Source organism: Rana temporaria, chromosome 1 (genome assembly GCF_905171775.1).
Source record: "Rana temporaria chromosome 1, aRanTem1.1, whole genome shotgun sequence".
NCBI lineage: Eukaryota > Metazoa > Chordata > Amphibia > Anura > Ranidae > Rana > Rana temporaria.
The window spans coordinates 516,493,686-516,637,864 of NC_053489.1; the positions used below are offsets into that span (position 1 = coordinate 516,493,686).

The window sequence follows — 144,179 nt, forward strand, 5'->3', positions numbered from 1 at the left end:
TATATGTGCCAGGGGGAAAATGTGTATATGTGTGAAGTGTCAGGGGAAAATGTGTATATGTGTGAGGTGTCAGGGGGAAATGTGTATATGTGTGAGGTGTCAGGGGGAAAAGCTGTATATGTGTGAGGTGTCAGGGGGAAAGATGTAAATGTGTGAGGTGTCAGGGGGAAAAGCTGTATGTGTAAGGGGAGAGGTGTATGTGCGAGCACTGTGAGGCAGGGAGAAGTCCCCTCAGGCCAGCCATGGTTCTCACACTCTTCTCTTGCTTCTCGGATTAGAGGCGTGAGAGGAGAAAAGGGAGGATCTGCAGGACGTCGCTTCCATGGATGGGCGGAGGAGAAGAGGAGCAGGAGGAGGGGAGAAGAAGAGGGAGAAAAGAAGGAGGAGGGGGGAGAAGTACTGTATTGAGTGGAAGAGGAAAAAAATGTGTGTGTGATCGGTGGGATGAGAAGGAAGAAGCCCGGACACGGGGCGGCTCCATCTCACATACACTAAGTACAAGCAGCGCTCCTCAGGGCCCCGCAATCACAGAGCGCCAGTCTCCTACCGGCCGGGCTCCGGACAAAGTTGTGAAGAGGGAAGACAAGGCGGAAGAGGTTCATAGACCGAGTGCTAAGGGCGGGGAGCCGGGCTCATTCCCCGCTCCCCCGGAATAAAGTTTTGGTGAAGTTTTGTCCCCGGACTGATCGGGAGGAGGAGGGCGGCTCACCCTGGAGGCTGTGTCCATCAGCCTGTTTTCGGAGATCAGGAGGGGACACGGTGCCGGGCTGGGCAGGAGAACCATGATGAGCTCCGGCGGAGGAATGGGCTCGGGGGGCGGCGGAGAGGTGGTCTGCTCCGGCTGGCTCAGGAAATCACCGCCAGAGAAAAAGTTGAAGCGTTTCGTAAGTATGAAGAATGGTGGAGGGGGGAGGAGCGGGCCTCGGCGTGCCTGGGAGCACCGGCTGACGACGACATAACTATCATAACAACTACCAGGGGAGTAGGAGGGGACACCCAACTTCATAGGGGGTTCTGGATTATTGGGGGGACATGCATTCACAGGTTATGTGTCATGGAGGGGACACCCAACTTCACAGGGGGTTCTGGATTATTGGGGGGACATGCATTCACAGGTTATGTGTCATGGAGGGGACACCGAACTTTACAGGGGGTTCTGGATTATTGGGGGGACATGCATTCACAGGTTATGTGTCATGGAGGGGACACCGAACTTTACAGGGGGTTCTGGATTATTGGGGGGACATGCATTCACAGGTTGTGTCATGGAGGGGACACCCAACTTCACAGGGGGTTCTGGATTATTGGGGAGACATGCATTCACAGGTTGTGTCATGGAGGGGACACCCAACTTCACAGGGGGTTCTGGATTATTGGGGAGACATGCATTCACAGGTTATGTGTCATGGAGGGGACACCCAACTTTACAGGGGATTCTGGATTATTGGGGAGACATGCATTCACAGGTTATGGAGAGGGGTCGCCAAACTCTAGAAGATATCTATCATGAAGAGCTACCTAACTTCAGGGGTTATGTGTCACAGAGAGGACCAGGACCACCTACCATCAGGGGTTACATGTCATATATTACATACCTAGCATGAGGGGGTTACATATCAGAGCAAGGGTTACCAAGCGGCAGGGGGGTGCAAGATTACGTATGAGGGAGAGGGGCCACCTAGCATCAGGGGGAGTTATGCATGAGAGAGAGGGGCCACCTAGTGCTGGGGGAGTTATGCATGAGAGAGGGGCCACCTAGCGTCGGGGGGGGTTATGCATGAGAGAGAGGGGCCACCTAGCATTGAGAGGGGGGGCATTGGGGTACGTATCAGAGAGAGGGGTCACCTAGCGTCGGGGAGGTTATGTATCGGACCAAGGGGCCACCTAGTGTGTCGGGGGGGGGGGGGTTGCAAATCAGCGAGGAGCCACCTAGCGTCGGGGGGGTTATGCATGAGAGAGATGGGCCACCTAGCATTGGGAGGGGGGGGCGTTGGGGTACGTATCAGAGAGAGGGGCCACCTAGCGTCGGGGGGGGGGGGGGGGTATCAGAGAGAGGGTCACCTAGCGTGGGGGGGGGTACGTATCAGAGAGAGGGGCCACCTAGCGTCGGGGGGGGGTACGTATCAGAGAGAGGGGCCACCTAGCGTCGGGGGGACGTATCAGAGAGAGGGGCCACCTAGCGTCTGGGGGGTGGTTATTACGTATCAGAGACCACCTAGCTCGGGGGTTACGTATTATGAGGGGGAACCTAATGTCAGGGGTTATGTATCGTGGAGAGAGGCCACCTGACATCAGGGGTTACATTTCATGAAGAGAGGCCAGCTGACATCAGAGGTGGTGCATCATGGAGAGGGGGCATCTAACCTCAGGGGGTTACACGTAATTAAGGGGCACCTAACATCAGGGGTACATATCATGGAGAAGGGCCACCTAACATCAAGGGTTACACATCATGGAGAGAGGCCACCTAAAGTCAGGGGTCATGTATCATGAGGGGGCACCAAATGTCAGGGCTTACGTATTGTGACTGGCCACTTAACATCAGGGTTATGTATTATGAAGAGGGGCCACCTAACAGGGGGTTATGCATCATGAGGGGCCTGCTTTGAGTTTCTAGCAGTTTGTCTCTTGCTGTGCCCAGTACACCAGAACTGTATGATACATTGGATTTGGTGACAGATTTGTGGTGGAAAGTGGCCTTTAAACAGACATGCTCAGAATGTTTTTATAAATGGTTAGAAATGGCTCACTGATCTGAAATACAGCTTTCCTGGCATGGAAGACATAACCTGCCCTACACAGTCATCCTCGACATGTTCACCTTGGGTGTAATGTAGTCTGAGGAAGGTAGACTCTAGTTAAGAATTGTCCCATACTTTCTCTGGCTGTGTGGGATTTGCCTACCATGGCAGGAATGCTTTAGGCTTGTGCCATTGACATTAGTGTATCTTCAGTTTGAGACCCTTTTGATATCATTCAGAATTAACAGACAGGTGTATTTGACCTGCAGTTGATCTTCTGACCCGTGTTTGATCTACTTCAAGTTGGATTAGCACTCCTTCATTCTTAGGCTGGCCATAGACAGAGTGAAATTCTTTACTGCAACCATGGGTTGCAAGAAAGATATTTGCTTGATTCCCCCATCAACACAAACAGTGATAGGGAAATCCCTCTTGCCGAGCTCTCCTTGTCGGGAGAACACAGTGATTGCTGTCAGCTATAACGGCCACTTGCAATAATTGCATGTAAAATCCAGCAGGCTGGTTGTACCCAAGTTGATCAACTTGGGTACATTCAGCTCGCCCACATATGGTTTGAAACCCAGCTGGTTCCTGCTGAACGGCCACGATTCTAACCATCTATGGCCGGCTTTACACTTGCGTAGACCTATATAGGAGCGCAAACAAAAAATGTTGTCCACACAAGCTGTTGGGCACTCCGTGACATTGTGCCTTAGGCACGCTGTGCCAGGGAATCGCTTAATACTTTACATATGACTCTTCCCATAATGCAGTGCTCAGCTTCTGAGCAACCAATTGCCTGTACCCAAACACTCTCATATGGTGCTGGGAAAGTGCTTGCTGAGCCCTCAAGATGGCCATACACTGCTCACACTTGAGTTGTGATTGGTCTGTTGGCACCACCTAGCTCGAGTACAGTAGCCGCAGAGGAGATTCTTTCATCCATGCTCTTTTACTGTTTAGTAAAAACAAACAGACCTGCACGTGTGGCGCAACACAACACTGAGCTGTAAATGCTCTGAGCATTTTTAGATATTTATTTATTTTTTTCCCCGTACAGGCAAAGCTTAAATTTGCTTTAAATGGGTTACTGTAATGGTAAAATTCTTTCAACATGTAGGAATAGCTGCAGTTTTTCCCTTTACTGTTTGGGAGATTCACATTTTGTTTTATTTTATTTTCTTTAGCATTTCTAGGTATGTCAAGTGCTGATCCCTTGTGTAATTGTTCTACTACTTTATGCAGACATAATTATTAGAGATTGGGGTGCATGCACATCTGTTTGGGGGGGGGGGGGTTAGGTGGATTAGGTTAGGTCAAGGCAAAAATAAGTGCACCCTGTCTTATATTACCCTTTTTTTTTTTTTTTTTTCTAAAAAGTGTAGCTGCTGACTTTTTTTTTTTTTTTTTTTTTTTAATAAATCAGAAGCTCACCTGTCCCACGGTCCAGCGATGATGCGGGCGAACAAAGCATCGCTTCTCTCCCCCCTCCCCGCGGGGCTGGCATTCTGACTGTGGATGCCTGGCTGTGGCTTCACAGCCAAGCACACACTGCATGTGCAAGCTGCGCTGCATGCTGTGATTGGCCGGGCAATCTTCTGGGACCTGTGACGTGTCCCAGAAGATCGCACAAAGGAGGGGGGGGGCATGATCTTCCTTCCGGAGCCCCGGGAGGAAGTAGGAGCTGGATGCCTCTAAAAAGAGGGTATCCGCTCCCCCCCAAAAAATGACATGCCAAATGTGGGAGGTCGGGGGGTCATCTCGCTTAAAGCAGAAGTTCCATTTTTGGGTGGAACTCCGCTTTAAGTGTACTTTTGTCTAGAAACTGCACTTATTTAACATGAAGGAAGTTGTAGAAGTTAAACACCTTTTTTTTAATTTTTTTATTATTATTTATTTTTGTATCGTCCGAGTGTTACTATTGCAAGACGATATCTTGAAGTTGTAGTCTAGTGATCTGGGTTTGTTGCATTTAGTGAATTCCCCAAAGTGTGTGTGTAGTGCAGCAGATTTCGGCCTGCATTCCTCCTGGGACACATGCCACCTCTGTAGGGGGTTGGGTTCTATCTGTGCCAGTTGTTGCCGCAGGGAGGGAGTGGGGCAAGTTATGTTTGTAGTGTGTGCTGGTTGTTATTCCCAGCTACGAGTTCAGTTTCAAAACAGTCTGCTCTTGTGAGCGGTAGTCTGTGTGGGAATTTGGCTGGCAAGATTGTTGTCAGGAGGCTTCACGTAATAGTGGCTGTTTGCTGAGAGGGCAGATTCCTGAACTCGGTGGAAACGCTGAATGTTGAGGAGTACTAACGGCTTGCTAATAGGGTGTCTGAACCTTTTTATTCCTTATAGTCTAAGCTGTTCTGTACTGGCAAAGCATAGTAGGCTAAATGCTCCTATGCATTAGTGTAACACTGTTTGTAATGTATTGCTGCTTCCCTGTAAATCATTATGCCTAATGATTCATTTTAGACTTGGTCTGTGAGTATTTATGTCTTGGCTTCAGTAATACTCAAGAGACTTTGACTGGTTTTTGTTTTGTTTTTAGTTTTGAATGAAATGGGCAAAAATTAGACTCTGTCAACTTCTTATTGCTGTCTGTGTCCCTGTAGGGCAGTTTTTAACCTCTACCCATCTGTCAGATGGAATCTCTGCAGCCACTAAATCGCTTCCATACACACCTGACACTTAAAATCCCCCCCCCCAAAAAAAAATATTTAAGTGATCGGAAATGCACGCAACGCGGTTACCTCTGTAGGAGAACATTGATTGCACTACATGTTATTACTGCGCATATCGGCGTGAGAGCAGTAATTCTAGACCCACTATTCCTGGTTAACTCTAAACTGATGACATGTAAGGGCATCTGTGGAAAATATTAGGGTACTGAAGTTTGTTGCCGTTGCAATTTTAGGGCTTGACATGTTGGGTATTTATTTACTTGGCATAACCTCATCTTTTATTATTTACAAAAAGGTGAGTAATATATTGGGGGTTATTTAAGAAAGGCACTTGAAAGTGCAGTCGCTGTAGATCCGAGGGGGACATGCAAAGAAAATAAACAGCATTTTAGCTTGCACATGATTCCATGATGAAATCAGCAGAGCTTCCCCTCATTTCAGATCTACCCCTCAGATTTACAGCGACTGCACTTCCAATTGCAATTTCAAGTGCAAAGTGGATTTGCCTTTAGTAAACAACTTCCACAATGTTTTTATATGCCCTAAAATCCACTTTAGTGTATTTTTGCAAACATTTTTTTTCATAAACTGTTTCTTTAATATTGTGTGACATAAACATTTTGAACTACCACTATTTTATTCTCTAGGATGTGCATTTTCCGAAAATATCTAATGGGAATGTAAACTTCAGGCCTGAAAATTATACCCCCCCCCCCCCCCCTATTTGGATAGAGTAAGCAAGGGTTACTGCTGACTAACCCCCATGCCTAAATTACCAGCCATCGCGGGCCCGCGGCAATCGCGCGACGGTGGAGGTGGGGGCGCACGAGGACACAGGATTCCAAATCCAGTTACTATGTGATGCATAATGCCCTTGTACACCCGTTCGGAATTTCCAATGGGATAAAATCCAATGGAATTTTCCGTCGGAATTTCATTCAAGCTGTCTTGCATACACACTGTCAGACCAAATTCCGACCGTCCAAAACGCGGTGCTGTAAAACACTACGACAAGCCAAGAAAAATTAAGTTCAATGCTTCCGAGCATGCGTCGACTTGATTCTGAGCATGCATGTTTTTTTTTTTTTCCGTCTGAGTTTCACACAGACGATTGGAATTTCCATCAGAAAAAAATAAAACGTTCTATTTCTAAACTCTGACGGAAAAAAGTCAGATTGGGGCCCACACATGGTCGGAATATCCGATGAAAAAATTCCGTCTGACATTTTTCATGGGAAATTCCGATTTGTGTGTAAACACAATTATTCTTTACATTCTACTCCTTGTTTACTCTTATGGTTTGGGGGGGTGCATAAAAGCAGCCTTTTTTTTGCCATACTTCTCACCCAGATTCTTGAACACAGTTTTGTGAAGAACTAACACTCTTGACCTGTTGAAGGAAATGCAAGAGCAACAGGCAATAAGAATGTGAAATGTTTTTATTTTGCAGTATTGAGGTGTACTCTGAACGTGGTTGTCACTGTGCACATATGTGATTTACAAACGATGCATAGACACCACATCGATATGTTTTTTTATTGGACTGAATAAATTCACATTAAAAAGTATTTGTGGTCAAAATTCTGACTGTTTTTGGTTTTCAGCTACACAAATGCAAAATGTAGTCATGTAAATTACATTTTTTAGTCATGCTTTGGTTAAAGTGGAAGGATTATGCATTTCCATGGTTTTATTTTATTCATGCCATTAGAACCAGTTAGAAGCAAAATGCTGTAGAATAGATTGGAACCACAAAGTGTTCTACAAAAGCCTGACCTCATGAGAATCTGTGAATCTCCTAGAACCCTATGATAATGGACTGCAAAACCACATGCCTTTTGTCATTAGCTTGGTTACTCCGGTGTGTTGTCATTCACTTAACATTGTGGTGTAGTTGGCACTGAACTGTTGACACACATTGACTTCTGGGTTTATTTACCAATTGTAGTCTTCTAGAAGTTTTGTTTACTTCTTCTTTTTTTCTTTTTTTTTTGCCATTTTGTTGTCAGTGTCACTAATGCCACATACACACGATCGGTTCATCCGATGAAAACGGACCGATGGATATTTTTATCAGATATCCGATGAAGCTGCCTTTCATCAGTCTTGCCTACACACCATCAGTTAAAAATCCGATCGTGTCCAACGCGGTGACGTAAAACGCAACGACGTGCAGCGAAAAATTTAAAGCGGAGGTTCACTCTAAAAAAAACACTTTCTACCATGCCATCCAGCATACTAGGGTCAGCTACAGTATGCCTTTATTTTATTTTTTTGCGCTGTACTCGCAGCTTCCCGAAAATAGCCGGAGTAGGACTCGGCTCTTCACGGCGCTATACTGCGCCTGCGCACAGACTAGGGGCTGACTGCGCAGGCGCCGTGAAGAGCCAAGTCCTATTTTGGCTATTTTCGGGAAGCGTGACGCGCCATAGCCGGCCGTCGATCATGTTGCGCTCTTCATAGGAACGCCTACTCCCCGCGGGAGTCTGAAACGTAACTAATGGATTAAACTGTGAGTACAGCGGAAAAAAATAAAATAAAGGCATACTGTAGATGACGCTAGTATGCTGGATGGCATGGTAGACAAAAAAAATATTTTTTTAGGGTGAACCCCCCCCCCCCCCCGCTTTAAGTTCAATGCTTCAGAGCATGCGTCGACTTGATTCTGAGCATGCGTGGATTTTTGACCGATGGATTTCCCCACAGACGATCCGTTTTTTTTTTTTCTATCCATTTTTTAACCATCAGAAAATTTTAAAACGGGTTCTATTTTTTTTCACCAATGGTGAAACGGTCCATCGGACGAACCGATCGTGCGTACAGGGCATTAAGGTAATGCTCCATTCATCTCTGTGCTGTGGCAAGCGGTGCAAATTGTTTTCTATGTGCCTTGGCACTCACTGGCATTCTTCTAGTGCAGAAAACGCTAGTCGCTGCGCTAGTATGAGCAGACCCTAACCCTCACTAGTGCTGTCCTAAAAGGATAAACAAAATTGTAAATAATTATAGAGGAATCCAGTGTTGTCCTGCTTTAGTCCACTGCTGAACAGAGTTGCATACCGTTCTTTTTTTCATCGGAAGCCTGCTGTCTCTTTTGTTCTTGCAGCCAACAAACTGATACTGTGATTTGTGGCATGCACATCTCTTGTAGATTGCCCCAAATTCTTTTGGGATAGGTGATGTGAATGTTCCAAGACCTATTTCATTCTTGCATATGTGAGGAGGGCAGAAACTTGGGCTTTCAAAAAAAAACATACATTTTGTGAAAGAAAATCTGTGAATGTGTTAGAGGAGGTGAATGGAGCGATATAAAGATGAGTATTAGAGGATGTTCCTTTTAAAGTGACAGTCATTTTAAATAAACGACACTGCCAAGGCAGGCCAAAGACAGTGGAAATCTTTCCTGTAATGCTGAAGGAAAGAAATTTGCACAATTCCCCCATTAACATAGTTGGTGCTGACAGGGGAAACCCTCCTGTCGAGACTTGTCTGCCCGGGGGGGATGGAGAGCCATTTAATTCACTCTGCTAGCAGTAAAAGGACTATGAACAATGACGTATACTGTAAGAATCTAGTTATTTTGCCCCAATTCTTTTTTATGATGTCTTCCTTCTTTGTATTTTGCCACTTTAGTTTTATTGTGTAGGGAAAATCTCATCAAGTAAGTCACAATGTATAAATATAGCTTGTACAACTGGGTGGAGTTATCCGTGTTATTTTGGGCACGGGCTTGTGTCTTAACCAACAGGTTTAACCGTGGAGATACATGAATAGATTTCCACAAACTAGGAGTCAACCCCAAACCTCATCATATATATCCATTATGTTTTATATAGCAAACGTATACCAAGTCAGTGGTGTTCATTTCCTCATGACGTTTGCCGAGTTTTCTTGCATCATTCTTTCTTTCTCCAAACCTGGCGAGTCAAGTCGATGCCAAAGAGCTCAACTTTTGGTCTCATCATTCTGACCACAGCACTTTTAACAATCCTTCTGTGAATCATTTAGATGTTCATTGGCAAACTTCAGACAGGCCTGTACAGGAGGGGGACCTTGCGGGCGCTGCAGGATTTCAATCCTTTGCGGCGTTTTGTTACCAATGGTTTGTTTAGTGACTGTGGTCCCAACTACCTTTGATCATTCACAAGCTCCTCCCATGTAGTTCTGGGCTGAACCCTCACTTTTCTCATGATCATCCTTACCCCATGAGGCGAAATGTTGCATGGAGCTGCAGAGGGCGATTCATGGTTATTTTGTATTTTTTTTATTTTTGGTTGCTGTTCTGTCTATCATTTTAAAATACACCTTATAGACCCTTCATTTCCTTTTAAGTGGACAAACTTACAAAATCTGCAGGTGATCAAATACATTTCCCCACTGTATATACTCCGTTTTTGCGGTCTATTTTTTTTTTTCCAGAATGACACTGCCTTGTATAAATCTTGCACATGGGCACTCGGTAAGGTTTTGTGGCACTTACATTGCTGATACTATGGCAATGTGTAAAAAATAGCGCTATTAAAACGCTCCAAAAACGCCCCTCTCCATTGAAATGAATTGAAAACGCTGTAAAATAGCGGTGTTTTACCGCTATTTTAACGCTCCGCTATAGGCGTTTCCAATGTGAAAGGGCTCTTAGAGTGCTTGGGGCTGTATACAAGGGATTGGTGGCTTACCTATTGCTTTAAAGTGGTTGTAACCCGTTTACAACCACTTTTACTTACAGGTAAGCCTGGATTAAGGCTTACCTGTAGGTGCTTAAAATATCTCCTAAACCTCCACGGAAATATTTACAAATAATGTGGGTGCGGTGTCTACGGCGCATGCGCCGTAGACAACGGTGCAGGCGCATTTTGACAATGGCGATTGTGCCGTTCCTAAAGTATTCCGTGCCGTGACTGGCGGCTCCCATGCGCATGTGCGGGAGTGACGTTATCGCGGCTCCAGCCAATCACAGTGCCGGAGCCGCGATACCCAGAAGTAACCCCGGGGAGAGATGTTGGCCGCCCGAGCGATGTACGAGGACGGCTGTGGGGGGTCCGATCTGAGGTGAGTATTGCATAATGAGCTAGTATGCTATGCATACTAGCTCATTATGCTTTTTTTTTTTTTTTTTTTAAAGGTGGGTTTACTTCCTCTTTAATGGGGAATCAATTGGCTTGCATATTGCCATAATGGCAACATAAGTGCCACCAGTTTCACGCATGTGCACCCAGCACTCCAGTGGGAATCCTTTTGTTTACGTGTTTCTGCCATGGCAATGTGGAAATTGTTTACCCACTATATTGCTGGGTGCACGTGTATGGGATTGGTGGTAAACCCATCGGTAAATCCTGGTTTACATGGCTGCATTGGAATGGCAAAATAAGCCCCGCAGGATTGGTGATGCTTTTTGTTTCTATGGATAAGCATTGGTGACATTATCATGGCCGGACCCCATCAAGAGGAGACAAGGAACTCGGCAATTCAGATGAGTGTGAGATGAGTAAGTCTGCATGGAAATGTAAGTATGCATTTTACAACTGTTAACTGTGTCCCTATTTTAAAATCTTTACTGATTTGGGTGAAATACCTACTTTATTATTTTTAACAGACTTGTGAGCTGGTGAGTAGACTGTAACTGCAGCATACAAAGGTTGTGGGAATATTGCTTTCATCTGTTAGAGATGTGCACCTGTAAGTCTATGATTGTTTACTCTCGGAAGCTTTGAAATCTGGAAACCATATGGCGCTCTGTGTTTTCAGATGTTCTAACTAGTGGCTAATGTTGGGAACTTCGTGAGAAGTCTGTGTCAAGCACTCTGAAATGTGACTTATCTGACAAATGTTTCAACTTGCCACAGCTTTGCCCTTAGTCCTGTTTACATGCTATGTAATTAAGACTTGATTTTCTGGTTTGTTCGCTTTGTGATTGGCTGTCTGAAAGGTGAGCTATCTTGTTTCCCTTTTCAGTGGAAATGCAGCATAATGACTTTTTCTTTTTGAGATATAGAGATATATATATATATATATATATATATATATATATATATATATATATATATATATATATATATATATATATATATATCTCTATATATCTATATCTCTCTAATATATATATCTAATATATATATATATATATATATATATCTATCTATCTCTAATATAATATTTATTTATTTCCATTTTTGGGTAATTGCTCTTTACTTGCACATCATAAACCATTAATTCCCGCACTTTTAAGACTTTGATGCATAGTTGGCTTTAAGCAAAAATCTACAATTGGAAACGTTAAAGTAGCATAGTTAATGCTGATGAAGATATTTCTCCAAAAATATGTGATGAGAAGATGTCAGAACAACTCTCTGACATGGTTTAGCTTATGATGGAAGAGCTTTTAATGCTTTCTTGTGCTGTCCATAGATAATGAGCTGCATGGAAGCACTTTCCTTGACTATTTGTAGACTTTAGGTTCCCACTGCAAGAAAAACATTTTTGTCTCAGGAAACAGACAAAGGAAGTGAATTCCTCAAATATAGTAATTCAGACTCCAGTTAAATTTAGTTGTAGGGGGTGGGGAGTCTACCAAACCATTCAAGTGTTTGTATTTGTGTTTTGGGTAGAATCTTTTTACCTGCATATATGTTTTATATACCAGTTTTTCTAGAAGGAAAGAATAGAACCGAAACATGTACCAGTAATTTATTTCTCTGGGATTACAACCGAGTTCGTGCTGTGGACCTACCTGTCCTGGAGTCTCACTTCTGAAGTATTTTCTGTAATAAAAAATGAATTCCATCTACAGCCAAGACTGTAAGGGGTTAGAAAACCTGCCAGCTTTTTATTGCTGTCTATCCTTTTTTTTTTTTTTTTTTTGCAGAGGTTCATCTTCTTTGACCCAATAACCATTGTGACCACAGCAAAAGATGACAAATCCACAGTTGGCACTGGAAAATAATACCCCAATTACAAGAACTTCTCTTGTTCCAGTTAGAACTAATGATCTTTCCGCTCGCTTTCAGTGACAGAAAAAAAAACCTGACAAACATATATTCCATGTTCTATCTATAGAATAGAGCCTGACACTGTAAAACTGAAAGATAATATACTTGACCAAGATTGACAATTTATTTACTGGAACTGTATAGGTTTATAAATGTACTTTTTTTGTTTCTGATGATTTTGTTAGAATGGAAACCTTTGTAAAGGGGGGGGGGGTATGTGTGTATGTGTGTGTAATATATATATATATATATATATATATATATATATATATCTCACACACATGGGGACTGTCATATTTGCTTATTACAAATACTGAATTTTATTTTTAGATCTACGGTAGTACTTTACTGCTTCTCCTCACAAATCAAAGTCTAAAGATGACTATAGGGGGCTTACATTTTTTCTTTTTTTTTTTTATTCAGCAGGAATCGGCCACAATTCAAACCATGGATGGTCCTGTCGGCACCACCCATCATGACAAGTTTTTATTTAGGAATCATCTGAGCTGGGTGGAAATTGTCAGGACAATCCAATTCCGCCACAGTTTGAGAACACCATTGTAGCCCGCGGCTGCCTGAAAACAATAGCCATTAGTTGAGATTCTTCCATCTGCACTGTTGGCATGGATGGGGAAATCAATTTGATTTTATTTTGTTCAAGATGGCCGCCTTTTAATTAGCTGACTTCACTGAAAACCATGTACAGTACTCTGTAGCTTATTTTAAAAATGAGGCAGGATGATCTTATAGTGTGTGTGTGTGTGTGTGTGTGTGTGGTTTTTTTTTTCTTCTTCTTTTTTTTTACTACATGTGAATACTGCCAGCAACTATAACCGCAAGTGGTAGCTGTTGTATTCTGCCAGCCGGGAAGGCTATCTGCGCTGCGGGGAAGCATTCTCCCACTACCAATGGTGGAAGAAAAGCAAATCCAAGTAATCTATGGGCTGCTTAACTCTGGGTGATGTACATTGCAAGGATTTTACATAACGTGTTGCAGATTCTTGCCTTTTTCTGCTCTGAAGAAAAAGCTGTTTGTTTGGCCAAGCCCTGTGCAAACTGTTCTGAATGGCAGAGTCTGGTTTATTATAATCGTTTGGTGTTTTAATGAGAGAAGTTGCAGTGTCTGCAAAATTTTAGAGGTAATGAGCCCTCCGAGTATGACATTTCTGTTGCAGAGGTTGCTTAAAGCGGGGATTCACCCGAAAAAATTTTTTTAACATTAGATTGAGGCTAATTCTGGGAAGCACAATCGGGTGTTTTTTTTTAAAATCAATGCAGTACTTACCGTTTTAGAGAGAGATGTTCTCCGCCGCTTCCGGGTATGGTCTTCGGGACTGGGCGTTCCTATTTGATTGACAGCCTTCCAACCGTCGCATACAGCGCGTCACGAGTTGCCGAAAGAAGCCGAGCATCGGTGCGGCTCTATGCGGCGCCTGCGCACCGGCTACTTTCAGCAACTCGTGACGCGCTGTAGGTCGGAAGGCTGTCAATCAATTAGGAACGCCCAGTCCCGCAGACCATACCCGGAAGCAGCGGGAGAACATCTATCTCTAAAACGGTAAGTACTGCATTGATTAAAAAAAAAAAAACACCCGATTGTGCTTCCCAGAATTAGCCTCAGTCTAATGTTAAAAAATTTTTTTTCGGGTGAACCCCCACTTTAATTGCAGGCTTTTTTTTTTTTTTTTTTTTTTTTGCATTTTTTTCTTTTTCTCTTTTTCTCTCTAGTCTTCACATAGTGGCCATGTGCACCAATGGCAGATTAAGCCATCTAACTTTATTTCCTGAAGCTCTGGGTCTTTCTCTTAGAACATGTGGGGAAAGCACTGGGGATATAACCAGGGCTGTGGAGTCGGTAGATAAATGTTTTGACTCCTAAATGTTCGGACTAAATTTAGTAGGAGTCGGAGTTGGAGTCGTTGCATTGTTTGCTGACTCGGACTCAGACTTCATGCACCCAAAATTTCCTCCAACTCCACAGCCCTGGATATAACCTTCCAGGATGCAGCTGTGAGGCCAGTCTATCACCAGTACCTCACTCAAGCAGGAAGTGAGAAAACAGTAAGCCTAGGTTTGCATTATTGCAATGCAGGAACCTGCGCAATTCCAGTACGGGTTCCCGCATCACATGTCCTTGACAGGCAGTTCACACTGCCCCATGCGAACCACTGTGGGTGTCAATACAAAGTTAACTACACCACAGATCGGTTTTCAGATTGCAGTGCAAACTGCCAAATGGTGCAAGAACACCCATGCGATCCGATTCCAGTGCGGACCCAAAAAAAGGGCCCTGCATCATTTTGTCACAAATACAATGTGAATGCAGCCATACAATCTGTATGACTGCATTCGCATCTCGTGTGATCTGCATAGTAGTGTTCTGCCAATCACATGTGATGTCTAATTGTCAGTAAAAGCAAAAAAGTTAGCTAATATTACCGAGAAATCTACTATACTATCACTTGGCTATGGGTGAAAGTGAGTCGGTGATGTAACAAATACTCATCAGGATGGTCCCATCCTGGAATATAGCTCTCGATCCCAACCTGTCGGCGTCTTCATCTTTCATGATATCTCTTCTTCCCCACCCAGCCTACAACCCTTTAGTTCAAATGGCGGGCTCCTGTAAGTGTATTATTTTTTTCCACAAATTGTTTTACCATCAAATATTTCTTTGTAGATCTGGCCAAACTTGTTTTTTTAAAGGAATGTTCTGTTTTCCAGCTGAGAAATAGTTGATGAAAAAAGTGTCTGTGTCAGCAACCGCTAACTGCCAAGTTCAAGTAGGATATTAACTTTGTTGGTGAACTGACCATAAACCTAGCAGATGTCCATATATAACATGAGTTTTTGTGAATATTGCAATGATTTCCTTCTTGCTCTATGATGATTCTGATACATATTCATATGGCTACATTCATTTAATTTTCCTTTACATAATTTATTTTGTATAAATTGTACTTTTGTATCAAATAAGACACTGAAAGGCTGATGCCTTGGCACCGTTTCTCTATAAAAATACATTGTATTCAAGTGTATTCCACTTTTTCAGCCAGATTGGGAGAACGCCTACTTTTTTTATTTGTTACGTCTCCATTCACATAGCAAAATTTAAAGGCTAAATCCACTTTCTTAGGGGTAAAAAAATGGCAAATGAAAAGAATATAATATAGTGTATTACAACACAAGATCTAGTGTAATTGAATGTTATTAAAAATGACCTTTCCTTTTCAATCTGCAGCACTGTAATTTTCTGTAAAATGAATGGCAATATGGCTACCTAGAGGCATTCTGTACCCAGACTTGTCATTTCTTGCTTGTGTGATTGGCTGACCGATTTTCCCAGAAGTCTACGCTAAAATATGGAAGCAGCTGGGCAGAAAATTTGTCGGCGCCAAGCAATCAGATGCAGCCATTGTTTGGGTTGTCTGACAGCCAGAGCGTACGTTGTGAGAATATGTTGGCCAACGGGGAGATTCCCCCATGCACACATAGATGAAAAAATCCATATTCATCTCTTTCAGCCAGCAGGGTTGAGCAAGAGAAATCCTACAGTGTATGGTGAGCTTAAAGGGTCACTAAAGGAATTTTTTTAGCTAAATGGCTTCCTTTACCTTACTGCAGTACTTGTTTCATGTTCTCATTGCTCATTTTTGCTTTGAAGTAGCTGTAATTCTGCTGTGATCTCCACACTTCCTGGTTGTCTGGCTCCTTATGAAAAAACTCATGGGAGCTTCTCACGGTGGTCTAAGCTGTGTGTCTAAAACTCCTCAGAACCAATCAGATTCATTTTAAAAACAAAACACTGCCCTGGATTTGTTTGTTTTTGTTCTGTGTCTCTTTACTTCACATAAACATTAAACCAGGTTAAAACCGAAAGTGAAACTAAAGGCACATTATATGATTCCTTTTAAAAATTATTAAAAATAGATTAAATTCAATCAGTTAACTTTTATGTCTCTATACCCTGTAAACAGTCATTTCAGCAAAAACATTTTTTTCCTTTAGTGACCCTTTAAGTTTTAGTGATTATTATTGCTCTATTTTCTTTATCGTACATCACGGGACACAGAGCGGCATTCATTACTATATGGGTTATATGGAGTACCTTCAGGTGTAGACACTGGCAATCTCAAACAGGAAATGCCCCTCCCTATATAACCCCCTCCCATAGGAGGAGTACCTCAGTTTTTACGCCAGTGTCTTAGGTGTTAGTCATGGTTTAGCTTGCCTCCGCATCCTTGGGATTAGGTGAGCTACCGGTTCTGTCCAAAAAAGCCTCAGCGCTAAAGTGGTCAGTAACCGGACCCCAAACCCTTGGGGTATAGCCCATAATGCTTTCTTTTTAGAGAGCTGGACCCTGGGCCCAGAACTTAGAAACCTTTGCGTACCTAAAGTTTTCTGTTGCCAGGGTGCTATATGGGCCCAGGACAGTGGATCCTTCATAGGAACCCAGGGCCTGAAGGTCTAGACATCCCCACGGAGATGGGGGAAGATTGGGCCTCTTGCTTGGCAAAGTCCTGCGGCATGGAGCAGGTAAGTGAGGGGAAAACTTGCGGAACTTGGTTCTTAGCAGGTTTTTTTCTGGGGGGTCACAGGGGACATGCCTAAAGTTATGCACTGCATCTGGCAAACTAGTCACATATCATAAAGATAGGATGGCTCTCTATGTATTATTCCCCATAAGATGTGACCTCCCTTGTAGTGTTGGAAAAGCATTGAGTGGGGCCTGTGTTATATAAAAATATATGTGTGTGTCAGAGAGCTTTGCTTACCTGCAGGCCTCCAGGCGATGCTCCATTCAGTCTTCCTCCTCAGAGCCTGCAAGCAGGCAAAACACTGGCCTCCTCATGGTTCCAGGCTGCAGGCTGCAGTTTGCTGGAACAGAGAGGTCCCTTCCTCCCAAAATCCCCCCCCCTCCCCCTGTCGGGAGGGGCATTTCCTGTTTGAGGTTGCTGGGGGGGAAGGGCGGGTCAGTGGCTTAAAGGAAGGGGCGGCCCTTCCTTGTTTGTTCCATCAATACTTTGGAACTGAGGAGAAAGACCAGAGCGGTAGCACGGGGCGCCGAGGACACACAGTGGCCAGAAAGGATATTGCAGTCTTCAGAGGACTGTTTTGTCAAGCCTAGAAATAGGCTGTTTCTTTTCCATCTCATAGTTTTTCTTTGCAATACTACTCAGGGGGACAGAATGTTTTTTCTTTCCTGGATTTGAAACAAAAACGAAAAAAAAAAAAAAGTCATCTAGGGGAGAGGAAGCATTTTTTTATCCCCCAAACAGGTGTTTGGACAATTAACTTTTATAGTTCCAAATACCAATAGGTAGCAGGTGTACCTCGGTATTGTACCATGGTATGCCGCTGTTTTCCCTACAGGGAGCCTTGGGGCCATCGGGACTCTGGGGCTGGAGCTGACGCGGGTCAGTCCAACCCTAAGATGGTCACGGAGGAGGTATTACTCACCTCTTTAAAAGAGATGCAGAAAAGCATGGGAAAAATGATATCCGCAGCTATGCGGGGCAGTAAGCGGAATAGATCTCCGTCGCCCGAGCGCGGACCCTCAGAAGAGGAGGTCCTTTCCTCAGGGGAATTGGACGACCTCTTGGACACGGACCAAGTAGGTTCAGGGATCGAAGACCCGGATACAGAGGAGTCTGGGGCAGTCTCCCTGAGGGAGAGCTGGTGGATTCAAGGATTGTCGGACTTGGTCCATAGGACATTCAACTTGCCAGTACCAGATCTCCAGGTATCGACGGTTTCAGCTTTGGGCTCACTGAGGGCGCCTCAAAGCAATGCTGTGTTTCCGATCCATCCTCTATTAGAGGGAATTTTGTTCCAAGATTGGAACAAGCCAGATAAGATCTTCTTACCACCTAAAAGGTTCTCTGTCCTATATCCTATGGAAGAAAATTTTTCCAAAAGATGGGCTACTCCTGCAGTGGACGCAGCCATCTCATGTGTTAACAGATCGTTAACATGCCCTGTAGAAAACATACAGGTGTTCAAGGATCCAGTTGATAAGCGCTTGGAAGCACTACTTAAGAACTCCTTCACTACTGCAGGGGCAGTAGTACAGCCAGCTGTGGCTGCGATTGGGGTCGCTCAAGCATTATCGGATCAATTTAAGCAGATGCTTAAACTTATTCCGGCCCAGCAGGCAGAAAAATTTTCGGATGTCCCTAAGGCCATATGTTTTACGGTAGACGCAATCAAGGATTCTATCCAGCAAGCGTCACGTTTATCGTTATCCCTTATCCATATGAGAAGACTCTTATGGTTAAAAAGCTGGGAGGCTGAGCCCCCATGCAAGAAGCTCCTGGTAGGGTTCCCCTTCCATGGAGGACGACTCTTCGGAGAAGACCTAGATAAATACATTCAGACCATTTCAAACGGCAAGAGTACTCTCTTGCCAACTAAGAAGAAGGTTCAGGGACCTGCGTTTAAACGACAGTATTCCCCTGGGCAGGGGCCCTCTAATGCCAAGCAGTATCGACGGCCTCCTGCAAAAGCAAACTTCGGCTTCAACAGCAGATCACAAGGACAGGCTGTTAGAGGCAAAAGGCAGTGGTTTCGCAAACCAGCAAAACCAGCCCCCAAGCCAACCTTATGAAGGGGCGCCCCCACCCACGAAGGTGGGGGGAAGGCTGCGACTCTTTTCAGAGATTTGGGAAGCCAGCATTCCCGACGAGTGGGTACGGTCTTCCGTGGCCACAGGCTACAAATTAGATTTCCTAAGGTTTCCTCCTCCTCATTTCCAGAAGTCGAGGATTCCAAACGATCCGGAAAAGGGAGCCGCATTAAGGTCGGCATTAGATCATCTACTTTCCCAGGAAGTAATAGTAGAGGTACCAGTCCTGGAACAGGGGCTGGGTTTCTACTCCAACCTATTCATCATCCCAAAATCCAATGGAGATGTCAGGCCAATTTTGGACCTAAAGATGGTAAATGCATATCTAAAGATCCGCTCATTTCGGATGGAATCCGTGCGGTCAGCAGCTGCCACACTCCAGAAGGACGACTTCATGGCGTCCATAGACATAAAGGATGCCTACCTTCATGTTCCAATTTATCAGCCACATCAAAGATATCTACGCTTCATGGTGGCTTCGCGTCACTTCCAATTCATGGCGCTTCCCTTCGGGTTGGCTACGGCCCCCCGGGTGTTCACGAAGGTCCTAGCTCCAATCCTAGCCAAACTAAGGATCCAAGGGGTCACGATCCTAGCATACCTGGACGACCTCCTAGTCATAGATCACTCGTCTCCCGGCTTGGAGCGAGCAGTGGCCCTCACGGTCCAATACCTCGAGAGGTTCGGCTGGGTCCTAAATCGAGAAAAGTCAGCTTTCCAGCCCACAAAGCAGTTGGAATATCTCGGCATGAGATTAGACACAGAACAACAAGGAGTGTTCCTACCTCTGAGGAAGGTAAAAGCCATCAAGGAATTAATCCTACTGGTTCTAAGCAAGAAAGAACCGACTATTCGCCTATGTATGAGGTTACTAGGCAAGATGGTGGCCACATTCGAGGCGGTACCATACGCCCAGAGCCACACTCGCATCCTACAGGCAGCCATCCTGTCAGCATGGAGCAGAAGGCCACAGGCCTTGGATATCCCGTTGCCGCTCTCATCAAGAGTCCGACAAAGTCTGTGTTGGTGGTTAGACCCTCAGAATCTACTGAAGGGGAGGTCTTTCAGCCCAGTGGCTTGGAAGATAGTGACCACAGACGCCAGCCTGACGGGCTGGGGAGCAATTTTGGATGGTTGCACTCGCCAAGGTACTTGGGCAAAGCCAGAGAAGCAGTTGCCCATCAACATCTTGGAGCTCAGAGCTGCTCGACTAGCCCTCAGGGCTTGGACGTCAAAATTGCAGGGGTTCCCGGTGAGAATTCAATCAGACAATGCCACGGCCGTGGCACACATAAATCACCAAGGGGGAACCAGGAGTCAAGCCGCTCAGAGAGAGGTGAGCTTGATTCTTCTATGGGCAGAGGCTCATGTGCCCTGCATATCGGCAATATTCATTCCAGGAGTGGACAACTTTCAGGCGGACTTCTTAAGCCGCCAGACTCTATGGCCGGGGGAATGGTCTCTGCATCCACTAGTCTTTCAAGCACTCTGCCAAAGATGGGGAGTGCCGGACGTGGATATCATGGCATCGAGACTCAACAAGAAACTAGACAGGTTCATGTCCCGCCCAAGGGATCTGATGGCCTGCGGAACCGATGCGTTGGTTTGCCCTTGGCATCAGTTCAAACTTCTTTATGCGTTTCCCCCGCTCCAGTTACTACCCCGCCTGCTGCGCAGGATCCGGGTGGAGCACATACCAGTCATCCTGGTAGCTCCAGCATGGCCCAGAAGGGCATGGTACTCACTAATCTTAAGGATGGTAGTGGGAGACCCTTGGACTCTTCCTCTACGGCCAGACCTGCTATCGCAAGGTCCGATCCTCCACCCTGCCTTACGGCATCTAAATTTGACGGCCTGGAAGCTGAATCCCTGATTCTCAGGGGTAGAGGTCTGTCTCAGAAAGTAATCTCTACCCTAATCAGAGCCAGGAAACCGGTCTCTAGGGTGATTTATTACAGGGTCTGGAAGGCCTATGTAGGCTGGTGTGAGTCCAAGCGATGGCTTTCTCGCAAATTTACCATCGATAGAGTATTAAGTTTTCTCCAGCTAGGAGTGGATAAAGGATTGGCATTAAGCACAATCAAAGGACAGATTTCTGCTCTGTCAGTGTGGTTTCAGCGGCCGCTGGCCACCCACTCGCTGGTTAAGACCTTCCTTCAAGGGGTCTTACGTATTAGACCTCCAGTTAAATCCCCGCTTTGTCCGTGGGATTTAAATCTTGTTCTGTCAAGTTTACAGAAACAACCGTTTGAGCCGTTGGCTGATATTCCTTTGGTTCTACTGACAAGGAAGTTAGTATTTTTGGTTGCCATAGTTTCCGCAAGAAGAGTTTCGGAGCTGGCAGCCTTATCCTGTAAGGAACCATATCTTGTTTTTCATAAGGACAGGGTCGTTCTCCGCCCTCATCCTTCCTTCCTTCCGAAGGTCATATCCAGTTTTCATTTGAACCAGGATTTGGTATTACCATCCTTCTTCCCTAAACCTACTTCCAGAAAGGAAGGGTTGCTGCATACCTTGGATATTGTCAGGGCCATGAAGGCCTATCTTAAAGCTACAAAGAAGATCCGGAAGACAGATGTGCTGTTCATTCTACCGGATGGGCCCAAGAAGGGGCAGGCAGCTGCAAAGTCCACCATTTCTAGGTGGATTAAGCAATTAATCACTCAGGCCTACGGCTTGAAAGGGTTGCCTCCTCCAGTATCATTAAAGGCTCATTCTACTAGAGCCATGGGCGCCTCCTGGGCAGCACACCACCAGATCTCTATGGCTCAAGTTTGCAAGGCGGCAACCTGGTCTTCTGTCCACACGTTTACAAAATTCTACAAGTTGGACGTAAGAAGGAATACTGATACTGCCTTCGGGCAGGCAGTGCTGCAGGCTGCAGTTTGAGACCCTCGGATTCCGGGGGCTCCTCTTGTTCGAGTTAGTTGAGAAAAATAAAAATTTTAAATTTAAGTTGGATTTATTATGATTTGAGTATATCTCTAAATTAAATCCTTTTGTCTTGGAGATGTTCTCCCTCCCCTCATTGTAAGCATTGCTTTGGGACATCCCATATAGTAATGAATGCCGCTCTGTGTCCCGTGATGTACGATAAAGAAAAAGAGATTTTTAATACAGCTTACCTGTAAAATCTTTTTCTTGGAGTACATCACGGGACACAGAGCTCCCACCCCTCTTTTTTGAGGACCATTTTGGGAGGCATACTGCTTGCTACAAAACTGAGGTACTCCTCCTATGGGAGGGGGTTATATAGGGAGGGGCATTTCCTGTTTGAGATTGCCAGTGTCTACACCTGAAGGTACTCCATATAACCCATATAGTAATGAATGCCGCTCTGTGTCCCGTGATGTACTCCAAGAAAAAGATTTTACAGGTAAGCTGTATTAAAAATCTCTTTTTTTTTATTTTTTTTTTTTCCCTCTGCTGTGATTTTGACACGATTTTTGTACAGGTCAAAGGGTCACCAATGTAAAAAGCAGAAAAACGCCTATAATCTGGCTATAAAAAGAAGCTCATGTACTTTTTTTGAGCTTCAGGCGACAGATGTCATCAGGAGCCATTTAAATGAACGGGGTTTTGCTTGTTTTGGAACTTTTTAGATGGGTGTTTTCTGAGCTGAAACCTTTCAAGGTGTGACTGGTCCTTTTTTTTTTTTTTTTTATAAACCAAATGGAGCAATACACTAGAGACTCAACAGCAAACAATTGGTGGACCAGGGTAGCTCTCTAGCACAACGCGAATGCAGCCTCATAATTCTTTCTTGTGTGCAATAAAAGAGAACATTCTAAATGGAGGATAAATCCTTCATGTTTAGGCGTGTTTAGCATTTTTTTGTTTTTTTTTCTGCCAGAAACCTCCAATAAAAAAACGCTAACCAGTAGGGATTTTTTCCTGCCTCTAAACTCTGCGCTTAAAACATTCCTGTAATCTTCCTGATGTGCATGGACACATTGGATACCATTAAGCTGCTTCTACAGGCAACAAGCACAGTGCATGGAGCCTAGGAGCTGTAAATGGTTATGTCACCCACCAGATTCAGCTAAAAGTTGAAATGTCGATTTTTTGGGAAAATTGCATAATAGTCATGAATGTCACTCTATATTTTATTAAAGTCTAAAATAAAGAGAATCATTTTCAAGTGTTGGAATACTGCCCCCCTTATAAAGAGAAAGCATGACCGCCGTGTTTGTAAGAAGGAGGATTTATTTATCCTCGATTTAGAATGTTCTCTCTTATTGCATACAAGAATTATGAGGCTGCATTAGCGTTCTGCTAAGGAATGCTACCCTGGTCCACCAATCGTTTGCTGTTGTGAGTCTCTAGTGTATTGCTCCATTTAGGTTATTAACATAGAGAACTTTGAAGTCACTAACTTGGCCAAGGTCAATCATCCATTTCCACAGCACTGTTCCAGCAGGGTGTTGTGATGCTGTGATTGCAGAAATTCCATGGGAAACAGGTCTGTGTACTTCTTTGAGATTTCATTTAAGTATGTAACTAAATATGCTACTGCTATTATTATATGTTGGGATAAAACCTGTTCATTTGACTGGTTGCTGACTGTAGATTTTTTGTTGCTAGCATACTTGACACAAAAGTTATACTACTGTTTTTGTTTAATTACCATGACCATTAAAAAAAATATATATATATATATATATATATATATATATATATATATATATATATATATATATATAATATTCATATATATTCTCCATCTCCTCCTCCCCCCTTTTTATTTTATTTTTTTATGTTGAACACTGTTTTTGCTAAATATTTTTTTTCACACCAGTGTAATAATACAAAACTATTTTATATAACATTTTCTGTAAAGTGTAAAGCAGGACTTTTTTATCTGTTTTTATATAGTTGAATTACATACCTAGTTAAAACCCCTTTTAATAAGGGTGTGTGTGTGTGTGTGTGTGTGTGTGTGTGTGTGTGTGTGTGTGTGTGTGTGTGTGTGTGTTTTTTTTTTTTTGTAGTAATATTGTAATAACGTGCAACAATAATTTTTAGTAGTAGAAACATGTGTACGTCATTTTGATTGGGTTATTACTTTTTGTGTATCGCTATTTTTTATGGAAAAAACAATTCTAGCTGTATATTCTGAGGAAAACATCCCCAGCATATTTCTGTACCATGCTGGATGCTCGCAAGTGGCATACGTTTTATATTTATGAAACGCTGTTTATTCTACCAAGCCATTTGATGGTTGTAAATCGGTGTATAGGCATTGACTAGCAATTCTCTCTCCTATATTCATTTTTTGCATGTGGTTGATATTTAATGCATTTTATCTCTTGGGTTGAGGAAAATCTTTCTTGCAACCTTTATAAAATTTTAATGAGCATTAAGGCCTTTCAAGCATCTGTAATGGCATGAGAGTGCGTGGTTTGTGTACCCGTTGAAACAATTGCCTGTGCTGTTAGATCTCTTTGTGAGAACTAGAAGTGTTTTTTTTTTTTTTTTCTTTTGTGTTTTTGTCTTCAAACCTATTTTTTTTTTAAGAGGCAGAATCTACTGTGACCACCTATTCTAGTGTGAAGAAGCTGGAAAGAAGCATTCATGTAATTTGATGGGTTTGAAGGGTATATTTTATACTCATTATAATTCAAGATCCAAGTTCTTGACTTTATTATTATTATACATGATTTATATAGCGCCAACAGTTTGCGCAGCGCTTTACATCAGGGTAGACAGTACAGTCACAATACAATTCAATACAGGAGGGATCAGAGGGCCCTGCTCGTTATTTATAGTCATCCTTCCATCTACATACACCAGATTCTACAGCTTTTTTTAAACCTTTTTGTTTCTTCTTGAATGTCTCAATGTTTTTAAGAGGTGTATTCCTAAATGCAAGGTCTGATTATTTAATAATGGCCCAACACCCCAAAAAGCATTTGAAGAAAAATATTTTACCTACCGAGGGTGATTTTTGTGATCCTTTCAGCGAGTTTCTGGGAATATATATATATATATATGTATATGTATATGTATATGTATGTATGTATATATATATATATATATATATATATATATATATATATATATATATATATATATATATATATATATATATATATATATATATATATATATATATATATATATATATAATATTTTTTTTTAGTGCACAGTCTCCTTTTTAAAGCGCAACTAAACACTATCTTTCTCTTTGGTTCATGGACGGACACAGCCTTAATCTTGACAAAGTGGGTATTAGCCTTCCTTTAGGAGTGACTAGGCAGACAGTGTTAACAACTTCAAGGCTGAACAGCCCCGCTCAGGGGGCGGTCCTACTGGTTATATCCCCTCAGCCTGCACTAAGCAGCTCAGTTTTTTTTTCTGCCTAGTTAAGGAGAAGACATGGCTCCCTTCGGGCCCATAGGCCTGGAGGTTTTTTATTCCAGATGGAAATCGGAATCGGCCATCGAGCGTGTACCACAACCATAGCTACGCACTGGCACGACAGGCCCATCGCTCTGCGGTGGCCAGTGAGCTATACGCTCCAGGGCATGCATATGACCAGTCTATAGGGCCGATTTGCAGAAGCTGGGCCGACAGTCACCTCCATCGCCATGAGGGAGATGGTCTGTCTAGGATGCTTCCAGCACAATCCTCAGGAAGGGTAAGTCCCCTTTCACACTTATGACTGGTCTCACGATTTTGGACTGCAAAATCGTATGACAAGTCATTCTCCATTATTTTCAATGACTACCATTCATACTGGCACGACTTTAAGTAGTGCCGACTTCAAAGTAGTCCTTGCACTACTTTGGTCCGATTTTGATGCCACTTACACAGGCATTCATTGAAATCGCGGCCGCGAAATTGCGGTAAAATCGCGCGACTTTGAAGTTGTACAAGTGTGAAAGGGGGCTTATACGACTTGTCTCACGATTTTGTACTGCAAAATCGTATGACAAGTCATTCTCCATGATTTTCAATGAACACCATTCATACTGGCACGACTAAGTCGTGCAAACTTCAAAGTAGTCCCTGCACTACTTTGGTTGAAACTTCCATGCGAGTTGATGTCCATAGACCTCAATGTTAAACCCTCAAGTAGCATGCAAATCGTACCTGAATAATATAGACACGATTTCAGTACAACTTTGTAAGCACAAGCAGCTTTTTAACCCTTGTCCCACCCAATCCTTTCAGCATAGAAGCCCCTCTCAAGCACATTTTTCACCACACATTCACTTCCTGATTATTCCCTCAGGAACAATGTGCTCCAAACAGGTAAAAAAAAGACGTCCTCGATAATGAGCAAATCATTAGATTTATCCGTGAGTGGCCAGCTATTTATGATTTGTGTGACCCAAACTACAAAGACAATATCCCACTGACCACCAATGTAAGGGACATTCTTCCCACTGACCACCAATGTAAGGGACATTCTTCCCACTGACTACCAATGTAAGAAGCATTCTTCCCACTGACCACCAATGTAAGGGACATTCTTCCCACTGACCACCAATGTAAGGAGCATTCTTCTCACTGACCACCAATGTAGGGGACATCCTTCCTACTGACCACCAATGTAAGGGACATCCTTCCCACTGACCACCAATGTAAGGAGCATTCTTCTCACTGACCACCAATGTAAGGAGCATTCTTCTCACTGACCACCAATGTAAGGAGCATTCTTCTCACTGACCACCAATGTAAGGAGCATTCTTCTCACTGACCACCAATGTAAGGAGCATTCTTCTCACTGACCACCAATGTAAGGAGCATTCTTCTCACTGACCACCAATGTAAGGAGCATTCTTCTCATTCTTCACGATTGGCAATGATGGGATGTACCCAATATCAACATCTTCTCCGCCTCCGCTTCTCCTCCTCCTTCCTCATGCACTGCTACTGCAGCAGCATCAATGAAAACTGCGGTGGCAGGAAAAGGAATTGCCTCACACCATGTATGTTTTTATTGGATTAATGCCAAAGTCGAAGTTGTACTGATCCCAAATCGCGGTCCGTCCTCCGCTACCTCCGTGGGGATTTGAATAGCAGACGTCCCTTGGAGTCTACCGCTACAAGAGTACCTGCTGTCCCATACGTCATCCTGCTTTACAGTCAATGGCCTTAACCGCATGGTCTCTAGGTGCCTCAGAAACCACCGTTTGAGAAAATTAGGGAAGTTCCCTTGTTGACACTTTCTCAGAAAGTGGTCCTTTTTGTGGCTGTTATGTCAGTAAAAACGAGTTCTGAGCTGGCAGCCTTGTCATGAAAGGCTCCCTATCTGATCTTCCACAAGGATAAGGTGATTCGTCCGCAACCTTCTTTTCTTCCTAAGGTCATTTTGACCTTCCATCTCAAGGAAGACATTGTACTGCCATCCTTGTGTCCTCATCCGTCGAATCCTAAGGAGACGACGTGGCATTCTTGGACGTTGTCCGAGCTCCGAGAGTATACTTGTCTGTTACTGCTCCGTTCCGGAATTCAGACTCGCTGTTTCGGTGGCTGGTACCAAGAAGGGCCCATTGGTCTCATCGGCCACCATTTCAAGCTGGATATGACAGATCGTGATCAGGCTTACGCCATAAAGGGTTGGGCGCCTCCCTGTTATGATGCATTCAACCAGGGCAATAGATGCCTCTTGGACGACCTGGTCGCCCGGTCACACTTTCACTAAACTTTACAAGTTGATGTGAGTGCATCTTCGGATGCTTCTTCAGCTACAAGTTTTGCAGGCGGCTGTTTAGAGTTCTGTTTTGTTTTTGGGGTGAAGTTTTAATTTTATGCTGTTCTCACTCTTTTCGACACTGCTTTGGGACGTCCCACTTTGTCAAGATTAAGGTTGTGTCCGTCCATGAATGAAAGGGAAAATAGGATTTTATACTCGCCGTAAAATCTTTTTCTCTGAGTTCATGGACGGACACAGCACCCACCCCTATTTAAGATTGTACTGCTTTCGACGAACTGAGCTGCTGGGTGCAGGCTGAGGGGATATAGCCAGTAGTTTGGAGTTGTTAACACTTTCTGGCTAGTCACACTAAAGGAAGGCTAATACCCACTTTGTCAAGATTAAGGCTATGTCCGTCCATGAACTCAGAGAAAAAGATGTTACGGTGCGTATAAAATCCTTTTTTTTTTTTTCAGCTAATGAAGCTACCATCTTGGCCATCAGTTATGACACCAGCCTTTTGATGGTTTGATTGAGGGCACGAGCAAATGTGACAGTTGGCAATCCCGGCATGCTGGGAATGTAATGGTTTTCTTTAAACTCTTAAATCAATGGGTTTAGGCCTGCTTTAACCTCTTCCCGACCACTCTATAGCTGAATGACTACATCGTAGTCGCACATTTCTGGGTTTCTATTGATGTCCTCTCAGAACCCTCCCTCCCCTCACACCCTCCCCTCCTTTTGGAAACTGCTGATCACAGATCGGGGTAAAGAGCCAATGACTGTAGCTCTTTACCATGTGATCAGCTGTTTGACCGATTATCAGTAAGGCCGATTTATTGCAGGCCGATATCTGAAAAATCGGTATCGGTCATAAACTAGACAGATATTGCTTCAAGGGTTTTACTGGGGTGAGCAGCTGCAATGCAACATCCCGGTACCGTTCTTTAAAATGGACAGTTGGCTTTTTTGTTATAACTGAGCAGCCGCTCGTTTGTTATTACAAACAGCGAGAGTGGACATCCTCCTGAAGCTGGTCCCAACGGGAGGCCTGAGCAACCAGCCGGCACGTCCCGTGGCTGGCCGAAGACCCAAACTATTTAGTAACCTGGAAGCGAGGTCATGACATCACTTTCCAGATTACTGGCATCTTAGACGCCAGTTTTAAAAAAAAAAAATAGAAAGTATTCAAAAAAGCAGATCTTGACATTTTGAATACTTTCAAGTGCAGAAGAAGAGTTGGGGGTCTTATAGACCCCCGATCTCTCCCTAAAGAGTACCTGTCACTGCCTATTACTGTCACAAGGGATGTTTACATTCATTGTGACAGCAATAACAGGTATTTTTCAAAGGGGGAAAAAAAGTGTAAAATTTTTTTTTAAATGTACAGAATATCTGCTATTGGCCTGAGAGGTTGCGGTTTCATACTTTTTTTTTAAATAAAGACAACCTCAAAAGGTTTTTTGGAGTGCTGCTGTCCATACATTTTCCTGTCTTATTGATTCCCTAGTGCATTGCCAGCACCCTTGCTTTCCTGGGAGGACATTGATCACATAAGCGGAACCACCTGGAGCGGTAATTCTCCCTTCTATGAGAAATATTACTTGTATACAAAACCTATTTCTGCGAATTGCTGGCAATACACCTGTGCGGAGCATGCGTGCACGGCAGTTACTTTTGCCTAACCGAAATTTCATGAGTACAATGTTGCTTAAAACACAATTGTAGAGGTCGACCGATATGGGTTTTTCTCTGGCCGATGCCGATATTTGGAAATCGGGGCTGCCGATGGCCGATATGTGTTGCCGATTTTTGCGGCTGATATGTGTTGCTGATTTTTTTTTTTTTTTTTTTTTGGTGGCACTGGATGCCACTAATTGACACTGGAAGATGGCACTAGCAGAAGGCACTGATTGGCAGGTGGCACTTATTGGCACTGGCAGGTTGCACTGGATTGCACTGAAAGATGGTACTAGCAGATGGCACTGATTGGCAGGTGGCACTGACACTGGCAGGTGGCACCGATTGGCACTGGATGGCAATAGTTGGCACTGGCAGATGGCATTGGCAGGTGGCACTGATGGCTTTAGTTGGCACTGGCAGGTGGCACTGGATGGATGGTGGCACTGATATTGGCACAGGAAGGTGGCACTGGATTGAAGGTGGCACTAATTGGCACTGGATGGTGGCATTGGCAGATGGCACTGGACGGCAAGTGGCACTAATTGGCACTGGCAGGTGGCACTGGTGCAAAAACAAGTGTCACCACCCTCAGTACAGAGTCAGACCCCCTCTCCCTCCAGTATAGACACCCACCCCCCTCCTCAGTACAGCCACCAGAGTGCAGTGTCTGTCCCATGAGCGCGGGCCCCTCCTCCTCTGTGGGTGTAAACAGAGAGGAGGGCCGCCACGCTGGGTGTACCAAGATGGCCGCGGCTCCAGAGCTAGGCCGAAGCCACGGCCTTTCCTGATGCTGTGACCGCGGCGGCAATCCGCGGATTGCCGCCGCGGTCACAGCATCAGCAAAGGCAGCGGCTTCGGCCTAGCTCCAGGGCCACGGCACCGCTAGTGGCCATGTTAAATATCTGCCAAATTTGGATAAAAATCGGCTGATGCCGATTTCTCCAAAATGGCAAATATCGGTCGACCTTTACACAATTGTCATTCAAAGTGTGGCAGCACTCAAAGTGGAAAATTGGCCTGTACAGGAAGGGGGTGAAGTGGCCAGTAGGCTTGTGGTTAAAGTGATCCTTTACCTTGGGCGTGCAGGCAGTGGAGCTAAGTGAACCTTTTTCACTTTTGTTGGGAATTTATATTCCCATGCTAGTTACTAATACTGTGTATTCCTGCTGTGCATGCCTTGGTTTTAATTCTCAGAGAGGTGTGATGACTGACAGAGAAAAACTGCCAAGGTTGGTGGCTGGCAGTTTGTGCAGGGCAGGAGTGCAGAGGATATGACAGTTAGTAGCTATCTCAGAAGGCTATTCCTGTTCTGATGACAATGCAAGTCTCTGGAGTTGGAAAGCTCTGTTAAAACCGGAAATACATTTTTGCCTTAAATACACTTTAATATACAAAGAGTGCTACATTCCTTGTAAGAATCCTTTTCTTTTTTTTTTTTCCTCCTGAATGCTGTAGTATAACAGATTAAATAAAGCATGGTGCTGTTAGGATGTCAGGGGATTAAAGTAATGGCCTGCCATCAAGCCATCTCTGTGAAACCACAAAGCGATTACCTCATCTCATTAGCTGATTGAATCCAGGCTCAAGTAACTGCAGGATTTACAGGGGAGCTAATCTACGCAGCAAGGGGCTCTCCACAATGTATCTGTGTGTGAAAGTGCTTCACAAGTTTCACTGAAACATGGCTTTGCTTCTCGGTTACCATATACTGTATGGCTTATTTAGGAAAATCAATAAGATGGTTATTTATAGCAACTTTTTGGTCATTCGCACATACATATAGTACTACTGCACCTCTTTTTAGGCATTGGGGTATGTTGCCACACACGTGCTAAGATGGTATTTTAAGTGGTATGTCATGGTATGTTTTGTGCACTATAATGCACAACCTGTGTGTTGTGGTGCTCTGCAGTGTGAAAGTGTCACCACCTACTGTAGATCTGCATTGGGGTGCCCTTCTAAAGGATTGTCACCACCACACATGTGTTGACAGGCACTGTGCTATCCCCTGGTAAAATGCACATTTTAGCACCTGTTAATGCAACACAGTAATCTGAAGTCAAAATTAAAGTGATGCTCTAGTCTAGGCACTCTGTTAAATACATGGTTGATATACATATGTTTTTTTACTTACTAGAGGGGTTATAAATTAGATCAACTTTCTTGTGATTCACAACAATTTGACCAAAGAAACAATCCTTTGCCCAGCATAAAGCACAATAAGCAAAAATGTAATTGACTGCAGCTTACCAGTCCTTGGGCCTTATACATATGGACATCCAAAAAAAGCCATGGAAAAATTTATACAACCCTTCTTTTTTTTTTTTGCCTCCGAACACCACTTTGTTATAGCCAGCACTCTATTGGGACCTCCTAGCAACGGCGAACACTAGGTGGCAGGAGCTAAAGCCGCCCATCATCCTTTATTTCTAGGAGGCAGGCTGCACTATTGTCTACTTACGTGTAATTGGTGGGCACCTCAGCTGCTGGCTAATCTAATAATGGTAACCTCAAATGCGTCATTCCGTTTAAAGAGCAGCCACTGATGAGTGACTTTTATTCAGAGACAACTTGTAAAAGCGGGACAGCAGAGCTAGCACAGTTAAGGGTTTTATGATTCCCCATCAGGTCTGCTCTGTAAGCTGGTGGGAGGAGTCGTTACTGCCTATGTAAACATTGCCCCCGACCAATGAAATTAAACACAGGCAGAAACTGCCCCTCCCACTGGCCATCAGAATGGACCTGTTGGGCGAATGTAACACCTACTGTTTAAAAGGGGCACCCCCCCACTGAAATCTGTCATCACTAGAGCTGCGCATCTTCATTGGTCTCACGATTTAATGAAATTACGATTATGATGTCAACAATTAGATTTTGCGATGCATCACGATTACTGCCCATGGGTTTCATCCAAAAAATATCAGTGCCCATCAAATTCAGGCTCACTTTGCCCATCAATGCAGACTGACCAGTGCCTGGATCATGCCTGTGCGGCCACATCCAGCAGTGCCTGGATCACACACAGTGGGCATCTCCCGCTGCGTCGTGGAGCTTGGATTTCAATATACCGGCGGCTGCTGTAACAAAGAGTCCCTCCTCCTAGACCGGCTTCTGTGATAGACCGCACACTGATTCAAATGGATCAGTGTGCCATCTATCGTAAAAGCCGTTCTAGGAGGCAGGACTCTTTGTTACAGCGGCCACCGGGATATTCAAATCCAAGCGCCACGACGCAGCGGGAGATGCCCACTGTGTGTGATACAGGCACTGGTGAGCAGCCGCCCGGGCATTTCAGATCTCGACCTATTCTCAAACTTTAAATGGATAAGCTGCGGGCATCATCCTGATATATAGATAGATATATGTAGATGCTTTTTTGTAAAAGCAATCCTAGCAGCTAGATGGCCACTGGATTTCTTTTACAAGTGGCCTTTCGCCACCTTCCTGGGCTCTCCTGTCCCACAGGGGAACCCAGGCTTGCGCCAGTGGTTCTGGCAGCTGACAATAGAGCTGATCAGGGACCCCAAGGACCCCAATCGGCTCTATGGTCTAAGAAACTGGAAGCAACAAGTATTTAGTCACTTCTGGTTTCACTGGTTGCATAGGAGATTTCTGGGGTTTAATAGTTTGTAGCCGATCTACGAGAGTACACAATTTTAAAGCATGACATGTTTGGTATCTATTTACTTGGCTTAACATTATCTTTTATAGTTTGCCAAACAATTGGCTACTTCTATTGTGTGCGCATTAAAATTCATATATATATTATAGATTTGGGAAAACTGCTGCGCACAAACCGTGTGACCATTTTATTCTCTAGGCTAGGGCTTCTGCTTTTATCACTTAAGACCCGGATCATTATGCAGGTTAAGGACCTTGCCCCTTTTTGCGATTCGGCACTGCGTCGCTTTAACTGACAATTGCGCGGTCATGCGACGTGGCTCCCAAACAAAATTGGCGTCTTTTTTTTTTTTTTTTCACAAATGGAGCTTTCTTTTGGTGGTATTTGATCACCTCTGCGGTTTTTATTTTTTGCGCTATAAACAAAAATAGAGCGACAATTTTGAAAAAAATTCAATATTTTTTTACTTGTTGCTATAATAAATATCCCAAAAAAAGATCTTCAAAAAAAAAACTATTTTTTTTAATTCTCAGTTTAGGCCAGTGGTCTCAAAGTACCGGCCCGCGGGCCATTTGCGGCCCGCGGACCAGTTATAAATGGCCCCCAGGCAGGGCAGAAGTGGGGGGAGCAAAAAAAAAAAAAAAAACATTTTTTTTTTTTTTTTTTTTTTTTTTTTGTGAGCTGGTGCTATTTGGTGGTGAGCCGTTGGTATTACAAGTTATTACCACCAGATGTGAGCTGGCGCCATCTGGTGGTGGACGTTGGTATTACAAGTTAAGCATTACAAGTTAAACAGCAATTCTAATGTAATTTTTCACTATTTTCACTGCCATCTTCTTCCCTCTAATTAGAACCCCCAAACATTATATATATTTTTTATCCCAACACCTTAGAGAATAAAATGGCGATCGTTGCAATACTTTCTGTTACGCCGTATTTGCGCAGCGGTCTTACAAGCGTACTTTTTTTGGAAAAAATTACACTTTTTTTAATCAAAAAATAAGACAACAGTAAAGTTATCCCCATTTTTTTAAATATTATGAAAGATAATGTCACGCCGAGTAAATTCATACCCAACATGTCACGCTTCAAAATTGCGCCCGCTTGTGGAATGCTGACAAACTTTTTTACCCTTTAAAATCTTCATAGGCGACGTTTAAAAAAATCTACAGGTTGCATGTTTTAAGTTACAGAGGAGGTCTAGGGCTAGAATTATTGCTCTCGCTCTACCAATCGCGGCGATACCTCACATGTGTGGTTTGAACACGTTTACATATGCGGGCGCTGCTCGCGTATGTGTTCGCTTCTGCGCGCAAGCCCGTCAGGACGGGGTGCGTTTTCTGGCTCCTAACTTTTTTAGCTGGCTCCTAGATTACAAGCAAATTTGTCAAACCCTGACTTACACCAGTGCAGGTGGTAATAATGCGCTCGCTGACACCAGTGCTGGGGGTTAATAATGTGTTCGCTGACACCAGTACTGTTGTTTTTGAAGTTTGAAAGTTTGCATGCGGCCCCCCATGGCATATGAAAACTTGTCTTGTGGCCCTCAGGTAATTTGAGTTTGAGACCCCTGGTTTAGGCCAATGCGATTTTTACCAAAAATAGGTAGAAGAATACGTAATAAGCGTTTATCGATTTTGGTTTGCGCAAAATTTATAGCGTTTACAAAATAGGGGATAGTTTTTATTGCATTTTTTTTTTTTTTTTTTTACTACCAATGGCGGCAAACAGCGGTGATTTTTTTTTCTTCTTCTCAACGCTCACTGGAGCGCTGAGCAGTGGAGGGCAGCTCGCTGAGACTGCCATCAATCAGGGCAGCTGGCGGATCCTGGCTTAGAAGTCGTGATGATGCGCTGCCCCGTTTTGATGGTAGTGACGCCAGTGGAGTGCAGACTTCAGAAAACGGATCACAGGAGTGCAAAACTAGTTGCACTCCTGTGACCCAGAGGAGAAGCCCAGCCAAATGAGCCCAGGCTGGACTTCTTCTCCTTTTTAAGGCTTACCAATGTTGGATGAACCGCTTTGCTGAAATATCGCCTTTTTTTTTTTTTTTTTTTTTTTTTTTGAGAATAATTCCTTAATTTTTACAGACTTGATAGAGAATTTGTGCATCTTTTTAGTTTGTCCCTCCCTTTTACATGTCTACCAGTTTCTGTAGATGGGTAAGTGGAGAAGTAGATTGTAGAGTATTCCATCAGTCTGAGAGAATAGAAAATAAATAAACTGATCTCTTTTGTCTTTCTGTAAGGAACTGGTCATCTACAGCCAGCCCATTGCACATGTGCCCTATTATATCCATGACATCACTGGTACACATGTACAGTATCACTGTCATGGTTTGTGTACGATCACAGAGGTGATAGATCACCATGTTTTCTTTATTGAAGGACGACGCTTCTCATTTGATGGTCCCTTCATTTTAATATGGGTGTGTTTTGTAGCATAGATTTTCTTTTTCCCTAACACTCTTTAGCTGCCAGAAGGAAAAGCCAACTGCCCACCTCCCCTACATTAAATCATAGTGGATGATTTCAGCCCCTGTTATTTCCACTTCCATTGTGTCTGCTTCCTGTTGGTCAAAGGTTATTAGGATGGGGTGCTGCATAGAATGGAAAGCTGACAGGAAAGAAAACATGGGCTTTACGTTTAAACTCCCTTTACTTCTTCACAAGGCACCATTTCAGGTTTCTGCTGGAAAACAAAGGTAATGTGCCTCCTCCTCTTTGTTTTGCACTTTGTTGCATGAAAAGGATGCTCATGGCAAGGATGTTGCTTCTGCTGTTTTGTTGAATTCTGATTATTGTACTCTTTTTAGTGTCCTGTTGCATGAATGAGAGCTGCTTTTTCTCCTCCGTACCCTTAACTCTATAGCTGCCACGAGTGTGTGATTGTGTCTGCGTTCTGCAAGCATGAGATTGCCAAGTTGACAGTGATTTTTATTCTGGAGAATTGGTTGAGCAGAGGAGCAGAACAGTTGAATGGGCTCCACCCTTGCTTTGTGTTCCAGTTTCTCTGCTGTGGTGTGTTACAGAATTGTTATCCGGCATGCTTGCTTCTGCTGGTGTTGCAGCTTTATGGCTGCATATATCCATATTTTTGTTGATCATGGAGACTTACAATGCGATGGGTTACAACAGCTTTCCTGCTGGATTATCAACAGTTTTAGTAAGTGGCAGTTACATGCTACACTGTAAGATACCGGTATATCTGTGCTATTCACTTTTATAAATCTGACGTTTATCAAATAAAGAGAGATATATATATATATATATATATATATATATATATATATATATATATATATATATATATATATATATATATATATATATATATATATATATATATATATATATATATATATATATATATATATAATATATATATAATATAATATAATATAATATAATATAATATAATATAATATCTCTATCTATCTCTATCTCGCATCTTAATTTTATTTGATTCTGGTATTCTGGTATTTTTTTGGTAAACAGTATTATTTGAAGGCAAGACTTGCCAATTGCCAAAATACCTTTAAAAAAAGTATACACAGTGCCAAAAACACATATTTGTCATCTTAAAGAGGAAATATGTATTTTCTGTGGGAAACTGATGTCTTCTTTCTAATCCTTACCAGAAGTGTGTAGGAATAAAATTCCTAGTTATAATGCCTATATCTTCAAAACCAATTAATGGAGCCCCAAATCATATGGTTATTCTTGCACTTGCCAATCTTTCATAGTCAGTCCTTTTGCAGGCCTCTCCTCTACCAGGGGGTGAAGGCATGGCCTGGATTTTATTCCAGTGGATACTGTAATTTGCAAAGTTAAAGTGGTTGTAAAGGCAGAAGGTGTTTTATTTTTTTGATGCATTAAGATAAACCTGCGTATAGCGACCCCCCCCCCCCCCCATACTTGCCTGAGTACCCTCTCTTTCAAGCTATGGTGCAGGAGATGCTTGGCTGCCCAGGATTCTCCTCCTCATTGGCTGAGACAGCAGTGAGGTACCATTGTCAATCAAAGTCAGTGTGCGAATGGCTCAGGTCAGGTGCCCCCAAAGCAAGATACATGCTGTGGGGGCACTCGTCGGAGGGGAGGGGCCAGGAGAGCCGAAAAGGAACCAGAGGAGAATCGGGGCTGCTCTGTGCAAAACCACTGCACAGAGCAAGCAATTATAACAAGTGTTTGTTATTTATAGGCAAAAAGAGGCTTTAGTATCGCTTCAAGTGAGAGGTGGGTTATCTTTTGATTGGTCTTGGGTGCCAAGAAGTAAATCGGCTCTGTTTTCAGCATCACAATACATGCATAACAGGTGGTTCACACCTATGCTTTTTTTTTTTGTGTGTGTTTTGCAGAAATGCACTACAGTCCACTTAACATGGTTTCCTATGGGACATGTTCACATCTATGCGTTTTTCACCTGCTGCATTTTTGCAAAAAGGGTTGGAGACTTTTTTTTTTTTTTTTTAAATGCAACGAGCATCGTTTTAAGTTTAATAGACTTCAGTTGATACGCTGCAGCAATGCATGTAGCAAGTTTTTGATGCGTTTTATTATCAGCCTAACAAAAAAAGCATAAATGCATAACTCATTTACAAACGCGTGTCCAAAAAACATAGAATGCAGCGCAAAAAGCACTGCATATGTGGGAACGAGACCTTAGGCACGCTGCTGTGTCCATTGACAGATAACGTGACTCGGTCCTGCCCCCTGCTCCCACGTCACTGGCTTTGATTGACAGCACTGGGAACCAATGGGGGTAAAAGACCTACAGACGTATGTGGCGTTGGATCAATTGAGGGCTCAGGTAAGTAATGGGGAGGGTTGAGGGGGTAATGCTGACACCTAAACATGTTTTAATGTAAAACAAGGAATGCATTAAGGTAAAAAAAAAACACGTTTAAACTTTACCATCACTTTAAGCTCCTTCGTCTCACAAATTCCCCCCTCCCCCCTCCCAGGCCACCAACCTTGGTCTCAAAAGGGCCGTGGTGCGGCCTGTGTATTTATTTTTTTTTTTTTTTCCTGTGGAGGGTAGAAGTTGGTGGCTGGCTGCTGCGCTGCATTCTGGGAGTTGTAATCTGGACAGCGCTCAAGTTCCTGGTGGCGGTGGGTGGAACTGAGCAGCACAACAAACTACAACTCCCAGCAGTCTTGGAGGCAGGGCATGCCAGGGGTCTCGTTACGTGACTGGCTCAGGCTGGGGGCTGGATAGAGCGGCTGCAAGAGACGGTGCTCGCCAAGTTGCAACTACTTTAGAGGACAGAGCAGAACTGACTAAGAACAGCCAGCTTACCCCTCCAGTGCTGGCCTGGCTGCAACTTACAACTTGTTTATCACCCCCCCAAGAGGCCATGCAAGGACCTGCTGAGCTGTGAGAGAGAGACCCTGACACCCCCAGCTGATCTCCCCACATCCCATTCCCCATATTTACCCTGCCCACCACCCAGTAACTTCAAAATAGGAAATGGTCCTCAACACACTCTGCCTATCAGGTCCTGTGCTTGCCATGGCCTGTAAGCAGTGGCATCGGGAGGTGGGGGGACTGACCTGAGCTATTGCCCCAAGTGGGCACCCAAAAAGCTCCTGGTCTCGGCATTACCTATGAGCTCCGAGTCCCAAGGCCTGGGGTTGGCTGGGAACTCAGGGCTATTGGTCGCCTGCCATCGGGCCACTTTTGGGCTGATCCTGGGTGAGTGCACGCCAGGCTGCCTATTAAGAGAAGGGGGGGGGGGGACCGAGTGCCACCGGTTTACACAGAGTGGGAATCTTCACCTCCCGCTTACCCGGCGCGCCTGTAGGTCATACGAATTCCCACCTGGACCGGCTCCTATGATGGACGTCACACTGGTCCAATGACTGGATACGTCCATCATAGGAGCTGATCCAGGAGTTGGGACTTAGTGTGACAATGGCCACTCTGGGTAAGTGGGAGATTCCTGCTTTGTGTAAACCAGCATCTCTCTTCTCTCCCTATGCACTGGTGAGGCTGCACTGATGGGCACTTCACTGATTAAGCTGCATTGGATGGCCACCGGTGAGGCTGCATTGGATTGCCACTGGTGAGGCTGCATTGAAAACCTAGGTGGGCATGGATGTTGAGCTGATTCGGTGGTTCAATGGACCACTTGACTTAGTTGGCCTGATTCACTAAGCTGTAATGTATGCATTGTCTCGCCTGAAGATCAGAGGAGCTCCCATTGGCTGAAACTAATGTTCAGAGAGCAGTGAGTTTTGCCTTGCATGTTAATGTTATCTCCTAAATCTCAACTATTAATCTGTAAGATATCGATCTTAAATGGGCATTCCAAATAAAATGGATCAATCCAACGATGTGCACAAGAGCTTCAGCTCTCATTGGCTGACAGCAGCAGGAGACTTTGGCTCCTGCTGCCTTTAATCACAGCCAGCAAGCCAAAGAGAGGGGGTGGAGCCAGTGTGTGTGTGTGTGTGTGTGTGTGTGTGTACACAAAAGATTACAGCGCACACATGCAAAAATTACATTTAACTCCTCCAAGGCTATATAAAACACCTGAACATATTCAGAAAATATGGGGATTTAGTTACACCATATGGCCATATAGTGCTAAGCCCACTACTACGTCAAAGTACCCCATTATCAGTGGGTCCTACGCTATCCATAGAATGAAAGATCCTGCTTCTCTGAACCATGGGAGAAATGCACTCCTCTATATGGAAATAAATACATGTAAGTGATTTTAACTTTTATCATGCTCCTTCGTTTTTTTTCTTTTTTTTATTCTTTAGAGTGCCTTTTTTATTTGTTTTTAAACATGCATTGCTCTGCTTATTTTTAGTGAATTTCACTTGTTTACACTTTATACAAGTCTAAAGTTAGAAACAGCAGCAAAAGACTTGCAAGTGGTGACAATAGTTTAAAAACAGGAAATGTTATCCAAATGTGCACGCGGAACAGATGATCAGGATGGTGGCCACTGGAGTGGAAACTTCCATTCAGCCTGTTTTTTCCTTATTTTGCTCAGTTTATACATCATTTTACTTCCTGGAAAACAATTTCCTAAGGTTCTAATTAACTCATTGGTATAAATGAGGTTCGCAATTAAAACTGAACAGCCACACTTCGTAGATCAGTTAACAACCCCCCCCCCCTTTTTTTGTGGTGTTTTTAACCACTTGACCACTGGGCACTTAAACCCCCTTCCTAACCAGATCAATTTTCAGCTTTCAGTGCTCTCACAATTTGAATGACAATTACTCAGTCATACAACATTGTGCCCATCTGAAATTTGTGTCCTTTTTTTCCCCACAAATAGAGCTTTCTTTTGGTGGTATTTGATTACCTCTGGGTTTTTTATTTTTTGCGCTATAAAAGAAAAAACACCTGAAAATTCTGTAAAAAAAAATAAAAAAAAATCTCGTCTGTCATATTGGCAGGTATTGCGGGTTATTGCAGAGTATGGGGGGGGGGGGGAGTTATTGCAGAGTATGGGGGGGGGAGTTATTGCAGAGTATGGGGGGGGGGGAGGTTATTGCAGAGTATGGGGGGGGGGGAGTTATTGCAGAGTATGGGGGGGGGGGGAGTTATTGCAGAGTATGGGGGGGGGGAGTTATTGCAGAGTATGGGGGGGGGGGAGTTATTGCAGAGTATGGGGGGGGGGGTTTATTGCAGAGTATGGGGGGGGGGGGTTTATTGCAGAGTATGGGGGGGGGAGTTATTGCAGAGTATTGCGCAGGGAGGGATGGCTGGATCTGTGACTGCATTTGTCACAGATACAGCCCACAGCAGCTGCTGCTGCTTCCGTTCTCCCCCCCTCTCCTCTCACACTGTACCGATCGGTACAGAGAGGGGAGGGAGGAACTTGTTTACAAGTGATCGCTCCGTCAATTGATGGAGCGATCACGTGGTAAACGGCCGATATCGGCGGCAATTTACCGCGATCTGTAATGCGCCGGGTCTTCTAGACCCGGTGCTCACGGATGATTCCGGGAACGCGCCCCAGGGGGCGCGCGAGGGGAGGATTCTGGGAGGACGTCCTCCGAGAACAACTCCACCGCGCTGTAGACGTGTTTTGTCTATAGCGCGGTGGTAAAGAGGTTAAAGCTTAAAACCATAGTGTATATCTCACTACTGTTACATACTGTGTGTGTATATATACTACAAGACGTTTTTTATTTTGTCTTTTATATGACTTTTAGATTTGTGTGTCTCAACTTATGACATTCCTTTTTATAATCCTTTTTTTTTTTTTTTTTTTTTGTAAATACATGGGGGATGGCTAGTCACTTGTTAATGTTCCTGAGCACTAAGGCAAACCTGGGTGTTTTTCACTCATTCAATCTAGTATGTAGTTGAGGAATTAAGGCTACCCATACACTATATATCTATATCTATATATATATATATATATATATATATATATATATATATATATATATATATATATATATATATATATATATATATATATATATATATATATATATATATATATATATATATATATATATACAAAATATAACAAATACACGACACATGGAAATGATGAATCTTCCCAACTGGATCACAAACGGCAGCAAAAAACTGACAGGTGTTCTAAAACGTAAAAAAAAAAATGTTTTGCCTTGGTTCTACTATAACCGCTTTTGTACCTCCCACCATACATTTGCGATGGGCAGCACAGGCAGGCTGGATCACGCACCTGTAGGTCATCCAGCCTATTCTGGGTTAGGAGAATACTGTGTGCCGCTCCTGCTATCTCCCAGTGTAAGCCAAGACTTTTCTCACAGTGCGGAATGAGAAAGTGAAAATTCTAACACGATTTGCACTTTCTAGACCGTATATAAAGCAAATATACATGTAAAACTTGTATAGGGAGATTTGTGTAACCACTTCCATACCGGGCTTATTCCTACATGTAAAAATCGCCTTTTTCTTTTTTTTTTTTTGCCAAAAATGTACTGAGATCCTCCAAACATTTTTTTTTTTTTTTTTTAGAAGACCCCCAAGGGGATAAAATGGCGGTTTTTATGTCCGTGCATGCCAGTGTTAATTTTGTTGACTAAAACATTTTAGTCGACTAAATGAATACTATTTTAGGCAGCTAAAACTATTGAGATGACTAAAATACAACTAAAATGGCATTTTAGTCAAAAAAGACTAAAATGGGACTAACACTAAAATGCCATTTTAGTCAAAAGACTTATGCCGCGTACATATGACAGTTTTTCGGGTTCTAAAAAATGAAGTTTTTAAGGGTCTAGAAAAAAACAACTTTTTTTCAACCCAATCATTTAAAACGGCCTTGCTTACACACGATCGTGAAAAAAAATGCTCTAGCAAAGCGCGGTGACACACAACGCCACTATAAAGGGGAAGTTCCATGCGGATGGTGCCACCCTTTGGGCTGATTTTGTGTTGGTAAAAGACGATTTGTGCTTTTCAGTCTGTTACTGCGTGATGAATGTGCTTACTCCATTACGAATGGTAGTTTTACCAGAACGAGCGCTCCCATCTCATAACTTGCTTCTGAGCATGCGCAGGTTTTTCACGTCGTTAAAGCCCACACACACGACCATTTTTTTACAACGTTAAAAACGTTGTGAAAAAATAGAGCATGTTCAAAAATTTTAATGCCCATTTTTTTTGGATCGTGAAAAACGCTCTGGAGCCCACACACGATGACATTTAGAACCCGAAAAACGGTCATGTGTTAAGACTAAAACAAAATTTGACTTCAAAATTAAAACTGGTTCATACCTCAATACTATAAATAATGGCATATTAGATTTTTTTCCCTCCAGTAATTGTAGAGACATGTTAACTAATGCATTACAATTTAATTACAACCGTTAGATTTTGGATTACTAAAATTCGTTTTTTGTCGACTAAAATGTAGTGGAGATTTTAGTCGATATTTTAGTTTGACTAAAACATAGGACATTTTAGTTGAATAAAATATACTGGAGATTTAGTAGACTAAAACTAAAACCATTGCAGAAGACTGAAATGAACTACAGCTAAAATGCCATTTTAGTCCCAAGACTAAGACTAAAACTAAATTGAAATTTACTGTCAAAATTAACACTGGTGTATGCGCAAATTTTTGTTTCTTGACCTAAAAAATAACGGTAAAGTTAGCTCAATTTGTTTTGTATAATGTGAAAGGTGATGTTACGCCGAGTAACTAGATACCCAACATGTCACGCTTTCAAATTGAGCACACTTGGTGGAATGGTGCCAAACTTTGTTACTTAAAAATCTCCAATCTTTTTTTTTTTTTTTTTTACAGGTTACCAGTTAAGAGTTAGAGGAGGTCTAGTGCTAGAATTGTTGCGCTCGCTCTAACACACATGGTGATACCTCACATATGCAATTTTTAACAGCATTTACATATGCGGGCGCAACTTAAGTGTGCGTTCGCTTCTGTGCGCAAGCACACGGGGCCGGGGGCGCTTGCTGTTTCTTTTTTTTTTTTGGGCTGTGGAAATTAAAGATGAATTCCTCGATTAATCGTAAAAAATGTTTTGATCGATCAAAATTATTTTGATCTGTACTAGTAGTGCAACGGTTTGTAAATGATCTGTGATCCGAACGGGTCACCATATGCGGATCGGCACATCACGTGATCCGCGGCTGCTTCGGCTATAGGAAAGGCAGCGGCTTCGGCCTAGCTCCTGGAGTGGCGGCTATCGTGCTCCTGGAGTGGCGGCTATCTTGCTCCACACGGTGGTGGCCTAGGTGAGTCTAGAGCGGCGCGCTGACATCACCCGGCCTCAACTGCTCGTGTTTGGCCGGCTTCTCTGGTAAGAATAAGCAAGCACTAATCTTTCTATACAGTGGGGGAGATGCCTTTTGGAGATTTTTCCATCTTTCCTTGGCTTCGTTATGCACATTAATACAAATTTTTACCTGGGGTGCCCAAACTTTCGATCCCCACTGTGTATGTATGTGTGTATGTGTGTGTGTATATGTATATGTATATATATGTGTGTGTGTGTGTGTGTGTATATATGTATGTATATATATATATATATATATATATATATATATATATATATATATATATATATATATATATATATATATATATATATATATATATATATATATATATATATATATATATATATATATATATATATATATAAAATATATTTTAAATATTTTTTATTTTTTGTGTGCAAAAAATAAAAACTGCAGAGGTGATCAAAAGAAAGCTCTATTTTGTGGGGAAAAATGGAAGTCAATTTTGTTTGGGTATAACTTCGCACGACTGCGCAATTGTCAGTTAAAGCGACGCAGTGCCGTATCGCAGAAAGTGCTCTGGTTAAATCCTTCCGGGGGGCTGAAGTGGTAAAGTAGTGCTATGGCAAGAATTTCGGTACTCGCAAGTGGCAATCTATTTACTAATTTTTAATGTCACATGATACAATAGCTATGACCTTATGATGTATACCTGGGATATGCAATTAGCGGACCTCCAGCTGTTGCAAAACTACAAGTTCCATCATGCCTCTGCCTCTGGGTGTCATGCTTGTGGCTGTCAGAGTCTTGCTATGCCTCATGGGACTTGTAGTTCAGCAACAGCTGGAGGTCCGCTAATTGCATATCCCTGATGTATACCATGAGCAGAGGGAAATTTTTTTATTGTGGATCTGAATAGGTTAAATCCAAAAATAGAAGTACTCGAAGAATGTGAGATATTCTCCAATAACAAAGAGTAGTTTATGCGGAGTTTTGTGCAATCTGACAAAACAGAGACACTTTTGTACTATGATTAGTATGGGTGCTGATGTCAGTTTGCTTGTCTGGCATTAAGCTTTATGCTGCTACTAAACTCCTCTTTGTACTCACAGCCAGAGGACCTTTGTATGTGCCCTATAAAGTGCACAGTTGGTAATTTTTTTTTTTTTTCAGCCCTTCTAGCCTAATCTGTGCCAGTCTCAATGAGTGATTCATTCAGGACACCAACATAAAGGCTGGCAGGTGCTTCTCTACTAAAGTTAGCTGTGTCGTTATGTACCGCACAAAGTAATTGGACATCTGAGGAAGGCACAAAGCGATAGTCATTTAGATGAGTAATCCAAACTATTCAGACGTTTATGTTTTGGGGAAGAGGAAGCTGAGGATGTGTTTTGAAAAGGATGACTAGTTTGTAATGAAGTGACACGTTTGCCCTCTGACACCAATTCAAAACCTATCTCCGTTATGTGCTAGTGTTTAACGTGTGCCATATTTTATACGGTTAAGAATTAAGAAGCGAAAAGCTGACAGTTCTAGGCAGTGAAAAGGAAGTTCCTATTTGACTTCTATTTTAGGCATTTTGATGTTTGTTGTCACTTTTTTTTTTGTATGCTTGCGAAGCCTGAACCCAAGAGGAGGATCGGTGCTGCTCTGTGCATTGCATTGCACAGAGCAGGGAAGTATGACGTGATGGTAAAAATGAATAGTAATCGGCGCCAATGTAAAATAGTAATAAATAATAGAACAAGTGCTGCTCCAAAATTAGTAATACTAATGTAGTATGACATGGTGTTTTAAAAGAAGAAGCAGCCCCCTAATACTTGGCTAAGACCCATCTCTGTCCAGCGATGCACACAAGTGTCTCGGCCATTCGAGACTTTGCCTCCTGATTTGGCTGAGACACAGCAGCGGAGAGGGTAGGCCAAACTGCAGCTCTTTGTCTAAATGGACACAGGAAGCTGCGGCTCAGGTGCCCCCATAGCAAGCTACTTGTTGTGGGGGCACTTACCAGGAGGGAGGGGTCAGAAGAGGAATCGGAGGATCTGGCTTGTTCTGTGCAAATTCACTGCAACAGAGCAGGTTTGTATAACATGTTGTACAGTCTTTTTTTTTTCTAATAAAATGACAATCGCTTTAAGCCAGTCATACATGGATCAAAACTTGGCTGGTTCAGCAGGGACCGACTGAAATTCGATCAATGTATGGGTAGGCTGGTTGTACAGATGTTGAGTGGTAGATCGACTTCTGTACAACCAGCCTGTCGGGGTTTTCCTGATCAATTAGTGCTGCCAGCTATAGCCTGCAGTACTGATCGGTATTCTGAGGGACTCGGGAGGGGAAGTCTCCCTGCTGTCAGAACACAATGATTTCCCATTTACTTACTTTGTGTGTGTGTGTGTGTGAATCAAGTCATTTTTTTGATTCAACTCGCTGGTTGAACAAAGAAAAAAATGATTAATATATCATAGAGCTGCACAATTAATCGGTAAATTGTGATCTCGATTCAACACCTCTCCCCCATGATCTCTATTGCAGTTTTCCTATTCTTTCATGTAACAAGTGTAGAGACTTCTCTGCTCGGCTGTCAAAAGAAAAAAAAACAGGCAGTCAGTCTGACACATTTTTAACAACATTGGCCCAGATTCAAGAAGCTATTGCGCCCGCGCAACCATAGGTTGCGCGGCGCAATAGCTGTTTTGCTCCCGCGTAGCGAATGCCCCTGATTCAGGAACATCGCTACGCGGACTGCAGCCTAGGATATGACAGGCAAAAGCCTCCTTATGCCTTCATATCTTAGGCTGCATTCTTGCGTTGGCCGCTAGGGGGCGCGGCCATTGTGATCGGCGTATAGTATGCAAATAGCATACTATCACCGATTCACAAAACTTGCCCGGGCCCAGCGCACGCCAGGTACGGAGTTTCCGTACGGCGGCTTTAGCGTAAGGCTGCCCCTTCTCATAGTAGGGGCAGCCAATGCTAAAGTATAGCCGCCCTTCCCGCTCGTGAAATTTGAATTTCACGTCGTTTACGTAAGTGATTCGTGAATGGCGCTGGACGCCATTCACGTTCACTTAGAAGCAAATGACGTCCTTGCGACGTCATTTGCCGCAATGCACGTCGGGAAAGTTTCCCGACGGAGCATGCGCTGTTCGCTTGGCGCGGGAGCGCGCCTAATTTAAATGATTCCCGCCCCCGGCGGGATCATTTACATTAGGCGCCCTTACGCAGGGCAAATTAGCATAGCGCCCGCGCAATTTACGGAGCTACTGCTCCGTGAATCGCGGGCAAATCGAAATATTTGCGTGGGCGCAGAGCAAAAATCGTTGCCCTTTGCATATATATACGCAGACCAAAGGTTTGGACACACCTTCTCATTCAAAGAGTTTTCATGACTATGAAAATTGTAGATTCACACTGAAGGCATCAAAACTATGAATTAACACATGTGGAATTATACATAACAAAAAAGTGTGAAACAACTAAAAATAAATTTCATATTCTAGGTTCTAAGTAGCCACCTTTTGCAGCAGACACATCTCTAGAACTGGTAAGAGGAGACTGTGTGAATCAGGCCTTCATGGTAGAATATCTGCTAGGAAACCACTGCTAAAGAAAGGCAACAAGCAGAAGAGACTTGTTTGGGCTAAAGAACACAAGGAATGGAAATTAGACCAGTGGAAATCTGTGCTTTGGTCTGATGAGTCCAAACTTGAGATCTTTGGTTCCAACCCCCGTGTCTTTGTGCGACACAGAAAAGGTGAACGGATGGACTCTACATGCCTGGTTCCCACCGTGAAGCATGGAGGAGGAGGAGGAGGAGGAGGTGTGATGGTGTGGGGGTGCTTTGCTGGTGACTCTGTTGGGGATTTAATCAAAATTGAAGGCATACTGAACCAGCATGGCTACCACAGCATCTTGCAGCGGCATGCTATTCCATCTGGTTTGCGTTTTAGTTGGACCATCATTTATTTTTTAACAGGACAATGACCCCAAACACACCTCCAGGCTGTGTAAGGACTATTTGACCAAGAAGGAGAGTGATGGGGTGCTGCGCCAGGTGACTACCTCTTGAAAGCGGGGGTTCACCCTATCGACGGGAATTTTTTTTATTTTTTTTATTTTACCTTAAAATCAGGCATTGTAGCGCGAGCTACAGTATGCCTGTCCCGAATTGTTTACCCCCGTACTCACCTTGTAGTCGTCCATCGAAGATACCGGGGAATGGGCGTGCCTCTGGAGACGGAGGATGATTGACGGCCGGCTCTGGCGCGTCACGCTTCTCCGGAAATAGCCGAAATAGGCTTGGTCTTCACGACGCGTGCGCATAGCCTGTGCGCAGGCGCCGTGAAGAGCCGAGACCTACTCCGGCTGTCTTCGGGGAGAGTGACGTGCCAGGGCCGGCCGTTAATCATCCTCCCTCTCCATAGGCACGCCCATTCCCCGCGGGAGCCGAAATCTACGATGGACGACTACAAGGTGAGTACGGGGTTAAAAAAATCGGGACAGGCATACTGTAGCTCGCGCTACAATGCCTGTCTCGATGGTAAAATCATGGGATTGTGGGTGAACTACCGCTTGAAGCTCATCAAGAGAATGCCAAGAGTGTGCCAAGCAGTAATCAAAGCAAAAGGTGGCTACTTTGAAGAACCTAGAATATGAAATATATTTTCAGGTGTTTCACACTTTTTTGTTATGTATAATTCCACATGTGTTAATTCATAGTTTTGATGCCTTCAGTGTGAATCTACAATTTTCATAGTCATGAAAATAAAGAAAACTCTTTGAATGAGAAGGTGTGTCCAAACTTTTGGTCTGTACTGTGTGTGTGTGTGTGTGTGTGTGTGTGTGGATAGATAGATAGATAGATAGATAGAGAATCTCTCTATATCTATATCTACAGTGGGGATCGAAAGTTTGGGCACCCCAGGTAAAAATTTGTATTAATGTGCCTAACGAAGCCAAGGAAAGATGGAAAAATCTCCAAAAGGCATCAATTTACAGATTAGACATTCTTATAATATGTAAAAAAAAAAGTTAGATTTTTTTTCCATCATTTACACTTTCAAAATTACAGAAAACAAAAAAATGGCGTCTGAAAAAGTTTGGGCACCCTGCAGAGTTAATATCTTGTACTGCCCCCTTTGGCAAGTATCGCAGCTTGTAAATGCTTTTTGTAGCCAGCCAAGAGTCTTTCAATTCTTGTTTGAGGTATCTTTGCCCATTCTTCCTTACAAAAGTCTTCCAGTTATTTGAGATTTCTGGGCTGTCTGTCACGCACTGCTCTTTTAAGGTCTATCCATAGATTAATTATGTTGAGGTCAGGAGATTGTGAAGGCCATGGCAAAACCTTCAGTTTACGCCTCTTGATGTAATCCCCTGTGGATTTTGAGGTGTGTTTAGGATCATTATCTATTTGTAGAAGCCATCCTCTCTTTAACTTCCGCTTTTTCACAGATGACATCAAGTTACCATCCAAAATTTGCTGAAATTTTATTAAATCCATTTTTCCTTCTACTCGTGAAATGTTCTCTGTGCCACTGGCTGCAATACAACCCCAAAGCATGATTGATCCACCCCCATGCTTAACAGTTGGACAGAGGTTCTTTTCATTAAATTTCTGTGCCCTTTCTTCTCCAAACGTACCTTTGCTCATTCCGGCCACAAAGTTCTATTTTAACCTCATCGGTCCACAGAACTTGTTTCCAAAATGCATCAGGCTTGTCTATATGTTCGTTTGCAAAGTTCAAACACTGATTTTTGTGGTGAGGACGTAGAAGAGGTTTTATTCTGATGACTCTTCAATGAAGACCATATTTGTACAAGTATCTCTTTATAGTGGAATAGTGTACCACAACTCCAGTGTCTGCCAGATCTTTCTGGAGGGATCGTGCAGTCAAACGTGGGTTTTGAATTGCTTTTCTCACAATCCTGCGAGCTGTTTCTGATATTTTTCTTGGTCTTCCAGATCTTGCTTTAACTTCCACTGTTCCTGATGACTGCCATTTCTTAATTACATTCCGAACAGAGGATATTGACATCTGAAAACGCTTTGCTATCTTCTTATAGCCTTCTCCAGCTTTGTGAGCGTCAACTATTTTCAGTTTTCTAGACAACTGCTTAGAAGAACCCATGGTGCTGATTGTTGGCGGCGAGGTCAGATGAGTCTGGGCATTTAAAACATTTGAGATTGACATCACCTGGTCTTCCTAGATGATGATTGAGAACAATCCATGACACTGGCAGGTCTCAGCTTTGCAAAGGGGGCAGTGCATGCTATAAATTCTGCAGGGTGCCCAAACTTTTGCAGACGCCATTTTTTTGTTTTCTGTAATTTTGAAAGTGTAAATGATGGAAATAAAATCTAACTTTTTTTGACATATTATAAGAATGTCTACTCTGTAATTTGATGCCTTTTGGCGATTTTTCCATCTTTCCTTGGCTTCGTTATGCACATTAACCACTTAACGCACGACTATTTACGTCCGCAAAATGGCACGGACTGGCAGAAGGGCGTAATATATACGTCCTTGCCTTCTAGCGGGTGGGGGGTCCGATTGTGACCCCCCCCCCCCCCCCCCCCCCCCCCCGCTGCTCCCTCGGGGAGCGATCCGGGACGACCGCGCGGCTATTCGTTTATAGCCGCTCCGTCGCGATCGCTCCCCGGAGCTGAAGAACGGGGAGAGCCGTATGTAAACACGGCTTCCCCGTGTTTCACTGTGGCGGCGCATCGATCGTGTCATCCCCTTTATAGGGGAGACACAATCGATGACGTCAGAACTACAGCCACACCCCCCTACTGTTGTAAACACACACTAGGTGAAGCCTAACACGTTCAGCGCCCCCTGTGGTTAACTCCCAAACTGCAACTGTCATTTTCACAATAAAGAATGCAATTTAAATGCATTTTTTGCTGTGAAAATGACAATGGTCCCAAAAATGTGTCAAAATTGTCCGAAGTGTCCGCCATAATGTCGCAGTCACGGAAAAATTTGCTGATCGCCGCCATTAGTAGTAAAAAATAATTAATAAAAATGCAATAAAAATATCACCTATTTTGTAAACGCTATAAATTTTGCGCAAACCAATCGATAAACGATTATTGCGATATTTTTGTTACCAAAAATAGGTAGAAGAATACGTATCGGCCTAAATCGAGGGAAAAAAAATTGTTATATATGTTTTTGGGGGATATTTATTACAGCAAAAAGTTAAAAATATTGCATTTTTTTCAAAATTGTCGCTCTATTTTTGTTTATAGCGCAAAAAATAAAAACCGCAGAGGTGATCAAATACCACCAAAAGAAAGCTCTATTTGTGGGGAAAAAAGGACGCCAATTTTGTTTGGGACCCACGTCGCACGAGCGCGCAATTGTCTGTTAAAGCGACACAGTGCCGAATTGTAAAAACGCCTTTGGGCATTTAGCAGCATATTGGTCCGGGGCTTAAGTGGTTAACACAAATTTTTACCTGGGGTGCCCAAACTTTCGATCCCCACTGTACATCTCTCCATTAAAATGGCAATTGTTGAAATATTTTATGTCGCACTCTATTTGCACAGTGGTCTTTCAAATGCAATTTTTGGGGGAAAAAATACTTCAATTAATAAAAAATAAACCAGTAAAGTAAATTTTTTTGTTTAATGTGAAAGATGATGTTACCCCGAGAGAATCGTGATCTATCTTCTAAGCAAAAAAAAAAGTGCTTCTCCTTTTAGCCAGAATCGCGCGGCTCTAATGTATGGCCAGCCTTGGCATGTCTGCTTGGCCGCTATCATATAGGTCTGATATGTATTCTTTCTAAGGGCCAGTTCACACCATGCCATTGCATGAATCGAACATAAATGCACTGTGTTCCTGTGCGATTCAGACCGCGTGCAAAATGCACTCCATTTGCGATCTGCTATAGGTGTCAATAGAAAGGCAATGGCGCCCAAAATGCAGTACCATGCGATTTTGGTTACAGTGCGGTTTAAAAAGTAGTGCATGCACTGCTTTTGGTGCAGCGTAGTGCAATTTTAGCCCATTCAGGCCCAGTTCATACCATGCCTACACATGAATCGCACAGGAACAAGCTGTGCATTTCTGTGCGATTCACCTGTGGTTCTGTGCGATGCGATTTGATTTCAGCCCATTCTTTTTGAATGGGCTAAAATCTTACCACACTGCACTAAAAGTAGTGCCTGCGCTACTTTTTAAACTGCACTGTAACCAGAATGCATGGTACGAAACCATGTGATCCGGTGTGGGGCGTCCTTCACTTTCTATTGACACCTGCTGCAGATCGCAAATGGAGTGCGTTTTGCACAGGAATGCACAGTACATTTCTGTGTGTGGTTCATGTGCGGGGATGGTGGGAACTGACCCTAAAAGAGAGAAAGAAATTTGTGTGTTTGATTTTTAAATGGGGTTTTTTGTTTCTGTTTTTTTTGGGTTCTATTTTAACCCCATAACTTCTGATCCTTTTAGTGTGAAGGATGGTAGGGAAAAAATAAATAAAAAATACATTATAATTTTATATTTATTTTATAATATTAGTCAGGGTGTGTATGTGCTGTTGCATGTATTTTATTATTTTTAAACCGTTTTGAGAAATAACCCCAATCTCTACTCTACTGTGGAACATGGGTTTCCCCCACACAGGATGGCTGTTATACCTCCCCTAACAGTTTTATTAAACGTACACCATTGACTTTACAAAAGACTGCTACTCATAAGAGATTTGATTTCCCGTAGAGGGCTGCTGGAGGCTTTTTCAATTGATACAGAATGTTGAAAGTACCTCTTGTAATGCGTAGTAGTAACGCGTAACCAAAACTTTTTTAAATAGATCTAAAGCCCTGTACACACGATCGGTTTGTCTGATGAAAACAGACCGATGGACATGTTTTAAATTTTTCTTATGGATAAAAAATGATAGAAAAAAATGATCGTCTGTGTGGAAGTCAATCGGTCAAAAATCCACGCATGCTCAGAATCAAGTCGACGCATGTGAGGAAGCATTGAACTTCATTTTTTTCAGCACGTCGTAATGTTTTACGTCACCGCGTTTTGACACGGTCGGATTTTTGACTGATGGTGTGTAGGCAAGACTGATGAAAGTCGGCTTCATCGGATATCCGACGAAAAAATCCATCAGATATCCGATCGTGTGTACGAGGCTTAAGAGAACAAATACCATGGACCTCATTACTAATGGGTTTTTTTTTTCCTTTTTGTATGGTAGACGTATATATTCCTACAGTCTGAGGCGCGCCATGCACGAAGCAACTTTCAACCACTAGATTTCCTCATCAACACAGTTTTGAAAGGGGAATCCCTTCTGCCTAGCCATTGTGTGATTATTGCTAGCAGCTAGAACAGCTGCTTGCAATAATTGTATGTAAAATCCGGCAGGGTGGTTTTACCCAAGTTGATTGTCTGCACTCCAAGAGAGATTGAGAGCTGGGCTAAGGCTTGCCATAGATGACTTGCTTATCTTTCCTATAACAGATTACAGGAAAGAAAATCGCTTGATTTCCCCAACAACACAGACTGGGTTGACAGGGGAATCCTTCCTGCAGAGCCATTGCGTTCTCCCAGTAAGGAAAGCCACCCCCACCGGGAGAACACAAAGTGTTTACTGCTGGTTGTGGCTATAACTGCCACTAGCATCATATGTGAAATCCAGTAGGCTGGTTGTACCCAAGTTGATCGATTGATCAACTTGGGTACATTCAGCCTTGCCCATACATGGTTCGAATCTGAGCAAGTTCCTGCTGAACCGGCCAAGATTCGAGCCACCTATGACCGGCTTAACTCTAGAAAAAACATTAGCTTTGCATAAAGTGGGGGAAACTTATCTCTTGAGTTTTACTGCAGTCTGTGATTCTTTTGGGAAGATTTCCTCAATATGTGTATCATTGACAGCAGGGCTCAAAATTTCAAGTTCTGAGCTACTAGCCTGGCCTTAAGTTACTTGCCACCAGTTGCCCCACCCACCCCCTACCCTGTCCCGCCCCTAAACGCGCCTTTATAAATGATCTTCTGAAATGATCCTGTTAAATGTTCTATGTAGAATAAGGCTTCATTTCCACTGGCGTTTTTACAGCCACTTTTCTGAGCATATTTAACAGCTTAAAAACGCCTGTCCATGTTATTCTATGGCATCATGCCCACATAGTCGTTTTTGAGCTGCAAATGGCATAGGCGTTTTTGAGCTGTAAAAAAAACGCAGGACCAGGGCGTTCTGAAGCTCCAGAGTAGAGCTGTAAAAACGCCAGACGTTAAACGCGCGAAAACGCTCAAAAACGCGACCGCGGCATTTTTAAAGCTCACAAATTTTTTTTTTTTTTTTTTTTTTTTTACAAAATAAACATGGACAGGCGTTTTTAAGCTGTAAAAAAGGCTAACAGTGGCTGTAAAAACGCCAGTGGAAATGAAGCCTTAAGTTACAAAAATAATTAACAACTTTATCGGTGCTTATCATTGCAGCCTCACCATTGCCCATCAATGCAGCCCCACACTACTTTCAAGTTTGTTTGTTTTTTTCCACTCGCCAAATGCAGTCAGGCAAGTGGAAATTTTGAGGGCTGAACTACATGACAGGGTTACAAAGTGATGATAAGGTAAATCCTTGTCTGGTATTTACAGCGCTGGTAGGGTTTTTTTTTTAAAGTTAAAGGAAATCTATGTGCAGGAATCCCATGTTGTCACCAAAATGAATGGCCTTATTGTTCCTCTCTGTTTCTGTTATTTAAAACAAGCCGAATGTCTTCTTTCCCAAATCTTGCAAGTAACATGGAAGATTTACCTGGTAATGGGTTTCTGGATGCTTGGGATTTGGCTTGCAGTAAAGGGAGTGCATTTTATAAGATGACTGCCTTTATTTCCTTTACTTATTGCATGTGCCATTTCTTAGTTGGTATCTCAAAGTAGTAATAGGTCAGCAATGGTAGTCTGCATATCCTTCTCAACGCGTTTTCTTTATATATGACATATAGCAAGGGATAGGTGAACACGTTTAATTATTGTGGCTTACACATTACATTCTCTTTCCAGGCGTGGAAACGAAGATGGTTCATACTTCGCAGTGGACGTCTGACAGGAGATCCAGATGTGCTGGAGTACTACAAAAATGATCACGCTAAAAAGCCAATTCGCATTATTGACTTGAACTTGTGTGAACAGGTTGATGCTGGACTTGTATTTCCAAAAAAAGAATTTGAAAACAGTTTTATTTTTGACATCAAGACTATTGACCGTATATTTTATTTGGTGGCTGACAGCGAAGAGGAAATGAATAAGTGGGTTCGGAATATATGTGACATCTGCGGATTTAACCCCACAGAAGAAGGTAAGTCTTAAAGAAAAGCAACGTGTTTTTTATTCACTTTTTGGGAAAATTGGTAAACTTTGAGGCTAAGGCTAGGTTTACACCATTGCCATGTTTTGCTGCGATTTTCAGTGCGACTATGTGGTGCAATCTTCGCTGTGTTTTGGATATGGTTTGCATATTCTGTGAAGCCAAAATCGCACCAAGGTAGCACATGACCCTTTCCCAAAGTCTGATCGCAGTCTGAGCATTTGTGCGCTCCATAGGAACCAATGTTATTTGCCTTTTCATGCTATTCAATGAGATCCAAGTTGTATCTGAAATTGCATTGGTGTAAACCAGGGCTCAGTCTCTAATTTTATACAGGCAACATAATGTGAGACTCATTGTTCTGATGTTTGCTTCCTTTTTTTCTACATTTGTTTTTTCATCAGAGAAGAGAAACGATAATTGTGTTTTGGATTCTCCTATCAAAGAATTCTGTTAGTTATGAAATTTGAAATGACAGTTTTTTTGGTTGCAGGTGTGATCTGCTTTCTCCTCACCCCCATCCCCTAAAATCAAAAACCACATGTCCTTCATTTGAAGACTGTGAATATTTGCCTCTTTGGTGGGTGGGCATGAGCTGTGGTTCCTCCCACTGGCCCCTTAGTGACTTCCAAGTCCTGTTGTAATGTTACGTTTGGAGGAAAGAATCGCAGCGAAGGACCCAAGCTTTACACATCCTGTAAGTTGGTTCCTGGAAGTGTAAAGTGTTGATGACTTTGCTGGCGGCTGCAGCTCTGGAAGACTGAAGAGTATGAATTTCTAGGAAACGTTCATAGCCTTCTATTGCAGAAACGCATCATTTGGATTTTTGGGGGGGACTTGAGTTGCTTTACAGAGGAGCTGAACTCTTTTGGTGCCCAATAAGCATTGGCACAATATGGAGAACGTTCCTCCTCCTAGTTTTGCCCTTTTCCAGTGAGGCAAAGTTCCCCTTGTTTCCTCGCTGCCATCTTTTCAGATTTTTTCCTGCCCAGTGTCTTCTTACTTTAGGCACAGGGTGGCCACTAAAAATGTAACTCCCATGCATCATACCTCCCCAACTTTTTGAGATGGTAATAAGGTACACCTATCAGCAAAAGTATGCAGGCATAGGACACACCCCTTGTCACGCCCCCTTAAAGGAGAATTGTACAAAAAAATAAGATTTATTAAACCCACAAGTGCTTTTTTACCATTTATGTTGGCTTTTGGGAATTAAAAATGCAGCAATTTAGAAATCAGATGAACGGTTTAGCGCTGGAAAACACTTTTTGATAGATAAAAAGTGCATTTTATATACATCTAAATAGATCAGACCAAAATGAGGGACAAATGAGGAGGAATGAGGGACATTGCTCCAAATCGGGGACAGTCCCTCGAAATCAGGGACAGTTGGGAGCTATGCATGCACACAGGAGTTACAATATCCTGATACCCAGTGCTGTATTTAGGTTTTGTGTTGCCCTAGGCCTGACTAAACTCGTGCACCCCCTAATCTAAATATGACCCACCCATTCCTGTCAAGGCCACACCCCTTTCTGGTTAAGACCACCCGGTCATCTGTAAACCACACCACCTTTTCCTCATAAAGCTCCACCTCTTCCTCTCTGTACATTAAAAGTGGGTACCAAGTAGGGCTGCAACTAATGATTATTTTCATAATCGATTAGTTGGCCAATTGTTTTGATTAATCGGTTAATAACCTTAAAAAAAAAATAAAGTAATTTTGCTGTGATTTGCATTTTTTTATATTTTTTTTGGGCAGATTAAAAAAAAACACAAATTGCCGCAAAAACGCATTACGTGCTTTTCTGAAGCTTATCCATTGAAGTATATTGAACCAAAAAAAACAAAATGGCACCGTTTTTGCATTTTAAAAAAAAGTCTGCGCCCTTTCCAAATACGCAGCAGCTGAAAAATGCATAGATGTTAACATGTCCCATAGGAAACCATGTAAATGAGCTGTAGTGTGTTTCTGCAAAAAACATAATCGATTAGTTGTCGATTAACCACTTAAGACCCGGACCAATATGCAGGTAAAGGACCAGGCCCATTTTTGCGATTCGGCACTGCGTCGCTTTAACTGACAATTGCGCGGTCGTGCGACGTGGCTCCCAAACAAAATTGGCGTCCTTTTATGCCCACAAATAGAGCTTTCTTTTGGTGGTATTTGATCACCTCTGCGGTTTTTATTTAATGCGCTATAAACAAAAATATAGCGACAATTTTGAAAAAAATGCAATATTTTTTTACTTTTTGCTATAATAAATATCCCCCAAAAATATATAAACCTTTTTTTTTTTTTTTTCCTTAGCTTAGGCTGATACGTATTTCTTCTACATGTTTTTGGTAAAAAAAATCGCAATAAGCGTTTATCAATTGGTTTGCACAAAATTTATAGCGTTTACAAAATAGGGGATAGTTTTATTGCATTTTTATTAATAATTAATTGCGTCGATGAGCGATTTTTTTTTTTTTTTTTTTTTTTTTTTTTTTTTTTTTTTTTTTTCCGTGACTGCGACATTATGGCAGGCACATCGGACAATTTTTACACATTTTTGGGTCCATTGTCATTTTCACAGCAAAAAGTGCTATAAAAATGCATTGTTTACTGTGGAAATGACAATTGCAGTTTGGGAGTTAACCACTAGGGGGCACTGAAGGGGTTAAGTGTGACCTCATATGTGTTTCTAACTGTAGCGGGGCTGGACGTGTGACGTCATTGATCGCCTTTCCCTATATCAGGGAGCAGACGATCAATGACAGCGCCACTGTGAAGAACGGGAAAGGTGTGTTTACACACACCTCTCCCCGTTCTTCAGCTCCTGTGACCGATCGCGGGACTCCGGCGGTAATCGGGTCCCGCGGCCACGGAGCTTCGGACCGGGTCGCGACCCACGGCCGGGCATTTAACAATCACCTACAGGTACGTGATTGTGCCCAGCCGTGCCATTCTGCTGACGTATATCGGCGTTAAGCAGTCCTTAAGTGGTTAATCGATTGGTTATTTTGGCCCTAGTGCCTACTTGTAAGCTCCTTGAAGGCAGGGACTGATGTGAATGTACAATGCAGGCCTCAAAAGTCCTGAGCCACTAGCCAGGCCTTAAGAGTTGCACACCACTAGTTGCCCTGCCCCGCCCCTAAACACGCTCTCGTAAATTATTTCATGAGATGACACTGTAAGGCCCCTTTCACATGGGTTCGATTTGTTTTGGCAGACTCTACTAGCCCAGCGCGGATTGCTCTTTTGACACCCGCTGAGCAGGCAGATGACAGGTCAGTCTCCGCTCACTGTGCTGAGATGGACCTGTCAGAGCCCCGCTCTCCTCTATGGGGAGATTGGATGTCACCTGGTGTGGTAAAACATGGTGTCAACCCCCCCCCCCCCTCCTCAGTCCCTAGGATTAGTAATGCATAATGGCTGACAAGCCCTCTTACCAGACCCAGCAAAACGGCAACAATGACCCCCCCCTCGCTGGATGTTCGCTCACCCTTTGTTGTGTGACGCTCTCTGGTGGCGTTGGGCAGCGTGGCGTGCTCTCTGGTGGCGTTGGGCAGGGTGGTGCTCTCTCTGGTGTCGTTGTGCAATCCAATCTTCTGGGGCTACATGTGGCCAATGGGCAGGGGGGGAAAAAGCTGGGTGATGAAGCTGAAAACAGCCCTCTCTCCTATTCTGCAGTCAGGAAAGGGGGGGGGGGGAGCGTGGGAAACCTGAAAGCCCACAGCTTTCCTGCTGTCAGCTGACATCCTTTAACTAGTCCAGGCTCGGGAAGGATCACGACCATATGGTTGGGTTCCACCCAGGTGCCTGGACCAGCGCCTGGCTCAGCCCCTTAGCAATCCCCTGAGAGCCTGAGCCGGCCCCTCCCACAGCCCAGTGCTCCAGTGAGAGATGGAGGGGAGAGCAGAGAGCTGCTGACTGACTGTCATGGAGCTCTGCTCAGATTGGAGGGGAGAACTGAGTGATCAGCGAGGTTTGTTTGATCGCTCAGTTCTCCGGGTAGAGCCGACAGGAGTCGGCTGCAGCTCGGATCCATGCTGCAGCTATCTAGGCGAGTGTGATTTTTATTTATTTTTTTATTCCCATTATTCTTTTAAATGAAGCTCTGTAAAGGGGCTTACTGTGTTTTTTTTCCCCTAGTACAGTAGTTCATTAATAGTCAGCGATCGCATGGTTATAGAAGAAACCATACAAGGAGAAATGGGAATTGTTGCACATAGAGAATGAATAGAAGAATTGGTTAGCATCTTCCCATTTCAGATCTAGCTTTCTATTCATCTCTACATCATTGGCAGATACAAGTATTTTGCACACCCTGACATTTTCCTGTCCTTTCTTTTCATCTTGTAACAGCAGAAATCTGAGTAATCGTAGGCTTATGCTATTGTATGGAGAAATGGTCTGGCACGTTTTTAAACAAACATTTCTTCTTCAGGTTCTTCAGTCTTTGAAGGCACTCTTATTACACATACAAATAGCTGAGTTCTGACATGTTACAATTATCACAGGTAAAGCTACAGCCTCAGAAAATGTTGGTAAATATACATTGCAGGTTTTCTCTTCTATCAAAGGCATTGTAAACCTGGAATAGGTTTATAGGGAACTAACATGCACAGCAAAGCTTGCAATCTAAGTGGCTCTTCACACCTATTCCCCTTGGTGTTCACACAAAGTTAACACATGCACTTTGCTGTGCCATGCATTAATTAACGAAGTCTGTTCATTTTAATGGGCTCCCAACACACCAAATTGTACAAAAAGTAATCCGCACATTTTTGTCTGACACAGAGCACCACAATATAGGGTAGTGCGGTACCATGTGGTGTGTGTGTGTGTGTGTGTGTTTTTTGTTTTTTTAGGCTTATTTAGAAGGGTGCAGAGGGCTGTACACAGCATATTTCTGTACCCAGGAGTCACAGGTGTTTGTGTACAGCTATGGTCAGCAGCCTGTACAAATCAATGACATGCTGACAGACGCATCAGCTGTATGATCATAAATGGTTACATGCATACAGGGACAAGATGAGCAGGCCTGAATGCAAACTAAACCCAAGGCTGCCCGTCTGTTCCACATGTGCGTAGAGCAACAGCATCTGCCGGCCTGTCATTGATTAGTACAGGCTGCAGGCCTCAACTTTACACAACTCCTGTGACTTCTGGATGTAGAAATATATGCGACATTCTGCCTGTGTGAGTGAGCCCTTAGAAGTCTCCATATTGAAACAATAAACTATTTAGGCTCTACGATCACCTACCTATTCAGTATTAAAAGAAAAGTTTACTTTCAGTGATCCCATTGTTTGGTACACCTGCTCATAAACGCAATATAGCTTATTGTGACACCTAAATGTACAAAGAATGCAGATGTGCTGAGAATGTTCAGTTGTTCAGCCAAAAATAAGAACAGGAATATGAATAAACAAAGTGTCTTTTGTCCTTGGCATCCACCTGGGATATTCACACACTGCAGTTTGTTTCCAGGTGTGGGAAACAGAAAAAAAGTCCAGTTAGCAACACTGTTTAGAGCAGTGGTTCTCAACCTTTTAGTGCCGTGACCCCTTGATAAAATCTCCCAAGTTGTGGGGACCCCTAATAGTAAAATTATTTTTGTAGCGTGGGTTGTCGGCACCCAAGGCAAGACAAGTAATTTGTACCCCTAACCTACGGAAATTTAACGCTCCCTGAGTCCCCTCCACTCGTATAGTAATAAAACCTCATATGGTACATTTTAGGATGTACCACTATTTTTTTTTCTCTTTTGTTCTCCTCTTTTTTCCCTTTATCTCTCGCTATCCTAATTTTCTTGTCCCCCCCCCCCCCCCCCCATCCCTCTCTAGTCGTCTTTCATGTTTTTTCTCTTATTCTATATTACTCCTTGGTGGAGGGGGAATGGGATGAGTGGCAGTGCTGGGGAGAGTTCTGATCAGCCAACTTAGGTGTTCTTGATCAAGGTCATCTGCTGATCTGAGAACTGTAGTGGGGACTTTTAATTGCAACTAAAATCCACAGGTAGTGTTACCCAGTGTATCTCCAATTTGTGGTGTCTCGTAGCTGTGACACCTATGCTGAAATCAGGAGATAGGGTCTCCTCCAGCCCCCTTCCACCTCACAATCCTCACTAGTCAGCGGACCTCAAATCTCTGCCCCCCAACTATGCCGTGAACTGAATGCGCGGATGCGAATAGGCTGAGTGGGCGGCCATGAGCTCCAGGAACAGCCCAGCTGGGTGGCCACCGGCTCCAGAGACAGCCCTCCCGACCCCCAGGTTGAGAACCACTGGTTTAGAGAGAAACACCTTTGTAATGACAGCGGTGTCAGAATGGCCAGCCATGTTCAATGAAGCAGGAAGTCCAGAACTACTAAAATCATATTTAGTTCTGTTCCCATCCATTAGGAACAAGAAAATTGGGTTACAGTAGGCATAAAGCTGGATTAGTAAAAGAATGTTAAGCCAGCCATAGACGGTTCGGATTCCTACTGAACCAGCCAAAATTCGATCCATCTGTGGGTAGGCTAAGTGTATTCAGGTTGATCAATCAACTTGGGTACAACTAGCCTGCTGGATTTTACTTGCGACTGTTATAGCCATACCATGCGGGATGGACTCCCCCGTCAACACGGTCTGTGTTTTTTCTTTCCTGTAATCCGTGTAATCTTTGTGTCCTTGGCCCAGCTCTCGATCTCTGTTGGAGAGCCAATTGTAGAATCATATTTTGGCATACACCGAATTAATCTTGTCCTGTGTCAGGGGTTCAGGTTGTGGTGGAGCATTTTAAGAAGTTAAAACACAAGACCTTTGTGTGTATGTGTGGGTGTGTTGGTGGTGTGTTGCTGATCATGTGCACGCCTTTATGGCCATTGTGTACTTGCCTTCCATTGGGTTCCTTCAACATATTGTACCATAGCTAGGTCAAGCTGACCTGTGACAGTTACTGTAATATACTTGAATTACTTTAACTTACATCTTCAAATCTCAATTTATGAAAGTGGACCTGCAAGATTAATCGTTAAAAAAAAAAAATTGCAATCTCAAATCAACAACAATCCCCACTTCCCCCCACGATCTTACTCCGACAATTCCTTGATTCTCTGTAACAAGTGCAGAGTTCTGCTCAGTGCTGTAAAAAAATAAATAAAAGCCAGCAAATGTTTATCAACATTCCTCAGCGCTGGGAGATGGAGGAACATTGTAACATGTTTGTTATTTTAGATCAAAGGGAAAAACTTTGGTCTGTAAGACTACTTACACACTGAAAGAGCTGTCCGTTGGCGCTAAAACGTCGCTAACATGAGTGCCACTTTAACGCTGTTTAAGTGGCACTTTCATGCCCCTTTTTGGCTGCTAGCTGGCGCTTTTAACACTCCTAAAAAGTGTTAAAAACTCCAGTTTTGCGGGGCTTTCAAATCGCTTTGGAAGTGCTGCCTATTCATTCCAATGGGCAGAGCGTTTTGGAAGCGCTAAATGCAGCACTCCCAACCCACCCAAATGCTGCTTGCAGGACTATTTGGAACGTCCCACAAAAGCACCGCCCCAGTGGTAAAGTTCACACTGGAATAAATGGGAGGCGTTTTCAGGCGCTTAGCAGAGGCCATTACAAGAGCTAAAGCGTCTGAAAACCGCCCCAGGGCATTTTACCCACTTTTAGGCCTCTTTCACACGGACGGATAGAATGGGGCTTTTAGCTGCGGATTTTCTAGTTTTCTACCGCAGCTAAAAGCACACAATGCTTTCCTATGGTCCCATTCACACACATCGTTTAGCTGCGATTTCGTTACATGCGGTTTGGTGCAAATGGAAAAAATTTAATGCGTCCAGGAGCGATTTAGTGCAGCTATATGCATATAACCCCAGGTAATCGCAGTCATTTTGTGTCCACTGCGGATAGCAGCGTAAGAAAATAAAAAAACAGGAAGCACATCATAATCAAAAAAATAAAAAGGGTTGCTATGGGAATGACTACCACAGCTAAACGTGGCCGCACGTAAACATAGGTAATCGCAATGTACAAATGCAGCTAATCGCTTGAATTTCAGACGATTTACATGCTTTTAACTGCGGCAAAACCGCCGTCCGTGTGAAAGGTGCCTAAGACCAGGCCTTTGTCTGTCACTTGTTGCTTACAAGTTAAAATCAGTATTATCAGAAAATTACTTAGGACCCCCAAACATTTTTATATATATATATATATATATATATATATATATCAGTAAAGTTAGCCCAATTGTTGTTGCATAATGTGAAAGATTGTTAAGCCATGAGAATCGTGATCTTTATTCTAAGTTAGAAAATTGTGATTCTCATTTTAGCCAGAATCTTGCAGCTCTGCATGAAAGCGGTTTCAGGATGGGAGAATCTCGGCATGAATTGCTGATTATTGTGAAATAAACTGTGGAATACCATCTAGTCTATACCAAATGCCAAAATCCTCAAAGTAAGATTGTGCTTTGCCTATTCAGGTAACGGGTTCACTTTAATACTAGCCCTACCAGATGTGCATACCTAGCTTTTGTACCCAGTAAACCTACGTATGGTGTAAAGCTAGGTACACATGGGCCAAAAATGGTCAGTTTGGCAGACTTTCAGCTCGTGTGTACAGCTCCTTGCCTGGCAGAAGTCAGTCTCACGATAGGCTTCTGTCGAATGTGCATGTTGGAAAACCAGGATCTGATCAGCTCATGCAGCCAATGGCTCCCTGTTAGAACATAATGGCTCAGCGGGGAGATCGCCACAATAACATCGGATGTGTTAGTATGGTGATCTGTACGTTTTTTTTTTTTTTTTTTTTTTTTTTCATTTGACCTACTGGGTTGAATTATAAAAAATTATTTCCCTGTGTACCTAGCAAAACTGACAACTTAAAGCTCACACTGGGCTCGGGACTCTTCCCTCACCTCCACCCCGTATACATTGTGGGGGTGCCGATGCTCATGACCGCCGGCCGCAATCGATCGTGGGCATGAGAGGCCGAACGTGTGTACACGCAAATCCTTGTTCTGTGAGGAGAGACCGATTGTGAGTTCCTAATGGCTAAGAACCACGATCTGTCATTTGCTCTAGTCAGTCCCCTCCCCCAACAGTTAGAACACAGTTAACCCCTTGATCGCCCCCTAGTGTTAACCCCTTTCCGCCGGTGAAATTTTTAGAGTAATCTGTGCATTTTTATGCACTGATCGCTGTATATATGCCACTGGTCCCAAAATGGTGTCAAATGTGTCCGCCATAATGTCGCAGTCCCGATCAAAAATCGCTGATCGCCGCATTACTAGTAAAAATAATAATAAAAATGCCATAAATCTATCCCTTATTTTGAAGACGCTCTAACTTTCGCGCAAACCAATCAATAAACGCTTTATTGCAATTTTTATTACTAGAAATATGTAGAAGATAAATATCGACCTAAATAAAAAAACTAATTGGGGATTTTTATTATAGCAAAAAGTAATTTCACAGCAAAGTAAAGCATGAAGACATTTTATGGATGGGTGAATTTGCATTGAATATTAAAGTATGGCCAAAGCTTTTTTGGTCATACTTCTCCTGTGGGTCTCAGGCGTGCCCTTAGTTCTGCACACTTGTGACCCATATTCAGCCAACAGTGAGCTACAGTCCACTGTCAGCTAATGTCATGGTATTTTTCTGCACATGGATTATTTTTAGGGCTTGTGTCGACAGGTAATTGCGTCAGAAATGCTCCTCTCCATATACGTGTCTGAGAATGCAAAAGCAGCTTGAAGCAGATCAGAAGAATTCTGAATAATCCCAGAAGCATTTCAAGATGATGCCAAATGTAGACTCATCAACATAGGCCAAAGTCTATTGATGTTGGCCACTTTAAGCTGACAAACGTGGGGGAAGTATGCATGTATTGCAGAAATATCCTGCATAGGCTTTTTTTTTTTTTTTTTTTGTGTGTGTCATTCTGTTCATGCATCTTTCTTGCATGTTTTGATGCATTTTTTTCAAGCATATTCTACACACTCCAGTTGATGTCTATAGGGCCTAATACACACCAAACAAAGTGTCTGCACTTTTTTCCAACATGCATTGAAAAATGTGTTGCATAGATACCTAGCCACAATCCTGTTGTCATGCATTGCCTGAAGTAGGGGTCGACCAATATCTTTTTTTCAGGGCCAATACTGTTTTTTTTTAGGCTGACTTTTAGGCAGGTAGCCGATATCAGGTGTTGATATTCTGTAGCTTTAACCACTTAAGCCCCGGACCATTTGGCTGGCCACTTTTTGTGATTCGCACTGCGTCACTTTAACTGACAATTGCACGGTCGTGCAACGTGGCTCCCAAACAAAGTTGACGTCCTTTTTTCCCCACAAACAGAGCTCTTTTTTTTGGTGGTATTTGATCACCTCTGTGGTTTTTATTTTTGCGCTATAAACAAAAATAGAGCAACAATTTTGAAAAAAAAATGCAATCGTTATAACTTTTTGCTATAATATCCCCCAAAAATATATAAAAACAATGTTTTTCCTCAGTTTAGGATGATACGTATTCTACATATTTTTGGTTAAAAAAATCGCATTAAGCATTTGATTGGTTTGCGCAAAAAGTTATAGCGTCTGCAAAAGTTATAGCGTCGTGACTGCGACATTATGGCGGACACTTTTGACACATTTTTAGGACCATTGTAATTTAAACACCGATCAGTGCGATAAAAATGCACTGATTACTGTAAAAATGACACTGGCAATGAAGGGGTTAACCCTTGGGGGCACTGAAGGGGTTACGTGTGTCCTAGGACGTGATTCTAACTTGGGGGGCGTGGCGATCAGTGACATGTCACTAGGAAGAACGGGGAGATGTTGTGTTTACACTGACATCTCCCGTTCTTCAGCTCTGTGACCCGATGGCGGGACACAGACAGGCATCTAGTGCGACCACACGGCTGCAAATTAAAAGGGGACTTGTATATACGGCCATTTGCCCAGCCGTGCCATTCTGTCAATGTATACGTTCGTGCGGTGGTCGGGAAGCTGTTAATTTTTTTTTTTTTTTTTTTAAAGGACAAAAAAAAAAAGTTTAATATATATATATATATATATATCAATCACTGTTATTGCTGTCACAAGTGATGTACACATCCCTTATGAAGGTAATGGGCAGTGACGGGTACACTTTATGGAGAGATCTGGGGTCTATAAGACCACAAGCCCCTACTCTGCACTTGAAAGTATTCTAAATGTCAAGATCAGCGTTTGTGAATACTTTCTATTTTTTTTAAACTGGAGTCCTTAGGATGCCTGTAATCCGAAAGTGATGTCATGACATCACTTCTGGGTTACAAGATCCAAACAAAGCTGATCTGCTTTGTTCGGGTCTTCGGACAGCCAGCAGACCAAAGTTGAATAGTGCACTTCCTATAGGTGTAGGCCATTTATGTACCCCGCAAAGCCTAGCTGAAAAACTCCTATATATGGCATTGTTCTGTCGTGCCTTATTGTAAGGACGTTGCAAAAACCCTCCAAGCTTATTCACACTCCGTTATTTACTTTCTCTCACTTGTCACAGTAGGTTGGAGCTCAAAATTGCTGCAATGGAGGAGATAGTAGAGGGGTTTTAGCGTTCGCTCCTGTGATGGTGGGGGCAACAGTAAGGACTGGACTATAGGATAATACTATCTTTTGGGAGTTTTTCGGCCGTGCTTCAGGAGGTATGCAAATGGCCTACATACACCCTATAGCAAGGGAATTGTCCAAATTTAGTCAAAGCTACACACTTGGTTTTCATGTACAGGCGCACCTTTTCTGCATAGTTGGTTTGTTGGTAAAGGTGAAGTAACCCTTTAAAGTAAATCTTTCCTGAGATAAATATAAGGGCTGTCATTGCTAACTTCTTTCTGAAAATGCTAGCTGATAAAACAGATTTGAGCGTTTTTTCTTTTTTTTTGGGGCTTTTTTTTTTTTTTTTTCTTCTAGTAGAAATGAATGGAAACGCGACATTCGTTCGTTTATTGTTCATTCGTGCGAGTGTCTGCTGAGATGAAGGAAAAAAGAAAAATAGTAGCAATATATGAATAAATAAATGTTAAATACTAAAAATCATCATAAATTTTAATTAATGTGTAATAATACATAAATAACCCCCAAGTTTAAAAAATATTAAATAAGTTGATGACTATGATAAAATAATAATAATAAACGCCCAAACCTGAACAAAAAAAAATATTATTAATTTTGCGTTGGGGTGTTTAGTTATTTATTTTATTACATTTTTTTTTTAAGGGTTAATTTATTATAAATTTGTGTTCATTTATTACAGTTTTTATTTGCGTTTTTTTTATTTACATTTTATTCATTTAGTACCCTAATGAAGAAAATAAATAACCCTAATCCTAACCTTCACTTCAACCCCTTTCTCTATCGAAAAAAATAAAATAAATCCTAGCTGATGGAAAAGCTGAAATACCCAGCAACGAAACCGCTGTGCATAAAACGTGCCAAAAACGCTCTTATAAGCTCAGATTCAGCAATGGCAGCCTCTAGGTTTGTTTAGGAAAGATTCTTTTTAGGGCTTTTACTTCAACACACATTGAAGCGCCTAACGCTTCAACATGCTTTTTTGATGCTTCGTGGAAGCTTGGCAGATGCCCCGTGTGTGTGTCGATATCTCGTACCTGCAAAATAAAGTGAAGCTAAAACTGAATTAAAGCCTCTTAAAAGCTGAAGGTGCTTTTAAAGAGCTTTGCCATAGACTTCTATGGAGGCTTTGAAGCACCACTTAAGAAACATGGGGTATAATTTTTGAAGCAAAAGCAAGGTGTGAACAGGACTGTACGCTAACCAATTTATTTAGTGACGGGCTTTGACTGGCGTTCAGAGAGCTTTTAAAAAACGCCTGTCTGAAGCCATGTTTTAAGACAAGTGTAAACAAGCCCCTAAAATGTTTTTTCTGGACCCTCTTTTAATGAAAAATGTGTGATGATTATTACTATATTTACCAGCATACTTTCCAAGTTGGTGTGACCCTTGTGGCCACTCAGATGTATTCTGATCAGCTGAGTTTACGGTTTCCTTTGTGTTTGACCAATTTTCTGCAGGTGCTACACGGTGCTAGGATTATGTGTGACAGTCCATATTCTCCTGGCTTTCAAGCTGTTATTTACTCTAGGGTGTTTGCTAGGGGTGCAACGGATCAAAAAACTCACGGATCGGATCGATCCTCGGATCAGGAGTCACGGATCGGATCATTTTCGGATCAGCAAAAAAACAAAAAAAAAACAAACAAATCTTGTTACACCCACCAGAGTTTTTGATTTCACAGTTCTTCTCAACACAAAACGGAGCTTATGTGCTTAAATACAGTGTTTGGAAATCCGACGGACTGTTTATTGCTAATGTGACAGAACACCTCTGATTTTCACATTTAAACAGTCCGTCAGATTTACAAATACTGTATTTAAGCGTATAAGCTCTGTTTTGTGTTGAAATAACTGCATCTCGCAATACTTATATGTGCAGCCAAGTGGAAGTCGCAGCCCCATGTACGAAAGTGGTGTCACCAGTTCCCTACTGTGACCTGAACTATCCCAATCATCAGATCCCTTTAGTGTCATTGATCGGCGGGCTGAGTGTCTAGTGAAAATCCCCCCTACGTGCTCAGTCCATACAGATCCCCCCTCTCCTCTGGCAAGCAGCAGGACGCCCGGTGCGGCGGCGGCAGCGGCTCCCCGTGTGGATTCCTCAAGGTGCAGCATGGAGCTCATCGCTGGGCTGTTAGGAGTCAATGACATATTGAGCTCAAGTGCCCACAAACTTCCGAGGAGCAGCCTGCATCCCCCGCGCCGGGTGGACCTCAATGGCCGCCGCTTCAATAGCTAGGCCGAAGCCGCGGCCTTTCCTATGGACCGGGAGGCCCGTGGATCGCCGTGTGTCCCGACCCGAAGGTGCTGATCTGTACGGATCAGTTGCACCCCTAGTGACAATACTTGATGTGTTCCCACTGTCATATGGCATTCTTGTGCCACAGTGCCTAAACACCGTCACGGTTTTATCCACTAACCTCTTTCCTTCATCATTATATTTGACAGGGAAGCCAAAATGCTCCCATACAGGGGATTTAAATGACGCGGGGCATTCAAGCTCCTCCGTTCGCCATTACCACGCTGTGTGTGGACTGAACATGCGCAAATTATTATTTTTTTTTTTTTTTTAGAAAACAATCCTCGGATCACGTGTGTGCGGTTCGGATCAATCTTTTTCGGTTCGGATCAATGACGATCCGTTGCACCCCTAGTGTTTGCAAAGTGTCAGTGAATTTTACAAAGATCTGGTTCTTTTTGATCAATTGATGAACAGAATTTCTTTTTCAGATATAGAAGCGAAGAAAGCCATTCTTGTTGAAAGGCTAACATCTCTGCAGGAATAGATACTATACCAGCATATGGCCTATTTTAGCAGGTACTATACCCAGCACTGTAGGAGAGATTGTGATTGACTCCACGCTGGTTGAATAATTTATCTGGCCCGGCTTGTTATGGGATTAGTCTTTAACAGAAATCATGGAAGACCACGGGGTCCAGATGGATTGCCTTGTGTGTGCTCCATCATTGAAGGTCTATTCAGGTCTGGTCATTGCAGTAATGTACAGAACTAAGAATAGTGCGTTATTTTGAATCTCTAGCAGCTCAGCGCAACACCTTTTTTAATGCACTGCAACCACCTGGGTCACGTGTAAAACGTATGCAGGTCTGTTACAATGTGCATTGACCATATTTTTAAAATTAATGCATTCATGCCCCGGCTTTGCAGCTCTTTGAAAGGCCATTTTTAGTTGTCTTCCACTTTGAAAAAACTTAAGTACCACCAGCCTTACATGTGATTATTGCCAGTGGCTATTATAGCTGCTAGCAGTAATCACTGTGTGTGTGTGTGTGTGTGTAGCCGCCCCCATCAACACTGACTGTGTTGATGGGGGAGTCACGTGATTTTTCTTTCTGTGGTTGCAGGAAAGAAAATCGCTCCGTCTGTGGCCGGCTTTACAAATCAAAAATATATAGGGAACCTTGATATTTTGTTCCTGGCAACCAATACTGTCCTATCTGATCCTCCCCTTCTCCCACAGTCCCCAATCTTTCTCATGATGGTACAGAGCCTTGGAAACACTCTGCAAATGCTCAATTTGGTGTGTATTTCAAGATAGGTGTGTGTGTGTGTGTGTGTGTGTGTGTGTGTGTGTGTGTGTGTGTGTGTTTCCTACAAGCTTTAACCAGACACTGATAGAAGTCACAAGACTGCTCATCTGATGGGAAAGGGTATTTAGCAGTTTATATTTACTAAAATAATTGCATTCCCATGTTCTGTGTCCTGTGGGAGACCAGACATAGTTAATTCAGGGACCTGGGTTTAACACTTTAAACCTCTTGCAAAGAATTTTATTTTAACATCCGAAACCTGATGTGCGATTACTCAAATGATCGTAGTTCAGCTTTTACCACTAGAAGAATCAGGCCAATGAAATATCATTACTGTTTGGTTACTAAGATTTCCTGTATGCTGCACATCTCTATATTTGCCTTCATAAAAAATAATAATTGGGTTTTGTTTCTTGCTAATTAAAAGCATCAGGCTATGATAGGTCAAATAAAATTGATAAATGGATAACTACAGCCAGTTTATCAGATTACAATATGAGATGCGGTCCTTGTGTAGATTTATTCCAAAGCAATAATTCCGTTTTTTTAAAGCTGACCATATAGGTTACAATTTAAAAAAAAAATCCTTTTAAACTGGCCTTATACATTACAATTTGATTGTGCAATGTCTGTGGTGTCAGACTACAGGACTATTTAAGGGCCTAACATTATAGTCCTATGATATGTGTATCTGGTCAGGCAAGCCCTTGTACTGTGATTGTACAATCAAATTGTAAAATGTATGGTCAGCTTTAGACTTGTCACTTATGTAGTGTAAGGACCTGCCTGTTTGGAAACATATTAGCAAAGATATACTGTGTGTGTGTGTGGTGTATTAGTATAATTTATTAATATATATTTTTTGTGCTTGCAATGTGATGTTTGCCCATTACACATACCTTTCTGGTGTAGGGTACATTCTTCAGAATGTGTTGTTGGCCAGAGAGTTATGTAGGTGGAAAGAAGGAAGGGAATTTCCATCATACTAATGAATCAGGAATGTATGCGAGTCGCTATTTGACCTTTTTATAGAAATTCTTCAGGTTTATTAAATTAAACTGTTGTTTTTTTTTGTAGCATTTAACTACTTCAATACAGGGCACTTTTACCACCTTCCTGCCCAGGCCAATTTTCAGTTTTCAGCACTGTTGCACTTTGAATGAAAATTGCGCAGTCATGCAACAGCGTACCCAAACTACATTTTTATCTTTCTGTTCACACAAATAGAGCTTTCTTTCTTTCTTTTGGTGGTATTTAATCACCACTGCTGGTTTGTTTTTGTTTCTTTTGCTAAATATTTTTTTTTTTTTTAAAACTGAAAATTAAAATAAAAAAAAAGCACTTTTCTTTATTTCGGTTTTGCAAATAAATAATTGTTCATAAATTTAGCCCAAAATGTATTCTGCTACATTTGCTGAAAACCCAAATCGGTGTGTATTATTTAGTCTGTGTGAAAGTTAGTCTGCAAACTTTCAGATATACAGCTAAGCTGTATACCATAATGTATTAATGCTGATGTACTGGCTGCCTATCATTTCTCGAGGCCCTAAAATGGCAGGACAGTAGAAATAACGCCAAATTACCCTTTTTGGAAAGTAGACCGTCTAAGGTAAGAGGCATGGCTGGTTGGTTTTTTTTTTTGTAATTTTTTGGAAAATTGAAGAAATTAAAAAATAAATTAAATTGTAACAGTGTTAACATACTGTCATCAGTGCAGTACAGGGTTATCATAGAATTGGTGTGGCGGTGATCAGGGACACTTTTATTTTTTTGCTATAAGCATGCATTTTCCTGAATGAAACCAATTAATTCAGTCTGTTTTGTTGTGATTGGCTATGATTGGTCAAAGCTAATCATATACAGATGGGCTGTGACTGGCCCTGTCTGTACCATGTGATTAGATTGACCAATCGTAGCTAGGAACACAGTTGTACACATTGGATGGCATGACAGAAAGCCTTTTATTGGGTACAAATGTCATGTGACCTGCTGTGATTCATCACAGTGAACACATGGTACTGGCAGCGAGACGGTACACTGATCAGTCGCTGCGTGGCCCCACGCTCCGGGAGGACGTCTCGTGATGTCCACCCGGATAGATGAGAGGTCGGTCCCGGCGTCATTCTGCCATAGGCCGGATGGGAACCGGTTGATGATCTCTCTTCTTTACCTCTCAACCAAAACCTATTTTAGTTTTGGATGTAATGGAGAATGTTTAGAGCCTCTGTCAGATGCGGCACCTGTTTTTCCTGTGTACATTGGATAATACCATTCACAAGGACATATAGACCAAATTTCTTCAGTTTTAACTGTTCCCTATGCAGACTGTTTCAGGGCAGGCGGCAGAATTGGTGCTTCAGAAAAGCATCATTAGGATTGGAGAAATTTCCAGGCATTCACCACAGATGGAGTAGCTCCAAGTAGTAGATGTCTAATTGTACGTTCTATGGCATTTCTATTACAGCGAATGGGAAAAAGTCCTGCAAATGTTGCATCTCTGTAAAGGTGTGTGCAGAATTAACCACAAACTTCAAAAGCATTTTTGTTAACACAATAGTTGGCAAGAGCCTTCACTTTCACAAGACAGGTCCTGAAAAAGTAGTATGAAGTGTACACAATGATTATTATAATCGTGCCTTTTCCTTTTTCTTCCGTCGTTCCACAGTATTCATAATTCTGGCAAAGAAAAGCTTAGGCTGGGTGAGAGTTTCAGGAATGCAAACATCCCATCATTTCACTATGCAAGTGAACTTCTGGTCTGGACAGGCCCATCAATGGGAATGTAATGTTTACATATTCCATTTATTTACCCTTGCAGATGTGAAGCCTCACAGTGTTCCTGTCCCGGCTCCCATGGAGATTCCCATGGCTGCAGGCTCAGAATTCTCAACTTCAGCAGGTTCACACCCTGGTCAGCTCCCTCCACCCTACCAGCTGCTCAACGTCCCACCTTTAGAACCTGCCAACAGCCAAGAAGATCCCCAGGACTATCTGTTATTAATTAACTGTCGAAGCAAGAAACCAGAGCCAACAAGGTAAACTTATCAATATGTTGTCTTAGCTGTATTTATGGTGCAATCTCTGAAACCAATGTATATAGTGTGTGTGTATATAGTATACGTACACAATTTATTATATAAATCTTCTTTTCTGATATGCCATCTTTCCCACAGGCTGATATAGTGGTTCCTGACACCATGTTGAATATAGGAGCAATCATTTGCATATTATTCAGTTTTTTTTAAAAGAGAACATTCTTGGCTATTAAAGTTAAAGGAGAGGTCCACCTAATTTTTTTTTTCTAAAAGACAGCAGCTACAAATACTGCAGCTGCTGACTTTTAAAATATGGACACTTACCTGTCCAGCGTGCCCGCGATGTCGGCATCTGAAGCCGACGCGTGCCTCTGTCCTCAGATCCTGCTTTTGCCATCTTCTCTATGGGAATCAGGAAATGAAGCCTTGCGAGTTGCGCTGCACAATCAAAATGGTCCCTCCTGTCTTCTATCTCCCAGAAGACAGCAGGGGGGATAGGAAGTGGCGTAGATTATCCGCAGATTCTGCGGATATCTATGATCAGACGTGGGTGCAAATACCTTTTTAATTTTACAGGTATCTGCACCCCCCTTCCCCCTGAAAGGTGCCAAATGTGACACCGGAGGGGGGGGAGGGTTCCAAAAAGCAGAGGTTCACTTTTTGTGTGAACCTCCGGTTTAAAGCGGGAGTTCACCCTAAAAAAAAAATTTAAGATTCGATTCATGCTCATTTTGTCTAGGGGAATCGGCTAGTTTTTTTAAAAACGAAGCAGTACTTACCGTTGTAGAGGGCGATCTTCTCTGCCGCTTCCGGGTATGGTCTTCGGGACTGGGCGTTCCTTCTTGATTGACAGGCTTCCGGCGGTCGCATCTATCGCGTCACGAGTAGCCGAAAGAAGCCGAACGTCGGTGCGGCACTATACGGCGCCTGTGCACCGATGTTCGGCTACTTTCGGAAAATCGTGATGCGATAGATGCGACCGTCGGAAGCCTGTCAGAAGACTGTCAATCAAGAAGGAACGCCCAGTCCCGCAGGCCAAACCCGGAAGCGGCGGAGAAGATGTATCTCTAAAACGGTAAGTACGTCTTTGATTTAAAAAAAAATATCCGATTCCCCTAGACAAAATGAGCATGAATCTAATCTTAAAAATTGTCATTTCCGGGTGAACCTCCACTTTAATTGTGCATGTAAAATGATATAAATAAACTAGCAATAACACAATTGCTGTTTGTTTTTTAGTCTTGGATAGAAGGGGAGAGGGATAAGCATACCTGTCAGTTTTTTTTTTTTGCTGTCTGTACCCCTGCTAAGGAGATTCACCCTCTCTAAATTTTGGGTTGTCCCCAGGAAAGTAATAGAGGGAAAATCTTCCAATGGGGGAACCAGTTCTGGTGACCTGGAGGTTCCAAGAAAATCCTTCATTAGAAGGTATTTCCGCTCACTTCCTGTTTTAGCTATGGGGCAGGAAGTGAAGATAAATCTCCCCTATAGACAAACAAGGCAAAAATTTAACCTTACAAGGGTTATAATCCTCCCTTACTATAAAATGAGTACTACTTTGCTACTTTAGCTTGTAGCCAAGTAGACAGTTATAAAAGAAAGGGTGTCTACATATAGCTAGCTAGTTGTATTCAATTGGGCTTGTTTTGTAGTTGTGGATGTTTGCTGCTCAACCACTAAGTGACTTCTTCAGTTGAAAAACGTGTTGGGAACATATTTACTACTGGGATGAGCAGCCAAACATCTTTACAGAACAAGCCCATTTGAATGTTTGAGTCCCTGTGGGTTTTTTTTTTTTTTTTCTTTTTAACTCGGCAGGCACCACAGTGCCAATGTGTTTTTTCAAAAAAAAGGATGGCCATTGTTCAGCAAGTCAAAGGCCGTTAATTTTACCCATCTAACAGCACTTGCTGATAATAATGGAGCTTTTCTGTCTCCTCTCACTGCCCAGAAATTCTAGTTTATAGTGATGGCCAATGGAATCAGGGCCGGTGCTGGCACTAGGGGAGGCCGGCTGCTGGTTTCCCTCTGCGTCTGCATGCTCTGCAGGCTGCAGCATGTAACTAACTCAGTTCCAGGCATTTGCTCCCTCCGACCGGTACTGTAATTAGAGGCGCATCGCAACACTGGAGCCAGTGGAGGCAGAGCCAATGCTTCCTGTATAGTGCCGCCTCCAGTCATATGGGTAGGGCAAAGGGGGTGTAGACAGCGGGGGTGGCAAAATTGGGTTTCGCCTAGGGTGTCAAAAATCCTTGCACCAACCCTTAATGGAATGTGTAGTGGGCAAGGATGGGTGGGAAATCTTTATCTCTACCTGGAAGTGTCTGAGTAGCCCACTTTAAGCCCCTTTCACATGGGGTGGATCCGTCCGAGCAGAATCCGCCTGCTGAGCATGCGGATGACAGGTCCTGTTCACTCCACTATGCGGAAAAGGACAGAGCCCGCTCTCCTATGGGGCAGTTGGATGGAGACGAACTGCATGTCCGTTTCCATCTGATTGTCATCCCATCTGCTGGACGGATGGCAAATGTGCTATACGTCTATTTTCAGCAGACATTTCAGATGCCAAGCGGGTCCACTGACATCCGCTTCCCCATAGAGGACAATGGGTGACCCGATCGGGTTTGCCTGGAAAAATGGACAGGCGGACCTGAACTGTCCAACGGTGTGAAAGAAGCATAATCGCATCAAAGTTGGACCAGAGTAGTGCAGGGACTACTTTGAAGTCGCACAGATATGAATGGTACTCATTGGAAATCATGGGCTACGACCTGTCATGCGACTTTGCAGTCCCAAGTGTAAAAGGGGCCTAAACAGTTCCTTGCATTGTCAGGACCAGCATTTACGTATAGTATGTATCGCACATGTAGAAGTTGTGATATACAATATTTCCTTGTTATGAGATTCATGTTGGCTTCTTCATTCCTATATAAATTCTGTTGATAAATCAGGAAAGGCTCATCTGTCACATCAGAAGAGGATTATCTACTGCTGGAAGATTTTGAAAGCAAAAAGATCTGTTGGCAGTGAGTTTGAGGTTACTGCAATGGAAATTGCACCTTGCATGTGTGTTTTTGTATCACACACTGTGGTTTGAAAATGGCTTTGTATTAATGAATTTGATATGAATTTCACCAGCCATTTATTTTTGTCACTTATTCATCATTCTAGAATATTTTTTTCTAACGGAGCATGTTTATGCAAAGAAATGTCTTAAAAATCTAGAATTGGTATACTATACATCGAGAGACCATTTACACCTTTTGTGTTGTTAGTGCAGTTTCATTGGAGAGACATTAAATCAATGGCCATCGCAACACATCATTGCATGTTGCAACATACTCTACATATGCCAAAGTCCATCGATGTGTGTTTCGATGCATTATCGTTGATTTCACACAATTTCATGCATTTCTATTCATTTCAATAGAATCTGTAAAAAGCGGTTTGAAGCCAATAAAATAAAAGACCCACGTTTTTTTTTTTTTCTTTTTTTATTATTTTTTCTGAAGTCTTCAACCTGATGCAGCTTGGTCCTCTTTACTTCCCCACACTAGCCAGCCTTAAACAGTTGCAGCACCTTTGCTCTGTGATTAAAGGGGTTGTAATCTTTTGTATTTTTTCACTTTAATGCATCCTATGCATTAAGGTGAAAAAACACCTTGCACTGTCCAGCCCCCCCCTTTTTTTACTTACCTGAGCCCCGAATTTCGGTGGGCGCTAATCCGCGTGTCTCTCTCCGCTGCATCTCTGTTCTTCATTGGATAGATTGATAGCAGCGCAGCCATTAGCTCCCGCTGCTGTCAATCAAATCCAATGACGTGGGGTGCTGGGCCTAGTCATACACTCGGTGGCTATGGACGCTGACTGTATGACACGGGAGTGCTCCCGTAAGATAACCCCCTCAGGACAGAGATTCCCAGAGGGGATTATTTATTGTGGGGAGGAGCCGCAAGAGCTGCCTTGGGACCCCAGAACAGGAGGATCGGGGCCACTCTGTGCAAAACGAACTGCACAGTGGAGGTAAGTATAACATATTTGTTATTTAAAAACAAAAAAAGTTAACCTTTTTAGTGTCACTTTAAAAGGTGCTCACAGCAAGACCTTCCTTCACGTTGTGGTTGATTTACTAAAACTGTAGAGTGCAAAATATGGTGCAGCTCTGCATGGTAGCCAATCGGCTTCTAAGTTCAGCTTGTTCAGTTAAAGCAGTTGTTACCCCAAAACTTTTTATATTCCTGATATGTGCTTGCTGTACCATATGAGAGAGAGTATCCCGTTCTCTGTATTGCTAACTTCATGTGAAATCTCTGGTGTTCCTGTCAGTCCCTGTGCTTTCCTATTAAAACTGACCACACTAAGCAGGATAACACACCTGGGTCAGGTCTTCAGTGGGCTGCTGTTTCCCCTTCCCCCAGCTCTTAGGCTGAGAACAGAGGGAATGTGATCACTTATTAAAAAGGGGGATAATTTTATAATGTGGTGTGTTTGTTTTGTTTTTTTATATATATCTATGCAAAAATGTTTTGCCTTTAATTTCTATTTTAAACAGAATGGGTTGTTTTACAAGGTGATTGTTTAAGCTTTGGCAATAAAACCTGTAAGTTGATTGATTACTTTGCGCAGCTGCACCAGATTTTGCATTCTCAAGTTTTTTAGTAAATCAACCCCAGTATGTCCTTTGGTCCTCTATGTTGAATGACACCTGGTGTCATTTAAACCAGAAGATTGAGAACATCTTGCGATGGAGAGAAAGGTACTACGAGTTACATCTAACAATTGAAGGTTCATTTTGTAGCCTCTGTTATTTGGCTTTCTTCTTTTCATTCTTAAAATACAAAGCTTTACATTCCCACCCCCCACCCCCCCCCCCCCCCCCAAGTTGATCAACCCTTTTTTGTAACACAACATACTTTCTAAGTAAAATAACTTGCTTACCAATTTATTTTAACAGACGACTGTCGGTTGAAGTGCATTTATACCACAGACTGTTTTCTTTTAAAAGCACAATATTTCAAACAATTGCTTTTATTCAATGCTGCACGGCCACGATTTTGTATTTTTTTTTTTACTAATGTGTTCATTATCTAATTGACCTTGCATTTTGAAAACACATTTATCCCAAAGCATTTTTCTCTTGTGCTATTCTCATACAACAGAGAAGAGGGGATTACTGTACGTTTCCCCTATTTTGTTACATAGCTAGTCGGTGGCATTGAAGTAAGACAGAACCGGGATGAGATAGGACTTCTCTCTTTATTAAGTAGCACATTAGACAAATGTTTGTCACTAATAATTTTGCTTGTCATTTGCAGCTTTTTAATAACAAATGTTGCTTGGTTTTCATTAATCAAGTATTTTTAATGATGCTTTTTTTTTTCTTTATATTTCCTTAGTATCAAATATTGAATTCAGTTTCCTCTAAGCATGTAATGTGTTCATGATTGCAGGTCTCACGCAGATTCGGCAAAGTCTTTACCATCTGAAACGGACTGTAATGACAACGTTGCCACTCACAAGAGTTCCTCCTCCCACAAGCATGCCTTAAATGGATATTATCAACAATCAAGTGTTTATGACTCTCCATCCCGTGCTGGCTCCTCTTCAGAGTCTAGTTTTTACAACCTCCCCAGAAGCTATTCACAAGATATTTTGCCAAAAGCTGTGTCTCCATCTGCTACGGACATGGATGCAGATCAGAGTGTTTTCAATATGTCTGGCGCTTCCTTATTAGAATCGCAACTGAGGCAGATTACTGTAAGCTATGACATTCCTCCTAGTTCGGGAAGCACTTATCAAATACCTAGGACTGTGCATGAAAATTCATTGGCGCAATCTACTTCAAAATTAGAGACGCTTACAGATGTTCCTCCACCTAGACCACCAAAGCCCCATTACTCCTCAGAGCGTTCCCCTGCAGAACACGGCATAACCCGCACTGCCTCAGAGACTGACAGCAACTACAGTGTTCCCACAGGTGGAATTGCATCATCGCGTAGTAATACAATTTCCAGCTTGGAGCTAAACAAATACAGGAAAGGTAAAGGTGACTTTTGGTTTCATCTGAGTTTTGTATTCAGTTAGGGGAATCACTTTTGCACATTCAGTTTTTTTGGTTAAGTTGAGGTTGAAAGTTTTGTAAATCATCAATGACCATATATATAGCCATTTAAAAAATAAAGCCCAAGGAGGGGTTAGTCAAAAGGTCAGTTGCACACATTTGCAAATATGTCTACATCGCAGTACCCATGTCAGGGCTCCTCTGTATACTGCAGTCTTCAACTCCTATAGTTTTAAAAGTCTCCAAATTGGAGCATATATAGCAATAGATAAAGGACAGGTTTGCCTGGAGGGAGCCAACTCAAGAATTTAGTAGGATGAGAACCTGTGATAATGTGTTTTTTTTTTTGTTTTTTTCTGTTGTCTCGTGACTACTGGTAAAGTTTTGAGGGGGGTATCTCTGTAATGGTGTCAAGAACAGAAATAAGCACCTGAAAGAAATGTCAAGTCCTCCCCACTCTATCTAAACAAACAAATTAAATATGGCTGGGATGGGCTTTAATAGGGAACGGAGACCCCCTTGCTTTGGTCACAGCTAATGGGATGTTTTGGGGACTCCTCTAAGGTTTTGTAGTCTCCAAGATATGTCCGCCATTCCACCTGTTAGCATCTATCAAGAATATAGATATCATCCTTGGATAGACCGACCCTTTTTGTGCAATTAACTACTACTGTAGGAATGTTTTTTTTTTGGATGTGATTATTTATGTACTTCACATATAACATCTAACATACAGTGCCTTGAAAAAGTATTCATACCCCTTGAAATTTTGCACATTTTGTCATGTTTCAACCGAAAACATAAATGTATTTTATTGGGATTTTATGTTATCGACCAACACAAAGTGGCACATAAGTGTGACGTGGAACAAAAATGATAAATGGTTTTCTACTTTTTTTTTTTTAACAAATGTGAAAAGTGTACATTTGTATTTAGCCCCCTTTACTCTCATACCCCTAACAAAAATCTAGTGGAACCATTTGCCTTCAGAAGTCGTCACCTAGTTAGTAAATGGTCCAGCTGTGTGTAATTTAGTCTTGGTATAAACACAGCTGTCCTGTGAAGCCCTCAGAGGTTTGTTAGAGAACCTTGGTGAACAAACCGCATCACGAAAGGCCAAGGAACACACCAGACAGGTCAGGGATAAAGTTGTGGAGAAGTTTAAAGCAGGGTTAGGCAATAAAAAAAATCCCAAGCTTTGAGCATCTCACGGAGCACTGTTCAATCCATCATCCAAAAACAGAGTATAGCACAACTGCAAACCTACCAAGACCTGACCGTCCACCTAAACTGACAGGCCGGGCAAGGAGAGCATTATTTGGAGAAGCATCTTAGAGGCCCATGGTAACTCTGGAGGAGCTGTAGAGATCCACAGCTCAGGTGTGAGAATCTGTTCAAGGGACAACTATTCATTGTGCACTACACAAATCTGACTTTTATGGAAGAGTGTCAACAAGAAAGCCATAAGAACTCCATTTTGTGAGAAGCCATGTGGGGGGACACAACAAACTTGGAAGAAGGTGCTCTGGTCATATGAGACCAAAATTGTACGTTTTTGCCTTAAAACCAAAACGCCACGTGTGGAGGAAAACTAACACTGCACATCACCCTGAACACACCATCCCCACCGGGAAACATGGTGGTGGCAGCATCATGTTGTGGGGATGCTGTTCTTCAGCGGTGACAGGGAAGCTGGTCAGAGTTGATGGGAAGATGGATGGAGCCAAATACAGGGAAATCCTATAAGAAAACTTGTTGGAGTATGCAAAACACTGGGGCGAAGGTTCACTTTCCAGCAGGACAACGACCCTAAACATACAGATGGGAATGGTTTAGATCAAAGCATATTCATGTGTTAGAATAGCCCAGTCAAATTTTTTTTTTTTTCGGTATTGCGACATTATGGCGGACACTTTTGACACATTTTTGGGACCATTTGCATTTTTATAGCGATCAGTGCTATAAAAATGCATTGGATTACTATAAAAATGCCACTGGCAGTGAAGGGGTTAACACTAGGGGGCGGGGAAGGGGTTAAGTATGCCTGGGTGTGTTCTTACTGTGGGGGGGGGGTGTGGCCTCACTAGGGGAAACACTGATCCTCGGTTCATACATTGTATGAACCGAAGATCAGCATTTCCCCTGCTGACAGGACCGGGAGCTGTGTGTTTACACAGCTCCCGGTCCCCGCTCTGTACCGAGCGATCGCGTGTGCCCGGCGGCGATCGCGCCCGCCGGGCACACGCACGGGAGTCGGGGGCGAGCGGGGGTCGCGGGCGCGCGCCCCTAGTGGCGGCTGGGAGAGAGGACGTTGTACTACGTGCTCTCGCCCAGCCGAGCCAACTTGCCGACGTATAACGGCGGTGGGCGGTCGGCTAGTGGTTAAAAAACATGATACACAAGGAATCCAAACTGTTCAGCAAACCTCTATAATCACATGGCAGTTTCACTTTGAAAGTAACCTCCATGGATAGACATGGAGTTGCCACAGCTGCTGTTTTTGGCTTTAGGCATTTTTTTTTCTGCAACCAGTAAATTCCTCGGCATGTTATCCTGTGTGTCCATGCATGCATAGGCTGTTATAAGCATTTTTTGGCAGGGACGTTTTCAGGCTGGAAAAAAAATCCCCCATAACTAGTGGGTTTTAAGAGGATTTTTTCAACTGTAAAAACACTAATGCCGAAAAAAGCTTAAATGCTGGAAAACATGTTTATTCTGCAAAAAATATTCTGTGCCCAAAATAAAAAAAGCTAACAAAAGCTAACAAACGCTCCTGGAGCCACCATTGTCATTGTCAATGTCATTAGTCAGTGACATTTCTATAAACAAGCACAGAGGAGGGAATCTGATAATTTTCCAACTTAAGAACTGGTTGCATGCTTGGTCCAGTGTCAGTAGGTACTAAATGGGGCAATAATGGTTCAAAAGTCTGCACTTATTTAAAAAATATTATCACCCAAAAGTGATATTTAAATTTATTGTAAACAAAGTGTTAAACCACACGTTTTATATATCTCTCTGGGACCTCTCTCTAATTTGTTCTCAATTGGGGATATTGCAAAGAGGTGCTGGCAGATACAAATGTTAGGGAGGAAATCCGGAACACCCAGGTGGACAAGAACTGAGTTCAACATTTATTGGCGCTGAAGTATCCCAGACATAAGCCAGGGGCTAATTTTGCCCTTTGTGTTACACATATACTAACTACACTATCGGTTTTGGATGGACTGAAAACTGCTATTGGTCAATATAACTTTTATGAAGGTAAAAAATCTAATAAAGCAGAATGCTTAATCTTTACTGGTGGATAGATGCTTTGTGGTGTTAAACCTAATATGGGTAAAAATGTAATGGCACACATGATTAGAACACAATTCTGTTATAACCATGTTATTTATAAAATCTGTTCTGATTTAATTCTCTCAAATGTTTGTAATTATGACACTAATTTGTCTTTGTAGAAATGAGTTCTCAAGATTTCTACGATGTCCCTCGTCCCTTTACCGGTGATAGATCTAGTTCTGTTGAGGCCTTTCATAGTCATTTTGTAAGTGTGTGTGTGTTTTTTTATCTGTTTTATTTGATAAGAGTTTAGGTATTTATGCATTACTCAGATCCTTGCTTACATTGCGATTGGATGTTTTTTTTTTTTTTGTTTGTTTTTTTTCTTGCAGAAAAACAGAAGCATGTTAACAGTAGGGAGTTTCTCAACTGAGGAATTGGATGAAAACTATGTCCCAATGAACCCAAATTCACCTCCTCGACAGCATTCTAACAGCTGTACGGAACCCATCCAAGAAACAAATTATGTACCTATGACTCCAGGCACGTTTGACTTTTCTGCATTTGGAATGCAAGTTCCACCTCCAGCACATATGGGCTTCAGATCCAGTCCACAGACTCCGCCAAGAAGATCTGTTCTCTCTACAGACTGTGAGCCTCCACCTGTTGACAGGAATCTCAAGCCTGACAGAAAAGGTAGGCTGAGCTTTCAGAGCACACTTTTGCTTACTCCCACCTCTACTCGGCAAGACTACCAACTGCTGCTAAATCTAATCTATCTGTAAAGCTTTAAGACTGTTGGTGGTATTTTGGCTTGGGAAGAGGTCATTTATTGAAAACTAACCCAAATAATATAAACTTGAAACGGCATAAACAGAGTCAACGATTAAACTATGCCTCACATTTCTATCAAGTTGTTAATATTTTGATCATTTGAAATTATCACATATCTTTGAAACGTTTCCAAACATAGTTTTACCAACAAAAGGCACACTAATATTTCAAATATTTGCACTAGCATAATGGATGCAATTTTTTTAGAAAAATAGTAGAATTTAACATTTCAATTTTATACTAAAATGTTACAGATGAACAATATCAAAATTCAACTGCAAGTTCAGCTTCTGATGACTGGAGACCGGTACTCTGGCCACAGTGCTCCCCCACTCCAACAATCAAATCTGTAGTCAATTCAAGCCGGCAACTCAGTGTAGTCTGTAAATTCAAATCTTTATTGGCTATATACTGAAACACACTGGTAAACAGCTAACGTGTTTTGGCTCTAACAGCCTTTCTCATAGCTCCAGTTTCTAAGCTTAGGAAATCATCTAAATTTACATAGAAAATCAGATGGAAGTAACGGTTAATCTATAATATTTAAAAAAATTACAAGAGGTGATTTTTAATGACTGGGTTTTTAAATTCAGGCACTTCCTCTTATCGGGTAATAATGCTCCATCCCCTGCTTTTGTCAGCATCAGGTACCCTGCCCTGAGAATTTACTTTCTGGTCACATCTGTAACTTGGTCCCCCAATTGGAGATCTTGGGAAATATAGGAAGCGGTGGGAGGAATGTATCCACCTAAGACTGAAAGATCAGTACTGAGTAGACTTTGCCTTTATTGTGGTACAGAAGGTCTTTACATGAATCTTAGAGGGTTTAAGCTATAGATGGTGGGACGTGATTGCAGGAAAATTGCCTGATTCTTTCAGCAACAGTCAGTGTTCTCCTGGTGGGAGGGAGCAGTTTAGGAGAACACCAGGATTATTGCTAGCGGGTATAGCCACTGGAAATACTCGCATAAAGAATGTGACAGACTGTTTGTGCCCAAGTTGATTGCTTCATCAATTTGGGTACAATCAGCCCTGTTACATGGTTGGAATCTCCGACCGATTCAAACCATCTGCAGGTTGCTTTAAATCCTTTGTGGATATTTACAAAACAAGATTTTCCCTATTTGCTCTGCCTCCCAATAATTTAGACCTGAGAAGTTCATCTAGGACTATAGGCTGCCTCTACACTTTCTGGAAGCTGCCGATTTTCTGTTTTGTGCCTTTTTTTTTTTTACTTATTTGGGTAAATGCAACAAATCCAAAATAAATGGGATGGCGTCAGTATCATTTGAAGTGGGGTAACTGCACCCATTTGTAGATTATACTGCAATGAATGAAGACATGTTTTATTAAATAGATTTATTTATCAACTTCTGCAAGCTTACATGTGTATATAACTGAAAAAAATATAAATGCATATCTCTTCGTTACATCAAGCATCCCAGCATGGATGCACCCAGTCATTTAGCTGGTGCCTTTTTCAACTGGGAAGTTAAAGGGAATCTAAACCCTAAATTAAACTTTTAATATATTGCAGAATAGCAATCCTTAGATGTGGTGGCTGCATTTGTTTTCTTTTCTTTAGGCTTTTTTTTTGTAATTGTTGATCTGGCTAGTAAGTCTGTTTGTTTGTTTTTTTGTTTTTTTTCTCCCCTAACTTCCTTTTTAACAGACCAATCTGTCCAACAAAATTTAACAGTCCACCTAAAACTAATCTCTCCACAGGTTGATAATGGTGGCTAACCAGTGGTGGCTACATTGCTCCTCCATTGATGGAGTGTAGGAGTTTTGATGCCACTGTAAGACAGGAATTGTGTAACTGGTCAGATTGCCAGGGGAAAAATAAAGAAAACTAATGCAGCCAACACATCTAAGGACTGGTAAACAGCAATGTATTACATTTTGTTCTGGAGTTTAGGTGCGTTTCAAATATATACTTAAATGTTCAATATCTGCAAAGGCATACAATAATAGCCTGGATTTGGGAATGTACATGGGAAGTTTGTGTGTTTTTTTTTTTTCCTTTTTTTTTTTTTTTTTTTTTTTGTTTTTTAGTTTTGGACAGAGTTGGAAAGGTATAGGACCTCCTTTCAGGTTTGATTTGTGAGCAGTTTCCTTCCCCTCACTTTTGGCCTTAACAGGAAGTGATGAGAAACTGGCTACACAGATGGCAACAAGACCCCTTTTTATGGTAACATAGTAAAGGGTTGGAGGTTCTGCCATATTGTCTGCATCTTTCTGTCCTGGTGACAATCACTCTCCTGATTTTATGTCGTCCTGTCACAGAGACAAGTGAAATCTCACCAATGAAGTCACACAAAGCAAAACACAAGTATTACGTTTTCCCAAGTTTATCCAAAACTAAACATCTTGGTTGAAGTTCAGCTTTACCAGCTTAACAATATAGATAATTTTTTTTTTTTTTTTCACCCAAATGTTCTAAATGTAAAATTTTTAATTTTTTAAATAAAAAAAAAAAACGGCTCATACACCGATTGTATAGCAGCGTAGTATTCATCTGATGTGTTTTTTTTTTTTTTTACCTACAACTGTGTGGGTTACTGCAGCCTAAACGGAAATGCACTTTTCTTTTTTCTTTTACTTATGAGGTCTGCTCAGGCTCTTTGAGAATTCTAGGAATTTTACATGCCAGCTTTGCAGAAAGAAATTTTATCATTTTGTAGATATTGCTATCTGAAGTAATTCTCTTATCTGATACTATCACTATATAAAACTATATATAGGGTGGCAGTCTTCACAAAAGTCACGTCAATCTCCCGACATTACATAATCTGAAAACACCCACTGATTGTGCACTTCTCTGTAGCAAATTCTAAAAAAAAAAAAAAAAAAATGCATTACTTTTATGATTGATGTATGGGCCCTTGATTGCGTTTGCGAACGCATGCTAATGTGCTGAGATAATTTTGTACTGTTTATATAAATCTTTTCAATAAACATAATTGAAACTAAAATCGCATGTCCTATGTAGGGACTTTGTCATGGGTGGCAGAGACTGAAAATTGATTTGTGGTGCATTGCTTTTCAGAACAATTTTTAGAGCTGGTTTACATGTGCACAGGAGGTGATGCTTCCATCTCCTAAATGTCTTCCTAAATGTCTGTATTTTGTTCCCAAGGATGATTTCATATTAATATACTGTGCCACAACCACCAAAATATTTGGCATGTGGTTGCAGTGTGGTTCTATTAACTTAAATAACCGCATTTGGATGTAATGGCTGCTGAACATGACGTGGAGTTAAAACTAGCGCGACACAAAAAGCTGCTACTCTAAACTGACTCATTTGGCAGCCTGGTAAACCAAAGACATGCTGTTGGTACCATGATGCAACTGCCTATTTTTTTTTACCGTGGCCCTTTGTCTTTGTGAACAAGGCCCTATACAAGTGCTTTTTAAAATGTTTTCTTTGTCCAGTCTGGTTTCTCTTCCTAAAGGTATATCTCAAAACTGTTTTTTTTAGAGGGGTTGTAAGGGCAGAAGGTTTTTTATCTTAATGTATTCTATGCATTAAGATAAAAATCCTCCTTTGTGCAGCAGTCCCCCTAATACTTACCCGAGCCCCATCTCTATCCAGGGATGTTCACGAGTCTTTCAGCCATCTGTGTCTCCCACTGCTATCAATCAAAATCAGTTAACTATCAGGAGAGAGCGAGGGGGGGCAGGGCCGAACCGCAGCTCCATGTCTGAATGGTTACACGGAGCTGTAGCTGAGCTTGGGTGGCCCTATAGAAGGCTGCTTGCTGTTGGGTCACTCGACAGGCGGGATGGGCCAGGAACAGCAATGAGGGACCCGAGAAGAGGAGGACCCAGGCTGCCCTGTGCAAATCCACTGCACACAGCAGGTAAGTATAACTTGTTTGTTTTTATTTTTAAACAGGCTTTACAATCACTTTACCTGTACCCCATTAAGTGCCTGGCCTTAGGTGATACACAGAGATGAAACATTTCCTGCTACATAAATTGTACCTGTGTAATGAACTACAGCCGTCTTTCCCCTACATTTATTAAAAGTGAAGAATTTGCACAGGATCTCTGAGCTCTGAAAAGCAGGGGGAGGACAGCTGAAGGTACATCAGTGAGGAAAGCTCTGAGAGCTGATTGAAGGGAAGGGACCCCCCCCCCCTTTCTCCACTCAGCACACAGGTACAGAGTTGAGCCTGTCAATCATAGCTTGTGAGCAGAGGAACGAGGCAGCAGACAGAAATGACACTTAGTGCTCTGTATTGAGATAAGCACACACGATGGAGAGGTATGCTTTGTTCATATTTCATGTCTGAGTTTTACACCCATTTTAAACACAGAATGTAGTCCTTTGGGCAGCATTTTATTTCATATAATGAAAGGGTCAATTTGTTATAACAGAATTCCAGGCAAAAAAATATATATCCGCATAGACGCAGTTTGTCTCGGTCAACTTTCTGGATGCAAATATCTTTTGTGCAGACTAACGCCACTCCCCCGAAAGTATAGTAAACCAGTCTAATGAATGCACCGAGGCTTTGGCTTCAAGCTGGTCATTTTGCAGTAAGTTATGTAGTATAAATGGATAAATACATATTGCATTCCATTTGTGCAACCGTTGGCATTTTCTGTTTTGGAGACCTAAAATAGAATTTCCCCTTTATAGTGCCGTTGTACGTCACCGCGCTTTGCTAGGGCATTTTTTTTCACAATCGTGTGTAGGCAAGGCCGGTTTAACGATTGGGTTGAAAAAAACGTTGTTTTTTTCTAGACCATTAAAAATGTAATTTTTTACATCCCGAAAAACAGTCGTGTGTACGCGGCATTGGAGTTCAAAATCTGGTGCGTCTCTGCCTAGAAACCAATCGGCTTCCAGTTTTTTTTTTTTTTTTTTTTTTTTTTTTTTCAGAGCTTAATTGAACAAGCTGAAGTTAGTAGCTGATTGGCTACCATACACAACTACGACAAATTCGGCTCTCTGCAGTCTTAGTAAATCATGTCTTGCTTCTTCAGCCTTGTCTCTAAAACCTCTTTTTCTTCATCATCCATTGATGGACACATACATTCTTATACTGTCAGGTTACACTGACACCTACAGAAAAAATGGACACTGGCGGCAAAAAATACTTGCAAGTGTCCTAATACAGAGTGGGTGTGTTTTCTTCAGCTGCTGTTCTCTGTTCATTCGGGAGATTTTTTATTTTTTCTCTTAACTGCTGCTGGTAGATTCATGCTAGATACTGAAACCCTGGAACTCTCTAGTCTGTCAGCAGCACTGGTAGATTCATGTCGGATATTTGAAACCCTGGAAGTCAATCCAGTTAGACACTGAGTGCAGGTTTTCAATTTCCCTGAACCTCCAGAAATTGTTGCTGAAATTGATATTTCTCTTATCGTCCATGGACGGACACAGCTCCTTGACAAGTGGGTTATGTTCCCTCTTTACAGGAGAGGACTAGGCAGAAAAATGTTAGATAATTAAATACATGTTACATTAACAGAGTTGAACAGCCCCGCCCAGGGGGCGGTCCCTCCAGACATAACCTGCCTCACTGCAGCATGTAGCCTCAGTTTCGTTCTGCCTAGCAAGGAGAAGGACGTATGGCTCCCTTTGGGCCCAGCGCCCTGAGGAGAAATTTTTATTTTATTTTACTTTTTCTTGAAGAATCCTCTTTCAACTGTCGACTGAGAGACAGGCTGGATATTTTAGATCCTTGTAGTCTACTCAGTCCGACCAGCAAGTGTGGGCACACCTTTGCAAAGAGGCTTGATCTGCTACGCCATACCCCATGACTCCTGGGGTGGCCGGTGAGCTTTGCTCCGAGGTCCACATATGACTGGGCTGTGGTGTTGTCTCACTCACAGTGGACCGGACCGACAGCTACCTCCATTGCGGTTGTAGTTCTGTCAGGAATGCGTCAGCGAGTCCTCGCTCGGACGGGTAAGTACAGTCCCTTCTGCTTTGGTGGGTTGGTACGGCTGGGGTTCGGGGGGTCCCTTCTCCTCCTTTTCACTTGCTGCATTGCTAACATTGCTGCTGTCAGGGGGGAGGGGGCCTTCCTGTGGGGACTGTGTTATCTGGCCTGTGTTTTTTTCACTGTTGACCACTTCCCGACCGCCGCATGTATATGTGCGTCCACAGAATGGCACATACAGGCAAATGGGCGTACATGTACGTCCTTGCCTTTCCGCGGGTCGGGGGTCCGATCGGGACCCCCCCGCTACATGCGGCGGTCGTGTTCCCTCGGGGAGCGATCCGGGACGACGGCGCGGCTATTCGTTTATAGCCGCTCTGTCACGATCGCTCCCCAGAGCTGAAGAACAGGGAGAGCCGTATGTAAACACGGCTTCCCCGTGCTTCACTATGGCGCTGCATCGATCGAGTGATCCCTTATATAGGGAGACTCGATCGATGACATCATTCCTACAGCCACACCCCCTACAGTTGTAAACACACTAGGTGTACAGTAACTCTTACAGCGCCATCTGTGGTTAAATCCCAAACTGCAACTGTCATTTTCACAATAAACAATGCAATTTAAATGCATTTTTTGCTGTGAAAATGACAATGGTCCCAAAAATGTGTCAAAATTGTCTGAAGTGCCCGCCATATTGTCGCAGTCACGAAAAAAAACGCTGATTGCCGCCTTTAGTAGTAAAAAAAAAATAATTAATAAAAATGCAATAAAACTATCCCCTATTTTGTAAACGCTATAAATTTTGCGCAATCCAATCAATAAACTCTTATTGCGATTTTTTTTTTTAACCAAAAATAGGTAGAAGAATACGCATCGGCCTAAACTGAGGAAAAAAAATGTATATATGTTTTTGGTGGATATTTATTATAGCAAAAAGTAAAAAATATTGAATTTTTTTCTAAATTGTCGCTCTATTTTTGTTTATAGCGCAAAAAATAAAAACTGCAGAGGTGATCAAATACCACCAAAAGAAAGCTCTATTTGTGGGAAAAAAAAGACGCCAATTTTGTTTGGGAGCCACGTCGCACGACCGCGCAATTGTCTGTTAAAGCGACGCAGTGCCGAATCGCAAAACCTGGCCTGGGCATTTAGCTGCCTAAAGGTCCGGGGCTTAAGTGGTTAAAAAGCCCTGTGATGAGCACAGATGTTTATGATTACCCTGTATTATACTTCAGCGAGTAGTTAGACGCTGACTGATTGGTGATCCTTCCCACCTGTAACGGTTTTGTATGGTCATTGTATCTCATATGCTCATTGCAATGTATCTGTGTCTTATCCTTGAATAAAAGATTTAAACGTGGCATTTTGCAACCATTTGACACACAGGTCCCTGCAGATGCCGCACAGTTACCTCACGGTTCTTTTTCTCTCACACGCTGTGTGCTGAGAGTGGACGGCAGCGCTGGGCGGTCTCTTCCTGAGGCGAGTCCCCTGGTTACCCCTGGTCAGCGCAGCAAGTGGGTGAGAGGCCCTGAATAGGGCTCTAGGAGCTTTTGTTTATTTGTAAAGACAGGTGTGCATATTATAATACACACTATGTAAATATTCTTAATATCTGGAGTCAGTATCTGGGTCCTTCCCCCACATGCTGGTGGTGACAGCAGGTGTTAGCACCTGGGATTCCCACAGAGGTTTTATTGTTGGTCCTGGACACGTTTGTGCCAGGGTGGGGGTGGACTGTGGACGGGCGGTAAAAGAGTCCCCCCCCCTTCCCTCCTAATCCCCTGGGGAATGCTCTGTTATGGAGCCATGAACCAGGTACCTGGGTAGTAAAAAAAAAAAAAAAAAGCAGGACAAGGCATTTATGGGTGCGCTTTTTACTGCTGCAAGGGATTCTCCTAAGCTGGATAGTGCAGCTGGGTTTCCGCCGAGGGCTCTGTCTCTTTTGGATCACACAAATCGGACCGCTCTGTGTAGGTTTTTTCCTTCTGTGCCCTTCTTTGATAATTTCTGAGATGCGGAATGAGAAAAGCCGCTGAGGGCTTTTGTAGTCCCTCACCGCCGGGCGGGAACCCCCACTTTGATGGATCTGACTGATAGAAGATCCAAAGTACTGACCCGTTCCATGTTTACCATGCTGGGGTCTGACTTGCGGCCTAATGTGGCTACTACTCTGGGGTCTCAGTCGGCGCTGGCGCCATTTTTTGGGAGGTTTTTTAATTACATTTTCCTGTGGCCGCTTTTTGAACGCTCGTCGGCCATCTTGGAGTAGTCATGACCCCTAGTGCTGTATACAACTCACGGAGTGAGCATTTTGCACCAGGCAGTGGAGGAGCACCGACTCTCTCCCGAAGTTATTAGGCTAGCGAACCAGCTGGTCCAGGGCCTCGTATAGGTCTGTGATGCTTCATTGAATGCTGCGCCCTTGTTATCCAGGGCTTCTGTTTCAGAATGGTTTTATGCACACGGTGGTGTAGTGGTTAACTCCATTACTTGGCAGCAAGAGAGTCATTGGTTCGAATCCGGACACTGACGCCAATCTGCCTGGAGCTTGCATTGTCGCTCCCTGTGTCTGCGTGGGTTTCCTCCGGGTACCCCGGTCAGCACCATGGGTTTTCAGCTAGGAGCTGGCACTTATCCTAACTTTTTTGGGACAGCGAGGCTTTTCCTCATTGGCTATTTGGACGAATTTCTTCTGAGAGCAGCTTCTGTCTCCGACCTAGTGGATGTGTTATTCCCATTCAGACCCTCCGAAGATTCGGGTGGGTGTTAAACGTTTAGGCCAGAAGGTGTAGCTCAGTGGCAGCAAGCCTACCCTCCATGTGTGCGACCCATGGTTCAAATCCTGGGCATGCTAGGTTTCGACTCACACTTGGAGTATCTAGTGTTGATCCAGACTCCTCGTGGCGAAGGTCCTTCTTCCCCTGGAGATATTGCAAACTCTTCAGTCTGCGGTGAAGGTATTGGCATCACGCAATCAGTCTTTTCTCCGGACGCCTGCTGGTTTGGGGCCTGTGGGTAGCCTCCTTCAAGGCAGTACTGTATGCCCAGTTCCACACTCTGGTTTTCCAGGGGAAATACTGTCCAGGTGGTAAAAATCTCTTGTCTCTGAAATCATCAGATTCCGGTGCGCCACCTAGTCAGTCTCTGAGTTGGTGACAGAGATCCCCGACTCCTCGGTCCAGGAAGTTGTTTCTTCCTTCCAGTGGTCGGTGTTTACGACGGATGCCAGCTCACCGGTTGTGAACCTGGGGGGTTCACAAACCAGGGGGGTCCAGTCGGCCCTGAGTCGCTGGACTTGCGTGGACCTACGGCCACACCTCCCTGAATGTGTCTGGTCTTGGTAGCTACCCAGGGTCCTGCCTGGGTGGGAGACCGCCTGGGAATACCAGGTCCTGTCTACGAACAGGCGATCAGGCTATGCTTCTCCTCGCCGACCGATCTGGTTTCAGGACGTGGCTTCGGTCTACCATCAGGTACACCGACAAGGGGACTACTGGAGTCGCCAGATGCTGGACCAGGGCGACTGGTCTTTGTGTTTGGGGTGTTTGGGCTCCTTTGCAGGAGGTGAGCCTCACAGGGCATGGATCTCCTGGCCGCTCGTCTCCGCCGCAAGGGTGTCAAAGTTGGTGGCCAGGTCTAGTGATCTGGTACAGACGCGTCAGTCGCGCTGGTGGCCCTGTGGGGTCTGTATCGGCGACTTTTTGCCGTTCCTCCATGGTAGTTGCTTCCTCGGCTGCTCCACAGAGTGGAGGCTGAGGAGATCCTGATGATTCTAATCGCTCCAGATTGACCTCGGCATCCTTGGTACGCCGATATCGGGTGCCTGGTAGCGGAGGTACCCTGGCGGTTGCCAGGGCAGGAGGTCCCTCTGTTTTGAGGTCCCATACTTCCTCCTGTTGTACAGTCACTGACTTGCTCAACATGGTTATTGGAAGCCAGACTTTAGGTGACCGGGGTCTGTCTAACTCGGTCATCTCAACAATACTGAGGGCACCGTAGTCTTCTTCCGGAGGATCTACCGTCACACCTGGCAGGCCTACATCTCTTGGTGCGAAGGGATGGAGTGACGTACTCGGTGTCCAGGGTCCTGCTGTTTTTAAAGCTTGGAGTGAATCTAAAAATTGCTTAAAGCACCGTTTGGGGGCAGATTTCAGCCTTGGCTGTGTTCTTTCAGTGGCCTTTTTTGCGGCCCGTTCCCTGGTGGGTCCCTTTACGTGTGCAGGGGGTTTGTCATATACTTTCCCCTCTTGGCCCATCTCTTCCCCCCATGAGTTTTGACTCTGGTGCTCTCAGTTCTTCAGGAACATTCCTTTTGGAAACATCAGAGAGATTTTCTCGACACTATCTCAGAAGGTGGCCCCTTTAGTGGCCTTTACCTCTGTTAGAGGGGTTTCTGAGTTGGCGGTCTTGTCTTGCAAGCCGCCATGCTTGATCCTCCATAAGGATTAGGTGATGGTGCGCCCACGACCTTCCCTTCTTCCGAAGGAGGTTTCGGCCTTTCATACTTTAGGCGTGGTACGCGCTTTGCGGGTGTACCAGCCTACTACGGCTCCGTTTCGGAGTTCTGACTCTTTTTTTGTGTCGGTGTCTGGTCCACAAAAGGGCCTGGCGTTCTCGTCGACCACCATTTCTCGGTGGATCAGGCAGGCCGTCATACAGGCCTATGCTCTTAAGAAGCGGGCCCCCCTTTCCGGTCAGGGCACTTTCGACCAGGGCAATTGGTGCTTCCTGTTTTTTTTTCCGACATCATGCGTCAGTCTCACAGGTGTGCGAGGCTTTTTTCCAGAATTTACATGGTTGCTGTGAGTGCATCTTATGATGCTTTTTTCGGCCGCTAGTTTTTGCCGGCGGCTGTTTAAAGTTGCACCTCCTCCGTTGAGGAGCTCTGTTTGTTTTGGGGTGAAGTTAAAATTGGTTTTACTGATATATTTCCCACCCCTCGTTTTTGACACTGCTTGGGGACGTCCCACTTGTCAAGATTTAAGGAGCTGTGTCAGTCCATGGACGAGAAGAGAAAATAGGATTTTTTGTACTCACCGTAAAATCCTTTTCTCTGAGTCCATGTACCCACCCTTCCTTTTTAGGTTTGTACTGCTTGTTACGAACTGAGGCTACATGCTGCAGTGAGGAGGGTTATGTCTGAAGGGACCACCCCCTGGGCGGGGGGCTGTTCAACTCTGTTAATGTAACATGTATTTAATTCTCTAACACGTTTCTGCCTAGTCCTCTCCTGTAAACAGGGAACATAACCCACTTGTCAAGATTTAAGGAGCTGTGTCCGTCCATGGACTCAGAGAAAAGGATTTTACGGTGAGTACAAAAAATTCTATTTTTGTGACCATTTTTCTTGTAGGTGGCAGTTTATTCGGCTTTGAAATCTTGCTAAACGCCAAAAAGCCGTGCAGGAAACTTTTTTAAAGTTGCTGCAACATGAGTCACGGCGATTTTAAAATGGTTATGTTGCCGACAATGCGGCACGACTTGTCATGCGATTTTGGATTGTCAAATCACATGACAAATCGCACAGATGTGAATGGGGACCTGGTGTATTCTAACCAAAGGATGTTACGGGGAGTACAACATTTTTTTTTTTCTGCTAGAGTGAGAGTTTGATAAGAAGAATCTTTTCCCTGTGTAGGCCCTGCAAGCTGGAATGCTATGGCTTTATTCTACTAGGGGTGTGTAATAGAAAACTACTTATCAAATGGTCTTCACCTTTATACCTTTTTTATACCTTTTAAATCTTTTTTGCCATGTCTAAAGTATAGTTTTGGTCTTATGTGACCTAAATATATTGTGACACAGCAGAGGTGTTTGGCATAGGTGACATTTCTAAGCGCTTTAACCACTTAACCCCCGGACCATGTTGCTGGTCAAAGACCAGGCCACTTTTTGCGATTCGGCACTACGTCGCTTTAACTGACAATTGTGCAATGTAGCTCCCAAACAAAATTGATGTCCTTTTTTTCCCACAAATAGAGATTTCTTTTGGTGGTATTTGATCACCTCTGCGGTTTTTATTTTTTGCGCTATAAACAAAAATGGAGCGACAATTTTGAAAAAAATGAATATTTTTTGCTATAATAAATATCCCCCAAAAATATATATATAAAAAAAAAAATTTTTCCTCAGTTTAGGCCGATACGTATTGTTCTACATATTTTTCGTTAAAAAAAATCGCAATAAGCGTTTGATTGGTTTGCGCAAAAGTTATAGCGTTTACAAAATAGGGGATAGTTTTTATGGCATTTTTCTTAATATTTTTTTTTTTACTAGTAATGGCGGCGATCAGCAATTTATATCGGTACTGCGACATTATGGCGGACACTTTTGACACATTTTTGGGACCATTGGCATTTTTATAGCGGTCAGTGCTATAAAAATGCATTGATTACTATAAAAATGCCACTGGCAGTGAAGGGGTTAATCATGTTCCCTGGGTGTGTTCTAACTGAAGGGGGGGGTGGACTGACATGGGGAAATGACAAATCGCTGTTCATACATTGTATTACACACACAGCTCCCGGTTCTCGATGTGTAACGAGCGATCGCGGGTTCCCCGGCGGTGATTGCGACCGCGCGCGCCCTTTTGGCTGCTCGGCGGGATGACGTATAGCTACGTGATCTCGCCCAGCAGAGCCGACCTGCTGCCGTATAACTGCGGCAGGTGGTCGGCAAGCAGTTTAACATGTACTCTTGAGATACTTTACCTAATATTGTATATGAAGTAGCACAGTTCTGTTAGTTTGAGCATTTGAGCTCAGAATATGTTTGCCACATAAAAATATATCCTATCTTGGTCCCCCTCCATGACATTCACAGGCACTTGTACACATACAGTCATGTAAAAAAGTACACACCCATGGAAATTGTTGACTTTTTCAAATTATTTGAACCAGCAAACCTAATTTCTATTTCAAACAATGTCTAGTGATAAAAGTGAGATAATTTAACATACAATTGAAATGCCTTCTTCCTTTTTATAATCTGAATTAACAGAATTCAGATTCACATGTAAAAAAGTACACCCCTACATTTACCACCTTTTTAAATCTGTAAAAATGTGTATTGTTCTAGATTAGGTGCCAAGGATTAGTACCTCTTTGGGGAGTATTCCGGTGAACTGTCTTATCTAAACCTCCAATTTCTAGGTTCTGATGTCTTTGCTATTGACATATGTGGTGTCCTAATGCCAAGCAAGATAAAAAAAATGTTTTCTATTAGGGTTGTCCCGATACCGATACTAGTATCGGTATCGGGACCGATACCAAGCATTTGCGCAAGTACTTGTACTCGCGCAAATGCTGCCGATGCCTGATCCGATACCTGGGATGGGAGAGATAGGAGAGAGAGAGAGAGGCGGGAACAACAGGAAGTCAGCGGGCGCGCAGGGGAAATCACTCACTGTAGTGTACAGGGATGGCAGCAGTGTGCGTGTGCACGCCTCCTGCACCCAGCATATTCTCTTCCCCGCCCGACAGATGCCTTCTAGTGCCGCCCCATCGTTACATCGTTCAGCAGTTTGGGAGGAGAGGAAGAAAGTGCTGCCGACGCTGTGGGGAACAGTGTGCATGTGAGTAACATAACATGCCGATCTGTTCACACACACACACACACACACACACTGACTGTCTGCATAGCCCAAGAGCGACTCTGCCCCCCTCCCCCAGCTTGACTCTCACACTTCCCTCCCGGGTCACGCTGATAAGACATGAATGATGTCTTAAAGAGGCAGCTCTCTGATCTCTGGAAGTCTCTAAGGAAGGGAGGGGGCTTTGAGCTAATGGGGGTCTCTAAGAGGGTGTACTGACTGCTGATATAATGTGTGGTAACCAACCATTAGATCAGCAGCACCCCCCTTGGAGACCCCCATTAGCTCACAGCCCACCTTATATAAATGCCCCCCTCATCAGTGCTGCCTATCTGTGTCCATCATTGCCGCCTATCTGTGCCACACATATCAGTGCAGCCCTATAAGTGCTACTTTATCTGTGCCCATCATTGCCGCCTATCTGTGCCCATCATTGCCACATATCTGTGCCACCTGTCGGTGTGTGCCACCTGTCAGTGCCAGCCATCAGTGCGTGCCACCTGTCAGTGCCATCTTTCAGTGCCAGCTATCTGTGCCATCTTTCAGTGCGTGCCACCTATCAGTGCTGCATAATCAGTGCCACCTATCCGTGCCACTGCCAGTCATCAGTCTGTGCCACCTTTTAGTGCCCATCAGCCAGTGCCATCTATCAGTGCGTCACATGGCATTAACAAAAAAAGTATCGGTATTCGGTATCGGCGAGTACTTGAAAAAAAGTATCGGTACTTGTACTCGGTCTTAAAGTGGTATCAGGACAACCCTATTTTCTATGAAAGATTGTTGGGGATGATTAGGAGTCTAAGGAGATTTTAAAAGCTTTTTAAATTATATGAAATCTACTATAAGAAAAGTATTCTACAAGTAGCGCAGATTTCAATTGACTGCTAATGTGTCAAGGTCTGGCTATCCAGCAAATTCAGCCCAATAGCTGACTGATGCTCAAAGTCTTCAAGAACCCCCCCCAAATTACATTGTAGGAACTGTTGACCAAAAAGAATACCGTTGCAGAAAAAAAATACCATTTGCCATTGAACATTCGGCAACGTTGAGGCCTATTGGAGAAATATGCTATGAACTAGTGTCTAATGTGTCTCATAATGGTAACCTTAGTTGATCGGAAATAATTACGGGGCTCTCGTACAGTACTTGGTCAAACAGATAGTGCTCAGTAATGCTGATAAGTTGCAGATTGTGACAAGGTAAAAAGCAGGGGGCCTGGCGCTTCTATTTTTTTGAGTTATTAGAAGTCTTTGCGCCTGTCTGGACTTCAGGCATGCCGGCTCCAGATTTTGTCATTTGCATGCATCTTGTGATTTCCGGCTAGCGCATCTAGCTGCAAAATATATGCAGATGAACAAAGATGCTTGCTTTGATGGCAGATCCTCCAATGTGTAGTTACCAACATATGTCCAGATCACAGCGAGGAAATTTATCAGACCTAGAGAATGAGTTTGCTGAACCCTACGAGCTGATGATCATAGTCTCTTTTATCAGCAGCTAAATTATCATACAGTTCAGGAAACTGGGGTTTACATGTGATCATTGATAACCATGACCACTTTAAAAAGTAACATGGAGGACCAGTCAGAATGTGTTTATTTCCTATTTGTGTGAACATTTTTGTGTGCTTGTGTGTATTCCTGTTGAGAAGATTTCTCTTCAATCTCTGTCTTATTGACATGATGAGTGCGGGGGGAAATCCTCATAATGGGGACACCGGCGGTAATAAATATCTGTTCTGTTTCTAAATTCCCTGCTCCTTTAAAACAAAACCCACCTTTGACTGGACGTCCATTTTAACTTTGAATTCTTCCTATTGCGGTCAGTGGAAGAAAATTAACCCATTTTTTAAACTGCATTATAGTCCCTGAAGATGGGCTGGATCAGGGCTCGACAAATCCCGGTCGCCATGGCGACTAGAAATAGGGTCCTGGCGACTTTGCTTGTGAGCTGGCGCCATTTGGTGGTGGCAGTTGGTATTACAAGTTAAGCATTACAAGTTATACAGCAATTCTAATGTCATTTTTCACTATTTTCACTGCCATCTTCTTCCCTCTAATTAGAACCCCCAAACATTATATATATTTTTTATCCTAACACCCTAGAGAATAAAATGGCGATCGTTGCAATACTTTCTGTCACACCGTATTTGTGCAGCGGTCTTACAAGCGCAATTTTTTGGGAAAAAAATACACTTTTTTTAATTAAAAAATAAGACAACAGTAAAGTTATCCCCATTTTTTTTTTTTATATTATGAAAGATAATGTTACGCCGAGTAAATTCATACCCAACATGTCACGCTTCAAAATTGCGTCCGCTCGTGGAATGCCGACAAACTTTTACCCTTTAAAATCTTCATAGGCGACGTTTCAAAACATGCAACCTATAGATTTTTTTTTAGTTACAGAGGAGGTCTAGGGCTAGAATTATTGCTCTCGCTTTATCAATCGCGGCGATACCTCACCTGTGTGGTTTGAACACCGTTTACATATGCAGGCGCTGCTCACGTATGTGTTCGCTTCTGCGCGCAAGCTCATCGGGACGGGGTGCGTTTTTCTGGCTCCTAACTTTTTTAGCTGGCTCCTAGATTCCAAGCAAATTTGTCAAACCCTGGGCTGGATAATAAATGTTATGATGGAGAAATACTATGAAAATACCTTCTGTTGATATTCCCATTAAGGACTCTGGTTAAAATAAATAATTGTATATGTTAAAAACACTGACTTCACATGCAGTACTCATACAATGCTGCAATATTAGAAGCTTGGAACAATGGCCACCTATATACTATTAAGTTAAAAGTCAAGTCTGCTGAAAAGCTAAATTGGAAGCTGGTTTGTTGCATCATCACCTTGCCTCATATTTATTATGGATTCCAGTAAAGGATGTAGTGACAAACCATAAGATCCTCCTTTCGATGCCCGTTGAAAGGCTCTTGCTGGAATGACCAAGAGTTTATAAGAAGCTAGTCGGTAATTCAACCTGCCAGCTTCTGCCAAGACATGAAAGTGTCTGTTTTGATAGGAACTAGGCTTAAAATTAAGCCAGATTTAAGGTGAGTACTATGTTATAATGTTGGGATGGCAGAAATTTAAACCTTCTGTTTTTTTTGCTGGCTTTAGGCAAGCTTTTGGCATGCAGCATTTTTTTCCTTTTGAGTTTGGTGCTTCCCCTGTTAGCATGAGTGCAGCTCAGCTCTGAAGTCTTTGGACAGGGTTGCTTTTGCTGGTCGAATTAACCCTGCTGTGCTGCCTGGGTTCCGCTGCTTTCATTGCAGAATTCCATTTTTGTAACTGCATATTTTTATTTCAGATAACTACCTTATTAAGAGAGTCTTCTTTTTACCAATTAGGTCAAAGCCCTAAAATTTTAAGAACTAAACCTCATGGTTTAGAGCGGACAGATTCACAAACCATAGGTGAATTTCCCAGAAGAAGAAAGGGTATGTATTTTAGATCTCCACACTGTCCCACTGTCCTGTCTACACCTACTTTGCACATGGTTATAGTGACACTCAAGGCGGCAATGCAAGTCCATAACCTTGCAGTAAATGTTATTTATATATGTAATCAAGGCTAAGCAGTTAGACTCCTAACAGCTGAGTACTTTGTAACTGACTGCACATGTTTTATTAATACTTAAAATTATTTAATTTCACTTAATTTTACACTATATTTACAGGCCTTTTAAATATTTAGTATTCTGTGTGTGTGTTGTTGTTTTTTTACATGTATTTAAAAAAAATGAAGTGTATTACACTTTTATTAGATTTCGGGGTGACCATAGTTTCAAAACAATTTTTTTTTTTCTTGAAAAGGATAGCTGTTAAACTTTAGTAGCACCGCTCTGCAGGCTTGTATTGTGAACAGTTGTACTTTGGGCTGTGAGAACAATGCACACTTATGTGGTTGAAGAAAGTAGATGCACAATGTGCATGTGCACATTTATGGTTTGATACACTTTGTGAATATCTTAAAAATGCTAACATGATTTTTTTTTTTTTTTTTTTTATGCAGTAAAGCCTGCACCACTGGAAATAAAGCCAGTTCCTGATTTTGTCGACTTACCTGTACGATCTCCTGTAACTAGAAGCTTCACAAGAGAGTAAGTGTTATAATATGTGGTTTCCCATGCTGATTAGTACACTTTAGGGTACATACATACAAACCAATCCAGCTTTACACATCTTGTGTTCAGTTCCTTCCAAGCACCGGCTTACTGTTTTTTTTTTTCAAAATATTTTTATTCGGATTTTCACAGTACAATCGTACAGGGCAAAAACAAACCCAGAGCAGTTGTAAGTAAGTAATATAGCAGAACAGTATGACAGACAATCGGAAGTGATGACTTATACTAGAATAACAAAAACAGTAGTAGTAACAATACCCTCGGGAGCAGAAGCTTGGTATATATATTAAAGACTGGTTGTCGCATATAGTGGTCTAACCATAGCTAGCATAGCTACGGGGTTAATTAGCTGTAAGTTTAGGAGAGTCACGAAAGTCAAGGGGCTCCAAGAAACTATGGTCGTTCTACGGAGGTCGAAAGGTAGATGGGTCAGATAGATCAGAGATTTTGAGGTGGCCCAGCGAGTTGGTGAGATCTCTTCTCAAATACCAGTCGGTATAGCGGAATGGTTGCATGACTTCTTGCAGGATTGTCTGGGTTAATGTGGCCGCAATATAGGTACGCCATCTCCTGAAAAAGCGTGAGGTAGTGCGAAAGTTTAGTGTAATAGTGTCAAGCCTCTCCAGGTAGAAGAGCGATAGCATAGTTCTCTTTACTTCCCCTAGCTTAGGTGGCGCTGGTGCGATCCAGTGGGACATAATAGTTCTGCGACTAGGAGGCACAAATGGGCCCATTGTGGAATACTGAGGGGTGCCGCTGCGTTTGTAGATGACGCTGGTGGTGTGTAGTCAAACAAGCACAATAAACGATCCTTCGGGATCCTAGTGTTATTGATGTCGCGAATGTGACCAATTACAGAGTCTCTTACTGGGTTTAATCGGGTTATTTTCTACCCTGGGGACCTGCAAGGTTCTTTTGCTGATCTTGGGGGAGACTGCTCTAATCACTGCCCCTGTGTACTGATGCAGCTGTTTATGCAAGCACGGTAGCTTGGCATTTAGAGTGCTCACCTATCTTTCATCCCCACCTTCCACAGCCAGAAATGTTGTTAAGTAAAGCCTAGTACACGGGGGACATCAGCCAGTTCAATGGAGAATGGGCAACGTTCAGCCCATGTGTACTGCAGCCGGTAGGGCATGACCCAAGAAGGTCTGCCGATCAGAACTCTCAGCCAATGAATGAGAGCGCTGACCGGAGTGTTCTGGCCGCCTGCAGCTTGGATTTTGTCAGATTCTGCAGGAAATGGAAGGCATAAATTACAAATGCACCATTTATTACATCGGAGGAGTCCGATTATAAACAATTGCATGATCCAGCTACAGCCTCCAGACCTACCTGTGAGTTGAACAAAGACTATCGGAAACCTGGGTGTTTAAAAATATTGACTGATGACTGGCAAATAAGATGTTAACCTAATATGAATGACATTTTATTCTATGTAGATGGTGCATGTGATAAGATTATGCTTAATGTTTGTAAATTAATGTTAGTTCCTCCAGGTTCCCCATGCCAACGAGGCCGGATTCTGTTCATAGCACAGCCTCCAGCAGTGACTCGCTGGACAGTGAAGAAAATTATGTACCAATGAATCCAAATCTATCTGATGGTCCCGTATGTACCAGTTTTATTTCATTATCGCTTAAAAGTGAAAATTTGCACCTACTATGTACCTTGAAATATTAGATAATTCTGGACAAGCAGTAAAAGCATTTATATAGAAGCCTTCATTTACCTTTGTTGGAAGATGCATTTTTTTTATATATAATTATATTTTTTGAGATTATTAACAGGTAGAACAAAGAAAGAAAGGAAAGCAGATTCAGTTCACATATCCAAATCCAAGCATGTAGAGGGACATACAAAAATATAAATAAAAAAATTCTTATGGAGCAGAGGCTCCTGTCAGAGCATAGCTAAAGTTGTTGAATCAGAATCTGGCCAGCCTACCAACCTTATAATGTAAAAACACAGTGTTTTGCTGTTGGAGACCAACTATAGCCCACTTTAAAATATTATGATCTTTAAAATGATTGTAAAGGCCTGTGTGTTGTTTCATTATAAAAAAAAAATAGTTCTATTTACCTGCTCTGTGGAGTGGTTATGCAAAGGGCAGCCCGAACCTTCTCTTCTGGGGTCCCTCTGCCAACACTCTCCACTCCTCCTTTTCTGTGTCTGCCCCCATAGCTAGAACCTGCTATGGTGGCACACATGTGTGCTCGATCCTGAGTTTGGCTATGTGCCTCTGACACACTCAGCGTGGCTTGGCCCCTGCCCCCTGCTCACAGGTTTTGATTGACAGCAGCAGAAGCCAATAGCTCTCTGCTCTCACTCTGAGCCTTGTGAGAGGAGAGAACTCCCACATCGCTCCTGCTCTCGGACACGGCACTGGAACGAGATCGGTCTCGGGTAAGTATTTGGAGGGGCCTGGGGGAAAAACGAATGAGAGGCATTTTTACTTTTTTTAGTGCAGAGAATGCCTTCAGCCCGTACAACCACTTCTCTCTGAAAATTAATATTTCACACCTACAAGTCCAGAAGTGACACACATTTCTTGAAGGACTACCGTATGGACCCAAAACAGTGCACTGTTTGAGGTCTTCTCTGTTAACAAACATTTGCTTGGTGGAAGATAAATGTGTTGGCAACATATGTATCTTAATTTATACAGTCCCGAACACATGCTAAATATTCATAGACCCTGGGATATAACCCAGTGCCTTCAGGTCATTGGATACTGACAAACTTTTGAGAACTTTCCCTATAACCCTACCCCATTCTGTGAGTCCTCAGCTTTTTTGCTAGTGTCCTAAAGTGATGTACCCCTTCACTTGACACTCTTGGCTTAACTAGTTTTCGGATTCTTCAACAAACCCTTCACTGCTTGCTAATGCAACAATATAAGCAGTCTTGGATTGGTGCACCTCCAACCTTGGAAACTGTACCCAGATCTCACTCCATAGGGGTGGCCTATGATGTTCCTAGCTGCAAGGTACTATACAGGGCCATGGCCCATCCCTATGGAACCCAGACCCTCCAAGGGGCTTCCTGTTTCTTAGTTTGATCGGCCAATCACGTGATCATTGTTATTGGCTAAGAAAAATATGGGAATGGTGCACTTATTCAATAATGTGCCATAAAGTAATATACTCAAAGAAAAAATATGATGAGTATCCAAACATATAAATAAATGTGAATGAAGTTCAACTAAAGCCCAATGGTAGGAGTTTTTTCATATAAAGGCAAAATCTCATAGAGCTAACTTGATAAAAGAAAAAACATCTATCCAAGCATCAACTGTTAAATTTATGAATTGGTCGCTCACCTCCAACAATGACCCAAGGGTCAAACAAGGCTCATCAGATAGTCCGATAAGGAGTCCTGCTGATGGATCTGTAAAGGCACATATAGAGGAAACAGCTCGCTCCAAGGAAACAAAGAACAGCCATAGTGCAATATTGCCAAATGAAAAGTAAATTTATTTAGTAAAATAACTGCTTTATGGCACATTATTGAATAAGCGCACCATTCCCATCCTTTTTCTTTTACATTTATTAAGCAGTGTCTTTTTTGAGTACACTACTAAGTGGTTGTAGCTAATTCACGGTCACTATACATGTACTATGTATATATGTATATGTATGTATTCTTATTTTATTTTTTTCTTCTGAGTTTATTTTCACTATATTCACTTGAGGTTGATGGTGTATATTTACTTAAAAATTAGAACATAGTCGTGCACAAATTTTTCCCTTATAACACATTGTTATTGGCTGCCACAGTGGTCACATGTCCCGCCAACTCCTGATAAAAGTACAGACGGATAGTGTTTTTTGTTCTTTGACAGATCAGTCACTATTCTGTGAGTGTGCTCTCGAGACAGAAAGCTCTGCCACCCATAGACACATGTGTGTGGGTGTTGAAGGCCCCCCATCTTTCCCGCCACATGTGTTGTGGGCACCAACAGGTTAAGGATGCTTGTGAATATATTTTTTTCCCGTGTCCATGTTCTGCTCCAAGAGTTATTTCACTGAAAGCTACTATACCATATTTTTTTCTTCAAGAACAATTAAATATGATCTACCATGAGTGCCTTAAAAAATTGCCACAAAGTTTGTCTCCAGGAAACAATAGAAAGACATTGAAAACTTTAACCTTGCTTGAAGTGTTTCATTAGCAGTAGTCGGCATGGATTCGTGAAGAATCGTTCTTGCCAAACAAATCTATTAACCTTCTGAGCTGCCATCTAGATAAAGGAAGGCACGTAGATGTGGTGTATCTGAATTTTGCAAAAGCATAGGACACAGTTCCCCATAAACGTTTACTGTACAAAATAAGGTCCGTTGGCATGGACCATAGGGAGGTGAGTACATGGATTGAAAGCTGGCTACAAGGGCAAGTTCAGAGGGTGGTGATAAATGGGGAATACGCAGAATGGTCGGGGTGGGTAGTGAGGTCCCACAGGGTTCTGTGCTGGGACCAATCCTATTTTTAATTTGTTTATAAACGACCTTGAGGATGGGGTAAAGGGTTCAATCTCTGTATTTGCGGACGATACTAAGCTAAGCAAGGCAATGACTTCTCCACTCCACAAGATGTAGAAACCTTGCAAGAAGATCTGAAAAAATGAATGGGGTGGGCAACTACATGGCAAATGAGGTTTAATGTCGAAAAATATGAATTCAATCTATACACTAAGGTGAGAACCTCTGCGGGAATCAAGGATGGAAAAGGACCTGGGGGTTCTAGTAGATGATGGGCTCGGCAATGGCATGCAATGCCAAGCTGCTGCTAACAATGCAAACAGAAAATTAACATGCATTTTAAAAAGGATTAACTCCAGGGATAAAGCAATAATTCTCCCACTCTACAAGAGACTGTTCTAGCTGTATCGGGAGTATGCTGTCCAGTTCTGGGAACCAGTCCTCATGAAGGATGTACTGGAAATGGAGAGAGTACATAGAAGGGCAAGAAAGCTAATAAAGGGTCTGAAGGATATTGGTTATGAAGAAAGGTTGCGAGCACTGAACTTATTCTCTCTGAAATAGAGACACTTGAGAGGAGATATGATTTCAATTTTACAAATACCGTACTGGTGATCCCACAATAGGGATAAAACTTTTTCACGGAAGGGAGTTTAACAAGACACGTGGCCACTCATTAAAATGAGAAGAACAGAGTTTTGACCTCAAACTACATAGAGGGTGCTTTACTGTAAGAGTGGCAAGGATATGGAAATCCCTTCCACAGTCTGTGGTCTCAGCAGGAGGCATCAATAGTTAAAAACATGACATAAAATCACACACACAGGTTGGACTTGTGTCCTTTTTCAAGCTCACCTACTATGTAAGTGACGAACAAGGGCTGGTTCATCTGTGCATTGAATTTTAGGCAGCTAGGCACGGTACCATTGAGCTCTATATAATGTGCATTGTTTTATTATCGTGCATCAAAGATGCAGCAAACGCCACACATAAAATGCACAGGTGTGAAAAAATATTTATATATAACATATGTATATTGGCTTGAGATAGTTGATACGGTATACTAAGGGGGTATATTTACTGTATAAAGCATAGCAAGCAAGGCAATATATTTACCAAACATTCGAAGTGCAACCGTCAGGGTTTTTTTTTTTTTTTTTTTAGCTGCCTTTGTCCACCGTTCAAGAGATTCACCCTCTCTATTTGCCATGTTTACTATTAAACGTGAAGGTAAATAACAAAATCCCAAATTGGGGACACTAGTTCTGGTTAAACTAGGGATCCCTTCCTCTTTAAGCAATACTGTGTATAATCTGGAAGTTGTATAGTCTACTTGGGATTACAATTTTTTATTTTGTATGTCTTGTAAAAATGCAAACTTTTTTTTTAAAGTATCTGATTTTAAAAATCTATTTCTTTTCTACATGTGCTTTAGATACTTTAGAAAGAAAGGGGAGAGAGGTCCCACTTTTGTTTTTCTAAATTGTTCCTCATGTAGAGTTTTACATAAGCATTAATTTGAGTAAGTTTCAAATCCAGCTTTTGAGTACTAATGTACTAATTGTATAATTCCAGAGTTTATTTGAAAATAACAGCATTGATGGAGGAAATAGCCCCATGGTGAAGCCTAAAGGAGACAAGCAAGTGGAATATTTAGATCTAGATTTGGACTCTGGCAAATCAACACCTCCAAGAAAAGTAAGCAACACACGTGAACACATAACTGTACTTATCCAGAACAGCTTATACGGTGTGACGTGTGTGTTCAGGTTTAAATTATTTGAGTCATACCTACAGGTTTCAGTATAACGGAAACCTCTGCCTAAATGTAAAACATGCAAGATGAAAAGGATGGAAAACAAATTTCCATACTATATCTCGTACTGGAGCTGCATGCTTCTGGATAAAATGAGAATCACAATTTTTTTTTTGCTTAGAATAAAGATCACGATTCTTGGCGTAACATCATCCTTCACATTGTACAAAAATATTGTGTTAACGTTACTGTTATTTTTTTTTTTTATTCATTGAAGTGTATTTTTTCACAAATAGCGTTTTGAAAGACTGCTGCGCAAATACAGTGTGATATAAAATATTGCAACAACCGCCATTTTATTCTCTAGGGTCTCTGCTAATGATATATAACAAATTTTAACTTGTAAGCAACAAGTGTCAGAAGAAGGCTTAGTCTTTAAGTGGTTAAATTGACCTCATTTGCAGACCGAAGTTCATCCCTTTGATCTAAAAGAACAAAATGATACAATGTTTCTTTTTATCTCTCAGCAATGTTGTGATAACTTTGCTGGCTGCTCCTTTTTTTTTTTTTGACAGATGTGTGAGCAGAGAACGGCTCTGCATGGTTTACATGAATCGTGGAAATGCCAGATTAAGATTGTAATTTTTTACAATTTAACTGTGCAGCTCTACCTCATATTGAATGTATTGTTTACTAGGATAGCTATAACTGCACTAGACCTCTTTTTGTATAGAAATGGAGACCAATAGTGAAAAAAGGTGCTTGACCTCTCTTCTCTTTACCAGTTTCCAGGCAGTCACACCTATCCAATTTCTGCAGTACTTTGAGTCACTGACTCAAAACCATAAGGTGGGTGTAGACTTCAGGCTGACTTTTCTGATCTGAATGTTTGTTTTAGGTCAGTGCCTGAAAGAATTGCAGCACCCAGGCTACTTGCATTTTTCCAGGAGGGCACCAGCCCCTCATTTCTCTCAGTACACATGTCTTTTAAAGCTGAACTCCAAGCTTAAACCAACTCCTTTTTAAATATGTTCCTCAATAGCCACAAGACATATACATCTAAGTAGTGTGCCTTGCAAACGCAGACAAAGAAAATGTGAAAGACTGCATTCTAGAAGGTCCAACAACCCAAAGGTAGGCTCTGCGATGTAACTCCTCTGGTTCAGCTGGATGTTCTGCAGCAAGCTCATGTGTTTTGAGGGACTTTCCCACCTTCCTCAGAGCAAGGCCAACAACTTTTGGGTTGTTGGACATTATATAAGGCTGTCTTTCATAGCTTCTTTGTGAGTACATAATATTTTACATGTTTGCAATAAAGTGCTGTGGGTAATGCACTAGGCATTTGCACCTTTTTTGTTTTGTTTTGCAGAGACAGGCAAAACAAGGGAAAGTAATTGTAGCTTTACAGTTCTGGCGCAGAATTACAAGCCACCTGCCTACCCTGGCTGAAGCATCAGCGATGAATGGGAAGTTTTCTGCCCTCCCATCGCCCTTGCTGCTGTCCAATAGACCACCCCAAGGAAGAGCTGACCCACTTTAACAGTAATGGCTGAGTGCTCATGTGAATTAGTCTTCAAGGGTTAGCTTGCATATCGGGAAAGAAACGTATCTTGCTCCAATTGCTCCTCTCATTGGTGTGTGTTCAACAGGGAGCATTTTTTTTATAAGGCTTTTACCGGAGTCGGAGAGGCAACCTTTTAACTTTTTAAAGGTTAGTGCCTATATTTGAGCTTTATGTCCAGGACAGTTGCTTCATTTTATGCATTCTAAAGTCTTCAGTTTATTCTAATTACTAGTAGCTAACCACTTTTTTTTCTAACCTGCAGAAGAAGAGCAGTGGCTCTGGGAGTAGTGCTGCAGAAGAGAAAGTGGATTATGTTGTAGTTGACAAAGAGAAAACCCTCGCTTTGACAAATACCAGGAAAGCATGGACTGATGAAAGACAGTCCACTGAATCGGAAACCCCAACCAAGAGTGTCAAATGAGGTTTTGACAAGAACAATCTTCTTCCATCATGACAAGCAAGCCATGTCTGAAACAGTGCAAAGTACAATAATATCTAATGATTGCATCTCTAAGAACTTTACAGATGACTTGGTGAGAAAGAGAGACTAGAGACTGGTGCACTGTGGAATCTATATCGCTCATCTAAGAATGTACATATTTTATCATGGGAAACCAACAAGGACCTTTGTTTTAACACATTTAGCCATGTTTTGTAGTATTACTATGTTTTATGCACTTTTTGTGGTTCAAACCATGGTTCTTGTTGCGAACACATTTTGCTTTTTTTAACGCAGATAACATTTTAGTTTTATGTCCTACACTAATACAACTAAAAGCTATAAGCATTTTGAACATGGTAGAGTGGCCACTAATACATTGCAGTGAAAAGTAGCATAACAATGGCCATCTATTGCCAAAACACAGAATTGTAATTATTGTATGTTCTGATTGACTTTTATGCTTTCTTTTTATTTTTGTTTATTTGTGTGACAATTATGTTTCAGATTTCAGAATTACAATTTTTTTTTTTTTTTTCATTGCTGACTTCAATGTATTATCTTGGTCTTCAAAACTGCAGAACCATGTGCTTTGTTTTTAAAATGATTTTTTTTATACAGCCTGTGTGTTTATCACATAGTGGGATATCACTAATCAAAAATGTGTAATTAAATGTAATTTTATTCGTTCCCTCCCCAAAAATTGCAGTGTGGAGGATAGATGCATGTTTTAATTCTGCTGTAACTAAAGGACCACAAAACCTGCAATACAGATTGATTTTATATTACAATGAAACTGGTAACATTTAAAAATATATTGTAACCATTCCTCTGATATCATATGCTAGCTGAATTCCTGATTATGACCCCTCTAGTTCAGATGTATGTACTGTAATCAGCAGGCAAAGACTGTAAAGGGACATATAGGCAATTCTTTAGAGAGTCGTCTGCAACTCCTAAACTAAGGCAGGCCGTACATGATTATTATTATTTTTTTCGTTCAGCCAGCAGGTAAAATTAAAGTTATTCTCCCTTCCACACATTTAAAAGGGATAGGGGAATCATTCCTGGGGAGCTATTGTATTTTGCCAGCACGAAGCCTTTCCAACAGGCAGAATACAATGATCACTGTTGCAGGCTACAGCCAGCGGCACTGTTCATTTGGGAAAGACCTGACAGACTGGTTGTATACAAGTCAATCGATAGACTTGTGTACAACTAGCTTGTCCATACATGGATCGAAATGTATCCAGTCCCTGTCCCCATTCAGCAGATTTTCCTTTGTTTAGCTTTAAAGGCCAACACACATTTCTGAGTGTTTTTATGTTCGTATGTAACATGAAGTGTGGTCAGTCTGCAGCCCTCCACTCTTGGACCGCTCTTCCCCCTAATACAGAAGCCAGAAGTGGTTCTCCCCATCGCCTCCACTCAAATTTGAAATTTGCATCACAATGCATGGCCCTGCGCAGGAATCTGTCACCCTAGTACAGGCCAGCATCTGCAGCGAGAGTCTGCAGGAGCCAAACTACTGCATCGCAGTTACAACACTTAACAGATTTCTGGGCAAAAAAAAAATAATAAATGCAAATTTTGTTTTAATTAATATGCATTCAATAATTTTTTTGCAAAAGGTGGACTTTGCTTTAAATCGGTTGTAGGCTTTTTGGGCTTTAAAGTGGATCTTCACTGCATCTGAGCACCACAATTGACACTATTGGTACTGCTTAGTCTTTGGTACAATGCGTCCAGCAGTACAATGCTTCTGAAACTCGTGCTACAAAAACTGCCATTTCTTTGGTAAATTTACTGGTATTGTTTTGCAAATAGAGAACTTCCTTTTTTTAAATTTGACTTTTTAAATTCTCAAAATTTTCAGTTTAGTCATATTGGGCAGTTACTGCATGGTTGGTGAAACTTGCATCACCTCAAAATATTTTGTCAAGACTGTTGGCTCAATATATTTTTGAATGTTACTTATTACTCTTTAATACAAATTATAGCCTATATGTGGTTTGTGGTCTTTAAATGGTGTCAGTATTTTTTATTTTATTTTTCCAATTAAAGCATATCCTTGGAAGCCATTTTTTTTTCAGCTTTAAAGTGTAGGAAATGACATGAACTTGTGGGGTGGCCAAAAGCTATGCTAGTCACTTCTTTAATCTCTTCTACTTTTAATGTGCTGTTGGCGAATATTCTGCAGGGTCAGATATTTCACAGAGACAAATGATTTTATAGAATTCTCGCATATGGTGTCTGCAGTTATTTTAACATTTGTTTTGTCATACAGAAGGTAAACTAATAATAATCAGGTACTTCAAAAGCACTGCTGTACTAATAACACTGATCAGGACTTTACAGTGATATTAAGCAGTTAAGGTTTTAAAATATCTAATTCTGTTATGTATTATTGAGAAAGCTGCCATACACGTTTTAGTGCTAGCACAATACTGTGATTTTTGTTTGGAATAGCCAGGTATAGAATGTTTCTTGACACCGTTGTGCCCTTCACATCTATAACATTGACAATGTTTAACTTAACACCTGCTTTGCCTTATATATTTAAATTTCCTATGCAACTTGTTTTAATTAGTACTCAACGTTTTCTTATGATGTTATTTAATGTTCATGTTTTTTTTTTTTGTTTTTTTTTTAACTATTTTATGCCCAAACACAATAGTAGTCCTGACTGATGCAGTTGTACACTTTGAAAACATCAACATATGGAGATCATTTACTGTATTGGCGTATAACACAATTTTTTACCCTAAAAAATATCGGGTAAACTGTGCTGCCTGCGTGTTATATGCAGGGCCTGTGGAAAGTTTTTTTTTTTTTTTTCTGAAACTTCCCTCTTAAAGTTAGGGTGCCTGTTATATGCCAAGAAATATGGTAATTGCTGTGCTCTTTATAGAGGATCTGGAAGCTGTGTGCAAAAATAGCAGGCACAGGGGAAAATGATATGTCAAGTATTGCTTGCTTTCCTGTTAAAGCGGAGTTCCACTGGTTGTTAAGTTAATTCAAAGTCAGCAGCTACAAAAAGTGTAACTGCTGATTTTTAATACACGGACTAGTCCAGTGATGCGGGCGCATGAAGCGTCGCTGCTTTCCGTGGGGCCAGCATTGTAAATGTGGGTGCCAGGCTGTGACAGCTTGCAGCTTCACAGACAGGCATGCACTGTGCATGTGGGAGTTGTGCTGCATTTTTTCAGCGGCCAGGCAATCTTCTGGGACCTGTGACGTGTTCCATAGGATTGCAGGGAGAGAGGGCCTAGGTGGCCAGGCGACCAGACCAGGAAGTGGGAACTGGGTACCTATCAAGATTAGGTACCCCACCAAAAGAAGAAAATGCATGCCTTTCAAGTGGAACTCCTTAAGGACATATCACGGCTTGTTCTGTGCTGTTTTTGTGTGGTGGGTGCCATCTTTCTAGAGGTAGGGCTTTGCTTACATGTGTCGACGTCCCCACCAAGGCAAACAGTAAGTAGTAGTGTAATGACCTCACCAAATCTTACTCCAAAACTTCTGAGACTGACATTCACAAGAAGCAGTGCCTTAGATCTTACACTGGAGATGTACAGCTGTAAGACAGCAATCACAATCTTGCTTAGGCATGCATTTATACCATTAAGCCCACTGCTATTTTTGCAGGAGGAGATACAGACAAAAGGTACGCTTTTCAGAACAATGCTTAGGTACAATTAAACTTTCAAAATTTCCCTTATAACATAAGAAAACCTATTGTTTTTTGTGTTCTTTTTTTTTTTTTAGTTCATATATCTTATTTCATTGCCACTTTTATTTTATTTTGTTCCACATATACATGCAGATCTGAAAAAGGAACACATAGACAAACTAGCATGCTGACACAGGTTCTTATAACGGTCATAACACATACAGATGGTTTAACCCTTATACTGCCACTGCCATAAATATGACAGCACCACCATGCAAACTTACCAGCCAGGAGTTTGTTTACATTTTTGATCCCCCCCCCAGTTGACAGCTATGTAGTATAGGTGATAGCCATCTAATCACTTCTACATGCTCTGGAAAGCCCCCTTTCTCTTATGTACATGCACATATGAATGCAAACATGCAATTCAGGCTTGCACATGTACAAAAGGATGACTGTGCTACAAGTTGGGTAAAGCTATGCACAGCAGAGTAAGATCAAAAGTTTTAGGGCCAGCGTTCTCAGTTAGATTTGATGACTGACTTGTTAAGGTTTTTAAAGCATCATTTATGAATATTTGTAGGTGCTGTCATTTTCCGCCACTTTGCACGGCTACAGTTACGAGGGTTCACATGTTGCGTATCTGTTTACTCGATGCAACTTTAATCTTTTATATTTTAACCAGGGTCTCTGCTTTTAGGGCTTGTTTTCATGTACAAATCTGCATTTTAACCACTTCCAGACTGCCCACAGTGGAAATACGTTACTACTTTGATGTTAAGTACCGTTGTTATAACCCCAATATAATTTTACACAGTAGACGATCCGCTTGAACATAAAAGTGGTCACAGCAGCGGACTCGCCACTGGATCACTTTTATGGGTGGCGGGGGAGGTGCCCCCTCCGATCACTGGGACTGATGGGAAGGAAATTGAGTTAGCGCAAAATTGCCCTTATTCGACTCTATGCCCTTGGAGGACTGGAGCAACATCAAATGTCTCTTCCGCTCTCCAGCCTTAAAGGGCCCATTTTTTTTTATTTATTTTTTTTAATGGGGGGGGGAATTTTTTTTTTTTATTGCATTTAAGTGTAAATGTGAGATCTGAGGTCTTTTTGACCCCAGATCTCACATAAAGAAGCCCTGTCCTGCGTATATCTGTTATAAGGAATGTTTACATTCCTTGTAGTAGGATTCAAAGTGATCAAAAAAAGGAACCGTGTGAAAATAAAAAGGAAAATAAATCGAGGAAAAAAAACTTAAAGTGCCCCATCCCTCCGAGCTGGGTGCAGAAGTCACGCCTACATATGTAAACATTGTTTAAACCACACATGTGAGGTATTGCACAATCGTTCGAGTGAGAGCAATAATTCTAGCACATGACCTGCTCTGTAACTCTAAACTGATAACCTGTAGACATTTTTAAAGCATGGTCTATGGAGATTTTTAAGTACCGTAGCTTGTCGCCATTCCATGAGCATGCACAATTTTAAAGCATGACATGTTGGGTATCAATTTACTCAGTGTAACATCATCTTTTACATTATACAAAAACTTTGGTTCTCAACCTGTCTGGTGCTGTGACCGCTTGATACAATTTCCCAAGTTGTGGGGACCCCTAACAGTAAAATTATCGTAGCGTGGGTTGTCGGCACCCAAGGCAAGACAAGTAATTTGTGGCCCTAACCCACGGACATTTAGCGCTCCCCTTCCACTCATACGGTATTGAACCCTCTTATGGTACATTTTGGGATGTACCACTTTTTGTTCTCCTTTCTTTTTCTTTACCTCTCTATTTTAAATTTTGTTTTTTTCCATCCTTCTCTCTAGCCGTCTTTCTTATTCTTTCTCTGTTCCTTCCCCTCTTTTTCTCTCCCTTCCATGTATTCTCTATTTTTACTCCTTGGTGGGGGGGAATGGGATCAGTGGCCGTGCTGGCGGGGAGTTGGGATGAGTGGCAGTTCTGATCAGCCAACTTAGGGTTTTTTGATCAAGGTCATCTGCTGATCTGAGAACTGTAGTGGGGACTTTTAATGGCAACTATAATCGCAGGTAGTGTTACTCACTGTGTCTCCGACTTTGTGGTGTCTCGTAGCAGTGACACCTATGCCGAAATCAGTAGATGGGGTCTCTGCTAAATATTTATATATAATATATATATATATATATATATATATATATATAATGTTTGGGCGTTCTAAGTTATTTACAAGTTAAAATCAATATTTTTTGCTAGAAAACAACAAGTGTCAGAAATAGGTTTGGTCCATAAGTGGTTATTGTGTGTGCCAAATAGTAAAAAAAAAAGGCATTGAATGGGAAAGAGTTAAATAATCTTCAAAGCAAAATAAAAAAAAAAAGGCTTTAACTGCTCAAATACCCCTGTCAGTGGTGAAGTTGGCCCAATTCCTGTTGCTTTTGCTCATTGGCTTGGTCTGCAAGAGAGGAGGACCTAGTGTATTTGAAATTATTTCTGTCTGTTTTTAAACCTGAGCTCTGGCTTGGATTTAAATTTTGGCCCACACTCTTCTGTCTGTATACATACGCAATACATCATTTTAAAAATGTACACACTTTAAAGAAAAAGAAAACCTAAAATAACATACTCTCTCTAACCTCATACAGTTTAAAAATTAATACAATTATTTTTAATAGCTGGATATTTTTTTTCCCTAACAGATCCCCAATTTTCACATATGGTTTAATTTTTCTTAAAAAATGTGGCCTCCAAAAACGAAAGGCTTTTGATTTTTCAGCTTGACAGACTGCGCAGCACAGACCATCTTTTTCTCAAAATGGTGTTATTTTTTTATTTTTTTTTCCATTCTTTTAAAATGTTACTATTTTACTGACTTTTTTCATAAGTAATTTTAGAACTGCTCAGATAAGCCATAATGATGGGTCGTGTTTTTGGTACCATCTTCAGATTTGCAGGGACACTGCTTTAAGTGCGTTCCTGTGTGATTCAAATGCGATCCCGGTGCATTACGATTTTAGCCCATTCGCTTGAATAAGCTGAAATCGTGCCAGACCACCCCGAAAGTATCGGATGCACTACTTTGCAAAACGCACAGCAACCTGGATCGCATGGTACTACTTTTGTACCATGCAGTCCAGTGCAGGCAAACACACTGAGTTTGCGACCTGTGTTTGGAGTGGTGTCAAGTTATTACTGACACCTGCTGCAGATTGCAAGTGCAGTGCATTTTAAATGCGGTGTAGAAAATGTGCCTGGAATGTGGGTTTCCCCACATCGCTTTCTGGTGTGAACTGGCCCTTAAGGGGAATGTTTAGATTAGTTATTCAAATATTGTCCTTGATGATATTGGTACTTCACGATCCTATGAAATGTTGACCGATTTGTATAGTTCTTTGACATTAAATTTTCCTTCCTTTTTAAAAATATTAACTTAAACAGCAAAGATGGTATAAATTTAATGTTGGAAATCAAAATGTAACCTTATTTGACAAATTTAATTTTGAAGTTTTATCAGTATTCTAAATCGATTGCTACCATCTCTGGAATGGAGGGGGGCTTTTATTTTGAAGTTGATCAGTTATCAAAAATTTGGGACAAATTCCATGGCCAAGTTTCTAAAATTAGAAACTGGGCCATGGTTTAGTTGTTCGTTAGAGAGCATTTTTCATGACTGCCTTAAGAGGTTTAAAGAAATAAGGATGATCTTCATTTATTCAAGCAAATCCTGCCTTCAAAAGGTAAAAACATGCAGGATTAGCCAATCAGAGTGTGCATTTTAGAGGAAAGACTTTTTGTCTTGGATCGTTCCTGCATGTTACATCACATTTTTATATATATGGTTTTCTCTAGGCAAATTGACCTAAAGATAAAGCATCCCTGGAAGTTATTTAAAATGTTGGGACATATAATACTGTTGTGCCTTTTAATTGGCAGTTGGAAATGTAACCATTGTTGATTTCTCTTCCCATAATAGTATGCTCCATTAAGGCATGTTTTATAGATAACATCAAAGTACAAAAATTCTTTATAAATGTGTGCATAGTACTACTGTTTTAAGGCATGCACATTCTTTGATGCATACTCCTGTATATCTCATGGTAATGTAAAAGCATTTGCCTTTTGTAATCAAGATATATTTGGCAATTCAGAATGCTGTTTTAGGTTGCAAATGACATAGACAAAGCATGTACATGTGTTGCCCCATCACTGTATATTTTTCTTCAGTTTTTTTTTTTGTTGTTTTTTATATGCCGAATCGTAAGGCCTTAAACTGAATACATTGGAGAGATAAACTTGATGTGGCTCTTTTTTCCTATTTATTGTTTTGATCAACTATATATGTGCTTATTCCGTGAGGCAAGAAATCAGAATTGCTCTTTTATTGATTTGCTGTAAAGTATATCTAAAGCCAAAAATGCTCTTTTGGATAGGGAAATGTTAAAACTGCTGTCAATACTTTTTTTGGGGGGTGGGGTTTGGGCCACCTGTGTCCTATTAGACCGGTATCTTTCCATGTGAAATCCCTTCTTAGACCGTTGTCAGAATCCCCAATGAAGATTTACTAGATTCCTGGTCAACTCAAACTTTTTGGATTTGTGACATTGGCAATCAGGACAATTCAGAGAAAAATTTACGAACTGGAATGTAGGCAGCAATGAAAACCTGACAGTAGTTCTAACCTCTTGCCACTATCCAAATCTAAAAAAAAATGCCTTTTAGTTATACGTTAACCTTACAGCAGCAAAAGATTAGAATAATTCATCTTATGTATAATTTTATTTCTTGGCTGTACTTCACTGAATAATTCTTAAGCCATTGTAAATGCAAGTATCTAAGGCTGGCCTTAGAGTATGTGATCTGTCCTTTACGTAAAGTGTCTGCAGGGCACCAGCTGCTGATGCTACTTTTGGTCTGCTCAATTAAAAGGATCTGTTTCCACATTCAAATAAGAAACAGCTGGAGTGATTTTACAGCATGCTGGAAAATAAATGCAGAGTTTATTTTTGGTGTTGTCATTTCTATATACACACTACATAGAAAAGTTTCAGACAGTTTTACAGCTGGTGAATGGCCAAACTAAGGTCTAAATGAGTATCTGTGTAAATTATCCTGTAAAATTGCTACTGACAGGATGAGTGCACTTTTCGGCTCCCTCATTGTAAAATGTACTTAAACTCCATCTCCTCATCAGCTGGCAAAGCATGGGCTGCACACCACAGCCGCCCTTTAAAATATTCTCATTCCTGCACCTCATCCTCCTTCCATGTCTGAAACTGAACTAAGACTCTCTACTGAATTCAGTTTGGGCAGCATGAAAAACATGAATTTTTGAAGAGTGGCCATGTGGCATCAATTCAAATTTTACCATAAAAGCTAAGGACGAGGAGCCTAAAAAGGAAAAAGTTAATTTTGAAATGGCAAAGCGAACCAGTCATAACTAATCCTATGCGAAACATCTAAACATTCTTTCTTGAACTGTAGCCCTGCAGGCTTATGAAATCATATTGCCTCTCCTTTAGACCCCTTTCACACTGGGAAGTTTTTCAGGCGGTACAGCGCTAAAAATAGCGCTGCTATACCGCCTGAAAAGCTCCTGCACTGCATACTCAATGTGAAAGCCCGAGGGCTTTCACACTGAGGCGATGCGCTGGCGGGAGAGAAAAAAAATCTCCTGCCAGCAGCATCTTTGGAGCGGCGTGTATACTGCTGCTTCACCGCTCCTTCCCATTTAAAACAATGGGAAACCGCGGCAATACTGCCCGCAATTCGCCTCTGCAGAGGCGCATTGCGGGTGGTATTAACCCTTTATTGGCCGCTGCGGGGGTTAATACCGCACCACTAGCGGCCGAATCCCGCGGCAAATCCGACGGTATATCGCCGCTATTTTTAGCGGCGCTATACCCTCCTTGTGCCTCCTGCCCCAGTGTGAAAGGGGCCTTGGTGTTCTTGCATTCTCTGAGAGACCCTTTAACTTAAGGCTACGTTTACACGAGCCTGCACAGTAAAATGCAGTCTGTTGGAGTGCCAACTCTGGTAGGGAGCAATGCATTGCACTGCCTTTTTTTTGCTTCCCAACTTATGTAACTCTCCCTAATGCAGTGACACCTTATTCGTGTTGTTGCACAGTGTGATGCGGAGCAATCCGCTGCAGAAAAAAGGAGAAGGCAGCAAAGACTGTACTGCATTGCATGCAACACCGGTGTTATAGTGTGAACAGGGTACATAGAAAACCATTGTTTTCTACATGCCTTGGCCCTGACCTATGTTTATCTAGTGCAGACAAAATGCAGGCCACCACCTATAGCTGCCTGTACTTATATATTGCCCAGTTTCTGGGGCAAGGAGACCGTAAGTAACGTCCGACTTCAAGTGACCTCTGACTCTTAAACTGAAGCCTGCAGATCTATAATAATTGAATATTTAAAGTCTTGCATAAGCAGAATATGACTGGTTCTCTATAACGGAAACATACTTGGAGAAATGTGACCTGTTGCTAGTTATCTAACACTGCCTGGCTTCGATACTGTATAAATCGCTGACCTGGAACAGGCATGCCGTCAGAATAAAGTCAGAACAGCTGATCGGCATACTTGTTGGGTTAGTGAATTAGAAAGCAGTAAGTCAGCAAGATGGCTAATCTATACAGAAGGAGAAGCTGCCATGGAGTATAGGTAACTTATTATTTCTAGGGTAAAAGAGCATCGCTGCTGTACATGCTGATGAAAATGGGCTTCAATTCCAAAATGGTAATTTCCATGTAACAGGTTTTGAACTATTTATACTGTCAGATCTTCTAGGACTCATGGTGCTTCATTACAAATCAAATCTTTGGTACCTTCATGAAAGTATATAATTTTGTTTTGCCCATTTGCTCTAAATATATTTGTCCACTCATACAAACATGTAGTTGTTTTATTGTTTTATATTGTGATGAAATGGGTACTAAATGTTATCATTGAAGTCTGGGAGTTAACAACCATACATTTTTCTTCCCCCCAAAAAACTATCAATAAATCCTTTCTTCTACATTGTATTTCTGGCTTTTGCATACTGTTATGCCAAGTTCTATATAAGTTATTTGTATCTATTCTTACTATAAACATTGCAGTGATAATAACACAGGGTTGTGCTTTGGTTATTGCTGTGCTCTGTGCAAAAACCCTTGTGAGCTTGTCTTGAGATGGTATCCATCATATTGCTGGCCAATGAACAAGCACAGATGGCAGAGATATGTATGGCTACATGGCACCTAAGTAAGCTCTGCTGGCACAATAAAGTTCTCTCAAAGAAGACCAAAACGGAACACTCTGAAGAGTACAATGAATATTTATTATAGAAAAAACTCACAGCAATAACTTGAAAAAAGAGGGGGGGTGGCAGATGGATAGGGTGGTTACACAATTAAAAAGAAGACAACGTTGTCGAACTAATTAAAAACAGGAATCATAGCTGCGCATCTCGTATTTATAACCCAGTCACCACAATCAACATATTCAGGCACTAGTAGTAGTAGAGCACAGGTCAAAAAAGCACCACAGGAGCCAAAAAATTGATAAACGGGCTGGAAAATAATGACTGTGTGCAATTTGTGGAGTCCTGTAAAAAAGAATTCCAGTGGGCTAAATGTGCTGTTCACAGAAAATTGCTTCTGAACATGGATATTTGCTGGGTAGATGCGTGAGGGTATGACTGTCCAGACATCAATAAAGAAAGATGCTTTCAAATCACAGTGACCGTAATGCTTCAGAGTGATCCTTTGAGATGTCACATCAGTGATTAAAGCAGATCTGCACAGTATAAATCAACCACTTGGCCTGGTACAGTTTGGCTATACACGTATCGGCTTTGATATGGCACATGGATAGCAAAGTGCATAAGTGGGGGAGATAATGGAAGGGTCAGACTATTGCATCCATAAATATAAGCAGCGGGTGGGTATATGTACTCTCACTAAGTCTTCGGTTGCAGTCCTCCTGGTAAAATCTCACTACCCCACGATTCACACAGCTAGGAGCAGAGCTCACAATAGGCTGTATGCTGCACACACAAAAGGGAACAACTTCCTTACTGTGCAGTCCGTGCCGTGCAGATGGCTCTACGTGTGATCGGAAAGCCAAACAAATTCCGCTGGAAGCGTGTGGTTGAAAATGCCAATACCCTCGGTGTCGGCTGACGATTCCCGTGTGACATGCTGATGTCACGTTGACGCGTTTCAACAGCCAATGAGCGCTGTTTTCCTCAGGTCTGCTGGCAATTTCCTTTTCTATGGTGGCACAGGTTGGTAGAAAATAAAGCAATGCATGCAGGTTCCTTAACCACTTGCCGACCGCTGCATGTATTTATACGTCGGCAAATTGGCACGGCTGCACAACGTACCTTGCGTCCCTTTGAATTTGCTGCCCGCTCAGTGAGCATGCCTGCAGGTGCCCACAATTGTCTCACGGAGCGGCGGAACGAGGAGATACCTATGTAAACAAGGCATTTCCCTGTTCTGCCTAGTGACAAGACAGTGATCTACTGCTTCCTGTCATCAGGAGCAGTGATCGCTATCGTGTCACTCGTAGCCCAGCCCCCCACAGTTCGAATCACTCCCTAGGACACACTTAACCTCTTCCTTGCCCCCATAGTAGTTAACCTCTTCTCTGCCAGTGTCATTTACAAAGTAATCAGTGCATTTTTATAGCACTGATCACTGTATTAATGACAATGGTCCCAAAATAGCATCAAAGATGTCCGATGTGTCCGCCATAATGTCACAGTCACGATAAAAATTGATGCCAAAAGTAAAAAAAAAAAATTAATAAAAATGCCATAAATCTATCCCCTATTTTGTAGACGCTACGACTTTTGCGCAAACCAATCAATATACGCTTATTGCGATATATATTTTTTTATATATATATATATAAAATATTTTTTATATATTTTTGGGGGGGATATTTTTTTATAGCAAAAAGTAAAAAATATTGCTTTTTTAAAAAAAATATTGTCGCTCTTTTTTTTTTTTTTATAGCGCAAAAAAAAAACGTAGAGGTGATCGTATACCACCAAAAGAAAGCTCTATTTGTGGGGGGAAAAAGGACGTCAATTTTATTTTGGTGCAATGTCGCACGACCATGGAATTGTCAGTTAAAGCGATGCAGTGCCGAATCACAAAAAATGGCCGGTCATTGGGCAGGCAAATCCTCCAGGGCTGAAGTGGCTAAGATGCCTGCTAAAAGGTCTCCATATGTAAACCAACCCACAAAAACTGTAATGCCCCGTACACACGATCGGAAATTCCAACAGCAAAAGTCTGATGTGAGCTTTTGAACGGAAATTCCGACTGTGTGTATGCTCTATCGGACTTTTGCTGTCGGAATTTCTGCCAACAACCCACTCCGCTAAATCCAGACGGATGGAAACCCTACTTTCCATCCGTCTGGCCGATCAGATCAGATGAAAACTGACAGACGGTCCATTTTCATCTGATCCCCCCATAGCAGAGTTCTGACAGGTCCGTTTCTGCAGAGACAAACTAGTCAACACCGGCTTAGCAGGGATCAATGGAGCGATCCCCGCTGAGCAAGCGGATGTTTAAAAACAGATCCGCCCATGTGAAAGGGCACTTTTTCAGTTCCGATCCAGAACAAGTATGCACACTGGATGATTTTACAACACTCTAACTTGAGTGGTTGCATACTTGTTCTATGTCAGAGACTCAGAATTTCAAGTCAGAGAGCCATGCAACTGGCATTATATGAAGGCAGCTTATTTTATTTTGTTAGCGTAGGTTTCCTTTAATAGAAAAATGGATCATTGAGTAAACCCCTGCAAACCACCACCACCACCACATCACAACATATAAAAGAAGACTGATCATAAGTTTGAACAATTTTCTATGAAATGGACATTATTTGCTGTGCATTAGACTTATGGCAACATACATAAGGTTTTTTACATATTGCCTTTCTGAAATATGGATATCCAAGCCCTAAAATCACTGGAGAAATGACACTGTAAATACCCGCAATAATTTTTTGCCATGTGGAAGCAGCAACATTATTGATGATCCGTAGACTACTGTTGAGGGAAGCGCATGTTACATAACACAACAGAAGGGCAAGGGTTGCTTTAATTGCAGTGATATCTCGCCGGCTGGTTTGTGTTCTGTTAAGTGCTCCTTCTACAAATACAGTTTTCTTATGTTTTAAGAGAAGCAACACCATCCATATGCTGACAAAGAACATTAAGGCAACGGATAAATATAGGAAAACAGTGCCAAGCACCAGGTCAAGTATTTTAGCAACAAGATCTTGGTCAGTTAAGCTGTCAATGAAAGAACAAGCACATTCTTCTGTGATGTTTTTGGCAGACTGTCGATTTCCTGGGATGAGAATGATGTATGGCAAGCAAACACAAGTTATACACACCCAGTTTGCAGCCAAGGCCAGTCGCAAGACATTGGTCTTAGGAATAAAGTAATGCTGATTTTTTATCTTTAGGAGACGGAATAGTCCAAGAAAAAAGGTAAATAGCATACTCACTCTTCGACTTACGCATAGAAACATGACAGAAAACTTGCACGGTATGGTCATCGGATAACAAAATCCAAACAGGTCTGGAATTATATATGTAGAAATCCGTGAAAGAAACTGCAACATATTTGCAATTGAAAGATGCACAATCAGGAGTTTGGCACTGGCCATCTTCTCGGAATTTATAAAGGCTGCATACATCACTAACAAATTCAATGGGATTCCTACAGCAGCCAAAATACTAGCAACTGCAAGCAAGTGCATTATCTCCAACGACTTCAGAAAGGAAACAATAAAGAAAGAACCTTATGATTGCTTTAGCGTTAACTATGGGTGGTTCTTAGACAGTAATCCTTTGAACTGAAAAAGAGTTTGCTGATCTCTGAGGACCACTGATAATAAGGATGGGAAACAAGACATAGCTTGTTCCTTGCACGTCATTTTCTATGTCAATTTTTTTTGCCCAATTAAGACCATCTTAGATAATGCCATTAAAATAGTGTTTTTAAAATAAACATTTAGAATCCGCATGAATTCATTATATTTAGGGCTGCGGAAATTAACGATTAATTCCTCGATTAATTGTTAATTTTTTGATTGATCAAAATTATTTTGATCGTTACTCACCTCTCCGCTGGCTTCCGGGTCTTCAGGGAGTCCATCCATAGGAAAGGCCACGGCTTTGGCCTAGCTCCGGAGCAGAGGCCATCTTGGTACACCCGGCGGCGGCCTAGTAGTGGCTCGCTGATGTCATCATCATCCGCCTCCTTGTGTCGTCTGCGGATGGGTCTGCCTGCTGTAGTTTCTATTCTGGTAAGAGCAGACAATTCCTATATATACAGTGGGGCTATATACAGTGGGGGAGATGTGGATATTACAGTGGGGGAGATGTGGATGTTACAGTGGGGGGAGATGTGGATGTTACAGTGCGGGGAGATGTGGATGTTACAGTGGGGGGAGATGTGGATATTACAGTGGGGAGATGTGAATATTACAGTGGGGGAGATGTGGATATTACAGTGGGGGGAGATGTGGATGTTACAGTGGGGGGAGATGTGAATATTACAGTGGGGGGAGATATGGATATTACAGTGAGGAAGATGTGGATATTACAGTGGGGGGAGATGTGGATATTACAGTGGGGGGAGATGTGGATATTACAGTGGGGGAGATGACGACATTACAGTTATAATTAATCTAAATTAGTCGATTAATCGATTAAAAAAAATCGATTAATCGAATATGAAAATTTTAATTTGTAACAGCCCTAATTGTATTTGTTCTCTTTAATAAATTATCCAAGTAATAAAGTCTTGTAGAGTGCATTTTTATTTAAAGTGAAAGTTATCTGATGTACAGTACTAGGAAAATATGGCATTGGGACATTTTGACAGGCTTCCTTCACAGCTGCATGGAAGAGAGATTATGGAGTTGATTTTACCTTGTTAAAGTGGTTGTATAGTCCATTTTGGTACCTTTACCTACAGGTAAACCTATAATAAGGCTTACCTGTAGGTAAAAAATATCTACTAAACTTTAAACCTCGCAATGAGCCGCTGACTGCAGCGGTGCACAAAGGATTCTCGGCTGAAGGCCCGGCAGATGATGGACCTTGCCGGAAAGAAGTCTCCCGCTTTCGACATCGCGGCTCCAGCCACTCACAGCACTAGAGCTAGCTCATTATGCCTTTTGTCTTAAAGGTGACTAACAAAAAAAAAAGTTTGGGACTATACAACCGCTTTAACTAAGCTCTGGGGAAAATTCCCTTGTAGAATGCAACTTAATTTGCAAAGTGAACAGTCTATTGCAATTAGTTAATCAACCACTATAACTCAGACAACAATGCTTGGCAAAATATAAATAAACAGTCATAGAAAACTCAAGAATAACCCAGAGTCCAAAGTATCACTGCTGCAATTCATAACATATAAACCAGAGGCAATTGGTGCAGTAGATAGGGATGATTTGTGATGGATCGTAAAGTCTTTAAAGCAGTGCTTCTTTCACCAGGGGATTAATGACCATGTGGGGGGATCCAAAAATCCCCTTTTGGGGATGCACTCACCAAAAAGCTGAAAATAAACTGCTCATCAAATCACTGTCACCTCCGCTGATATCTCTGCAATATCCACCAACGCTACCAGATCCGCAGTACATATGAGAGAATAAATGGCCACATAGAGTAGTACCATTTTAAAAGTTTATTGCCACAAACCCTTGAATGCGTACCATGAATTAAATCATAAAATGCAGATAAAATGAATAATAAACGCTTAGACTGTCATGACCCTGAGGACATCTGGTGTCTAGTTCCTCCAGCGTCTTCCTGGTTCCCAGTCTGTGGAGCGCACGGGTCACTGCCGGTTGTTTGATGGGTAGTCACAGCCTGAGGCGTTTCGTCACTTCCTGACTTCGTCTGAGGGCGTGACTATTCCCCATGACAACTGGCTTTATATATCCGTCCCTCCCGGCCGTTGCGTGATGTCAGACGCACTCGCATGCGCTCGGCGGCATCACCACTGCATAGTAGAGACACTTAGCCTCCCATAGTAGTGGGTGGGGAGGACGATATGCAAATTGATGAATCGGGTCAGTCGCCATCCCCACTTGCTATGGCTTAGCAGTGAGCAATGTTGATGGCGCCTCACATCATAAAAACATTTCTAAAAAACCTTAGAGCACCAGCCTATTATGAAACATATAGAATATAAAATATATGTATATAAAACATATACAATGATTGAAATAGTCGACACATGTCCATCACATTATACTGGGATTACCAACAGTTTTTTACTCATTTTGAAACATGAATTGAATTGTACAACAAAGAGGGGTAGCAATGGGAGCCAAGGGCCAGATTCACGTAGGTGAGCGGCGGCATAACGTATCGTAGATACGTTACACCGCCACAAGTTTTCATCGCAAGTGCCTGATTCACAAAGCACTTGCGATGAAAACTACGCTGGCAGCTTCCGGCGCAAGGCGGGCCTATTCAAATGGGCGTGTGCCATTTAAATTAGGCGCGCTCCCGTGCCGGACCTACTGCGCATGCTCAGTTTCGCATCTCCCGTCGTGCTTTGCGCACCGTGACGTCATGTTTTTGAACGGCGACGCGTGTAGCGTACTTCCGTATTCCCGGACGTGTTACGCAAACGACGTTAAATTTTAAATTTCGACGCGGGAACGACGGCCATACTTTAGACAGCAATACGATTGCTGACTAAAGTTAGGGCACCCAAAACGACGACTAACTTTGCGACGGGAAACTAGACTAGCGGCGACGTAGCGAACGCGAAAATCCGTCGTGGATCGCCGTAACTCCTAATTTGCATACTCGACGCTGGTTTACGACGCAAACTCCCCCCAGCGGCGGCCGCGGTACTGCATCCTAAGATCCGACAGTGTAAAACAATTACACCTGTCGGATCTTATGGATATCTATGCGTAACTGATTTTATGAATCAGTCGCATAGATAGAAACAGAGATACGACGGCGTATCAGGAGATACGACGGCGTATCAGGAGATACGCCGTCGTATCCCTTTTGTAAATCTGGCCCTAAGTTTGCACCCAGTATTGCAAACCTTTTTATGGCAGAGTGGGAGGACAAGGTCATTTTTAAAGAAAGAAAGGCTGAACTGATTTTTTTACAAGCGTTTTATTGATGATTTGTTTTTTATCTGGGCGGGATCGGCTGATTCATTACAAGAATTTTTAAAGGTTTTAAACATCAATAACAATAATATTAAGTTAACTTCTTACAGTGAGGAAATCAATTTTTTAGACGTCACTGTTTACCGAAAAAAAAACAGAAACTTGAAACAAAGGTATTTTTTAAACCAACTGATAGGAACAGTTATCTACCCAGCACCAGTGGCCACCATCACCAATGGCTAAAGAATATCCCAAAGGGGCAAATCATGCGGGTAAAATTAAACTGTTCCGAAATTGACAATTTCTTCATTCAATCTAAAGTACTTACTGAAAGGTTTGAAGCCAGAGGATATAACCCACAAGTTTTAGACAAAATTGTAGAAGACGTAGGTGGTATGTCTAGGGAAGTGTGTTTACAAGAAAAACAGAAATTAACACCGACAGCAAATAATTTAAAGGAATGGGGTTTAATTTCCCAGTTTCATACCCAGTATAAGGAAGTAGAATGAATCTTCAACGAACATTGGCACATCCTATATATAGGAAAGCTCCCAACCATGGTGATTTAGTTATCAAAAAAATCTTGGACTTACCTGCAAAACCTCAAACCTTCTGGGACCGTAATTTTTTTTTTTGCCTGCAGGATATGCAAATCATGCAGAGAAGTAGCCAGACCAATGAGGGGTTTGGAGAATTTTATCTCCCCTTCGAATAATCAACAATTCGACTTCAAGCAATTTATTACATGCAATACTTACTTTGTAGTTTATGCTTTAAGATACCCGTGCGGCCTGCTCTATATTGGACGCACAAAAAGACTGTTGAGAATAAGGATAGCGGAACATATTCATAACATCAACATAGGTTTCAAGGACCATATTGTATCCCTCCATTTTAAATTAAAACACAACCAAGATGCTTCAGGTCTGGAATTTTGGGGTATAGAGCTTCTAGAGAGACATTGGAGAGGCTCTCACAGAGTCCGAGAACATTTAACAGATGTTTTAGTACCCAAAGGCTTAAATGTAGAGTTGGACATTAACTGCTTTATCAGTGACACTTATATGCAATTTAAACTATACAAAAGCATCTCTTTTTTGTCCTTTATCAATTTGAATTTTTTCAGAAAATTTTTTTTTTTGCTTTTTCCATTTTTTTATCGGATCCTAGTCTACCTAATTTACTGGAAACGGTCCCAGCCTACCTATTTTAAGTGCTTTTAATGATTTAATACAAACTTCAAATAGCATAGGGCAGGTAGAGGTTAACACACTACCCTCTAGGTGGCACTAGTAATACCAGGTAGAACATTACACCATTGTATTTTTACATGTGTATATAGATTTACATATGCTCTATGCAAGGGATATTAGTAACAATATGGGATGCTATTAAACACACACAGCAGCAACACTATTAACGGACTACTCATTACATGCAGCAACAAGGCAGCACATATAGAGTAATGTCAGTTTGTGTATATATGTGTGTTAAAATGTTATTAATATGCACCTATCAAATACAATTCATGTTTCAAAATGAGTATAAAACTGTTGGTAATCCCAGTATAATGTGATGGACATGTGTCGAATATATTAATAATTTTATTGTTATGTTTTATATACATATATTTTATATTCTATATGTTTCATAATAGGCTGGTGCTCTAAGGTTTTTTAGTAAGGTTTTTTAGAAATGTTTTATGATGTGAGGCGCCGTCAACATTGCTCACTGCTAAGCCATGGCAAGTGGGCATGGCGACTGGCCCGATTTATCAATTTGCATATTGTCCTCCCCCCGCCCCCCACTACTATGGAAGGCTAAGTGTCTCTACTATGCAGTGGTGATGCCGCTGAGCGCATGCGAGTGCGTCTGACGTCACGCAGCGTTCGGGAGGGACAGATATATATATACTTGTTACAAATACAGTATATCAATGTACTTGATCAGATTTGACAAGGAAGGAAAATAGAACCCTCAGCAATTGTGGAATGATGGACATATAGATGAAGTGGATATAGAAGAAAATAGTAGAGAAAGAAAATAATTTAAAGAAGTCGTGAACCCTCAGGGTATTTCACCTTATTGCATGCTAATTAGGGTGAAAAAACGTCTGCGCTGCCCCCCTAGAGCCCCCCTTTTTCTTACCTGAATCCGATCATTCTAGCGAGGAGCATGAGCCAAGCAGCTTCAGCGGTTGTCTCGGGTCCTCATTAGATAGAGTGATAGCAGCAGGAGCCATTGGCTCCTGCTGCTGTCAATCAAATTCAGTGACACGGGAGCTGGGGGCTGGGTCGAGTCCTGCTGTCTGTGTGAACAGGTGCAGCAGCAGTACTCTGGAGTGCTCCCGCATGGGTGCCCCCATGGAAAGTGTCTCTCTCCATGAGGGCACCTGATAAAGAGAAGCACCACCGGGACACCCTAGAAAAGGATAATCGGGGCCGCTCTGTGCAAAACCCTTTCACAGAGCAGGTAAGTATAACATGTCTGTTATTTTACAAAAACAAACCTTTACAATCGAGCTAGTACCGAACCGACCGAGATTCGAACTGTGGATGGGCAGGATGAATGTACCAAGTTGAGCGATCAATGAGCTTGGTTACAACCAGCATGCTGGGTTTTACCTGTGATTATCGCTAGTGGCTGCTAAAGATGTCTTCTCCTAGTGGCCCGGCAGGGGTGATTTTTGCATCAACACTGTCTTGTTAAGGGGCCGGAAGTGAAGGTATGCTCTGAGATGTATCTTCTTAACTCATTCATTGAAATGTTCTTGTAGCTATAAAACCTTTTAAGATGTAAAACTGTAAGACATGTGTCCTCTGCCCCAAATCTGCCCCACCTCCACCAGAAAGAGGGGTACGTGATTGGGGGGAATCTGAGTGCCCTGACCTTGTTAAATGACTGTGACATTCTACATAATTGAAAACTATGCCTGACATTTGTAAATGATTATGTTCCTTTTGAATGAACCACTGTTTTGATTCTATAGAAGTTTGTACTTGCAATGTACACTTACTTATAATACTTATAATAAAACTAATGGAAAATAACTCACTGTGACCCTGGGTTTTGCATTGCAGTCAGGGTAATATGGGAAAGCATGCACAATCGATATTATGATTTCACCTAGTCTACTGTATTTAGTTCCAAAAGAACTATGAGTACATGGTTACACACTACAGGCATGTTTTTAGATGCAAAGCTATAAGATGTACTTGTTGTAGGTATCAAATTCAGTTGTCTGGTGTTCAAGCAGCTATTCAACTATTATCAAACAATTAGTCATCTGTCAAACTAAGTTTGTGATCTATGTAATAACATGCATTATCTGCAACATCCAGTATGTTGTATGTATTTTGTAAGAACTACCAGATGATTATGCAACAGAATACGAGATCATGTTTCTAATATTGATACAGATAACGACACAAATCTAGCGAGACACTTTAGAAAAGTCCATAATTCAAATACACAGTAATTTAAGGTCCTAATAACGGAAATAATTAAATGTCCAACCCATGGTGGAGACAGTTTTTCACTCCTCTATAAAAGGGAAGTATTTTGGATCTTTAACTTGATACTCGGTTCCCAAAAAGGCCAAAATTACGAATTGGCTGAAACACCCCATCCATTCATAACCTGATTTTGCTAAGCCCTTGTCTATCTAATGTCACTAGCATAACGCCATCTAGCGACAGAAGAAGGTGTAGCAAGTCCAGAACTAGAGAGGAATAAGTGGATCTACTAACAATTAACCAGGGCAACTACCGCCTGGCAAACTAATTTTACTAGCAACCCTGCCTAAACACCAGGGTGCTAAAAATATACAGTGTATAAGCAAGCGGTGAAAACATATGAATACCATCCAAAATATTGGTGAAAAAAATGTCAAGCTTTTGTGAAGAAACACTTGAAACATGTGTTGGCTGCTGTGCTCCACCACTAACATATATATAGACCTCTTATCAGAAGAGCTAGAACCCTAACACTGGAGGTCTGGACCACTGATGACATCCCCTGTGATGAAAAGAGTCAGACGAAGCCTAACTTACTCATGTCTGCTGGATGCACCAGAACAGACTTTTCATACCTGTTATAAAAAAAAAATGGTAAGTATCCTGATGTTTATTAAAGCGGTAGTAAACCACTGGGCATTATTTTTTTTTGTACCCTGCAAGGTAATATCATATTGTGCTAGTATGCATCGCACTTGTAACACTTGTAACAAAGCCCTTCCAGTGCCGAGCTGTCACCGCTGCAGGTGCTTCCATGTTCACTCTGTCATCCATCTGGGTTTGTAGACTCGGCATGTGTGACTGCCCGAAGCCGCAATTATGTCACTCCAACGATTGCACGCAGAAGCTGCCATTTATGGCCAACGCATTGTCATTGATGCCCTCAACATTCACATGCACTTAAGACCGCTTGTTAGGGGGAACTTGCATTGTTTTTGGACAGTCTTGACCTCAGGGGTCTGCCTGATGTAATTTTTTTTTTTAACAGAGATGTGCCTGATGTAATTTACATGGGAAGCTAAAGGGACAGCATGCTTTAGAGAATAGAAATTCCATTGTGTTTGTGCCTTAAGCCTGGTACACACTATGCGTTTCTTTCCATTCAACCCAGCGGGTTAGTACATTGATCTTCCCCGCTAAGCTGTTGTGTTCAGACAGGGGAATGGCCCTGGCGGAGAGCGCTGATGGGGAGTCAGTCGGCTGCTGGTTTTCCAGTCGGACTGACTGGCATACACACAGGTCGAATGTTGGCCATTTTTTATTGAACCAGCCGATGTTGCCCAGCACTCAGACCTTGTGTATGGGGCTTTACAGTTACAAGTGGCAGTAAGTTGATTTTATACACAACAGAATTGCAGGATGAACAGCTTCATAGGCCCTTCTTTGGTTTCCAAAAATGAACAGTTGTCAGTTGAATCTAGATTGTACAGATTTATATCAGAGTGCTTTCCACAGCCTCAGGCTTTGAAATTTACATTTGTGAAGCTTTCATCTCATTTTAAAACGTATGGAGTATTTTGCATAATTGATTTGTGAGTATTATACGTGTATATGATGTCTAGCAGCATAGGTGCATTTTAAAGCCTGCATGAGCTCATTGGCAGAGTTCCCAACTGTCCCTGATTTTGAAGGGCTGTCCCTGATTTGGAACAAAGTCCCTCTGTACCTCTTTCCTCCTGATTTGTCCCTCCTTTTCGTCTGATCTATATACTTGTATATAAAATGCACTACTTATCTTTTAAAAAGTGTTTCCCAGTGCTAAACCTTTCTCCCAATTTCTATTTCTATTAATTGCGGCATTGGTAAATTTCAAAAGTCAGTATAAAGGAATAGTAGTGGTAAAAAAAAGCATTTCTGGGTTTAACTATTCTCTTTAAAGGGGGCATGGCAGGGGGTGCGTCCTATTCCATTATACTTTTGCTAATAGGTGTCCTTCATTCCCATCTGTAGTTGGGAGGTATGACATTGGTGCTAGACATTGAATACAGAAATCACAATTATGCAAGTGTAAAAAATAGTTTTAAATCGCATGACAAGTTGCACCCTATTCTCTGCAATGGAAGCGGTCAAATTGGTGTGACTCCAACTCCACTGGAGTCACACTGATTTTAAAAGTACTTCCTGCACTACTTTTTGCAAGTTCAGGTACGACTTGCATAGACATCTGTACATTAAGTTGCACAGATGTCTTCCTAGTCATACCTGAAGTCACAATGACATGTGACATTGGAATAGTGCGGCTTCAAGTAAAGTCACGTGATTTCAAAGTCGGATTCAGTGTGAACAAAGACTAAAGCAATATTAAGGTGATACTATGTTTTGTTTTTTTAAATAACAAACATATCATACTTACCTTTACTGTGCAGTTCATTTTGCAGAGTGGCCCCGAACGTCCTCTTCTGGGGTCCCACGGCAGCTGTCTCGGCTCCTCCCTGCAAGAGCTAACCCCCTCTGGGAAGCTCTCTCCCGAGGGGGTTACCTTGTGGGCACACTCCCGTGTTATACACTTGGCGTGCATAGCCGCCGAGTGTATGGCCCCATACACACAATAGAATCCATCCGCTGAAAAATCTCAGCGGATCGGTTTCAGCGGATAGATTCTATGGTGTGTACATTCCAGCGGATCTTTATCCGCGGATATTTCCGAATTCCAGCAGATAAAAATTTGTTGACATGCCAACAAATCTATCCGCTGGAATCGGATCCCACGGATCGATCCGCTGGTCTGTACAGACTCACCGGATCGATCCGTCCGAGGGGATCCCCGCATGCGTCGTAATGATTCGACGCATGCGTGGAATTCCTTATATGACTGCGTCGCGCACGTCGCCGCGTCATCATCGCGGCAACGGCGCGACACGTCATCGCCAGAGGATTTCGGCGCGGATTTCGATTCGATGGTGAGTACACTCCATCGGATGGAAATCCGTGCAAATCCTCTCGTGTGTATGGGGCCTTAGACTCGGCCCCGCCGCCCGGTGGCCGCATTATTGGATTTGATTGACAGCAGCGCGAGCCAATGGCTGAGCTGCTATCAATCTATCCAATGAGGAGCCGATCAGCCATGGAGAGAACGACGCAGGATAGCGCCCTCGGAAATTCGGGGCTCAGGTAAGTAAAACTGGGCTCGGGGGGGCCGGACACAGCAAGGTGTTTTTTCACCTTAAAGCGGAGGTTCACACAAAAAGTGAACCTCCGCTTTTTGGATCCCTCCCCCCCTCCGGGGTCACATTTGGCACCTTTCAGGGGGGAGGGGGGTGCAGATACCTGTCTGAGACAGATATTTGCACCACTTCCGGGTTCGGATCCCCGTGGGGAATCCAGCCTGTGACGTCACCCCTCCGCTGTCTTCTGGAAAATACTGTTCCCACGAGAGAGCCGGGACCAGTGACGGGGCGCCGCGATCCTCACGCATGCGCAGTAGGGAATCGGGCAGTGAAGCCGCAAGGCTTCACTTCCTGATTCCCTCACCGAGGAAGCAGCTGAGGACCGATCGATTGCTCAGCCCCGGCTGCTGACATCGCGGGCGTGCTGGACAGGTAAGTGTCCTTTTTTTAAAAGTCAGCAGCTGTCGTATTTGTAGTTGCTGGCTTTTAAAAAAAAAAAAAAAAGTCTGAACCTCCGCTTTAATGCATAGGATGCATTAAGTTGAAAAAACACCAAGGTTTACAACCCCTTTAAACCTAAATTCAAAAATGTAATATATGGCAGCTTACTGGTTTATTTTTTCTCCTTTTTTTCCTTTATTTTCACCTGGTGTTCTGCCCAGTAACACACTTCCTGTCCTAAGGTGTCTCCATTCTGGAGGAGGAGGAGCAGAGACATCTTTGGACAGGAGCATTGCAACTAGCAGTAGTGCTAGATGCACTAGTAGATTTATAAGTACTTGATTGACAGATTAAAGTCAAACTGCAGCTAACGCTTTTTAAGCAGATACAGCAACAGTACTTTTTTCCTTTTGGAATAAAGGTTTTACATAATCGAATAAAAGCTGACCATTGCAATCACTCCTGTAAGTGCTAAATGGTTTGTCTCAACCCACTAACTGCCTATTTTGCTGGACAGCTTGGTCAGGTAAAGGAAGATGGAAAATAACATAGCATCATACATACTAGGGGGAGTACAACTGGGGGGATCTGTAGTGGAGAAGGATCTGGGGGTTTTAGTTGATCATAAGCTCAATAATGGCATGCAATGCCAAGCTGTGGTTTCCAAAGCGAGCAAAGTCCTTTCTTGTATTAAGAGAGGTATGGACTCCAGAGACAGAGATATAATTTTGCCCTGTACAAATCATTAGTAAGACCTCATCTGGAATATGCAGTTCAGTTTTGGACCCCAGTTCTCAAAAAGGATATCGGAGAACTGGAGAAAGTGCAGAGAAGGGCAACCAAACTGATAAGAGGCATGGAGGAGCTCAGCTATGAGGAAAGATTAGAAGAACTGGATTTATTCACTCTTGAGAAGAGAAGAATAAGGGGGGATATGATCAACATGTACAAATATATAAGAGGTCCGCATTGGAAAAGGATCCTGTGTGTCTTTGACTCAGTTTCAGGTGCGAATTCAGGCACAAATTCTGATCTTATTCGCACCTGAATCGGTGTACAGGGATGCAGTGGACACCCTGCTGGGACCCACAGCCACATCAGTGTGAACACAGCCTCTTGCTGCTTCCAAGAGCCTCCTAGCACCTCTACTTTTGCAGCACCTCTGCAGCAAAAAAAAAAAAAGACCTATTATACCCCATTATTTGTCTTGCATTATGTTTATTTTATTAGTCAGTAAAATATCTTAAAATGTTATCTTGGGTAAAAACACACCTTAAAAAAGGGATGGTCTGATAGTCACCAATGTCTTCAACTAGTACTATTTAGTACATATTAGCTTTTTTCTGTAAATATTAATAATCTTCCATTCCGTGGTTTAAGTGAACTGACAAGAAATAAACTTTCTTACTAACTTTCTTTATATCATAAATATTTTTGTAGGTATTTTAGATGTATCACTTATCCCCTAGTAAAGCAGAAGAGATATAGGGGTACAAACAAATCCTTTAAGGTATTTGGCATTATCCACATATTGGGTATTATGTGAAGGGGGAGGGGCTAATGAACCACTGTAGAAACTCCAAGACACCTGCCAACATGTCAAATGCAATAGAAAAAAAATGGACTTTATAGGCATGTTTTTTTTCTCTTTTTTTTTTCTGCATTTTTCTTACTACATATTATTGTGTTGACAGACCCCCTTTTCTCCTCTCAGTGGGGGTAATTTATAGTGTCTGACTGCTTACAGTCCCCGTATGTTGCATGGAGTTGGGTTCTGTGTGTGTATGTGCCCTGATGAGTTAAAGTGATTGTAAAGGCTTATTTTTTTAAATAACAAACATGTCATACGTACCTCCACTGTGCAGTTCGTTTTTCACAGTGGCCCGATCTTCCTGTTCTGGGGTTCCCCCGGCGGCTGTCTCTGCTCCTCCCCGCAATAGCTAACCCCCTCTGGGAAGCTCTCTCCCGAGGGGGTTAGCTTGCGGTCGCACTACCTGTCATACACTCTGCGTCCATAGACACAGAGGGGCAGATCCACGTACATCGGCGCATATTTGCGTCGGGCGTAGCATATCTAAGATACACTACGCCGCCGTATCTTACTTTTTTTGGTATCCTCAAAGAATGCGCGCCGTAAGTTACGGCGGCGTAGTGTATCTTTGGCGGCGTAAGGGCGCGCAATTCAAATGGATGTGATGGGGGCGTGTTTTATGTAAATACATCATGACCCGATGTAAATGACGTTTTTTTTTTCAACTGCGCATGCACCGTCCGTGGGGGTATCCCAGTGCGCATTCTCGAAATTAAACCAGAACAAGCCAATGTTTACGACGGTGACGTCATTCTACGCAAATCCCTATTCGCTAACGACTTACGCAAACAACGTAAAAAATTCAAAATTCCACGTGGGAACGACGGCCATACCTAACATAGGATACGCCTCATATAGCAGGGGTAACTATACGCCGGAAAAAGCCGAACGCAAACGGCGTAAAAAAATGCGCCGGCCGGACGTACGTTCGTGGATCGCCGTATCTAGCTAATTTGCATACTCGACGCGGAATTCGGCGGAAACGCCACCTAGCGGCTGGCGGAAAAATGCACCTACGATCCGACAGCGTACTAAGATGTACGCCTGTCGGATCGATCCCTCATTGTGGATACAAAACAAAGATACGATGCGGGAACTTTGAAATTATGCGGCGTATCAATAGATACGCCGGCGTAATTCGTTCGTGGATCTGGCCCAGAGTGTATGACTCGGTCCCGCTCCCCGGTGGCCGCATCATTGAATTTGATTGATAGCAGCGGGAGCCAATGGCTGCGTTGCTATCAATATATTCAATCAATGCCGAGACTCCATGGAGAAGAGAACGCTGGGGAATGCGCAAAGCAGGTGAACGGGCTCAGGTAAGTAAAACGGGGGGGGGGGCTGGGGGGCCCGCGACAGCGAGGTGAAAAACACAAACCTTTACAACCCCTTTAAGTCTGATGTCCCACTGGAAGATGCCATTAATATGCACCTGATGTCTTGTACATGATGATTACTTGTAAATGTGCATTTTGATCCTGCCATATTATGGTCCATATGTTTACCTTACTTATTGAATATTGTATTGACTGTTTCTTTATTGTATCTTTAGATTTTGTGCACCCTTTTCTTCTCCCTGAAGAAGGAACATACAAAACATTTTCTGAAACGTGTTGAGTTTGGGTTCAGCTGTGAACACCTTGAAGCCTGTTGGGCCATTATTCCATACTGGCCGGCTTGGTGCTCCAGCCCACCTTACAAATTGGGTGCTTGTTTTGTTATTTTACCATCATGCTATGCTCTTATGTATTTTATTGTCCCCTCTGGGGGAAATAGTTTTATATTATGTGACAAATTAACTTTGTTATATTTTATACCTTGTATTACTTTTTCACACTCCCCTACCCTGCCTATAAAGTCCATGCTGGGGCAATTTCTTTCTTAATTCCATATTGGGTATTATATTCTTTCAACCACTTTTTTCTTTGCCCATACCTTAATTTTAAAGTGACGGTATGTTCTCTAAGTTGGTTGCAATGTTAACTCGTGTTTTCAGGAAATATCAATAAATAAATACCAACAAACCATGTTAGGAAATGTTAATTATCAAGAAAAATAATTATTTTATTTGTGTAACATTTCTACATTACCAGAAGAATTTAACCCTTAATTGCAAGCAATTATTCAATTAATTGGTGGTCTGTTTTTTTGTAATGGAAAATTGGAGTTGATTTACATTAATTTGAATGTTTTAGAATCTACAACTATTAAATACTCCTATGAAATGGTCACAGCTTGCTCTGTGTTTGACTTCTGGCTTAAGCGACATTTTAATAATATTGCTTTTCGGAAACTTGGGTATCCCAGTCCCAAAATAAAGGGAAAAATAACATTATGTATATTTGCAAATATTTTTTCAAAATTAAAAGCATCACTTTCTGAAAAAAAACTGATTGCGCAGATAGCAATACTGCACATTACATAACACACTAAAAGAGCTAGAACTGCTTTAATGGCAATGACATCTTCCTGTCGGGTCCTCATGCTGAATGTTTCATGTGTAAATACAGTCTGCTTGTGTTTTAGGAGAAAAAGTACCATATGTATACAAATATAGCATGTTAATGCAGTAAAAATATATAGGCTTCCAGAAGTCAACGCCAAATTATACAGTCTGACAAAGGTGTCGTTGTCTGTTAAGCTATAGTCAAGAGAACATATACAGCCTTCAGTGACATTAGGGTGACTTGGTCGGTCATCTGGGATGAGTATCGCCTGTGGTAAGCAAAGAAAGTTGAATAAAATCCAGTTTCCAGGCAATGCCAAATGCAAACAGGCATTTGATAGAGTAAATCGATGTTTCTTTTTTATCTTCAAGAGACAAAAAAGACCAAGATAGAAAGTAAATAGCATACTCACTCTTCGACTTGTGCACAGAAGCCAAAGTGAAAGCTTACACAATGAAACCATTGGATAACAAATTCCATGCTGATCTGGAATTACAATTGTTAAAATCTGTGAGATCAGTTGCAACATATTGGCAAAAGAAAGGTGTATAATCAAGATTTCTGCAGTGGCTATCTTCTCCAAACTTGTCATTGCCACATACACATTTATCAAGTTCATCGGGACACCAAGAGCAGCCATAAAACAAGTGACTCCAAGCAGGTACATCTTCTTCAATGATCCAATAATAAGTGTACAAATTCATATGATTACTTTTGCAACAGACTTAAGGGTTGTCATTACAGCAAAATTCTTGAAAAAGCAAATAGGTTTGCTGGTCCCTAAGGCATACTGCTAATGAACACAAGACAAGACTTGTAGATGGCTGTTCTTTTTTGCTTTTTAAGAATTGTACCTGCTCACCATAGAGAGGTGGTGATTACAGACTACTAATAATTAATGATATTAAACTGATATTAAACCCAAAAGCAAACATTTATTATATTGCAGCTTACACATTCTTAGATATTATGGCTGAAATATTTTTATTTTTTAGTCTCTCTGGGCCAGATTCTCAAAGAAGTTATGCCAGCGTATAGGGAGATGCGCGGCGTAAGTGTAAAAATGCGCCGTCGTATCTATGCGCCGTAGTCACAGAACTAGATACGCCAGAAACAAGGCTTCTCCCGTCCGACTTAACTTTTGTAAGCTTACGCAGCGTAGGCGCATATTTACGCTGATGGCATCCTACATCAAATATGCAAATGATGTAGATGCGCTGATTCCCGAACCTACGCGCGATCGGTGCAGGCTACGCGCGGTGCGCGTAAGACGAATGGCCGACCTAAAGTTACCCCTCATAAAGCAGGGGTAACTTTGCCCCAGACGTGTGCAAGTCAGCATGAGAGCAAATACAGCAGCACCATCTCAGACGAGCTGAGCAACCACACTTATAGGACAACACATTCGTATGCCAACATGCCAGGGGCAGGCATGGTCTTAGCACTACTAGTGTGTGCAGAGGCAGAGGCGCGTAGAAGGAGGAGGAGGAGGGCACGGGAGAGGATATACCCACCGCGCATTAGCCTCTTTGCCATGGGTGATTTGGAGGTGTATCGCCGTTTCAGATTCAGCCCTGCTGCTATCCTGGAAATTACCAGAGCCCTGCAGGATGACATCACCAGCCAGACACACCGCTCACATGCAGTGCAGCCACTGGAGAAGGTCCTGGCAACACTGCATTTCCTTGCCACTGGTTCTTTTCAGCGGACAAGTGGAGCCGTTGCTGGGATATCACAAACCAGCATGAGCAGATGTGTGCACCAGGTTGTCCCTGCAATCCTCAGATGCCTGGCCAACCAAATCATCAAACCCACCCAGGAGGACCTGCGGCAGAAGGCAATGCATGATTTCTGCCTAATTGATGGATTTCCACGCACCGTGGGGGCCATTGATTGCACCCATGTGGCACTACAGCCCCCCGTGACACAGAGCACATTTATCGCAATCGGAAGCATTGGCATTCCATAAACGTACAGGTGATAGCCAATGCCAAATACCTCATATGGCACGTCCGTGCCAAACACCCAGGATCCAGCCATGACAGCTACATATACCGTCAAAGTCCCATCCCAACAGAATTTGAACAGAACGTGTATGGGGACAGCTGGCTGGTTGGTGAGTGACATGGGTGTCAGGCATGTCTGTCCCCCCCCATGATACAGACATCACGAGGGGCACATGCATGACTAACATCCTCCTGTCTTTTCCCTTCCAGGTGACGCGGCATATGCACTTGGACCCATCTCATGACTCCATACCAGAATCTCCAAACCAGAGTAGAGAGAAGATACAATGAAGCACACGCACGTACCCGTGGAGTGGTGGAGTGCACCTTTGACCTCCTGAAGTCCCGTTTCCGATGCCTGGATAAGTCTGGGGGTACCCTGTTTTATTCCCCAAACTTTGTGTGCCAGATCATCGCTGCATGTTGCATGCTACACAACTTTGCCATGAGAAGGGGCCTGGAGATTGACATACGTGATGACCTGACCCCCGAACCACACAGTCCCCCCCTAACCGAGGCTACCCCGTCTGCTGATGGTACAGCAGTCAGGAGATGTCTCGTGGAACGAATCTTTGAACGTTAAACACACACATTCATCATGGCACAAGGAGAATGCACGCATGCACACCACTGTGGTCCCTAGCACACACACCCCACATCCACATCACATTGGATTAGACCAAAGTACACCGCACGGTACTAAGGAGCAGCAACGCCGCGTCAAGACCCCAATGATGTTGCTGTCCATTCATACGTCATTCATACGGACCTGGGGAGAACTTATCCCCAACGACCGAGGGTGACACCCCTTACTGGCAGGAGTGTCACCCCCCCACATTCACACACCGTTCACACTGTACTCTGCACTACTGCCTGTGTGCAGCAAAAATAACATAAAAAGCTCTTAACCAGAGCAAAAATCAAAGAAAAAGCTCTTAACCAGAGCAAAAATCAAAGAAAAAGCTCTTAACCAGAGCAAAAATCACTCAAAAAAAAGATCACTTGCCCCGGCGCGGGCTACGCCTGGTGCCCAGGCTCCTGGCCCTCACTTGCCTGGGGGGAGCCTCAGTTAGGGGGGTGGGGCATCAGGTGGAGGAGCATCCCCAGGTCCCTCCCTGGCTGCCTGTCTGCCCTCCAATGCCACCACTATGCGGCTGAGCACAGCCTCCAGGGAAGCTGTCTGGGCCTGTACAGCCACTCTAAGGCACTTGACCTCCCCCACAAGTTCAGCCGTGGTCGTCTGCAGCTCCCTGAGGCAGGTGACCATTGCTGCGCTGTTTACAGCCACATCCTGGATGACATCTGGTACTGCACCCGAGGAGGCCAGGCTGTCAGATAGGCGCCTCAACTCCTCCACCATTTCCCCCATATGGCGGCTCTGCTGGTCCTGCTGCCTGGCCAGATTTTGTTGCAGAATTTCGGGCGCACCCCTTGTCTTACGGGTCGCCTTCCTGGGAACAGGAGTGGCTGGGGCCCTTGCATAGGGGGAGGATCTTGAGGGGCTGGAACTGAGGGGGATGGGACAGGAGGGACTGGAGAGGTTGTGAGAGGACCCTGAGGGGCTGGAGATGTTGCGGCTGGTTGTTAGTGATGGTCCTGCCAACACATGCGATTCCTCCAAAAAGAGGAACACCTCCTGTTCTGTATGGACAACCTTCTCCTCAACCACCTCCTGCACTGAGGACTGCCCACTCCCCTCCACCAAGGCCTGTTGGCTTCCCAGGGGGTCAGCCAGAGAAACAGGATGCTCGGGGGATGCTATAGGACGGCCACTGGAAGCATCGGATGGCCCCGCTCCCTCCTGCACACCTGTGGATGACACAAAACATTCACATGTTGGTGGACCCACACACTTGTCACATGTTCCCTTGCCCCCCCTCACATGCTACACACCAGATAGGAGTTAAAACACACTTACCTGTCCTCATGGCCGGCTCACCTGTGTCGTAGCCCTCCACCTGCTCCCTCTGAAGGCAGCGGGAAATGACTTGCTCCTCAGTCAGCCGGATCGTACAGGGTGGTCCCCCTCCAGTGCCCCTGGAATGCTTATTGATCTTGGCAAGCTTGCCTCTCACCAAACCCTGCAGGTCATTCATTTTTTTTGCATGTCCTGGGGGGTCCTGACCTCATGACCTACGGCATTCACTTGGGCAGCTATCCTCATGAGGATCTCATCCTTCTTGGATTTACTGGTGCTGCCACTATCTGCACCATGAAGGCGAGAATCATACCTCTCCATGGCAGATACAATGATTGCCCTCTCCTCTGGGGAGAAGTTTTTCTTCTGTCTCTCCTTCCTGGGACCAGGCATAGCAAAGCAGCAATGTTAATAGCACAGACACCACCAACCCAAAAAATGGAGTAACTTTGCGCTCGACGGGCGCATGTGGTGACGCTCTTATGCACTGGGCCGGCCCATCTCAGGGTGAGTTACACCTAATGTTGCTTTGCGCATGCGCAGAGGGGCGGGGCACGTCCGGCGCATGCTCCGTTCGGTCCGGACTTCATTTGCATGGGGTCACGCTTCATTAGAAGCTTACGCCGACACATTTAAGTTGCGCTAGCGCATCGTAGGACGCATGTGGTCCGGGAATATGGGACTTCTCTCTCCAAGTTGTGTCAGGGTAGCGCACCTCAGATGCGCTACGCCTGACTAAATATGCGCCGATCTACGAGAATCTGGCCCTCTTTCTTTAATTTGCACCTGGTGACCCTGCTAGTTATGCCCTGTACACACGATCGGTTCGTCTGATGAAAACGGTCCGATGGATAAATAACCGATGGTGCCCACACACGATCGGTTTGGACCGATGAAAACGGTCCATCAGACCGTTCTCATCAGTTTAACCGATCGTGTGTACGCGGCCTTAGACTGCTGCTGGGTGCCACCATGTTGGACGTTATTTTAGCAGCCCCAACTGACTCAGCGCTGTCATTACTTTGACTCTTTTTAGTAGTGGTGTTGAACTTTATTCATATTGAGGGGCCTCAAATGCAGCCCTTGATATTGCCAAAGGGCTGCACATACAGTTCAGTGAATATTCAGTGTCAGAGACAAGAGACACAACATGATATGGTCTACAAATGTCATAAGAGATGGTCAGAGACTACAAACATCTATTGGTATCATTATTATTATTATTCTCAGATGGCTTTCAAACATATCCATTCCTGTAAGCACCTGATTGGCTCTTGCATTGATTTGTGATGTCATTTTATGGGCATATGTAGAATACCATCTGTATTACACAATGGGAACCTGGTATTGCTATAGACATACCGTATTTATCGGCGTATACCGCGCACTTTTTTGCCCTGAAAATCAGGGCAAAATCGTAGGTGGGCGATATACGCCGATACCCGCTTTCCCGTGCCGAGTTTGAACACTGCGCCGGCATATACGGAGCGAAGTACACTCGTGTATAGTCGGGCAGGCTCGGCTCCTCTCGCGCTCACGTCCTGGACGTGAGCGCGAGAGTAGCCGAGCCTGCCCGACTATACACGTGTACTGCGCTCGGGAAGGACGCCGCAGAAGGACGCCGGACCCGACGAAGAGGACACCCGAAGCCGCAGACGGACGCCGGACCCGACGAGGCCGCCGATGGACGCAGCGCAAGACACCAAAACTGTAAGTACTAAAATGTTTTTTTACAGGAATGTCGGGTTCACTTTAGGGGTGCGCGCTATTCGCCGGAGGGCGCAATATCCCGATAAATACGGTACATATATATCTTATAGCTGTCACCTTAGCCCTGCCTATCCATCAGACCGCCCACAATAGTGGGTGGATCCATGGGGCCTCTCTGGGATGTGTTCTATGGATGTGCATTTGCATAAAAGAAGCTGAAGGAGGTAGCACTGCAAGACTCTGAGGAAGGTATTCATTCAAAACACGTCAGCCAGCAGTGGTCCTCATGTCCTCTCCTTCATCACCGAGTGTCTTCTCACCGCTCTTGACATAACCAGCACAGCGCCCTACAGTGG

The 144,179-nt window shown here is 42.6% G+C and overlaps 1 protein-coding gene across 3 annotated transcripts; it reads left to right on the forward strand.

The window, feature by feature from the left end:
* The first annotated feature begins 360 nt into the window (after positions 1-360).
* GAB1 (GRB2 associated binding protein 1) lies at positions 361-111,855 on the forward strand. 3 transcript variants are annotated; one of them, XM_040331481.1, is made up of 11 exons: positions 361-884; positions 54,738-55,032; positions 73,004-73,220; positions 78,671-79,260; positions 82,743-82,828; positions 82,956-83,259; positions 100,248-100,337; positions 100,912-100,999; positions 102,514-102,634; positions 107,080-107,202; positions 109,087-111,855. In XM_040331481.1, exons 1-11 carry the CDS (start codon positions 783-785, stop codon positions 109,243-109,245), a joined length of 2,175 nt encoding a protein of 724 aa, XP_040187415.1. In that variant the 5' UTR covers positions 361-782; the 3' UTR covers positions 109,246-111,855. The 3 variants fall into 3 exon arrangements, with proteins under 3 accessions (XP_040187415.1, XP_040187421.1, XP_040187431.1); XM_040331487.1 differs by having other exon boundaries at positions 102,523-102,634; XM_040331497.1 differs by lacking the exon at positions 100,248-100,337.
* Positions 111,856-144,179: the final 32,324 nt, after the last annotated feature.

Bases quoted from the DNA above. Each gene is read 5' to 3' on its own strand.
- GAB1 (XM_040331481.1), top strand. From the start codon at position 783: ATGATGAGCTCCGGCGGAGGAATGGGCTCGGGGGGCGGCGGAGAGGTG. The intron at 885-54,737 runs GTAAGTATGAAG...TTCTCTTTCCAG, and splicing joins AGAAAAAGTTGAAGCGTTTC to GCGTGGAAACGAAGATGGTT. The intron at 82,829-82,955 runs GTAAGTGTGTGT...TTTTTCTTGCAG, and splicing joins AGGCCTTTCATAGTCATTTT to AAAAACAGAAGCATGTTAAC.